At 29.7% G+C, this 144,179-nt stretch overlaps 12 protein-coding genes, 2 long non-coding RNA genes and 2 other non-coding genes across 18 annotated transcripts; 8 read left to right on the top strand and 8 right to left on the bottom strand.

Annotated features, from left to right (window-relative positions):
• Positions 1 to 1,648: 1,648 nt before the first annotated feature.
• LOC107261708 lies at positions 1,649 to 4,453 on the bottom strand. Of its 2 annotated transcripts, XR_007214543.1 has the most exons (6): positions 4,271 to 4,453; positions 3,838 to 3,922; positions 3,455 to 3,715; positions 3,002 to 3,226; positions 2,485 to 2,877; positions 1,649 to 1,805 (listed from the first exon to the last, which is right to left on the bottom strand). It is a non-coding gene; the product is annotated as an uncharacterized LOC107261708 (long non-coding RNA). The 2 variants fall into 2 exon arrangements; XR_007214542.1 differs by lacking the exon at positions 3,838 to 3,922.
• Positions 4,454 to 15,849: 11,396 nt separating this feature from the next.
• On the top strand, positions 15,850 to 30,114 carry LOC8286407 (LEAF RUST 10 DISEASE-RESISTANCE LOCUS RECEPTOR-LIKE PROTEIN KINASE-like 2.1). The gene is made up of 3 exons (XM_048379800.1): positions 15,850 to 17,121; positions 25,264 to 25,299; positions 28,726 to 30,114. Exons 1-3 carry the CDS (start codon positions 16,329 to 16,331, stop codon positions 29,853 to 29,855), a joined length of 1,959 nt encoding a protein of 652 aa, XP_048235757.1. The 5' UTR covers positions 15,850 to 16,328; the 3' UTR covers positions 29,856 to 30,114.
• On the top strand, positions 24,219 to 24,326 carry LOC112535699. Its single transcript, XR_003079779.1, has one exon. It is a non-coding gene; the product is annotated as a small nucleolar RNA R71 (small nucleolar RNA).
• A 9,132-nt stretch (positions 30,115 to 39,246) lies between the features above and the next one.
• Positions 39,247 to 51,409, top strand: LOC8286410 (LEAF RUST 10 DISEASE-RESISTANCE LOCUS RECEPTOR-LIKE PROTEIN KINASE-like 1.2). Of its 2 annotated transcripts, XM_025158379.2 has the most exons (5): positions 39,247 to 40,014; positions 43,035 to 43,658; positions 49,649 to 49,684; positions 49,835 to 50,095; positions 50,188 to 51,409. In XM_025158379.2, the coding sequence occupies exons 1-5, from the start codon at positions 39,258 to 39,260 to the stop codon at positions 51,117 to 51,119; spliced, it is 2,610 nt and encodes an 869-aa protein (XP_025014147.2). In that variant the 5' UTR covers positions 39,247 to 39,257; the 3' UTR covers positions 51,120 to 51,409. The 2 variants fall into 2 exon arrangements, with proteins under 2 accessions (XP_025014147.2, XP_048231620.1); XM_048375663.1 differs by lacking the exon at positions 43,035 to 43,658.
• On the bottom strand, positions 51,351 to 52,444 carry LOC125370410. The gene is made up of 3 exons (XR_007216334.1): positions 52,295 to 52,444; positions 51,735 to 51,788; positions 51,351 to 51,489 (listed from the first exon to the last, which is right to left on the bottom strand). It is a non-coding gene; the product is annotated as an uncharacterized LOC125370410 (long non-coding RNA).
• Positions 52,445 to 53,910: 1,466 nt separating this feature from the next.
• LOC8286412 (protein SAR DEFICIENT 1) lies at positions 53,911 to 57,826 on the bottom strand. Its single transcript, XM_025158389.2, has 7 exons — positions 57,664 to 57,826; positions 57,329 to 57,404; positions 56,433 to 56,988; positions 55,082 to 55,242; positions 54,783 to 54,974; positions 54,604 to 54,700; positions 53,911 to 54,481 (listed from the first exon to the last, which is right to left on the bottom strand). Exons 1-7 carry the CDS (start codon positions 57,807 to 57,809, stop codon positions 54,243 to 54,245), a joined length of 1,467 nt encoding a protein of 488 aa, XP_025014157.2. The 5' UTR covers positions 57,810 to 57,826; the 3' UTR covers positions 53,911 to 54,242.
• An 8,398-nt stretch (positions 57,827 to 66,224) lies between these two features.
• LOC8286413 (glycosyltransferase BC10) lies at positions 66,225 to 71,583 on the bottom strand. Its single transcript, XM_048378310.1, has 2 exons — positions 70,239 to 71,583; positions 66,225 to 66,877 (listed from the first exon to the last, which is right to left on the bottom strand). Exons 1-2 carry the CDS (start codon positions 70,809 to 70,811, stop codon positions 66,239 to 66,241), a joined length of 1,212 nt encoding a protein of 403 aa, XP_048234267.1. The 5' UTR covers positions 70,812 to 71,583; the 3' UTR covers positions 66,225 to 66,238.
• A 1,124-nt stretch (positions 71,584 to 72,707) lies between these two features.
• Positions 72,708 to 79,020, bottom strand: LOC8286415 (glycosyltransferase BC10). The gene is made up of 3 exons (XM_002524863.3): positions 78,915 to 79,020; positions 73,746 to 75,414; positions 72,708 to 73,425 (listed from the first exon to the last, which is right to left on the bottom strand). The coding sequence occupies exons 2-3, from the start codon at positions 74,292 to 74,294 to the stop codon at positions 72,757 to 72,759; spliced, it is 1,218 nt and encodes a 405-aa protein (XP_002524909.2). The 5' UTR covers positions 74,295 to 75,414; positions 78,915 to 79,020; the 3' UTR covers positions 72,708 to 72,756.
• Positions 75,823 to 79,388, bottom strand: LOC8286416 (AP-3 complex subunit delta). The gene has a single exon (XM_048376687.1). The coding sequence runs from the start codon at positions 79,071 to 79,073 to the stop codon at positions 76,179 to 76,181; it is 2,895 nt and encodes a 964-aa protein (XP_048232644.1). The 5' UTR covers positions 79,074 to 79,388; the 3' UTR covers positions 75,823 to 76,178.
• Positions 79,389 to 88,918: 9,530 nt separating this feature from the next.
• On the top strand, positions 88,919 to 93,976 carry LOC8258972 (protein ABCI7, chloroplastic). Its single transcript, XM_002534741.4, has 4 exons — positions 88,919 to 89,056; positions 90,926 to 91,997; positions 92,674 to 92,933; positions 93,388 to 93,976. Exons 2-4 carry the CDS (start codon positions 91,122 to 91,124, stop codon positions 93,704 to 93,706), a joined length of 1,455 nt encoding a protein of 484 aa, XP_002534787.1. The 5' UTR covers positions 88,919 to 89,056; positions 90,926 to 91,121; the 3' UTR covers positions 93,707 to 93,976.
• A 343-nt stretch (positions 93,977 to 94,319) lies between these two features.
• Positions 94,320 to 94,448, top strand: LOC112537112. Its single transcript, XR_003081026.1, has one exon. It is a non-coding gene; the product is annotated as a U6atac minor spliceosomal RNA (small nuclear RNA).
• Positions 94,449 to 105,603: 11,155 nt separating this feature from the next.
• LOC8277661 (zinc finger protein BRUTUS) lies at positions 105,604 to 115,571 on the top strand. Its single transcript, XM_002533651.4, has 14 exons — positions 105,604 to 106,156; positions 107,498 to 107,707; positions 108,800 to 108,994; positions 109,087 to 109,445; positions 109,941 to 110,169; positions 110,482 to 110,650; positions 110,754 to 111,986; positions 112,107 to 112,278; positions 112,499 to 112,720; positions 112,800 to 112,937; positions 113,886 to 114,120; positions 114,238 to 114,297; positions 115,003 to 115,074; positions 115,203 to 115,571. The coding sequence occupies exons 1-14, from the start codon at positions 105,839 to 105,841 to the stop codon at positions 115,344 to 115,346; spliced, it is 3,756 nt and encodes a 1,251-aa protein (XP_002533697.1). The 5' UTR covers positions 105,604 to 105,838; the 3' UTR covers positions 115,347 to 115,571.
• A 1,154-nt stretch (positions 115,572 to 116,725) lies between these two features.
• Positions 116,726 to 118,482, top strand: LOC8277660. Its single transcript, XM_002533652.4, has 3 exons — positions 116,726 to 117,736; positions 118,102 to 118,179; positions 118,337 to 118,482. Exons 1-2 carry the CDS (start codon positions 117,170 to 117,172, stop codon positions 118,174 to 118,176), a joined length of 642 nt encoding a protein of 213 aa, XP_002533698.1. The 5' UTR covers positions 116,726 to 117,169; the 3' UTR covers positions 118,177 to 118,179; positions 118,337 to 118,482.
• A 4,036-nt stretch (positions 118,483 to 122,518) lies between these two features.
• On the bottom strand, positions 122,519 to 124,233 carry LOC8277655. The gene has a single exon (XM_002533653.4). It carries the CDS (start codon positions 123,381 to 123,383, stop codon positions 122,616 to 122,618), a length of 768 nt encoding a protein of 255 aa, XP_002533699.2. The 5' UTR covers positions 123,384 to 124,233; the 3' UTR covers positions 122,519 to 122,615.
• Positions 124,234 to 129,139: 4,906 nt separating this feature from the next.
• On the bottom strand, positions 129,140 to 136,566 carry LOC8277656 (AMSH-like ubiquitin thioesterase 1). The gene is made up of 14 exons (XM_015728069.3): positions 136,247 to 136,566; positions 134,432 to 134,496; positions 134,196 to 134,271; positions 133,909 to 134,094; positions 133,640 to 133,734; positions 132,728 to 132,833; positions 132,607 to 132,653; positions 131,967 to 132,363; positions 131,514 to 131,603; positions 131,370 to 131,432; positions 131,204 to 131,278; positions 130,141 to 130,203; positions 129,649 to 129,701; positions 129,140 to 129,569 (listed from the first exon to the last, which is right to left on the bottom strand). Exons 1-14 carry the CDS (start codon positions 136,364 to 136,366, stop codon positions 129,395 to 129,397), a joined length of 1,611 nt encoding a protein of 536 aa, XP_015583555.1. The 5' UTR covers positions 136,367 to 136,566; the 3' UTR covers positions 129,140 to 129,394.
• A 273-nt stretch (positions 136,567 to 136,839) lies between these two features.
• On the top strand, positions 136,840 to 140,849 carry LOC125369750. The gene is made up of 2 exons (XM_048372710.1): positions 136,840 to 136,903; positions 140,062 to 140,849. Exons 1-2 carry the CDS (start codon positions 136,840 to 136,842, stop codon positions 140,847 to 140,849), a joined length of 852 nt encoding a protein of 283 aa, XP_048228667.1.
• Positions 140,850 to 144,179: the final 3,330 nt, after the last annotated feature.

Below are 144,179 nucleotides of genomic sequence, written 5' to 3'. Positions count from 1 at the left end.
GACTCTTTTCCTTTTGTAACGTATCTGGGTTGATGATGAAGAGTCATCTCAAAAAAATCTAGAAGTTAGAGAACGAGTTTTTAGTTTAGAAAAGAAATTAAAATACATCCATTATTTTGTTTGACTCTCTCAGAGATTAAAAGAAATAGGTGTTGGTCCTTGGTTTATTTTCAGTTTTCTCTTGGTTTTTATGGAATGGCCGGTTGACACGCTTATCGATCAACTATATTTCTTAAAGTGTTTTCTCTAGGTTTCTCCATAACCTTCCTCTAAGCAAAATCAACCTAAAAAATGCAAGAACTACTAGAAAATTATTTGTTGGTTTTATCAAGATGGAGACTATTACACCTTCAAGTTCATTGTTAACATGAAGGTTAGGTCTTATTTAATCTTGATCAACAAAGACCTACTCGGTTTTGGAATGACAGGAAGAAGCTCTTAATTTGATTGGATTCATTTCTAATATGAAAAGGCTTCCAGAACTCTGCTTTCTTTAGCGAAAAATAGGCATATGAACAAAGTCATCATCATCGCTCTCCTATTTGTACTGACATTTCGGGTGGCGACTCCAATTTTTTCTATGTTTACATGATCATTGTATTCTAGGTCTCTAGACCGAACGACTCTTTTTAAAATTGGCCTAGTATGAAGAACAGTTTCTCCACACAGTGAGGAGGTTGCAAATCACTCGCGGCCGGGGTCAAGATTAATCATCGTGTGAGTTTGAAATAAAGTAATCATTAATTAATTCAATTAGTAGGAGTAGGAATATATATTTTCTGATAGGATTGTAGGATTGAATTTTTAGATTAAGATTAGAAAATGTATTAAAGTAGTTAATTAGATGAATTACCAATTAATACTGGGTATTTTTTAGTTAGTTCAAAAATTTCCCAGCCCCTTCGCCATATAGTAGGAATGTGTAAGTGCAATAGTTTTTTAGACTTGGGCCCCAAGTGATTTTAAACCATGTCACTTTATTGAGAAATTGCTCTTCATACTAGGCTCGTTTCAAAATGAATCGTTCGCTCTAGGGAACCTAGAAAACCACAATGATTATGTTATCATCGAAAAAATGGAGTCGCCACTCAAAAATATCGACACAAATAAGAGAGTAAGTATACACAGCTTTATATCCCTTGCAAAGAGCCTAATATTCCCCTCTTCAATATCACATAAAAGGTTTTAGGAGGCATCCCTATCTGCCTAAGCTCACATTGATTCCACTAAAGTAAACGAATCTTTTTCTAGCTTAATCAAATTATATTAACCTAGTCAATTCTACTTATTTTAAAGCATGAATATTTTTTTTTTCTAATTTACTATGTGATGTGAGCAAATAATCCTAACCCAATTGGTATCCCCAACTAACCCTATAAGTTGCACTCAAAACTTTTACATGCAAGGTGACCAAATTAGAGTATAATTTTATTACCTAAATATAGATGCTGAATTCATTCTTAGCATGTTAAAATGAACATATGAGGCGCACGAAGCTTACATTGGTAAGCTTCATTCATCTTATGTTAGGCATGTGGGTGATCACTCATAAATTCTAAGTTGATTATAATCCCTTATAGACATGTGTGGTGAAAACCTAAAAACAATAAAATAAAATATACATAGAAGGGGGGGGAGAGGAGAAAAATAAATCCCGAAAGGGATTAAAGAGATCGGGACGATTAAGGGAAATTAATTACAACCATGGCTTAAAAGCCTCAACAAAATCAAATAAAAAATTAACTAAACTAGTCCTAAAAATCCAAAGAAGTTCGCTTAGTATCTCTAAACCGGATAAGTAGAATCTGTCGTTATGAAAAAATTTAAGTTAGTAAAGGACATTAACAAATAAAAATGCAAATAAACAAATAAATTATAAAATAAAAGAAATAAAAAGTGAATTAAGAACAAGTATAAAAATAATATTAAAACTACTAGAAAAGAGATAACAAAAAATAAACTTGAATTTGGACTATAGCACAATCAGTAATAAATTAATAAACTATTAAATTTAATACTTCCACTTACAAAAGAAGCTAAACCAACAAGATAAAGTGTTATACTATATTACAATATCACAAATATATTGTAATGAAAATTTTAATTATTTTCAATTAAAATCCATTTATTTTCTTTAATAAATTTTATTAGGTTCTAATGGGACTCTTAATTACTACGCATATAAATGCAGACAGTTAAAGGACTTGAGATAAGAAATAAAAGTATTACAAGTATTTAATAACTCAGTTTTAATTGCAGAGTCACACTCGTAGAAATTTATGAAGTTTACTAACATTGTTTTCTTGGCAGGAAAGGAGAAAAGGAAAACATCAACTAAAATATTAAGATTGCCATATCGAGACCTCTTCCTTCTTGCGCATTGGTCACACAATAATTTGAGCAAAAGTAAAGATTTAAACAAATGATGCACAGAGAGAAAACCTCCAAAATTCATTTATGTGTACAGAAATAGGAAATACTTACAAATAAAAAATGCAATTGTCACAAATGTAGAAGGTTTGAAATTGGGTTCCACTCCAAAATCCAGGGTCTGTTATCTGTTGATAGTGCAAAATTTAGCTCAAATGGAATTCTCGCAGAATCCTACAAGCTTTGCCTCTAAACGTGAAGTCAACCTCTTTGCGAGAAACTCTCTTTCACGTCTCATTGCTCGAGTTAGTTTAAGCAAGACATAAAAGAGAATTAGTTTAAGCATTCAATGGATATTAACAGCTGCAATCAATGTGTCAGTCCGTGTAAGTTCGTGGGCTAAAAACCGTGACGATAAAAATTGTAAGCTCATCTCCAACATGGGGAGCAGGGCTTGAATTGCCAATTTCTGCCAAATGCCGCTTCATTTGCTTCGAGCTCAATGACCTATAGAGATGACAGATGAAGAATACGAAAATGAATTTCCTGATACTAAGTTACTACATAAATTCAAATGAGAATAACAGGCCAATATAGTCGTAGAGAACCAAATGAACTGCAAATACTATACCTGGCAAACAAGTAGCTGCTTTTGGTATTGCAGTTTGGCAACAGGTTCCTTCAATTCTGTCACATAAGCTCTTATGCTTCTCACAGTCTCCTCTGCTGCATTCTAAACCATCTTCTGCATTTTCTTCATATTAACTGAAATAGAATGACGATAGCCTGGAGTTCCTTCCTTTGCTGAAACATCTCCACATATTGTAGAAGTATGTGACCGCTTCTTTTCGCAACACTGCAAGGAAAAAGAAGTTCAGTATGTAGTCAATAGGAATCGGACAAGTACTTATTGAACTTGATTAGATGGCTCTGACAGTAGCACTTAGGTGTTATCTTAGAATCCATTACAACATGCAAGTATCGATATGACGAAGGATATATTCTACATGTAAAAGTTGGAGACAAAAGCAAGATATGATATAAAACTTGACAATCAAAAAGTATGCTAATATTCAAGTCTGACCTGAGCTTTCTTATCACAGTTCTCAGAGTTATCAAACTAAGATTGATATGATCGCCTTCTTTGAGCCTCGCCCCATCTGCATGTGTCTGTGAAGCTCTTTCACTTCCAGCAAGGTCTACAAAATTCTGAAAATCATGGGTGATTTCAGAAAGGCCAACGCAAAGATACAGTTCTTCACTAGTCACACATACTTATAAGATGCCTCAAATGCTGATCATTGGTTGTTGTTTCTTCTACCAACTTCTCGACCACAGCACCTTTCTGCATATGAGAACCACAAAATATAGTCAAGAGAACACCTATTAGAAAATCTACTCTTTCAGAAAAAATGAAAGAAAGAAATGCGTATGCCTCTAGGTCATCTAAAAGCTTGAGATTTCGACCTGATTATGAGTTCAGCAGGTCCCTGACATTTTCATTATAAATCTCTAATAAAAAATTCTTAATCGTAAAGTCTCTCTGTGGGATCTGCACCCAGGCCAGTACTCAAATATCGGTTAACGAAGTTACAAAAGGAAACTAAAAAATCAAGTGATTTTACATTTTCCACCAATAAAAAGCCTCCTTTGTTTTCTAATTATCATAATAATTTACAATTTTGATAAGCAGTAGCAATAGATCCAGATTAAGCAATCAATACACTCGTCTCAAATAAAGAAATTAATTCAATCGCAAGAAAATCTAAGAAGAAAAAGAAAGAATCGTATCCAATTTACATAAAGGAAAAGATCATGAAACACAGCGTTTCCTTAATTTGTAACTATTTTAAGCTTCGATCTTAAGGAAATAAATTCAACAAATAAAAACAATGCTCACGGAATTCTCAAGATAAGAACAATGCAGATCTGTGCGCAGCAAGCTTTTCAAACAGAATCAGAGACAGAGAAAGAGAGGAGTTATTGAGAGAGAGAAAGAGGGAGTAGCGTTTGGAGAGAGAATTGAGGAGGAAGAAGAAGAGATTTGTTTGTTTTTCTATGAAGAAAAATGGACAACTCGTGTTGTGACCCAATATATATACCATTTGAATTTGTGAGCCCCAACGGCTAGTTTCTTTTCTTTTTTTTTCTAATTTTAATTACTTTTATTAGTAATTGTCAACCTTTTGAAAATTCGGATTTTTGTTGTGTTAGGTTAATTAATTTATGTTCAGAAATTTTACGTCTTTTTTTTTTTTTTGCAACCTAATTCAATAGTCTTTTTTTTTTAACCCAATAAGATTAAGAGCGACCATAGATATTTCATCTATTTAAAAATATTTAAATTCAAATTCTATTAAAAATATATATATCTAAATCTGTTCTAAATTTATTTAAAAAATTATTTTTGATATTTAAATTTGTCGAAATTCGAATAACTACAAATATACTATCTAAACTCCTTAAAAACTCATTTAATATATATAGCTATAAAATAAATTCTTAAATATTTAAATAGATATCGGATATCCTACCCGTTAAATATCTATTTATATAAATGTTAAAAAAATTAAATAGATACTCGTTTACAATAATTAAATTCTAAAATATATTAATAAAAGTACAAAATTATACATAATTTTGAACAAAACTTTATAATTTTATTTGTACTTATTTTATTTCATACATGATATATATGTATATCATTTAACTGAGTATCAGATACCGAATTCGAATACTATATACCTGTATCTGTTTTAATAATCGTGTTCGGAGCAAGCATTTGAGCGTTCATATTCAAACCGACACGTATAAATTACTCGAACGTGTTACATAACAGTCCAATTGAGTCAGATACTTAAAACTATCAGTCCAACTGCGATTTTCTAAATAAATTTTAAAACTTAACACTGTTTAAAAAATTGTATTATCTTATCCATAGATAAGCTAACGAGTTTCATCATTTATTTATTGAAACTTAGATTGTATTGTTTTTGCAATTACCTTTACAATGTATTGAAAAGAAAATATATGATAGCAATTGTTACATATAATAGTTGGCATGTAATCCATTTAAGTTTTTACATCAAAAACAAAATGAAAGAATTAGTTGCATATACTAATTTCAGCAAGGTATTAAGTTCAAGTTCTTTTTTCTTTGTTTGTAATTCAAAATAACTTCTTAGCATTATAATATAATCATATTTTCTAAGATTTGGTAAAATAATTTCTCTTATATTTTTAGAATACATTTTTTACTAATTAATACAATTGCATTGCTCAATTTTGTTAATTTTATATTAATTATTAATAATAACATTCTTCTATCAAAAGAATATCTAAATATTAATGCATTTATATATAAATATGAGTTAATTACTATTATCTTACTAAAATCTAGACAATTTACAAGTTCAATTTTTCTTTTTAAGAAGTAAACTAATGCCTCCATAATATTTGCTCTCCTTAATTATTAACTCTTTTTTGTCATTTTTTTCTTATCAGTCAAAGAGCTTAATTTGGTCCTTATACTTATTATAAGTTTAAATTCAGTTATTATCAAGTATTAAACTTTTCTAAAATAATTAATATTTATAAATTTTTCTAATTTCCTTGAATTCTTTTATAGAAAAAAATCATAAATAGATCTTTTTTTATTTATTGATCTGATAAAGAAATCATACGTAGCTCATTCAATTATTTATTACTTTTTGGTAATTAATACAAATAATGAAAATAATATATACAACTAAATTCAAAGTTAAATTAATATACATAATGCAAATAATTTATGCATCCAAATTAATGAATTTGATATCAAATTAATTTTCTCAACATATCCTAGGGGATACATCAAACTGAATTTTAATTACCAATTTTGATGACTAAAAAGATAAGATGTTTGTGGTAATGGTAGTAAGTACTGGAATTAGTTGTGTATGAAAATAATAAAAATAAACTGAGGTTTTTAACTATTTAAGATAAAAGATAACAAAATAAAAAACTAATTCTTCACATTAAAACTAAAGGAAAAATGTATACTTTTGGCCCTAATGTTTAATGCGATAGCGGATTAGCCCTTACACTATTTTTAAACGTAAATAAACTCTTAAATTATCAAAAACTTGTAATTTAAGTTCTTCGTCGTAATAAAATAATTATCACTATTACTTAAAGCTGATGTGGCTAATAGTGAGTCTATTAAATTAACAAAATAATTTTCTCCATTAATTCTCCTTTTCCCCGTTCTTCTTCTTTTCTCTTTACTTGTCTCATTTAAATCTAAAAAGAATAGATCTCATAAATAAAATTGCTTGTATTATTTGATATACAATTTGTAATTTTGCTATATTTTTATATGGAACGAGTCCCAGAAGCATGTATTTACTTCGTCAAATTAGTGTAGTTCTATTCAGATTGCAACAATTTATTATTATGGTGAATAAGGATATTATCTATCGATTTCAACTAATCATACAGTTTCTAAGTGTTCAAAAAATGAATCTTGTTTTAAGGCCTCCTTACCGAATGACAAGTATAACTTATTTGGCCATTATATTTTTCTTTTTCCAGTCAAAGGAAAGGTTATTTATACTAGAAAAAATTGCAGCCAAATGCAATGCACACACAACACACACATATATATACATGATATTTTATTCCTGAAAGTCGTTCTTTACAAAGATTATGTTTGACTTATATATAAAGAATTGCAAATCCAAGTTCAGAAAATAAGAATATTGAATATGAGTACTAGTCCTATTACATAAATGGCCTTAAACTAATTTATATCAGATACATAGGTGATCAACTGTTCTCATTAGTTAGATTAGTATTTCATGGGGCTCTCTATTGAGATCAATGAATATGAATAGCCTTAAACTAAGTTTCTTTGTTAGATCGACAATGGTGGTGGTAAGTGGTAGTGGTAACAATGGCCGGTGATGGTGGAGGTCCGATAAGGCTAGAAAAAGTAATTGTATTTTTTTAATTTCTTTTAACAAAAAATTATTTTTTTACTATTTAATGTATTATGCATATTATTTTTATTTTATCTTGGCCAAATGCTTATTTATACCTTGAACTTTGGTTATTTAATCAGTTAAAAATACTATAACTTTCAATTTAAGCTAATGGAGACTCGAACTTGCTCTTTTTGTGATATTTTAACACTTTTTGACATGTATTTTCATTCAATACATCCACGTGTATTGCATAAAAGGCATTTAAATATTACCAAAATAAAGTTCATGTATAGATTTGGTTAAATTGAAAGTTAAAAGTGTTTAGATATTACAAAAAAAAGAGTAAAATGTATGTGTATGTTAGATTAAATCGAAAGTTAAAGTGTTAAATTGACTAATCGATACAAGTTCAGAGACGTAAATATCTTTTTATAGCTATTTTATGATAATCACTAATGATATTCCTATTCATGTTACGATTACCTAGACTGAGTTATTGGAGCAAGCTGATTAGCAGTACCCCAAACATATAGGGTGTAATGCAGTGGATACTCATGTAGTTTTTAAGGCCATTAAAATTATATAATATCATCAAGAAGTATATTCAAAACTCTACTTATTTTTTAGCATTAAATACTCTTTATGTTATTATCACCATTAAAGATTGATTATTATTAGATTCTTTTGTTTAGATGCATAGAAAACTATTTTTTTCTCTAATTTAGACTAGTTCTTTTTATCTGTAGGAGTTATTTTTCGTACTTTTGCTGCTCTTCTATGGCTTTTTTTAATTGTTTTAACAAAAAAAAAATAATGGTTATAACAATTAGGAGAAAGTATAAATACATACTTTGTGATTTGACACACTTTCATTTATAGGCATATAGTATTTTTTTTTAAAGAAGATATGTGACAGCTTGGTCTAGAGAAGAGATCCGATGAAGGCGAAAGTGAATGCCAGGGCAAGGATAGAATACTTGGACAAGGAGCAACTTATGGCAGGCTTCTGGGATATCAATACTCTAAGGTACGGGGTACATGAATGAATCGGATTGCACATCGAAACGGGACAGAGAATGGTTAATAACATATATATAAAGAGTTGGAACTAATCACATGAGGCACCTTTTGGTTGTTTGGCTGTAGGGTTATAGGAACCCCAAAGGTTTAACCTACTTGATTCGGAGAAATTTCAGGATGGGTGACCTCCTCTAGGATCTCGAATCTGCCAAAGCGACAAAACTGTGAGGCCAGTGGGGGCCAAGCGGACAATATCTCATGTGATCTAGTTCTGGATCGTTATAAATGGTATGGGAGTTGGACCCCTCTAGTAGATGTGTGGTTCGAGGATGAACCATGAGGAAACTGGTGGGCATGTGACAGTATGGCCTAGAAAAACGATTCAATAAGGGCAGAAATTCTGGCAGGCTTCTCGAATGGCAGCACTCTAAGGTACGGAGGCAAAAATGACTTACATCATTTAAAAGCTGATGTGATTATATGGCAGTAGTTAAAATTAATTTACTCTTATTACATCAATCTCTTAAATAACGTTAATCATCAAGATATCATGTAGTTTGTGTTGTTAATAAATAGAGGCAAAAATGATTTATGTCGTTTAAAAAGCTAACATGATTACATGGTAGTGATTAAACTATTTTACTCTTATTAAGTCAATTTTTTAAATGACGTTGGTAATCTAGAATAAGTGCAATAGATGAGAGAGGAGTGGAAGAGAAGAAATAGAAAAAATGATAACGGTAATGTACAACTTGACTGACATAAGCTTAAAATTCATTAATGAGTTGATATGTCCAGTTGAATGAGTTGGAATTAATTTTTCATTTAAAAAGCTTAGATGTTGTACCGTCAACCTTCCATTTATCAGTCTTAATAGAGTTGAATGGCAATGATACTACAATTAAAGTCCAAGAGGTTTAGTGATACAAATTAACATTTAGAAACTCTAATAATACTATCCCTAAAATTGAAGGACTATCTGTGCAATTTACCCCTTCTTTTATTAGTTAATTGTTGAAATTACATGTAAATAACATATATTTCTCTATAATGGTAAAAACACTAGCCATGTGCATATTTTACTTTTTGCTATTTTAACAAAAAAAAAAAACTAATCCTAATAAAATACTAGAACCAAAATACCAAAAAAAATTAGCACTAAACTATATCGAATATAAAGTATTTTATTAACGCAAAAGTTTATATGATTAATTAGATATTGTTAAAAAAGATGGGAAAAAGAAAAATAATTAGCACAAGATTAAGATTCTATATGGCAGGTCTTTTTCACTAAACTCCGAGAGTATGAAATACATTTACTCTCTCTCTCTCTCGTCTCTCTTTTCTGTGTGGAGCGCATATTTATTATTTGTCTTTTAGGTTCTTTTTTAAAGAGTGTCTTTCTAGTTCCTTTTCCCTGTTTAGAATTGTAGTTTTGAAGTTTTTGGGTGGGTGGATGTGATGCAATTATTCAGAGAATGAAGAATCTTTAGTGCTCAGAAAAGACCCTTCAACCTTCTAATTTGCAGATGTTTCACTCGGAGAAGACTCTTCATCATCACAGTTGTCAGAGTTATCAAACTAAGATTGATATGATCGCCTTCTCTAAGCCTCGCCCCATCTGCATGTGTCTGTGAAGCTCTTTCACTTCTAGCAAGGTCTACAAAATTCTAAAAATCATGGGTGATTTCAGAAAGGCCAACGCAAAGATACAGTTCTTCACTAGTCACACATACTTATAAGATGCCTCAAATGCTGATCATTGGTTGTTGTTTCTTCTACCAACTTCTCGACCACAACACCTTTCTGCATATGAGAACCACAAAATATAGTCAAAAGAACACCTATTAGAAAATATACTCTTTCAGAAAAAGAAAAAAAAAAGAAGAAATGCGTATGCCTCTAGGTCATCTAAAAGCTTGAGATTTTGACCTGATTCTGAGTTCAGTAGGTCCCTGATATTTTCATTATAAATCTCGAATAAAAAATTCTTAATCGTAAAGTCTCTCTGTGGGGTCTGCACCCAGGCCAGTACTCAAAGATCGATTAATGAAGTTACAAAAAGAAACTACAAAATCAAGTGATTTTGCATTTTTCACCAAGAAAAAGCCTCCTTTGTTGTCTAATTATCATAATAATTTACAATTTTGATAAGCAGTAGCAACAGATCCAGATTAAACAATCGATACACTCGTCTCAAATAAAGAAATTGATAGGTGTCGAATCCAACAAAAATAAACTCCTACTCTTCAAATAAAAACAACTTGTAAATAGTGACAAGTAGGGTCAAATCTACAGAGATTGGCAAGATTTATTTCTTTAACAAAATTCAAATAAAATTAGGGGAGGTTTTAAATTTGGAATCAAAACAAATTAAATTAAAAATCAATTAGAAGCAATAATAAAATTTGAGAAGATAAATCGATATGAGAAAACTCCAACCTAAGGTATAATCTCAGTTTTAACTCATTGAATTGATCATTGATGCAAATATAATTTCCAAATCCATTAATAAATTGGTTATAGTTGTTGAAAAGCTCTAACAACCTAATTTCTCCTTAATTTTTCGTTAATCAATGGAAGCCATTTGATTAATTCTCTTATTGAATAAACAACCCTAGAAAAGCTTCCAAGATTTAATTTACCAATAGCAATGCAATTTAAAGAAACCTAATAGTAGCCAACAAATACATAAGATGAATTCATTTAGACTAGATCATGTATTCACATAACATGGGTATGTTATTCTACCACTAATCATTAAAATAATTAAACAATTACAGATTTAATATTCTAATTTGGCATAGACTATCTTGATAATTGAGTAATAGGCATTTTTACACAATCAACAAAAATAGAATTCCTAATAGACATAGAAGATACATGAATATTAATAGGTTTGAGAAAATAATGAAGAACAATTAAATCTCACAATCCATATGAATTCAAACCTTAATTAACCTTGAGTTAGAAAGAAAAGAGTTCAGCCACACATAATTGTTGTAGAGAAAATAAAGTAAAGAGGGAAAACAATGGATGATAGGAAGAAAACTGGTTTGCAGCCCCATTTTCTCCAAAACCTAAAAGAAACTCCCCTTGTCTCTTTTCATCTTTTTCTTTTTATAGGAAAACTTGGTCCCTAAGAATTCCTAAAATAACCTTAAGTTGTGAGGGGTTTTTAGTAAATAAATATTCCTAAAAATAAATTAAAAAGTCACATGGAAAATAGTATCACTTTAAGCTTTTTTTCACAAATTTGGATTTCTGGAATATGCCGTGGGCACGCTCTAACTGAAGTGATCTTCTGCCATCTTTTTTCTATTTTATCCAAAATTCTGTAAAGCATCAATCTCTATTGAAACTCATCAAATATCATCCTTTCAGCTTCATGTTGCATCAAAGCGTTCCATCTAACATGAAAATTAATAATCACATTTAAAATCCATAATTAAGCATAAATACTTCAATAATATCCAAGAAAATATGATAATTAGTATGCATAAAATGTACACTATCGGAAATTAATTCAATCGCAAGAAAATCTAAGTAGAAAAAGAAAGAAAATAACATCTAATATAACAAAACAACACCAAAAGTTTCTAAAGGAAAAGAAAAAGGAAAGTTAATGATAGAGAGACAAATCATTTGGTAAGTAAAACCTGCCATTTCTAAAATAACCGTATCCAATTTACATAAAGGAAAAGATCATGAAACACAGTGTTTCCTTAATTTGTAACTATTTTAAGCTTTAATCTTAAGGAAATAATTTTAACAAATAAAAACAATACTCACGGAATTCTCAAGATAAGAACAATGCAGATATGTGGCAGCAAGCTTTTCAAACAGAATCAGAGACAGAGAGAGAGGAGTTATTGAGAGAGAGAGAAAGAGGGAGGAGCGTTTGGAGAGAGAATTGAGGAGGAAGAAGAAGAGATTTGTTTGTGTTCCTATGAAGAAAAATGGACAACTTGTGTTGTGACCCAATATATATACCATTTGAATTTGTGAGCCCTAACGGCTAATTTTTTCTTCTTCTTCTTTTTGTAATTTTAATTACTTTTGATAGCAATTGGCATATTCTTCTAATGCGGTTGCTTGCGTTTAATCACCGATGGCCAGTGGAGTGAGTCTTTTGTCAAAGTTTTGAAAATGCAGATTTTTGTTCTGTTAGGTTAATTAATTTCTGTTCAGAAATTTTGCACATATGCCTGTACAACGTTTCTTTTTTCTTTTTTCTTTGCAAGCTAATTCAATAGTCTTTTTTTTAACCCAACAAGATTAAGAGCGACCACAGATATTTCATTTATTTAAAAAAATTTAAATCTAAATTCGATTAAAAATATATATATCTAAATCTGTTCTAAATTCATTTAAAAAATTATTTTTGATATTTAGATTTATCTAAATTCGAATAAAAATACCTACATATATACTATATGGACTCCTTAAAAACTCGTTTAATATATATATCTATAAAATAAATTTTTAGATATTTAAATAGATATCGGATATTATACCCGTTATATATCTGTTTACATAAATATTCAAAAAATTAAATAGGTACTCATTTACAATAATTAGATTCTAAGATATATTAATAAAAAGTATAAAATTATATGTAATTTTGAACAAACATTTATAATTTTATTTATAATTATTTTATTTCATACACGATATATATGTATATAATTTAACCGAGTATTAGATACCGAATTCGAATACTATATACCTGTATCTGTTTTAATAATCGTGTTCAAAACAGGTATTTGAGCGTTCATATTCAAACTGACACGTATATTGTAATTTATTCTCAAATCCATCACACTTCATTTATAATTACTCGAACATGTTACATAAGAATCCAATCGAGTCAGATACCTAGAAATATCAGTCCAAATGTGATTTCTAAATAAATTTTAAAATTTAACACTGTTTAAGAAATTGTATTATCTTATCAATAGATAAACTAACGAGTTTCATCATTTATTTATTGAAACTTAGATTTTTATTGTTTTTGCAATTACCTTTACAATGCATTGAAAAGAAAATATATGATAGCAATTGTTACATGTAATAGTGGGCATGTAATTCCATTTAAGTTTTTACATCAAAAAACAAAATGAAAGAATTAGTTGCATATACTAATTTCAGCAAGGTCTTAAATTCAAGGTCTTAAGTTCAAATTCTTTTTTCTTTGTTGGTAATTCAAAATAACTTCTTAGCATTATAATATAATCATATTTTCTAAAACTTGGTAAAATAATTTACATTATCCTTAATACCCTAGTTTCTCTTATATTTTTAAAATATATATTTTACTAATTAATACAATTTCATTGCTCAATTTTGTTAATTTTATATTAATTATTAATCACAACATTCTTCTATCAAAAAAAATATCTAAATATTAATACATTTATATATAAATATGAGTTAATTACTATTATCTTACTAAAATCTGGACAAATTTACAATTCCAATTTTTCTTTTTAAGAAGTAAAATAATGCCTCCATAATATTTGCTCTCCTTAATTATTAACTCTTTTTGTCATTTTTTTCTTATCAGTCAAAGAGCTTAATTTGGTCCTTATATTTATTATAAGTTTAATTTAATATAATAGCAAGTTAAATTCAGTCCTTAAACTTATTATCAAGTATTAATTTTTTTAGAATAATTAATATTTTTAAAATTTTCTAATTTCCTTGAATTCTTTTATAGAAAAAAATCATAGATAGTTCTTTTTTTATTTATTGATTTGTTAGAAAAATCATAGGTAGCTCATTCAATTATTTATTACTTCTTAGTAATTAATACACATAATGAAAGTTAATATATACAACTAAATTCAAAGATAAAAATTAATTCAAAGTTATATTAATATACATAATGCAAATAATTTATGCATCCAAATTAATGAATTTGATATCAAATTAATTTTCTCAACATATTCTAGGGGATACATCAAACTGAATTTCAATTACCAATTTTGGTGACTAAAAAAATAAGATATTTGTGATAATGGTAGTAAGTGTTAAAATTAGTTGTGTATGAAAATAATAGAAATAAACTGAGGTTTCCAACTATTTAAGATAAAAGATAACAAAAAAAAAAAAACTAATTCTTCACATTAAAACTAAAGGAAAAAGGTATACTTTTGGCCCTAATGTTTAATGTGATAGCGGATTAGCCCTTAAACTATTTTTAAACATAAATAAACTCTTAAATTATCAAAAACCTGCAATTTAAGCTCTTCGTAGTAATAAAATAATTATCATCGTTACTTAAAGCTGATGCGGTTAATAGTGGGTCTATTAAATTAATAAAATAATTATCACCATTAATTCTCATTTTCCCTGCTCTTTTTCTTTTTTCTTTCCTTGTCCCATTTAAATATAAGAAGAATAAATCTCATAAATAAAATTGCTTGTACTATTTGATATACAATTTGTAAGTTTGTTACATTTTTTATATGGAACGAGTCCCAAAAGCATGTGTTTACTTCGTCAAATTAGTGTAGTTCTATTCAGATTACAACAATTTATTATTATGGTGAATAAGGATATTATCTATCGATTCCAACTAGTCATACAATTTCTAAGTGTTAAAAAGTTGAATCTTGTTTTAAAACCTCCTTACTGAATGACAAGTATAACTTAGTTGGCCACTATATTTTTCTTTTTCCAGTCAAAGGAAAGGTTATTTATACTAGAAAAAGTCGCAACCAAATGCAATGCATATATATATATATATATATATATATATATATATATATAAATATGTGTGTATGCGCGCATTGCATTCGGATATATATATATATATAATATTTAATTCCTGAAAGTAGTTCTTTACAAAGATTATGTTTGACTTGTATATAAAAGAGAGGTTTAGAGAAATCAAAATCTTGATTTTTCTGTGGTGGAAAAGAGAAGCAGGGAAGGAATGACCACCTCTCCAAAAGCAATTGTACTTCTTTATACATTAATGCTAAGAGAGCTTGTAATAAATGGTTATAAAGGGTCACATATGATACAAAACAATAAAGAAATATTCTTGTTTTACTTTGTGTTTCATCGTTTAAATTCAATCTAGTAGGTTTGGAAGGATGAGCTCTTGATAATCTTTTTATTGCAATTTAGTTAATTAATAATGTTTAACATTTTGTAGGCTTCAGGTATCTCTTTTGCCAATTGGGATCTCTCAGTTTCTGTAATGAAACCATCTTCTATTCTTTCTTTACGGATCATCCTCCTCCTCTCCATATCATTTTCACCAACATATGTTTATAGTGTTGATGACTATGAACCGTATTCCAACTGCGCTCTTTTTAGCTGCGGAAACATGTCAAGTATTAGCTACTCTTTCTGGGGAAATCGCCAACCTGACTATTGCGGTTTGCCAGGCTTCAGGATTGATTGCGAAGAAGGAATTTCTATATTAGATATCATGTCGTTTGGGAAGGCTACTCGGACCATATTAGCTGCTGTTTTCGTTGTTTGATACGCTAGGAGCAATTAGGAATTGACGAATGGTAAGTTGCATAATTCTTTCCTTCTTTGTCGTTTGGGTTTGGGGTTCTCAGTAGCTTCAAATGGTCAACCTTTTTTTTTCTCTTTTTTTTTTTCCTTTTGGAACGTAATGAAAAATGAGAATTTGGGCATATGGGATTTTACGTTTAGCGCCCGCCATTATAATTTTCTATATACTCAAAAGTCTTGGTCAATTGTTATCTCAAGGATAATATTAGCAAAGCACACCCACCTCTCTTTGTCAGGAACAAATAATAATAGTCACATTATTTATATTATTATATTATGAATCACCACTAGAGCAGGCAGCCCCTCAATCTCTTTCATTTCTTCCAAAAAAGAAAATTAATAGTTTAAGGTACAAAGACATAACAATATTTATCTCCGATCAAACTTATTTCTCTCACCAATTCTTCTTTTCTTCTTGTAAGGAAAAGAAATAAAGAAATGATAGTCCATTTCTTCCTGCCATCCCATGTACACTCCATCATCATCATCACCCTCTTCTTTCTCTTAGTATTCGTTTCAATTTCTTATTGTGAAGATGATGAGAATTATACAGATTGCAGAAAACCCTTTAGTTGTGGAAACTTAACAGATCTTTACTACCCTTTTTGGAGCGATGAACGTTCTCGAGTCTGTGGTTATGAAGGGTTCAAACTGGAGTGCGAAGAAGGTCAGTTACCTAACATAACTATAAGGGGTGAAGAATTTCGTGTAATCTCTGTAAATCATAACCAAAGCACGATGGCAATAGCTCGAGCGGATTACTGGGCTAATGCTTGCACCCAGAATTTCGCCGACATAATCCTGAATGAGACACTCTTCAATTACACCCAACACATTCAAAACTTAAGTTTATATTACAATTGCGAAATCGAGACTCTCAGCAAGATACCACCAGAAAAAAGATTGCCATGCTCTTCTGCAAATGGTGAATCACTAAATGCGTTCTACGCAACCGATGAGCTTCTGGAAGAGTGGGGACTACTAAACAGATATGAGTGTCTGAATACAGTAAAGATTCCTGTTCCAGTGGATACTCTTGGAGAAATTTGGAGAGGAGTGGATGCTTTGGAGAGAGTTTTGAGACAAGGGTTCAATGTGTCGTACAGGATTCAGCAAGAATGTGTTCCATGCGTTGCTAGTGGTGGGATATGTGGCACCAATACAACTACCTTCAATTTCACTTGCCTTTGTCGTGACCAGCCCCATGATTCTTGGTGTTCAGGTCATCATGGTACGAATAAATATCCCTTTTTCTCCACCCATTTAAGCTTACATATATTTCTTCTTCTTTCCTACTGATTTTATAGAGCAAAGCATTTTCAGGTCACACAACATAACTTATGAATGAAAATAGGATATTGCTTTTGATTTTTTTTTTTTTCTTAATGTGAAGAGCTAAGCAGCCTAATTACATAATACAAAATCTGGGGAGAGCAGCCCCCAACATATCCTGCTCCATAATCTTTTGATTTGATTATAGGGTAGCAGTCTCTTCTTTCTTCAGCTTTCTTCATGAATTATACTTTATTCTCTCTCAATTTTGACCCGGGAAAAAGGAAAGATCTTTAGCGTTAGATATAGCAGTAAGGACACTTTGCCAGTTGTTGAGATAACTCTCAGTTTATTAATTGCCGCAGTCAGTAGAGTTGAATCTTTTTATTAATTTAGTACATATATTATAAGCTTATTACAGATATCTAGATCAAGATGTAGACTAGTCATCCAAATACAATCAAAAAAATAGCTAACAATGTCTCAAAATTCCTGATAAATCTTGAGTGTCTTTCTTTTGCTTGTTTTCCACACGCTTACTCTTCAAGTTTGAACCTGTCAACGGCTTTTTTTCATCAGAGAAAGATGTTGGAATTTGCCTGCCAGCCTTAATGCTTTCAAAGAAGTCTTACCTTCTTTCCTACTCTAGGGCCTTGGGTCAATGCTTTTCTACTTAGGGCCAGGCTTGGCCTCGCAGCATTAAGACCCAAACTATCATAGTCTTAGAAATTGCCATCTGCTGGCACATGCAGGATATAGCCCATTCCCACTCTGCTTCACTTTAATAAATATTTGTCCTTTCATATATTTATGATTTCAATTATTTTAAAAAATTAATGTATTTGACATTTTTAAACAAAAATAGTTTTAAAATTCTCTTAATCAAGTGGGAAATATCTTTCTTATAAAGTATTTTCAAGAAATGGTTATTTTTAACAAAAGAAATGGAACCCAAATGTTAGTATCAACATACATTAGGTTTATTATTAAGTAACTGTAAAGTTTAGATATAAAAAGTAGAGCCATATAATATATTTATAAATATTTATAAATATTCAAAAATAATGAAATATGTAATGAAACAATGTTTAAAATTTCAATTTTTTACTCTGAAAATGATTTTCATATAATCTTTCTTTTAAAGAAAGTTCGGACTAACTCTACTTCATTATTTTTATCCATAATATAATTTTATTTATTTAATTTTTTCTTTTTCTTTATATCATTTACATAAGAGATGTCATTTTTAATCTAAATATCATTGATTTAATTTAGATAATTTTTTTCTGGAGATGTGTCATTTTCTGCATTACATACGAAAGGGCATATATACCGGTAAATTAATTAAAAAAACACGGTGTATATTATTATCCAAGGATTATAAAAATGGCAAAAGAAGAGTTCTCTTTCTTTTCATGCTTTCGGTTCAACAAATCAAAGTCCTCCACTAGCTGTAACTGGACCCTTTCAAAATCTCCTAGTCTAACTCTTTAATCCCCAAAAATGGCCATTACCTAAATCTGCCCTTTCTTCCTAATCTATCACATATAACAACACCGGGCATAATGGTCTATTGCTAGAGGAAATATTAGGTCACCGTGATGTCAATATTGCTTATAGTATAGTAATTCTATAATAATTATTATGATATTTCTCATATGTTAGGTTATTACATCAATTTCTTTTCTATTCTTAAACTTGCAAAACTTGGAGGTTCACTAGGAAACCTTCACCTAAACAATTGGTTTTTTCTCTTTTTGCCACATTGTGACTCTTCAAAACTTTCCATACCTGCCTCGTGGAACTTGGGTTGCCACCGTCCAGTCTAGAACTCTTAATATATTTTACTTTTCCAATATTTTATTAGTATTTAAATGTTATTTATCATAAAGACTAATTATCAATATAAAATAATAAAAGCAAATCTAAATACTCTAAATTAGTATTTTTAGAAAAATAATATTCATAAAGTAAAGTAACCAAATAATAAATAAATATGCAATGCAAATGAAAATGTTTATAATTTAAAATTATATATTAAAGACAATATTTAGTCTAGCATTTTACTTTAAGCCTAGATCTAATAAATGAGACGATGATTTATCTTTTTTTTTTATTCACTTAAACTAATGATGTAACTAAAATTTCTTATACCTACATAGATTGAAGCAAAGTTGGTGTCTCTATTACATTCAACCTAAATATGTTCATAATAATTACTATTGTTAAATTAATATGATGGTTAACTAACAATAATAACTAAAACTAATAAGGATATAAAGGTAAAGAATCAATTATTAAATAAATATATAATAAGATTCATGCAAAAGTAAAAAGGATAAACTAAACACTTATGAAAACTAGCCAAACATATTTAACCCAATGATCATAGTATTAAATAGAAGGACATACAACAATAAAGTAAAAGCTCTCTCTATATACATAAAACAATGATCATATTCTTCTTTTCCACTTATTAAAATACTCCTTAAATCTTAAAAAGAATAATGAAAACTAAACTAAAGTGTTTATGGAAGAACTATAGAAAAAATAATAGTGGAAAAATATAGAGAGCATATAGGAGAGAGCTCTCATCCTCCTCTTTTAGAACTAGGTTTGTAGAGATATATATAGAGAAAAATCCTCCTCTAAGTAAATCTCCCTAGAGATAAGTATACCAATATAAGTATATCTGATAGATAAGAATATATGTATCCTTATCTCCACCAAAAACTATCTCATAAATAACTCTTAATATAAATCATAATAATTAGACAAAATGACTAAAATGTCCCTTGGGCCTTGTAATTTTTGGCCAGGCCTTGCAAATAGCAATCTATGCGTCTTAATCTTGGGTTTTAACACGAATATATTAAATTAAGCTTTTTTTTTAGTATTTAGCTCCATATTTTTCTCTTTTAGCTAATATTACCTGAAAATAGACAATTAAACTTAAGTGAAGTAAAACATACATATTTTCACCATATTATATATAAAAATCATATTGTTAAAGCTCTAAAATACCATAAATATCTATATATAATTTGGACTTGTCAAATACCCCCACACTTAAACCTTTACTTATCCTCAAGTAAATAGCAACTGAGAATTAACTTTTGCAAAAATCATGAAGAATATTCATAGTCAGCTTCAAGATTTTATTCAAAAGAATCTCACTAATGCAAATATCATATCAAACCAAGAATACTTGAATCATAATAATTTTCTTTAATAATATAAATTCAATCATTGTTAATCAAAAGACTCAAGCATCCAATCCCTCACACTGGTATCACAACAAATAGTCTAACTGATCTTTAAAGGATACAACTATAATGCATAATCTAAATTATCATAATCCTATTCAAAAAGGCAAGAAATTCATTCATAACAAAATATCAATAGACATTTATACATTTTTATATATCACTAGCTTTTAAAGCTCTTATACTTTTCTTTACATCCATTGGATTTTGATTTTTGATACTTGGGGTATTTGTTTCTTTCTTGAGATGTTATGTCTTTTTATGCAAATACAAACATGGATGATGAATGCACCTGGTTACTCAACAAACCATACATCAAGATGCTTTGCATACTTATAATCTCAATTATCTTTTTACGCGAAAATCGACATTGATCATGAAGATCCTCGTTACTAAGCAACTAAAATTAGCGGAATAGAATTATTAAACTTAGAGCTTTAAACTTGCCCATATCATATCTCACAAACTTAGACAAGCTAATTTAGTAACAAGAAAATTATAATCTAAATCATACACTCCTAATTATACCCAACTCACATTTGTCAAACTATTCATCATGTCCATATGCAAAGAATAGATACTTGATTATTAAGTGCAAATAACTCATGAGTTCATATTTATATATGTTAAATACTAACTCAAAAATTCAAGAATCTTAACATAATAGCATTCTTTCATCGACTCTTATATAGAATAATAAAAAAAAAGCTGAATATAAAAATTTAAAATTTTACAAAGATTCATCAAAGTTGCTAATTCTTATGGCATGACATATAAAGTTTAATTGAAGAAATATTCTATTTCTCTTCTCCACACTTAAATTTGATATTGTCCTCAATATCATTACATATATAAAAACAAAAATCAAGAAGAGAGGAAAAAGATAGAACATTCCCATAGAGCTTTGCAATGCATAGTAAGTCATGAACTTGAATTCTAATCTCCATAACCCAAATCTTTTATTTTTCAAATTAAAATATTTAATTTGAAGTCAAAATTGGCCAAGTGGTGGAGTCGCACCTTCCACATCTTGCAGCTCCTTCGTGAGCTCGTGGCGTGCTTGTTGGTACTGCTGCGCACCTTGCAGCCTCGTATGCGCCTTGCGGGTTGCTTCCGCTGCGTGTGATCTGCGACTTGCGGCTGGCGTCGATGTTCTTTCGGTGGTCATGTATGTCCTCCTCGCTGCAGCATCTGCGCCTCATGTTGCTTGCGTCGAGTGGCTCGCGCCTCCCGGCTACTCCATGACCTCGCGGTTATGCTATATATTCGTGCTGCCACGACTGCCTTACTCGCTTGGAGCCGCACGGTGTGCTGCTGCTGCTTGCTCCTGCGGGCCTATTCGATATTTTGCTGCCGCAATGTGGCTCGCTCCAATTTTTCTTACTTGTAATTAACTTTTATATGCTCCAGGAGCAAATAATTAATGAAACATAAATTTGAATGAAAATTAAAAAATTTGAATACTTAAATAACTAAAATTGACAATTTAAATTAAGAATTAGAGTTTTTAATGATTTAAATAAATTAAAAATTAAAAAAAATATTAAGACTAAAAATAACTAATATTAACTAAACAACACTTGACTAATTCCTAATCCTATAAGAAATTTAGACATGCCTAAACTCTAAAAACTCCCAATTAATATTTCTTAATAATGATTATTCAATATATTAAACAAACAATATTCATATAATAACATAAGCTTAATTAAACATGAAAGCATGTTATTAAAAATAAATTGACATATTACACATGGAGAAATATTGTTTTTTGGAAATCAAAGAAGGTAGGAATGCTTATTTTTTCCTTCATAGGACTACAAAGTAAATATAAAATACTAAAATTTTAAAAAATAAAAAATAAAAAATAAAAAAACTTAAATGCATAAAAATAAAAATACAATTCCTAAGTTTATTGTCTATATCTAGACATTTCTGATTAAGCTCATGGTAGGCGTTCATCCATGCACTCCACCTCTTGGTCATAAGCCATTCCTTTCAAGTATGGCGTCATACTTTTAATGCGAACATCTAAAGTGTTACGAAAGCTCTTGTTAATTAAGAATGGAATATCATCATATAATTGCTCATAAATAAGAGAATCTAAATAATTATATGACCACTTATCAATAGTAAATTTAGAAGATAAAATTAGAGAATCAAACATTTTAAATTCCACAATTTCTCTTAAAATTGTTATGGTAAGTTTTCCATTATGCACATAATCACAGTTCTAGTAGTTGCCATGAAAGGTATACCAAGGAGTATAGTTTGTTATTTATCTCTTGTTGGTATGTTTCCCATGTCAAGCACTACAAAATCAACAAGAATTATTAATTTGCCTACTTGTAGTAGCAAGTCTTCCGTTATACCTCTATGATATTTTATTGATTTATCTGCAAGTTGTAGAGATATAATGGTAGGCTTCAACTCTCCCAAGCCAAGTTGTTCATACATCGAATAAGGCATCAAGTTTATGCTTGCTCCCAAATCTAATATGGTTTTTGTAACCTTTTTGTCACCTATTGTAATATCAATGGTGAAGCTATCAGGATCTTTCATCTTAAGGGATGTTGAGCATTACACTTGCTACTTATACTTTTTCATTGTTCGCATATCGCCTTTTGTTGGTATTCAACTCTTTAAAGAACTTTGCATAAGTTGGCTTATTCCTAATAACATCCAACAAAGATAAATTAGTATTGAATTTAGAGAGTATCTCAATATTTTTAATTTTTTTATCCTTTTTGCTCTCTTTGAATTGGTTTAGAAAAGGAATAGGTGGTCTATAAGGCTGAGCTGTCTTATAGAATTTAGGTCTAAAAAATACTTCATTTTCTTTCTTCTCAAGCCTAAGATTAGGCTCTAATTTTTTTTCCTTTTGCATGCTCTCCTTATTGATTTCTACTAATCCATCATTTTTAGGTGTACCTGCATAAGAAGAAGAAATAATTTCAGTTTCCATATCATTTTTATTATCAACATCACCTTTTCTAATAGTAATAGAATTGGTTTGTTCATGTTAACTTGATAGTTTCTCTTTCTTGAGCTTTTGAACAACTTCAACAATTTGTCTCATTTGAGCTTCTAAACGTTTTATTGAAGACTCAATAAAATCTGTCTTTTTCTTATTTCTCTCCATCCTATCATGAGAAGCCATTATAAATGATTGAAGTGTTTCTTCCAAACTTGGCTTTCTTTGCTCATTAGATTGAAAAGTTTATTTTTGATCTTGAAAGAAAGGATTAGAGTTACTTTGGAATTGAGAATATTGGTCTTAGTAATGAAATTAATTTGAATTTCTCAATAATTGTGATGGATTTTGATCATTGTATCTTCAAGAAAAATTTGGATGGTTTCTCCAACTTGAGTTATATATGTTGGAATAAGGGTCATTCATAGGATGCATGGGTTGGTAAGAATCCATCAAATTTACTTGGTCATACATATTTCCTCTATAATTATCAAAAAATGAACAAACATTAGCACCATGACCATAAATACCACATACCTCATTGTTTGGTGAGTTTTTTATTGAAGCAAGCATCTTAACTTGCTTAGTCAATTCAACTAATTGCATAGTCATCTCACTACAAGCTACTACTTTATTTACTCCTACTTATTTTGTCCTCACACTCTTTTATTGAGAATTGGCTCCTAATATCTCAAAAATATCATAAACCTCATCAGTTATCCTTTCTAATATAGCACACCCAGCTACATTATCAACCATACATTGATATTGTTGTGTCAAGTCATCATAAAATAATTGGTTGGTTATTGGAAATGGATATCCATGGAGTGGACATTGCAATAAAAGTAATTTGAAGCGATTCCATGTTTCATGAAAAGTTTTAGTATCCTTTTGATAAAAATTAGAAATTTCAGCTCTTAATTCTTTACTCTTTTGATGTGAGTAAAACCTACTCATAAAAGTTTGATAAACTTCATCTCAAGTTCTCGAATAATTAGGAGGCAAGGTCATTAACCAAGTCTTTGCTGTATCTTTCAATAAATAAGGGAAACACCTCATTCTTAATTGATCCTCATTAAGTTCAGATAATGGAAAAGTATGAGCTATAGCATAAAACTCTCTAATGAATGCTAAACCATCCTAACGAGGCATAATATAAAAATGAATGTTCTTAAGCTCATAATTCCTAAAGTCAATACATGCCATAAAAATTATTTCTGATAAGAACTGGGATGATGTCTAGTATTAGATAGGCTCGTTTTCAGCAGACTGGAAGTTGCTTTCTGTTCTCTTCACTTGACATCTTCAAAGGATAGAGCTCGTCACTTTCAAGTAGTTAATTGCACAAACGAAAATTTCCAAACTGAAGCTATCAGGAAAACTTCATTCCAATTGAATGGTTATAAATTTGCCACATTCAAGCATTTCTGTTTTCATTTAGGAGATTGTTATTGCTCTTTTCTTGTTGTATTTAATAATGTTGTCTGGTTTTACTATGACTCTTCAATATTTACAAAGGTTGAAATTGCTAGTTTATGCCAGAATTTTCTTCTTTCCCTCGTAAATAAATAGAAATGCTAATTCCTATTTCCCTTAGCACTAATGTATCAATCAAGAACTTTTGAGGAATATACACCACAATTTATATAATTTAACAACAATCTTCCTGTTTTGAATCTTGCAATTATTTGCCGGTAATCTTCTTGGATTCTATTAGTTATAATGTATTATCCGCACAAGGCAGCTAAATGACTCAATCAAGATGTAGTTGTTCTGCAATATTTCCTATTCATTTTCATGAATGTTCTAATTCTAACACTTGAATACTGCATTTTTCTTTCTTTTTTTTTGTCTGTTGCAGATGATGATCCAAATTTAAAAATGAAAGTTGGTATTGGTAAGATCCTTCGCCCGATCTATTAACACAAGAGATGTTGTGATTTTTCTTGACGCTTTAGTATTCTAGGGTTAAATTAAAAGTTAAACTGATAAGAATAAATAATTTGATATTAAATTAATAATTTATAATCTAAAATTATTAAATTTCTATATTAGTGAATTTAAAAATAAGCTGTTAACTTTTAGAATATTTAAAAGGGCCAAAAAAATATACAACTCTATATCAAAAGACTAGAGAAATTTTTACTCAAGTTTTGATGTATACATCGCAACTAATAGGAGAATGATACATATGTATTGATTAGTTTACATTTTGATATTAAATGATTGACACATACTTCATCATTTAAAACAAATAAATATATGTCAATCATCTATTAGTTTAGTGTATAGATGATGATATACACCAAACTTAGGAAAAAAATTTTAAAAATCAAACTATAAAAATAACTCTTATATAATTTTACTGTATATCTTCACCTATACACCAAGCCAATACATAATTGATACATATTTATTAGTTTAAGAGATTTTTATCTAGATTTTGTGTATATACTACAACTAATAAGAGAGTAACACATAAATATGTGTATTTTATATTAGTATTAAATGATTAATACATTTTTTATCATCTAAAACTAATAAATATATTTAAGAGCAGATAGATGAGATTGTAAGGAGTCTCTTCTAACCTAACTAAGGTCTCGGTTTCTTCTAGTCTAGCTAAAGTCTCGAGTTCAGACTGTGGATATATAATTTAAATATATTTGTTCCGTGGATGTTGGGTATTTAATGTATTTGAGATTAAACCATCTTTTTTTAAAGACAATTCCACGTAAAATAATATTACTTCAACAACAATTCATTCTATAGATACATCACAACACCTTACCCTTTCCTTGCTTTCTTCTATTAAAGAAATATAGATACATCAAATGGTTTTGTTAGTATTCTACCTCATATCCTAACTCGTGATAATTATTCCAAATTGGCTATCAAGATGTGATCTTACTTGCAAGCCTTTGATCTTTGGAATCATGTAGAGCCACAAAGAAATCCACCTTCTTTGGTAAATAATGATATTTTGGCTCAAGTGAAATATTTCAATAAAGAGAAGGGAAAGAAGTTTAGAGGCAAAACTTGTATTCACTTAGCAGTATGAGATTCTATATTTGATTAAATATATGCTTTAACATACCAAAGGAATCTAGAAATACCTGAAGGAATGGTATCAAGGCAATGATAAGACAAGAAAGATGCAGAAACTTAACCTACGAAGGAAGTTCAAAATGGAGAGAGAATGATGGAGATTGAGAATGTTAAAGAGTTCATTAACAGATTGAGGGCGATTGCCAACAAGATTAGGTTGTTAGGTGAGAAGATGCTAGCAGCAAAGAGTGGTTGAAAAGATCCTTGTTGGCTTGCCTAAAAGATTTGAATAAAAAAATTCTCTTTATTAGAGAACTCAAGAGATCATAGAAATATAGTTCTTTCTAAGTTGATGAATTGCCTTTGAGGCATTAGAGCAAAGGCTGGCTTATAGATGCAAAGGCAATTAATTCAAAGGAGCTTTCTTTGTAAAATAAAAGGAAGCTATAAAGTCAAATACAAACCTAAACAATGATAATGGTGGTGGTAAGCAGAGGCAGCAAGGAAATAGTAGCAAAGTAGGAAAGGAAGTTTCCTCTGTATTCTCACTGCAATAAAACAACCCATAAACAAACGAATTGTTGGTACAAATCAAATGCATAATGCAAGACATGCAATCAAAAAGGGCACATTACAAAAGTCTATAAGGACAAACATAATCAAGACCAACAAGCTCAAGTTGCAAATGTTTAGAATGCTCAGGAAGAAGTCTTTTTGTAGCTTTAAGTATTGTAGATTGGGTAGCAACAAGCTTTGGCTTATTGATTGTGACCACAAGACTACATATTCAAGCTTATTCGGCAGCTTGGAAAAACCTACATGACATTGTCAAATTTAGGAATAGAAATGGTGAAAGAATCTTGGCTCAAGACAAAGGTGTTATTTCCATTCAAGCACCAATAGGTATTAAATTAACTTTTGAAGTTCTTTATGTACCTGAGATTTGATTAGAATACTTTCAGTGTAGGATAGTTACTTTGAGAAGAATAATTCATTAATTTTCAGGGATAAACTATAATAATTCATTAGTTTCAAGAATAAAAATCACTATCTTTGATTCTTGTGTAGTTAAGATAGTTTCTATCATGATGAAGCACAAGAGATATCCATTAGATTAAAAGTAATCTAATTCTAAAATGCTAGCTTTTTCATCAAGTGTTAATGATTCTATCTTGTGACATAAGAGATTGGAACATTTTAACTAGGAATAAGGTTCAATTTAGCCTAAGAATTTCACAGTCAAATTTAATTTGGTCTTTTTTTTCTTTTACTAATTTAACCATTAAACTTCTCAAATAATTTCTATTTAGCCCTTTTCGAGCAAGCCAGTTGAACGTACTATAATAAAAGCGTGAAAGGAGGGCCAATTGAGTCTGATTCCAAATTTCAATGGTCAAAGTAAACTCGAGTGACAAGTTAATGAGTCAAATTAATCTTTATTCTTTTGTAATTTAAACATTAAAAATAAATATATTTTTTTCTAAATTATTATAAGTCCATTAAAACATCAAAGCCAATCCATCAATGCCATTAGTACCATTCCATTACTACTACCAATACTTTTTAAATAAAAAATTAACAGCATTACCACTAGCATATGAAAGCATAGATGAGATTTTACAATCCAACACCAGCATTGTCACATTTTTATCGGCCTCCGCAGTACTTTCACCAACTAATTTAAAAAATCTAAAATATATAAGAAGTTAATAATTAAATCAATTAAAATTTAATTATTCTTTAAAGGGTCAAATTGAGCAACATAAAAAATTGAGTGGCCAAATTAAGCCAACATTAAAGGATGAGTGGTCAAATTGGAATCATAGCATATGCAGCTCACTTTCTAAAAGAAGAGCTATATTAAACTTATTTAAATAGTTTAAGAGTTAAACTGGCCATAAAAGTAAAAGAAAAGGCCCAATTGAACTGACTGCAAATTTCAAAATATATATGCTAGTTTTGTTATTGAAATCAAGTTAAGCTTTCCAGCCATATTCTTGTCCATCCATTTGCTTTTTCAACTCAAAACTAACAAATATCTCAATCTCGCACTATAATGACACGTTTTCTCTTCCATCTTTTTCACTTTTTTTCCTTGGCTAGCAATTATAATTTGAAAATAACTTGGAGAGATTAGAGCCTTCTCTTAAACCTGTACAATGTCATTCTTAATATGCATCATTTTGTTTCTTCTCTTAAACTTGTATAAACAATGTTATTCTTATTAATTATACATCATTTTCTTTTCTTTTTTCTTTCCCTTTCTTTACCATAGGTATAGTTCCCGTTTCAGTTGTGGTTCTATTAGTGATCATTTTCTGTTTGTGCTTGAGAAGAGACTGTTGGAAGAATCAAACAAAAGAATCAGAAAGTATCGAGGCATTTCTCAAGAACCATGGACCTATGGCACTGAAAAGATACAGATATACAGAAGTCAAGAAAATGACACAGTCCTTTAAAGATAAACTAGGCCAAGGAGGTTATGGAGGTGTATTCAAGGGGAAGCTACCTGATGGCCATGATGTGGCAGTAAAGGTCTTGAAGGAATCAAATAGTAATGGAGAAGAATTTGTCAATGAGGTAGCAAGCATTAGTAGAACTTCTCATGTCAACATCGTTACTCTTTTAGGATTCTGCTATGAGGGCTCGAAACGTGCTTTGATATATGAGTTCATGTCTAATGGGTCTCTTGAGAAGTATATATATAAAGAAAAGTATTTAAGAGCTAATCGTGAATTGGAATGGAAAACACTATATGAAATTGCAATTGGCATTGCTCAGGGATTGGAATACTTGCATCGAGGTTGTAATACAAGGATACTACATTTCGACATAAAACCCCACAACATTCTCCTTGATCAAGAATTTTGTCCTAAAATTTCTGATTTTGGGCTCGCAAAAATATGCCATGGAAGAGAAAGTATCATATCAATGGTGGGTGCAAGAGGGACAGTTGGATATATTGCACCAGAAGTATTTTGCAGAGAATTTGGTGGAGTATCTTATAAATCTGATGTTTATAGCTACGGAATGTTGGTGCTAGGAATGGCTGGAGCAAGAAACAACATTTGCGTGGAAGTTGATAGCACTAGCGAGATATATTTTCCAGATTGGATATACAAGCGTTTAGAAATAGATGAAGAACTTGGACTTTGTGGGATTGACAATGAAGAAGAGAACCAAATAGCAAGAAAACTGATTTTAGTGAGCTTGTGGTGCATACAAACAAATCCCAAAAATCGGCCGCCAATGGATAGAGTTGTAAAAATGTTGCAAGGAAGTGTTGCATCCTTGTCAATCCCACCAAGACCAAGTTGGCATTCCCCATCAAGATCCCCTCCAGAACTGGTGGCAGATTCTTCAACTACAATTGAATTCAATAATGTGGTTCTCACAAGTAATTAAATGTGTTGTTCTCCCTTAACATGAAGCAGGTTACCCATAATACCTTGTAAACTACCACATTTGAGATTTTGTTGCTTTCTCAGGGTTTGGATATGGATAATGGTTGCACCCTCTGTTGATGTTCTATTGTAGAATTTATGCCCATTTTTTAGGGATTGGATTCTCAAAAACAAATTAAGTTGTTTGTATTTAGATGTGAAGTTGTAAATATTATCAACTAAAATAGACAATATAATTTAATGAATATTTTTATAATTAATTAAACTCTTAATAATTGAAAGTGCCATTAAAAATGAAAATATAGTAACTCAACGTTAGAAAAAAAAGTACGAAGTTTCTCAAAAAAGAGTATAGGGGCTTAATGTTTTCTATATTTGGTTGAAATGTATAAAATTTATAGAATTTATTTATAAATTTAAAGTTTATGTGTTGTGTGAAAATTTTTTATAACTAAATTAAAAATTCTAACTAAATAGATAGAATTTCTAAATGAATTCAACATTAGTAAGTCAATATATTTTATAATACCAAAATATCTATTTTACTTTTTCTTTCATGTCTTTCTTTCAAATGAATTAAATTTTTTATATAAATTTTAACCAAAAATAGCATTACACTCAATTTTTTTACCAAAAACAAAAATGCAGGAATTCATTGTCAACAAAATCCAAAGTGCAGGGACTTATATATGCATTTTGAACTTCCTTGATCATGTGTTGGTAGTGCCTCTTACTGGTCATTAAATTTTTTTTATTCTTTCTCTTTTTTTTTTTTCCAAAATAAAGACATTACTAGTTTGATACACAGAGTATATCATATCAATGTTGGGTGCTAGAGGAACTGCCGGATATACTGCACTTGAAGCATTTTGAATAACTTTGAGAGGATCTCTCACAAGTTTGATATTATAGCTTTGGGAGTTAGAAATAGTTGAAGAGAGTAGGAACTTTTGGGTCACAAATTTATGATATGAATGACATATTGTATGCATATAATATTTTTTTATTCATGATAGGTTTAATGGACGGGGTAAAGTAAGAATTTGAATTCATAACCCTAACTTTAGTCAAACGTACTTGCTATTTAAACTAGACTTCAAATGTTTTCATATAACATATAAAAAAGTCTTGAACTTGAAAATGAAGTCAGGCTTTTCTTAAGAGGCTATTTTGAGCCTTAAAACTGCTTAGCATCGGTGATAGTAAACTTAGATCCCTATGTACTTTCATCTTGGGGGCTAAGGATTTTAGCAAGTGAGCTAGGGTGAACTTAGATCCCCATGTAACTTTCAACTTATGGAGCTAAAAATTTTATATCGTAATAAACCCTAACTATTTTATCATAATCACCAAGAATATTTCTAATCGTGTTTCGATTACCTGGGCCGAGTTTTTAGAGTGGACTAATTACAAGTACACCAAATATATAAGCTGCAATTCATGTCTTGAACAATTATAAGTATGGCCTATTTAGATACTAATGTGATTTTAAGACCATTAAGCTTATTCAAAACTCTACTTCTTATTAACGTTAAATAATTTCCTCCATGTTATTTTCGTTATGAAAGATTGATTAAGAGAGACTCTCTTGTCTAGATTGCGAAAGACAACCATTTTTTCTCTTTAATTTGGACTTTTTTTTTTGTAAGAGTATTTCATACTCTTTATGTGACTAATTTTAGAATTGATTAATATACATACTGTAATGAATAAGAGAATGATCTATATATATGATTTGTTAATATATAATTTATATTAATATATAAATATATATCAATCATTTATCAATTTTTTTACTTTTAACAATAAATAGAAATAGCGGTAATCACAACAAGTAGAAAAGTTTGGGAGAGTTATCTTCTTTCTTTCCTTCTCTAAATTAATTATCTTTTCCTTCTTTGAAACTTTTGTCACCACTTCCGCCACTATTAATGTCTCCCATTATCACTACGTCGAAATCTTCATAACTACCTCTCCTGGACCTCCCTCTCCCAACATCCAAAGAGCTTATGAAAATTACAAACTATTAAAAATCACATCACCATTACTTTGAAAAGTGTACAAATTGTGTTTATAGTTTTATTGATCAGTGATGAATTTTTATAATAAAAATTCTGAGATTTATAGTATGAGATTAATCTGTTATATACATGACTAAGTTTGTAACGGTCTTCAAGCTACTTAATGACCTCCTATAATCTATGTCAACGTTAACTTCTGAATTTGAAAGGGTTGAAGTGACCTTTCTTCTTTAGGGAAGAAAGGTTGCTCATTTTTTTTTTGTAGGCCTATAATGACATGTCTGTACAGCTGAAGGCTATTGTCCTTTGGTCCCTAAATCCCTTTATACTTTGGTCTCTGATTTCTGATCGGGTAAATCTTCATTCTTTTGTTATTCAACAAAAAGAAACTCCAAAATTCAAAATTCTTTTATTTGTGGCCAAACTCAAAATTACCAATTCTCAGGGGATTAACATATTTGATTTCTGATGAAGTGGTCTTGATTAAATGAACTAGGCACCTTAATTGATCAATTGCATGCCACCTTCTCTGGTTTTAACATTTTCAAATGATCTTTTTATATGGCAAAGTCAGCAAATAATGAACGACTCCAAGATTGGTTGGATGAGGCTCCCTACGAAGTCCAGACAGCAGTTCTTAGAGATTTAGTGCCTAGTCAGTTTTCAATTTTTCTATGATTTTACTTCTGCTATTCTATTCTTTTCTGCCCAAGAAAAAAATAATAATTCAAGGGTCAATTTGACATTTTAATTTAATTTAATGGAAACTCTAATAGAAAAGTAGTTAGCGTAATATAGTAAAATAAAAAAGGGCATTAATATATTTTTAAAAGGGGATCAGTACGTCTAGTCTCAATAGATAAAATAGTATGTATTATGCAATCGTTTTATTTTCTATTAGCTATAGTTTTAACTTTAATATGTATAGGACTATGAATTTTTTATAAAGAAATAGCAATTTATTATATTTACATAATAATATAAATCACTAATTTTTCATTTATTTTGGTTATAAGATTTTAATTTATTTTATTTTAATATGTTAATTTCAATATCTTAGTTACTTTGCCAACAAGGAATTGATATGTCACGTTTCTCTTATTTAATTTTTTTTTTTTTATCTATTTTTATAATATGTCAATTTTTTATTTACAAATATTACTAAATTAAAAATAATTAAAGTAAAATGATTGAAATAGAACATATTAAAATTTTATTATCAAACTGAAATTAAATGCAAAATTCAATGATCATTTATATTATTCTCCCATAGAATTAAAACAGATTTCCTCTTCGCTTTAATTAGGGGTGAAAATGAGATGAACCTGTCTGAATACGTCATTATTCAAGCTCGGCTTGATGAAATCATATTAATTATTGAGATCGCTTCGAGTTCGAGATATTTTGAATAAGCTTGAACGAGTTAAAAATGAATCGAACCCGAATCAAGTTTGAACCGTTAGGAATATAAATATTTTTTTAAAATTTTGCTTTTCTTTTATTATATAAATGAAAATTATAAAATAAAACAATATTTATTAATAATGAAACTAATAGAAAAAATCACAAAAATAATAAACTCAATGTGATGAAAAAGACCATTTAAAAAACTAGATCAGAATATTTTGCCTCACCGAACATAAAATAAAAAAATTAATTTGTAAGAGAAAATGATTGCATGTCATCTATTCTTTTCAAGATTTTTATAGTTAAGTATAATATCTCTATCTTAATTTGTAACATATCTTTTTAGCTTTATCTTTATTATTATATAATTAGAATTAATTTTTAAAAATATCTAAATATATCCTATTTTATAATTGTAAGTAATTTCTATTATTTATAATGAGCCTAAAAGCTCATATGAACATACCCAACCGAGTTTTTATTTTCTGAAGTTTGATCGGATCGAATTCTTAATGAGTTTAAAATAAGATCAAGCTCATATTATTATACTTTTTGAACAAGCTTAAACGAGTTATGATACGTGTCATGAGCACCAAGATTAAATTACTGATCTCACCAAAATTATAGTAGAGGCAAGTCCAAATCGAACCTTAAAGACTGATTCTTTACTAATATTATTAGAGTAATTGTAGTTTGAAAGTTACAATAAAAAGGGGTTTTGTTGAATATGATTGAAAAGTAAATTGAAATAAGAACTAAAAATAAAATAATTAACAACTTCAATCCAAGGGAAATTGATTCGATTGATTTTCCACATTGATTATTGACACCTAGAATTTCTATTCCATTATTAACTACTTAATAAATATTAATCTTCATTACACAAGTTAATTCAAACCCAGCATCCAAATTAACCCTTATTCCGAATTTACTTGGTATTAAGCAATTCTCATATAATTAGGAATAGCATTAAATTCTAGGAGATGGCTAAACCGATTAATAACCTATCAAGCGACGATTAATTAAGTTGATCCTAGTTTTCTTTAGATTAGTATATAATCTAATTGCTTCTAAGTTAAAGCTCACAACAATTACGAATTATGATTTTAACAAAGCATTAAATCATTATAGATATCTAACTAATTGGCCACTTTATTATATATCTAAGTAATTATAAATAATTATAACAAAGAAGTAAAAGATAATTAAAATAATAATAGAGTTTAGATTAAGAATCGTGTCTCACAATGATCAAATCAATACAAAGATGTTTCTTTAAATTAAAATAAAGAAATTAGTCACACACAGTGACTAGAAAATAACCAAAAGATGAAAAAAAATGAAAAGAAAATATTTTAGCTATTGTCCTAAATGTAAAAGATGATGTCAAAAATATCAAATCCTAACTTATAATGATATATTTATAGGACAACAGAAGAAAAACCTAAAAAATAACTCATTAATATGTCTCTTTCCGTTATTTATTTTACGGGCTATTTTAGAACCAAATAGAAATCTAATTTGGGGTTTTTTTTTGTCAAAGTTGTGGCTAGTAAGGAATATTTCATTTTAAGCTTTTGAATCACCTTATTTGGACTTCTGTAGCTTTAGATAAGGCCCAAACACTCATACTGACTCAAATAGAAACAGACTGCACAACATCTGACTTCGACCTAAGTTCTTGTATCCTTAGCAACTTGATATGGAGTTAAGTCTTTTATAAGAATTATAACTTTGAAAGTCTTCTACAAAGTTGATGAAGACTACTTTTTAATTATGGACCTTTAAGATGTCGAAACGCCTCATCAAATTTAATGCGATCATATCTGCATAATGCTAAAATTCATTATTTTCTTCTAATTAAGCACAAACTCCTTTATATCATTCCTACATACATATAACAACCTAATAAGCTCTTTTAAACTTAAAATCAATAACAAAAGCTAATATATAAAGAGAATAAATATATTGACTATTATATTCTTATCAAGTTTTAAAACAAGCCGACTCTGAATTAAGCTTGAACCGATTATTTTACACCCTTAGCTTTAATGGCAATTGATAATACTTTTTTAAAAGAGTAGAGATGTTGTGTTCAAGTTATTTTTGTAATATTAGATAAGCTATCATCTTTATATTGAGTATAACTCAGTACGAATGTCAGTTTTCACAATCTTAATCGAAAACTAAATCTAATAAACACCAAAACCTATATATATATATATATATATATGGTGATTTCTTTAGTTACTTTGTTTTAATAAAGTAATTTTATTTTATTTTAAACATTATAGATCTATAGTTATATTAGATTTTGCAATTGAACTTTATAAGTAATGGTGATTGGCAACCTGTTGAATCTTTCTGCAATTTTATTTTTACTAAACTATTTATGAAAAATGAATAATATTATGATAATATAATTACTTTTGTAAAATTTAATACTTTATGAAAAATGATAAATTTATAAAAAAAACACTAAATCTTTTCATAATCGCAAAACATATTACTAAATTATGAAAAATGACATATTTCTTCAAAAATTATAATAATTTTTCATAACTACTACTTGCAAAAAAATGAAAGATAGTACGAAAATATGATTACTTTTGAGAAATCTAATGATTGAGAAAATTGGCAAATTTACTAAAAATACTAAATCTTTTCGTAATCGTGAAATTTATTGCTAAATTATAAAAAATATAATTTTCTTTATTTTTTTATAAATTGTAATAATTTTTTGTAAATCGTATTGTGACAGTCTGGCTTGGAGAAGCAGTCCGACCAGGGTGGGAAGTGGACGCGGGGCAAAAATAGGATGCCTAGACAATGAGCGGCTTCTGGCAGGCTTCTAGGATGGCAGTACTCTAAGGTACGGGGATACATGAATGAATCGAATTGCACATCGAAATAGGATAGAAAATGGTTAATAACATATATGTAAAGAGTTATAACTAATCACATAAGGCACATTTTAGTTATTTAGTTATGGAGTTGTAGGAACTCTAAAGTTAAACGTGCTTGGTTTAGAGAAATTCCAGGATGGGGGACCTCCTAGGAAGTTCTCGAACCCGCCAAAGAGACAAAACTGTGAGGCCAGTGGGAGCCAAAGCGGAAAATATCTCATATGAGATCTGGTTCCCGGTCATTATAAATAGTATCAGAGCATGACCCGTCTAGTAGATGTGTGATTTGAGGATGAACCAGGCCGAAGCTAGTGGGCATGTGACAGCCTGGCCTGGAGAAGCGGTCCGATGAGGACGGAAAGTAGAAGTCGGGATAAAAATAGGATGCATGGATAAGGAGCGGCTTCTAGCATCCTTCTAGGATGGCAGCACTCTAAGGTACAGGGGTACATGAATGAATCGAATTGCATATTAAAACGGGGTAGGAAATGGTTGATAACATATATATAAAGAGTTGGAACTAATCACATGAGGTGTCTTTTGGTTGTTGTTTTGTTGTGGAGTTGTAGGAACTCTAAAGTTGAACGTGCGTGGTTCAAAAAAATTTCAGAATGGGAGATCTCTTGGGAAGTTCTCGAACCCGTCAAATGGACAAAACCGTGAGGCTAGTAGGGACCAAAACGGTCAATATCTTATGTGATCCGGTTCCCAGTTATTACACGTACTACTTGAGAAAAATGAATGATATTATGAAAATATAATTATTTTTGTAAAATTTAATAATTTATGAAAATATTGCCAAATTTATGAGAAATATTAAATTTTTTCATAATTGTGAAATTTATTGTTAAATTACAAAAATAACAATCTTCTTCATATTCTTTTACAAATTATAATAATTTTTTTTAAGTTTTACTACTTGCAAAAAAATAAATAATATTACGAAAATATTATTATTTTTAAAAATTTAATAATTTATAAATTTATGAAAAATACTTTATAATCGCAAAATTTTTTACTAAATTACAAAAAATGACAATCATTTTCATATTTTTTGTAAATTATAATAATTTTTCATAAACTTTAAGGTGTATAAATTCTTAAAATTATCTTATGTTACTTTAGCAAATTTCATTGTAATTGATAATCTGTAGATGATTAAAATTAATTTTTTTAATTATATAAAATCAATTACTTGGTAGAATTCTATTGATTGTTTAAAATAAAATATGATTACTTTATTTAAAATAAAATCACCCTAAATTTCCGTATATAATTTATACACATGATATACTGTTATTTTTATAATTTATCTTTTTATACAATAAAGATCAAACAACCCTAAGATTAAGAAGGTCTGTGTACGCCCAACAACCCAAGTAATTTGACCTTCAATAAAATCAGATATGGTCTAATATTGACTTTGTCTCCGTATTTTTTTTTTATTATATTAAAACTCCTTTCAGTTTTAATAAAACTAACTACTATCTCCTTCTGTATTAGTCTAAGAACTAAACTGACAATTTAATATTATAAATTAATTCTTAAACTTATTATCAAGTATCAAATTCGTCTAAAATTAATTTTATTATCAAATTAAAATAAAATTTTATTTTTAGCACAAATTAGCTTTAGTATCTAATTAAAATAATAAATTTAATTTTTTTTACTTGTTTATATTTTTTATTCTTCAAAAATATTTTAAACATATTATAAGTATTTATTTTTTTATAATATTAAATTACTATATAGTTTAGTTTTGAATTTTAAATAAAATAAATAATTTAAAATTATTATTTTTATTAGACACTAAAATTAAAATTTATGAAAAATAAAAAATTTACTTATATTAATATCATTTGAATAGTTAATAAAAAGTTTTATTTTTAACCTACAAGAGTATCATGATCTTTTCATTGGTAGTGAATTTGTCAACTTAATATCAGAATTATTTCACTAGATCATTATATAACTGTCAATTTATTTTTTACATCTTATATAGTTTAACTATAGTATATAATAAAAATAATAATAGAATAATATTATTTAACTAGAAATAGTTATTTTATATTAATAACTAAAATTAAATTATATAGTAATTTAATAATATTATTATAAATATAAATAGTTTTAAAATACTAAAACTTGCTTGTATTAAATTGTATTAGAAAATAAGAGCAAGAAGAAGAGTATTAAATTTATTGTTTTAGTTATACACTAAAACTATTTTATACTAAAAAAAAAATTATTCTAATTTGACATAAAATTAATTCTGTACAAATTTAATACTTAAATATAAATTTATGAATCAAATTATAATATTTAATTACCATTTTAGTTTTTCAACTAATGAAAAAAAATAACAGTTAATTTATTAAAACTGAAAGGAATTTTAATATAATATAAAAATATAAAGACGGACTTATATATTAGATTAAATCATAAAAAATAAATAATATTTAACCTATAAAATATAGAAAGTCAAAACCTTCCCTTTGTCATAGAGAGAAAACAATGAGCGACGATATCATGGGTTATAGTACTTGGATAGTAATATTTAAATAAAGTTGTACCTAAGCCATGCAACTTGAACTTAGTTATTCAGAAGAATACTGTCTTAATGGAGTGATACATTGAACCTAACAGTTACCCATTTGCATTATAATAACAAAAGCGTGTGCCTTCCACGTTCCTTTTGTATTTTCTTTTCTTGTGGTCTTTACATACCTTAAAGCTATGGGACTAGTCTTGGTGGCAACATGATTCATCCTTGGTTTTGAAGCATCCCAAATTTTTCTAACATATTTTATATTTGACATAATTTGTTAGCTAGAATACAAATTGGACAGTGTATGTAACTTTTTTATATTTATCAGAGCGTTATGAATTATATAATAAAGATAGTTTTCCTTCTAAAATAAATAATATAATAAAGACCTATTAATATCATTTTATATTTTTTGTTCTAATTTTTATATATGAAGGAGACTAATGTAACTTCGTATAACTCAACCTCTTATAAAAGACACACACATTGTATCATTTTTAATTCAAAAACACATAACCACCATGTCAAAACCTCTCCACTATACTACTTCCTTTGCTCTCCTGTTCTCCTTTTTCTTCATAAACTCCTATGGCGATGAATCTATTCCACCCTCCACCGTATGCCCTATGCACGATTGCGGAAATGGTGTTACAATAAAATACCCTTTCTGGTATAAAAATAACTCTACCCCAGATCAATATTGTGGCTATCCAAAACTTGGCTTGTCCTGCTCTAATGATGACGAGCCTGTGCTTGGTTTGCCAAATGATAGTTACTATGTCAAAAACATAAACTACACAGATTCTACAATCACTCTGGTAGACATTGATGTCGTAGGACAAACATGTCCTAGGGCACGTCACAATCTTACATTAGATAACCTACCACTGAATTACACAGATCTAAACCTAAACCTTAGCTTTTATTTCAATTGTACTTCCAACCCATCTTCTTCTAACACTTCTTTGTTTGGTATTGAGTGCTTGGGAGTCGGTACAACGCAATCCTATGTTGTTATGACAGAGGATGATGAGGTTGATTGGATTGGGAAGTGCATGGATCATGTGGTGGCCACAGTAATGAGAACAGAGATTACTGGGATTAATTTGATTACTGGGTTTGGTGCTGCCATGAATCAGGGGTTTGTGCTTGATTGGCGGACGGTCAAGGAGTGCGGTGCTTGTGAGGTTTCTGGTGGGTTCTGCGGGTACAATGAAATTGATGAGCAGTTTCTGTGTTTTTGCCAGGATGGTAGTGCGCATGAAAACCAGTGTAAAGGTATGTTCATTTTTCTACACCTATTATTTTCTTTCAATGTGATACTATGTTTATTGACAGGGAGATTTCTTTTTTAATCGGTTGCTTTTGTTATTTTTCACTTTACTGTGTAGTAAAATATTATTATTTATGCATGTAAATTTGGATGAAGATGGTTTTTCACTATATCCATGGGGTATTTATTAATATTTTCCTCCAAAATGATTTTTTTAATATAATTTCTTAATATGAAAATTAGGAGGAAGAAATAATAGGGTCTTTAGACCAAAAGTATCTTGGTTTGTCTTTTATTGTTTACTTATTTTTTGTATAAATAATTTGTATCGAGTATAAGTATATTTTTCATATATAAATCAAATAGCAAAATATAAAATATTTATATGTATGTTTTCTTTTTATATAAAATACTCATACATATGTGTTATTTTCTTATTTTTTTGTAGTGTATATATATTTAGTATTGGTAAAAAATTCATTAATTTTTTTATATATTTGAATGAGTTTATTGTACTATTACAAATCATAGATTCATCTTTCCCTTAATCCTGTGCAAAATAGATTTGTATATCATTTCATGTGAACATATAATAGATATGATTATTTATAGTTGGTAACTAGTCCTGATATTGGCTTGAATACATGTCCAGGCGGTTCAAGTTCGTCCGAAACTTTTTAAGTTTGTCTGTATTTTTTATTTTAAGCTCATCCACCTAAATGTGTAAAAATTTAATTATCTTTTGGACGGATATGAAAATGTAAATTCTTTCAAACTACTTGATAAATGTAGTGCAATTCAAAAATTATAAAATAAAATATTTTAAATTCTTTATTGATGGGTTAGGTCCATACAGCCGGACCGAACTTTAAATCCGATCAAACCCGATATGAATATGGCCCAACCTGAAATTCGAATAGGTATTTTTTTTTTTTTTTGTTGAGAAAAGAGGTATATTCGTAACATGTAAAATTTTATGAGAAAACAAAAGACAATAGAAATTTCTTTGTAATAATTGATTGATATTTTATTAGACTTTATATAGCAGGCCTATAATTATAAAGGCTGCACTTAATTGGTTTAAGTATATGCACGGTGCAATGCAATCCTTGTTTTTAGGGTAGCCCATGGATTAATTTTATGCATGGACCAATAAATCATGGTGCAATCCAATCCTTTTGCTTTTGAAGTCATAGTTGCTCGAGTAAAGTTAGGTCCATTGTTTTTAATTTTTCTTGTTAGCCACTTTGTTGGTTTTTTTTTTAAGCAGAAAAAAAACAATACCAAAATAATCCATAAATACTATGAATTAATTTCGAATATGATATTGAGAAAGTGTTTGACTCAGAGATTTGATGCAGCTAAGAGTTATTTATCACTGAATAACTATATTAAAGCATTTGGTAAAAATTTAAAAAACAGCAGCTGATAGTTGATTTAGTCTTAATCGGTTACTAAATGTATCACTTTATAATTTTTTCTTATCAGCTAATAGCTAATTTGATTTTTATTTATTTAGATACTGTTATTCTTATTAAACTTTATTAACAATAATTTACTTTAAATTGATCTCATATAATAAAATTTTTATATTTTAAAATAAATAATTATTATTTTGAAATTATTTTTAATAGTTAAATAATTAGAATATTTAAAATTAAAAAATTTTATTACTAGAATTTAAATTTAAATTTCTATTTTTAAAATAATTTTTATAAATATTTTTAATAGTAAATACAATTGAGCTAAAAAAAATTAACTATAAATTTTTTAATTATTATAATTTATTTTTATTAATTAGTATCATTAAATATAATATAATATAATATAATATAATATAATATATTTAATAATAAATTATATTTTTAATTATCATTTAACATACTAACAGCAATCGTTAAGAAAATTTTACCAAACAGTTTACTTTATCGTACCATAAGCTATTAGCTATCGACCACCGATTACCACGACCGTTGATCACTAAACCAAACATGTCTTAAAAATTTATCTCTTGATCTAATTGCTCCTTATTCTTTGACTTAGTAGGCAATCATATATAGTTATTTTTATTAAGGGTAGCTAATTGTAATAAATAATTCGATTAAAATAAATATTATATTTAATAAATTATATTATTTTATATTAATAAAAAATTAATTTTGTTTCTACTTGATAGTTTTTCATTGATGAGCTATAAATGAAACCTAATATCAAGATAAAGAATATATATATATTATATGTTTGAATAGCTATTTTGTTACCTCTACGGAGGTAACGTCTTATATCAAAAGGTCCGTACAAGCAAAAACCTAAGCTGATTTAATTTAAAGACCATTAGCCATTTCACAGTTGGAACTTTTTCTTAATTTCTTCATCCATCCCATCTCCGATGAAAATAAAATACATAATTTTAGGGATAAGTTAAGTTTAATAATATTTGACATTATATTAGTATTTTTTTATTTAATATGTCAAGGAACATATATCTATCATGAATAAAATCATATAAAAGAAAAAGAAAAAACAAGTTGTAGTGCTAAGAAATTATTCTAATAGTAAATGACACAAGATATATATACGATTATAAGGAAAAAGAATCACACACGCAAACCATATATAAAAAGTCTTCAAGTCAAAAATTTCAGTTTTGTCCAAACACTTGAGTACATTATTCTATACTGACAGCTTCGTTCTATCTCCATCACTGAGCTGAGCTTTGAACTCATCTAGCGACTATTCTACTCTTTACATTTTGAAATTCTGATTTAGTTAATTATATATGATCTTTTGTAGTCTTCAAGTATCTCTTTTGCCAATTGGGATCTCTCAGTTTCTGTAATGAAACCATCTTCTATTCTTTCTTTACGAATCATCCTCCTCTCCATATCATTTTCACCAACATATGTTTATAGTGTTGATGACTATGAACCGTATTCCAACTGCACTCCTTTTAGCTGCGGAAACATGTCAAGTATTAGCTACCCTTTCTGGGGAAATGGCCAACCTGACTATTGCGGTTTGCCAGGCTTCAGGATTGATTGCGAAGAAGGAATTTCGATATTAGATATCATGTCCTTGAAGTATCATGTTATTGATATTGATCCCGAGAGTCAAATCCTGAGGATTGCAAGAGCTGATCTATTGGATAAAATCTGCCCTGTTCAATACCTCAATACCGACTTGAATATTACTCTCTTCAATTATACTTCAAATGATGAAAATGGCACCTTGTTATACAATTGCGACCTGTCAGAATCTCAGCTTCCTAATGAATTTGTTTGCCCCATAAACGACATCCCTCGGGAGGCCTACTTGACGTCACCCTCAATTTTCAAACGTGATTTTGCATCGGGTTGCAACATTAGTATTTTGGTTCCTGTCCTGGGGAGAGCTGTTATGAGGCTTTTACGAGCTGAGTTAACTGTTCTCCAAGTTCTGAATGAAGGTTTCGAGATTAGGTGGCTTGCAGATCAAATAAAATGTAGGGAGTGTTTAAGATCAAGCGGAAGATGTGGGTATAACATGACTACTAATCAATTTAGTTGTTTCTGCCCTGACCAAGCTTATGCTGGGACATGCCCTGGTCCCCTGCCTCCGACTAGTCAGTTGGATCCCGTAGAGATGCCTCACGGTGAAACTATTTCTGCAGGTACGTGTGCATATATCTTTTGAATCTAGCTATCAATTGGGTTCCTTAAAATTTAATTACAGGATTTGATATTTAGTTTAGATGAACCAGCATCTGGAACCTGTATTATTCCTTCTAAGGATAGATGGAACCTCTCTAGATGGTAGACATCATAGTCAATCAGAACACACATTGAAGAATTAGACCTAGCTAGGTTTATGGTAAAAACATCAGAACAGTTATTTATTTAAGTTCATAATATCAATACAATTCCATGGCTAGATAGACATCACATCACGGGCTTCATATGGAGTTGAAGCCTGAGCTAAGACATACGCGCAATTACGAGTACTTTGGTTGAAGAAATTGGTAACGTTTTGAAGCATATATATGGTCTATCTGATCCAAAGAGAACAAACTCCTTACCTTAGAACAAGTCCTAGTCGTGTGGCTAATGTGAAATTGTACCATTCAAAAAGTAGAAGATGAGGGAAGGCTACTCGGACCATATTAGCTGCTGTTTTCGTTGTTTGATACGCTAGGAGCAATTAGGAATTGACGAATGGTAAGTTGCATAATTCTTTCCTTCTTTGTCGTTTGGGTTTGGGGTTCTCAGTAGCTTCAAATGGTCAACCTTTTTCTTTTTCTTTTTTTTTTTCCTTTTGGAACGTAATGAAAAATGAGAATTTGGGCATATGGGATTTTACGTTTAGCGCCCGCCATTATAATTTTCTATATACTCAAAAGTCTTGGTCAATTGTTATCTCAAGGATAATATTAGCAAAGCACACCCACCTCTCTTTGTCAGGAACAAATAATAATAGTCACATTATTTATATTATTATATTATGAATCACCACTAGAGCAGGCAGCCCCTCAATCTCTTTCATTTCTTCCAAAAAAGAAAATTAATAGTTTAAGGTACAAAGACATAACAATATTTATCTCCGATCAAACTTATTTCTCTCACCAATTCTTCTTTTCTTCTTGTAAGGAAAAGAAATAAAGAAATGATAGTCCATTTCTTCCTGCCATCCCATGTACACTCCATCATCATCATCACCCTCTTCTTTCTCTTAGTATTCGTTTCAATTTCTTATTGTGAAGATGATGAGAATTATACAGATTGCAGAAAACCCTTTAGTTGTGGAAACTTAACAGATCTTTACTACCCTTTTTGGAGCGATGAACGTTCTCGAGTCTGTGGTTATGAAGGGTTCAAACTGGAGTGCGAAGAAGGTCAGTTACCTAACATAACTATAAGGGGTGAAGAATTTCGTGTAATCTCTGTAAATCATAACCAAAGCACGATGGCAATAGCTCGAGCGGATTACTGGGCTAATGCTTGCACCCAGAATTTCGCCGACATAATCCTGAATGAGACACTCTTCAATTACACCCAACACATTCAAAACTTAAGTTTATATTACAATTGCGAAATCGAGACTCTCAGCAAGATACCACCAGAAAAAAGATTGCCATGCTCTTCTGCAAATGGTGAATCACTAAATGCGTTCTACGCAACCGATGAGCTTCTGGAAGAGTGGGGACTACTAAACAGATATGAGTGTCTGAATACAGTAAAGATTCCTGTTCCAGTGGATACTCTTGGAGAAATTTGGAGAGGAGTGGATGCTTTGGAGAGAGTTTTGAGACAAGGGTTCAATGTGTCGTACAGGATTCAGCAAGAATGTGTTCCATGCGTTGCTAGTGGTGGGATATGTGGCACCAATACAACTACCTTCAATTTCACTTGCCTTTGTCGTGACCAGCCCCATGATTCTTGGTGTTCAGGTCATCATGGTACGAATAAATATCCCTTTTTCTCCACCCATTTAAGCTTACATATATTTCTTCTTCTTTCCTACTGATTTTACAGAGCAAAGCATTTTCAGGTCACACAACATAACTTATGAATGAAAATAGGATATTGCTTTCAAGTGAAAACCATATCAAAAATCCGAATTCGTTTTCTTTTGAATTTTTTTTCTTAAAGTGAAGAGCTAAGCAGCCTAATTACATAACACAAAATCTGGGGACAGCAGCCCCCAACATATCCTGCTCCATAATCTTTTGATTTGATTATAGGGTAGCAGTCTCTTCTTTCTTCAGCTTTCTTCATGAATTGTACTTTATTCTTTCTCAATTTTGACCCGAGAAAAAGGAAAGATCTTTAGCGTTAGATATAGCAGTAAGGACACTTTGCCAGTTGTTGAGATAACTCTCAGTTTATTAATTGCCGCAGTCAGTAGAGTTGAATCTTTTTATTAATTTAGTACATATATTATAAGCTTATTACAGATATCTAGATCAAGATGTAGACTAGTCATCCAAATACAATCAAAAAAATAGCTAACAATGTCTCAAAATTCCTGATAAATCTTGAGTGTCTTTCTTTTGCTTGTTTTCCACACGCTTACTCTTCAAGTTTGAACCTGTCAACGGCTTTTTTTCATCAGAGAAAGATGTTGGAATTTGCCTGCCAGCCTTAATGCTTTCAAAGAAGTCTTACCTTCTTTCCTACTCTAGGGCCTTGGGTCAATGCTTTTCTACTTAGGGCCAGGCTTGGCCTCGCAGCATTAAGACCCAAACTATCATAGTCTTAGAAATTGCCATCTGCTGGCACATGCAGGATATAGCCCATTCCCACTCTGCCTCACTTTAATAAATATTTGTCTTTTTATATATTTATGATTTCAATTATTTTAAAAAATTAATGTTTTTGACATTTTTAAACAAAAATAGTTTTAAAATTCTCTTAATCAAGTGGGAAATATCTTTCTTATAAAATATTTTCAAGAAATGGTTATTTTTAACAAAAGAAATGGAACCCAAATGTTAGTATCAACATACATTAAGTTTATTATTAACTAACTGTAAAGTTTAGATATAACAAGTAGAGCCATATAATAATATTTATAAATATTTATAGATATTCAAAAATAATGAAATATGTAATGAACCAATGTTTAAAATTTCAATTTTTTACTCTGAAAATGATTTTCATAGAATACTTCATTATTTTTATCCATAATATAATTTTATTTATTTATTTAGTTTTTTTTTTTGATATAATTCACATTTTTAGTCTAAATATCATTGATTTAATTTAGATAATCCTCTTTTGGAGATGTGTCATTTTCTGCATTACATACGAAAGGGCATATGTACCGGTAAATTAATTAAAAAAAACACGGTGTATACTATTATCCAATGATTATAAAAATGGCAAAAGAAGAGTTTCTCTTTCTTTTCATACTTTCGGTTCAACAAATCAAAGTCCTCCGCCCTCAAAAAGTCCTCCACTAGCTGTAACTGGACTCTTTCAAAATCTTCCTAGTCTAACTCTTAATATCCCCAAAATGCCATTACCTAATCTGCCCTTTCTTCCTAATCTATCACATATACAAACAAGGGCATAATGGTCTATCTCCATTTCTTTTGTTTCTTACATGCTGCCTATTGCTAGAGGGAATATTAGGTCACCGTGATGTCAATATTGCTTATAGTATAGTAATTCTATAATAATTATTATGATATTTCTCATATGTTAGGTTATTACATCAATTTCTTTTTTATTCTTAAACTTGCAAAACTTGGAGGTTCACCAGGAAACCTTGACCCAAACAATTGTTTTTTTTTTTTTTTTTGTGCCACATTCTGACTCTTCAAAACTTTCCATACCTTCCTCGTGGAACTTGGGTAGCCACCGTCCAGTCTAGAACTCTTAATATATTTTACTTTTCCAATATTCTATTAGTATGTGAATGTTATTTATTTGATATCTTCTTTGAATGGATGAAAATGAAATCTGGGCACAAATTGTTTATATCTTATTTGCTATATAGCAATGGAGATTCTAATTCAATTTATGTGAATTTTATTGATTAGGGTTCAAATTGTAAAAGCTTAGTAGATATGAAATTAAAACAATTCAGAAAAAATGAGTTCTTAATAAAGATTTGATATGTTAGTGTTGGAGAAGAGGAGAGTCATAATTAGCAAAATCTAAGGCTGTACATAAAAGTCTAAATGGTCCAGCCAGCAGTCCCCACATATAGACATGCTTGAAATCAAGCATATGCTGCTAAAATCCTGAGGTTGTTGAGCACATCAACTTTGCTTGTGCTTCAACCAATATATTTTGTCTTCTTTTGTCCTCCTTGTCATATTTATATCATAAATTAAAAAATTAAAAGAAAAAGAAAAAACAGAGAGACATACAAGTAGTCAAATTTCCTGCCCCTTAAAACCAAAGTATTACCAACTCCATAGAATTTTCCTCCAAATGCTTCTCTGTATTTTCTCTGCTTTTCACTTTTCCTCTTCTTTCTTCCACTCCAAATGGATCTCAGAATCTTCTTCACATCCCAAAATGCTCCCATTCAACTCACTGTTGCGTTCTTATTCTTTGCCACTTTAGCCTGCCACTGTTTATCACTAGATCAAAAGTTCCAGGCTTGTGCACCAACAACCTGTGGCAAAGGACCTAACATAAGCTACCCTTTTCGCTTATCTGACGCTCAAGAATCCTTCTGTGGCTACCCGAATTTTGGTATCACTTGTAATGATGATGACTACCCACTTCTCAGAATCTCCTCTGATGATTATATCATTAAAGATATCTTTTATGCTAATCAGTCTGTCTTGGTGGCTACTGCGTCTGCCTTTGATGAGGAGGATACATGTCCGACTCCTTTGCATAATGTGACCCTTGATCGAACTCCTTTCAATATTAGCCCTGGCTATATTGATCTTTCCTTCTTTTACAATTGTACTTCAAAGCCTACAGAGTACCCTTCTTATCCAATTAGTTGTGCTCCTACCAACGATTCTCTTGTTTCTTTTGCTGGGTTTCACATTGGATTATTAGAGTACTGGGTCAACCATTCTTTGGAGTCTTGTCACTACATAGTTAATGCTCCTTTGCACATCAATGGCTATGGTGCCTTTGATGATAACGTTTTGACGACGAATTATACTGAATTTTTGAAGATGGGGTTTGTCTTGAATTGGACTGAACATAATTGCAGCACTTGTGAGGGGAGTGGTGGTCGCTGTGGATTCGAGAATAATGAATTTGTTTGTTTTTGCTCCGATAAGCCTCACCTCCATTCCTGTGACGATGGTAACTCTTCATGCAATTCAACTTTTGCATTAAGTTATAACATTCTTGATTGGTTTCAGATTAGCCATTTCTGATTTGCTTAGGTTAAGTCTTGGGATTTTTCTCATATTTTCTTTGGCTATTAAATTTGAACAGTGCATGATTTTTCATGTCAAATATTATGGAGCATGTGGTCAGGAAATGATTCTACATTGATGGTCAACCATCATTAGTCAAGTCAATACATGCCATAAAAATTATTTCTGATAAGAACTGGGATGATGTCTAGTATTAGATAGGCTCGTTTTCAGCAGACTGGAAGTAGCTTTCTGTTCTCTTCACTTGACATCTTCAAAGGATAGAGCTCGTCACTTTCAAGTAGTTAATTGCACAAACGAAAATTTCCAAACTGAAGCTATCAGGAAAACTTCATTCCAATTGAATGGTTATAAATTTGCCACATTCAAGCATTTCTGTTTTCATTTAGGAGATTGTTATTGCTCTTTTCTTGTTGTATTTAATAATGTTGTCTGGTTTTATTATGACACTTCAATATTTACAGTGCTGAAATTGCTAGTTTATGCCGTAAATTTTCTTCTTTCCTGCTGTAAATAAATAGAAATGCTAATTCCTATTTCCCCTTAGCACTAATGTATCAATCAAGAACTTTTGAGGAATATACACCACAATTTATATAATTTAACAGCGCAATCTTCCTGTTTGAATCTTGCAATTATTTGCCAGTAATCTTCTTGGATTCTATTAGTTATAATGTATTATCCGCACAAGGCAGCTAAATGACTCAATCAAGATGTAGTTGTTCTGCAATATTTCCTATTCATTTTCATGAATGTTCTAATTCTAACACCTGAATACTGCATTTTTTTTTTTTTGTCTGTTGCAGATGATGATCCAAATATAAAAATGAAAGTTGGTATTGGTAAGATCCTTCGCCCGATCTATTGTCTTCCTTCTCATGTGCCTTTATGCAGCTTCTCACTTGAGACGATGCTAAACAACATAAATTTTCTTCTGCACCAAAATTTCAGCATCATTAAGAATGCTTATCATCCCTATCTTCTTCTCTCAGGTATTGGGGCTTCTGTTGGAAGTGTAATCATAATGTGCATAATCTTCTTCTTCTACCTGCGCCGCAAGAAAAACCCTTATGTTCCATCTTCCTATATCTCCCAAAGCACCACATCAGACTTCTCTTCAAGATCAGATATTGAAAGGGGAGGTACCCATTTCGGAATCCATCTCTTCACCTATGCAGAACTTGAACAGGCGACTAACAATTTTGATTCTGCTAAAGAACTTGGAGAAGGAGGTTTTGGCACTGTATACTATGGTAAGAACACACAGTGTTTATACGTATAAATGTCTTGATCCATTTTTAATTGTTTGAACAACAATTCATTTAAAAGTTTTCGTATAACTTAGGCAAACTCCGAGATGGGCGAACTGTTGCAGTCAAGCGTTTGTATGAGAACAATTTCAAGAGAGTTGAGCAGTTCATGAATGAAGTTGACATCCTAACTCGCCTGCGTCATCAAAATCTTGTCTCACTATATGGGTGCACTTCTCGCCATAGCCGCGAGCTCCTACTAGTATACGAGTACATTTCCAATGGTACAGTAGCTGATCATCTTCACGGAGAAAAAGCGAAGCCTGGTGCACTTCCATGGCCTATTCGAATGAAAATTGCTGCAGAGACTGCCAATGCATTAACGTATCTACATGCTTCAGATATCATCCACCGCGATGTGAAAACCAACAACATTCTCCTCGACAGCAATTTTTGTGTTAAGGTTGCAGATTTTGGATTGTCTCGCCTCTTCCCGTTACATGTTACCCATGTCTCGACTGCTCCGCAAGGTACTCCTGGTTATGTCGATCCAGAGTATCACGAATGCTATCAGCTGACAGATAAGAGTGACGTCTATAGCTTTGGTGTGGTCTTAATTGAGCTTATATCCTCAATGCCTGCTGTTGATATCACCAGGCATAGACATGAGATTAACTTGTCTAACATGGCAATCAACAAGATTCAAAGCGGGGCATTGCACGAACTTGTAGACCGCAATCTTGGGTATGAATCAGACTATGCTGTAAGAAAGATGATAAATGCAGTAGCGGAGTTGGCATTTCAGTGTCTGCAGAGTGCAAAAGAGTTAAGACCATCAATGGGAGAAGTATTGGAGGCTTTAAAGGAGATACAAACTAAAGATTACACTTTACAGAAGGCAGAAGAGGAGATGGATGGTAGATCCGATGGTGTTGGATTGTTAAAGAGCGATCCTGTTCCACCTTCTCCAGATACAGTCATGATCAAATGGATTAGCACTTCTACAACACCTAATACCAGTGGTTAAATTTCAGTAAATACTACCAAATATGGGCAACTATGAACTATGTCAGTATCTTTTTAAATAGACGCGAGTAGTTTTGGTTGGAATGTACATATGCGACTTAAGAAATTGTTCCAAGGGTGTTACAGGGCTGGTGTGTCATTAATTTTTTAATTGATTTTTGTCTATTTACTAATTATTAGTTAGTTTAAATAAAAGATTGTTTTATAGACCATAGTAATGATTGTACCTCAGCAATATGTTCTGTAAGAATGTATCATTTTACTTGAATTGTAGTGCAGCTTTACTGACCATTCCAATTCCACTTTCTTTTGTTCTTGAGTTGCTGCTACTAAATTCTGTAATTGTAGCAGTGACAAGCTACAACCTAATTCTGCAATTTGTAGCAATACCAGCTTCTTATATTGTGCTACAGAATGGTTTCTAATGTAATTATTAAATAGCATAATTTCATAACTAAAAAGAAGAATAAAAATTAGGATTTATGTAATTGCACATATCGAAACACTGAAAGAACATACAGTGATAAGTGGGCGGAACTAGAAATTAACATATGGACGGGAAAAAATGATGATGAAAATAAAATTAACATATGCAACCATATAAATATTGTAATACCTTAGTATTTAAAGAGAAACTGGTCTTCCTGTAACTGGTGCTGCCAATTCAGGACTGGAATCAAAAGAGAAACTATATTAAAATGAGAAGTTCTACTAATTCTAGCAACCTCATTGATAAATTCTTCTCCTCTCCCTTGTAAATTTGTCAATGAGGATCTTCACCCCTACAGAACGACCATATTCTAGAAGCCTCCCTTTGTACACACTGCCATAACCCCTCCTTGGCCTAATTTATTCTTGAATTACTCTGTCGTTTTCTTTATATATGAATAGCTATATTTTTTCAGAGCAATTGATCGTTTAATGACCGCCTCAATATCCTGATAACTCTTTGATCTCACTTTCCAGAAGGGGATTACAATTTAGTTTGATGCTGTCATTCTTCTCATGCTCCAGAAAGAGAAAAGAAAACAAGGATAGAAGAAAGTAATGTACCAGCCAATGCAAAGCCAATTATGATATCTATACCATGAAAGGCAGAAAACAGTAATGTTTCAGGAAAAGTTGTATTGCAGTTCAATAATTCTGCAAACTAGAATTGTGGGAATAGCAGCTTACCTTTTAACATCTGGTTTCTGAATCGCAAAAGTAATTTCATCTGCATAGTAGATGTAAACACCTGTAGCTGCAGCTTGCGTATTGTCACACAGAAAGTTATACCTTTGAATAGCATCAAGCACAGGACATCCATACATTAATGTAAGATTGCTAAATGTCTAACTGCCCCTTGGGACTAAGAATCTACAGAAGCTAAATATATAAATGGCCCTTACTTTCTTGTGCTTTTAAGAATTGAGCTCCGGAATTTAACTGTAATTTAATTGAAAGTTCCAACTATACGGGTTGTTATTTTTTACATGCTTTTCAATTGACATATAAAACACGTATTTAATATCCGTTAATAAATAAATAAAAACAGAGTTAAGAGACTCAAATAAATCAAAATAAAAGGGAGCAATTGCAAAAACAATACAAGTTTAGGAAGCTATACTGTATATCTAGCCATCTACAAAACTATACTTTGCCAAAACATGTGCATGTGGTGCACAATTTGAGTATCTAAAAGCATGAACAAGAAAAAACACACTTGAAATCTGCCTGCACCTCTTAGATCTAAGATCCTGGAAGAGAACACCCATATATGTGAATTATAAGGACAAGTTGATAACACTAGTTCCGCATATTTTTTTAATATTATGTTTAAGTTTAAAATAATATTTTTTAAAAGTTGTGTTTATTGTATGAGAATAAGTTAAACTCATATCTAATGTTTTAAATCTTCTATTTATAAATTATTCATATAAGAATTGCTCATTATTGATGAGAGATAATAATTATAGAAAAAGAAATCATAAATCACTCACTGCACTCTAAAAAAACAATTGATTTTCATTTTATTTGCGAATTAAAAATATAAATTCTTTAGTTAATGTAATTATATTTAACAATAATATTCTTAAAAATATCCTTATTAAATTTTTTTATAAAAGCTACAATTTTAAAATATATATAAAATATAAAATTAATAATATTTATATTCATCAATGAAAAGTATTTTTATTAATTATTTATTAAACTAATAATTATTATATTTATTTTAAAAAATTATTGATAGAGTATCTCAATAGTAGTTTAGTAAAATATGCAGAGAGATAATAATAGTTAATAAAAGATCGATAAATTGCTAATAACACTTACTGTGTTTTCAGTTAAAAAGTTTAAAAAATGTATGAAAAAAGTATTAAAAAAATTCATAAATGCCCTAAAATTAACTGTATAAATTTTTTTGTTTAAAATATTATTTTTCTAACTTGTTTGTTATATTTTTTAGTTGTTTTTTGGTTGTTTTGTACAAAAACAACTAAAGAAAAATATTTAAGAAATAACAAAATCTTAATTTTGAAAAAAATTAAAAAAAAAATTAACACGTAAAAATGAAAAGAATAAAAATTACCATTAAATTTGTTTAAAAATAAAGAAAAACATAGGTATTTTTGTTATTTTTCCCAAAAGAAAAAGGTTGATTGAGAACTAGTTCTAACTGGATTTGGGCAATGCTTGGACCAGAAGAAGAAGATGCTCTTCTATATTTATATCTTTACTTCTTCTTTTTTATAAGCTAAATGAAAAAATTAATTAAAGCATGTAAGAGAAGAGAAGGGTAAACATTTTGATAAGAGAAAAGAAAAACTTTATTAAATCATTAATCAACAGGTTTTGATAGAGAGGAGGATTAAAAAACCAACGGGTTAAAAGACTTGTCGTAGTAGGCTAAAACCCCATAATCCAGTGTAAAACTACACCACTTATGCCAACCTGTTGATGCAAAAGCCCCCTACATTTATATGATGTACTAATAGCTAAACTCTTATAAAGCAAATGGTGGCTCTTCACCATGCCATTGCCAAAACATTTCAATATGCCAACATCCAAATTAAGAAGCTATAGCCCTCTTGTTTTCTATTTACATCAAGTTCAGTTGATTCTAATCTACCATCAATTATCTTCAATTGATGTAAGACCTCGGAGTCAATTCACTACTGTTCGATGATGACTCGGAGATACTGTAGCGGCGGATGCCAGGACTAACCGATGGAGCATGCTGCCAATTGATGTATCCCATATGTGCATTTGTAGCGTTTGTTTGATCCTCAAAATATCTTTCAGTTGTATACTCAATTTGGTGATATGATTTCACCATTGCTTGATAATGGTGATTAGGGTACTGATCCACTAGCTGCTCACCTATTAATTTTTCAAGCAATTACAATTTCATTGATTAGTATATTGTTAGTACAAGAAATTAAGTTTTCATATGATACCCATACGTAATTAATTAGTTGTTAAAAAAAGAATCAATCAAGTACCTTGTGTGAGCAAAGAAATCTCATTTGGGACTCCGACAACCACTTCTAAGGAGCTCCAATTCGCATAAGCTTGTCTCACCAAATTCTCAATGTATCCCTGAACCAAAATGCAAAACTTACATCAGTAAGTGGAACTCAAAAATGAGAAATTTGTGATTGTAATTAAGATTCACACGTACCCTAATGCTTGGAAGATCTCTAGTAGAATATGTTTGCCCATTTATAGTAGCACTAAGAACTTGACATATAGGGTTTAAGGTGACAGTGCAACTCTGTCCTCGAAAAATATAATGTTTGTTCCCCATCTCGCATGTTCTTGCGTGCTTCATTGTTACCTCCCACATTTTCTCGGACATTCCATTGTCTAAAATCTGTCATAGGAAAAAGTCAAAATTAGACTGAATTATAATAGAAAGTAAGTTTTAAAATTCAAGATTGATATCTCTCTAATTTAAAGAAGAATTTGCATGCTGTATACCTTCCTAAGCTTTGGTGGGTCGACAATGGACAATTTCAAGAAGTCTTGGACAGTGTGAATGTTAGCAGCAGATAGTTTTCTGTGGAAAGCTCCATCTTTTCCAATCTTCTCAAGACGCCATACTTCATCTTTTAACATTGGGGGGTAATGCTTCTTGTACACTGCATTTAAGGAAAATACATTCATTAATTCCTACCACATAGTGGATTTGGAGACTACTATTATGCCGTAAATTAAGTTGACATTTGACTACAGTGGCCGATAAAGAATCCTCAAACTTGATCAGGACGAAATCATGATGGTGCTATACATGTATTTGTGGCTTTTTCATAGAGAAAGACCAATTGCAATCTCAGTGGTCCAGTAGGACACCTATGCTTGTTTTTGAAACCTACCAGAATATAATGTAAAGGTTGCAATTGCATCCTTTAGCTTTTTGTTGACTGATATTCTGGCATTATTTGCTTCAAAAAAAGAAGAAAGAAAAGATGAAAAGGATGTATGCTATAGCTATTTGATTGATGTATTCTAGTGGATGGTATAATTATTGCATTGAAATGCAATCCCTTTTAGGGAAAAAAAGAAGAAGAGGATGATCCATGCAAAAGTTTTTAAAATAGTACCTTATTAACCATAAAAATACTAAATTCACTTGCACAATTTTTTATTAATTAAGAAGGCATAAACAATCAAACATGAAGATGAGATGCGAGTATATCAATTCAATTGAAATCTTTTATCCCTAAATTATAAGTTCGTTTAGTTCTTCTCACTACTAGGGTTTGACTCCTTAATTATTAATTAGATTATCCATTTTATTTAATCCATCCATGATTAGGAGAGAAAAGATCAATGATATTAATTTATAGTTAGTAATGTACTTCAAGTAGACAAAAAGTACAAGTATTAAAGGAGCAAATTGATTATATAATAATATCAACTACAACTGAATCTTTGTCCAGATTCAAGTACCAAAATATATATATGTTGATGGTTATTGAATTGATAACCTATTGTCTACCATGATCTCATAAAGTCTATTGTATCCGAGAAAAGAAATTATACTTTTTTATAGGAAGACATCTCTAAAATGATAAGAATATATGTCATAATTTATTATTTATCAAAAAAATTATTTATTTTAAATGTATGTCTTTATTTATAAATCAACACACATATTTATTAATTTTAAATATCAAAATATATAACTATTGTTCATTGGGATGTATATAGCTAGTATATGTTCGTTGGATTGTATACTAGCTAAAAATTACCCAAAAGAAAACCATGGGAATCATCTTAAGGTTGGGTGTTGTTAGAGAAGTAAATTAATTAGGTAGAAGAAACTTACATTCGCCTCGGTGATCCTTGACGACAAAAGCATCGGTCACTGCTTCACGAATCCGAACACCTTGAGAGCTACCAAGAACAACTCTTGCACCAAGCCTGAACTTCCTGCTTCTCACCCAGCTCGAATTATCAGTAAACTCGATCTCTCCAATTGGTGCAATTCCCTCTCTTAAGGTGACAGTCAAGAAATCTCCTGCGAGTAAAGGCCTCTTGCCAGTTCTTTCCTTCAGGATACTGCTGTCAAATTCTTCACTAGTCCAACTGTTCCGACCGTCTGAAGGGAAATCTCCGTCAAGAACTACGACTTCTACTTTGAAGGGATGAGAGAGAGATGTCGGAATCATCACACCGTCGATTGCGTCTACTAGCTGGATTTGAAGGGTGTTGGTATCAAGATCGACGATTTTGCTTCCTGTAAATATTGGAAGCGAAAGTTTTTTCTTGAAGACCAGTTGGTAGCTTGATGGCGATGGCTCAGGTGCTTTGATTCGCAACGAAGGAGAGCGAGTGACCGTGCGTGTACACCGTCTTAGACTATTCTCCAATTCTTCATTCACCTGTATAAATACATATATATAAAACAAAAATCTTATGATTAGGATCAACTTGGTTCTTTTTCTTTATTGTTAATTATATATGTTTCTTGTATTAGGGTTTATGTAATTAATATTAGTAACTAACTAATCTAAAATGAAAATGAGATTACACCCATTAAAGCAAATAGACAAAATTGAATTTGATAATTTTCTCAATTACAAGAGTGAAGTAAACATGAATAGAAATATGTAAAGAAAAATATATATGTATATAAAGTGGTATTTTATGTGGTTTTTTCCACAAATAGAATAAGTAACAGATTTTCATAAATTTATGCAGGAAAATTAGAGGTTAACTTACCACTCTCCTAAGCATTGGCTCTAAGGCCTTGCAGAAGTTCTGTAAGGAATTCACCATAACAGCTTCACCAATCACTCTGTCAAGAAACAAATTGCATCTTGTCATGAGACTTTTTTTAAATTAAGAAAAAAAGAATAAGTTAAAATAAAATCTAAAGCAAGAAAGAAAGAATAACTTTGCACTTGCACAGTAGTATGAAAGGAGAAATTCAAGAGAAGAACAGAAGATTTGGACAGAAAACCAGACAGAAACTCCAAGAATGATTCAAAGAAGATATGAAAAGAAGAAAGATATTAAAACTAGAAGAAGTCAAGAAAGAAACAGAAGGCACATACGAAGCAAAAGAAGGTCTAGTTCTAGCTCGTTTTTCATTTGGCTGATCTGGGTCTGAGCCTGATTCATCAAAATTTCGTTTTGCTGCCATGTCTTGTAAAAAAATAAAAAATAGCAAAAGATCGAGAGAGATGATGGGTAGTTGCATTTAGGGTTAACGATAAGCTTTATGTATATAAAGAGTATAAAGTTTGGCAAATAGTTACTAAAATATTAATAAAAAAGAAGGTTCTTGGAATGATAGTGGAAATAGCGTAGCAAGTGAAGAACGTAGTGACCTAGGCCTGCATGATGTAACGACTTTGACGTCAACTCACCCTTACAGGTCTACTCTATCTATCTTCTCCACCTCTTGATCTTCCTTACCTGGTGATCATATTATCTTGATCTGTGAAATAAACGGCCATGATCAACCTATTATTATTAGATTTGGTCCACAAAATCATGATCATCTACACATATTCATAATATTCGATAGATTGGAATTGTTGTTGGCTTGAGAAAATATTCATATCCTTGCTATGCTTCCAAGAAACAGGATCCATGCACCCTAGAAGGTACGTCTGTAGGTCCCAACCTCAATTGCGGTTCTCTGTAACCTATGTCTTGTGTGTTTGTTTGACGAGAAAAATATATGGGAATAGATATTGGTTGGGATGTTCTCATATGTTATTGTCTTAATCTTGGAAAAGGATAAAATATAAATATAAGTTTTGGCTTTTTTAAGAAAAAGAAAATTAAGTATTATACAATTTTCTTTTAATTTTATTTAGTGACTTTGAGAATATTTCTTAACTTGTAAAAAATTAATTGAAATGCAATTAATTGTATCTCATCATACTAAATGAGAGTATAAATCTGGAGTAATTACTATTCGCCCTATGTACTTTTCTATATTATATTAGTTATTCTTAACGTTTAGAAAATATATTTTTTTGATATTTTTCATCTATAATTTTATACTAAAAATTCATTCCATCAAAAAAATTTATTTAACAATCGTTAACTAGATTTGGTTTTATACTATTTGTCTTTTAATTTTTAGTGTAATATATAAATTACCTTTTATAATTTATTTATTACATTAAAATTCTCTTATTTAATTTTTATACAAAAGTTAATTTTGGTGTTTGTACAAAAATAATTAACTAATGGTTGATATAAATAAATTCTAGTAAAATTTAAATATCTTAAAAGTACTTATATTAATCAAAATATTAAAAATTCATACAATTTAACTTTAAATTGTTAAAATAAAATAGATATTGTAATTATTATTAATTTTGTTACAGTAAAATTATAACTTTGATAAAAAATTTGAGGATTAAATTATATTTTTTATCAATTTAGTTTCTTAATTACATTAACTTTCAAAATGTAATAAAATTCTAGTACAATAAATAAAATTTAAGGGACAATTTGTATATTACACAAAAATTCAGGAGGCAAAGAATATAAAACCAAACCTAATTAACTATTTCTGATGAAAATTTTGACAAAATGGATTTTTAGTATAAAATTAAAAAAAAAAGATGAAAATATATATTTCTTAAATATTATGAGGTAACTAGTATAATATGAAAAAATACATGAGGCAAATAATAATTATTTCTTTAAATTTTTGTTAATATAAAAAATGGTGAAAAGAAAAATTTAAATTCAAGTCCTCTAAGTTAAAAATGAGAATAGAAGCTACATTACTTCAGAATGGCTGAATTCTTTTATATTATACGTGTGTGTGTATATATATATATATACTTTTTGATTATTCAATTTGAATTTAAATCATTGCTTTAATGACTTTGTTTCATGTCATGGCAGCCTTATGTTCATTGCACTTTCACGAATTGTTAATTAATATCAGATTCAATGGCAGCATTAAAGCAATGAAGGAGTTGTCGAGGATGTTGGAATAGCAGTTAAGAAGTAATCCACATATTTTCAGTTGATGTTTTTGTTAAAATCAACTCTAAATAACTTCTTTTTCTCTTCTAATAAACCCAAAAAGTATATAAAAGGAAATTGCAATAAATTTGGTTCCGCAGTTAGGAAGAAATCTTTAAGCTCTTACTACATAGATTCTCATTACACTAACAACCATGAAATTATATACAAAATAATCGCCAAATGCATATATATATATTATATATATATCTCAAATTGTATTTATTAATTAATTAATTTTAAATTTTTATTTAATTTAAGAAATACTAAATTTTACTTTTCTTAATATCTAAATATTTTTAACTTTTAAATTGTTTTATATATCTAAATTTTATTAAAAAATTATTAAAATATCACAGAAAAAATAAATTCATATGCAAATTAATTTTATATAAAATATTAAAAAATTAAATTAACTGAATAGCCAAAATTCATAATTATAAATATGTATTTACATAAAATCAATTGTTAAATATTAATTTATTATCTGCTTAACTATTAATTAGCAGTAGAATCCCACATATTAAATAGAGAGAGAGAAAAAAGAATATGTTTAAATATAATAATGAATACCATTAAAATGTGTCCCTATTGGCGGCCCAATTGCAAAAGAGAAAAAAAAAAAAAAAAAAAACAGAGGTGTACTACTTCCCATTACTGCTGTTAGATTGTTCAAAACGCCAATCTCCTGGAAAATCATAGAAATGACTTCACCTGGAACTGGGATTGGGAATATGAACGAAGAATCCTCCTGCCAGTCTGGAAGTTTGGTGGCACTTTCGCAATGACATGCGGATCTACAGATCGCAGCTGAAAGGCAACTGCCCACCTTTTCTCTGCACTTTCTATCCTGTGAAACTTCTCTTCTTCTTTTTAAATTTCTGAACAGATAAATATTCTTAAATATTTAGTAGTTATTTTATACGCCTGACTCATTAACTGATACTTCTCCTGCTCGTCTTTTGACAACGAATTTTGATAATCTATGTTTTGAAAATGAAGCTTGAAAAATGGGTACACTGAAGCTCGGCTGACATAATAATAGAACAACTCGAATTCAGCAGCTGAAAGGAACCAAAGAGAAAGTATGATTGAACCTAGAGGAAATTGATTTTATTTCTTTTAAATGGAATTCATATGAGTTCAAATATGGAGCGTAGAAATAAAGTATAAGTAGATAGTCTTTTTAATTTTTATATATTTTGCCATTTAAAAAGAATATTATGTCTGCTTTTATTTCAGCGGCATACGTTTACTAAATGATTTTTTAAGTAATCCTTTTCCCATCATTGCTTTGCTTTTCCTGTCATTGTCGTTCTGCGGATGTCTCCTTTTGTCATATGTATTTGCCACATATGGCTTTATTTTAAATAAATCTTGTTATTATTATCTCTTTCTTAAATAAATAATTTCAGGTTTGTGTGGGTGTTTTCCATTTTTTTAATAAATGATTAATTAAATGGCACAATCAGTTTGAGTGTTTTATACTCAAAAATTTAGTATTTAATAATATTTTTTAATTATTTAATATTAATAAAATGTAATATTTATTTATTTTTAATTTTTAAAATTTAAAAGCTAGTAACGAAAGATCACCATCCATCTACCAGGATGCTCTGCACATAGGTGGAGTCCAACAAAAGGTAATAAAATATTCTCAGTTTCTCTGAAAAGGAAAATCAATTAAACCAGGAAAGTCTTTAAGATTTTAATGGGAATTGAACTTTTACGAAATGATCGACTTACGAGCATATAAGACACTATTTAGGTTTTATTTATTTATTTTCTCATTTTATGTTTAGGTATTTAAACAAAAATAAATAATTAATATTAAAAATAAATTTTTATCGAATTAATAAATAATTAATATATATTTATTAATTTAAAATAATTAAATATGTAATAATCAACGAATTTAAAATATAAAAATTTTATTTATTACATAGTATTTTTTATATTTTTAGATAGAGTAAATAAGAATTAATTAAAGAAATGTTAGACCTGAAATTCTTTTTTATTTACCCTGTGCATAAAATGGGCCAGTTCAATCCAGTACAGGCCCAAACTGAACGACTCTGGATTAAGCCCAATTAGCACACTTAGGAAATTATAGGACTTTTTACACAAATAACTAAAAAACTAAGTCACCTAATTTTTATACTCTCAACTTCAAAATATAATAAAATTACGTTAAAACCAAACCTTTCTTTTACTTTTATACGTTAAAGTTAGTCAATTCAAATGGCATCCTCTTCTTCTAAAATAGCCAATTCAGACGGGCATCCTCTTCTTCCAAAATAATCAATTCAAACTCACTTAAAATTAGAATTTACTATTAGATTATTAGATTTTTTAATTTTTCTTATTAGAATTATTTTTTCTAACATTGTTTTAGTTTCTTAATTTATATTATATTAATATAAAAATAGTATATACATTATCTAGAGTCCATTTATATAAAAAAATTATAACCATAATTAAAAATTTATAGTATTTTAACTTATAACAAATTATAACTATATACTATAATTTTATAATATTTTATATTATATAGTTATAATGGAAATATATAAAACTTAATAAACTCTATAATAACTGACTATATAGAATATAGAGTTATATATAAGATAGAAGGGTTATTATAAATTGTTAATATATAGTTAGTTATTTATATAATTTAAAATTAAAAGATTTATGTAATATTTTATATGATATAATCATAATTATATAATATTTTATACAATATAAATTTATGTAATATAATTATAATTATTTAATATTTTATACAATAGAAATTTATGTAATATAATTATAATTATATAATCTTTTATACATATAGATTTGTATTATATAATTATAATTATATAGTATCTATATGTATATCATAAGTATTCATTTTTAAAATTTAGTAAATTTATACTTATATTTTGTATATTTGATTTATCTCTTATAAAATTTTTGTATATTGACTATTACATGAATTAAGTATAAAAAAAGAATACATTAATTATATATTAGATAAAAAAATTATTTTCTACAAGAACATAAAGTTATTTTCAAAGTATACAGTAAACAGTATATATTAAGTATATAACACGATTATTTCAGGTATATAATTCTCTGATGCTTGCTAAATTTTTTCTGTTCAAGTTTTAAATAATCTTTTATATTATATATATATATATATATATATGAATATAATATCTATTTTTTCACTACAATGAATATTGGAAAGAAAATATGAGGTATGTAAGTTCTGATATAACATGTATTCTTACACTGAAAAATAACAACTTCTCAAATCTCACTATTAATAGTACATAGTATACTATGAGTATATAATTTGCATCAAATTTATTTTGAGTATACAAAGAGTATTATTAAAGTATATTATAAGTATATAAAGAGTATCATCGTAGTATATTATGAGCATATTCAACTTATATTTAAATATGTTTATATTTAAGAATTCTTTTGATGACAAGAAGACTGAGCAGTAAAGTTTCTAAACCTATATAAATCATTCATAACAAATTCAAACAAATAAAATCTACAACTTAAAATATTACTAAGAAAAAATGATACCTACTTAACTTAAAATTCTTAAAAATGACTTCATTATATGATTTTTTAAGGTTTTAAATGTTGTAAAAAATAAACATTAGATTTCAAAACTCAGATTTACAGAAAATTAAAAAATTATATCTATTTTGTAAAAAAAATTAGGAAATAATATATATATATAGGTATATTATAAGTATATATTTTTAATTTAGTAATATTATATGTGTTTTACATATATCTTATAAAAATTTTGTGTATGAACTATTATATGAATATAAGTATATAAAAGGAATATATCAATTATATATTATATAGAAAAAAATTATTTGTTTAAAGAATATATAAATATAAATAATTCTTAATTTACACAGTAGATAGTATATAAATTATATAACGAATCTATTTTAGATATATGATACTCTAATTTTTATCGAATTTTCTCTGTTTAGATTTTAAAATTATCTTTTATGTTCTTTTATATATCGATAAGGAAACAATACCTATAATTATCCTTCTTCAATGGACATTGGAAAGAAAATATAAGATATGTAAATTTTTGATGTAATGAGCATTCTCATATCAAAGAATAGCAACTTCCAAACTTCATAGAGATAATGTCAAATCAAATCAAAATTATAATAGAGCAACCAAGAATGGAGATTCAATATCAAGTTTATCTTATGTACAAATGATATCATTGAAATATATTACAAGTATATTCAACTTAAATTCAAATCGACTTATAAACTTAATATTATATAATATATATCGATTATATCATGAGTATATAATGAATATCTACTATCATTTTTTAATTCATTGAAATCTAAATATTTGTTACACAAATACTATAGATTCTAATAAATAATTTTAATCACTCGTAATAATTATAAACTAATTATAAAAACTATTTAGTTACACAAGTTTAAATTAACGAAACCAAGTTATGCAATTGAATATAAAAACTATTGCTATTAAATGTCATTTGGGTCAAAGTTTACGTATCTCATATTTTCTTTTTAATATCTGTTGAGGTGAAGAAAAAAATATAATATTATAATATAATATAAAAGTGATTTTAAAATTTGAATGGAGATCAAACAAAGAGAATCATAATACCACATACTGAAATAACTATAAAATATAAAATATACTAACAATTTTTAAAGCATACAATAAAAAGTATATAACGAGTTTATTTTGGGTGTATGATACTCTGATTCTCATTGAGTTTTCTAAGTTCAGAATTTTTAAATATCTTTTGATATATTTATATGGACAAGATATCTATTATTTTTCAACATGATAAATACAATAATAAAAATCGAGTTAAAATCGTTCACAACAAATTCAGATAAATAAAGTTTACAACTTAAATATATCTAAGAGAAATGATACCTATTTAATATTAAAGTCAACATTCATATTAGTAAACTTATTAATATTACTATAAAAACTACTTGTTCATTATGTGGAATATATCACCAAAAAAACCATATGATAATTACATCAAGTTTCGTCTCTAAATCTTCTTTGGCATATCCACCTCCTTAAGCCTACCACTCACTTAGTATAAAAGTCTTCATCTTTCTTGGATTTTGAATAAGAAAACAACGTGATTACAAGCCTCTTCTGGTAATAATAAATAAAACTCATGTTATTTTTCAAATAATATACACATTATGAAAGAAATTTGATTTCAAAGAAAAAAGAGAACTTATATCAAAATACTCAATTGACCAAATAATTTTAACTATAAATATTTAATTACTATATATATAATTCCTTTTTTAAAAGAATAATAGAGTTACAATTTTTTTATTTAACACATAAACAGTTAATTTCAATAAGGTCTTTCTCCAATATAGTTACCAAAAGGATCATAATTGTAAGTCATGAAAACTCCCAAATCATAAGAGTAAGTCATTCTAGCACACCAAATTCTTCTTTTTTTCTCCAAACAATTTGAGTATAATGTCCACATTCTTGATGTCCATAGGAAGAATTAGATCAATAATTGTACCATTTATATTCCGGGACCCATACGGTGACAACCTGAGCCGGTGTTTGCTCAGTGCCACTCCCTCCATAAAATATTCTTAGCGTAAGGTCCAAAAAACAAAGCAAGAAAAGATAAAGGTAAAAATAAAAACTACAAGACTAGAAAAGCATAAAAAAGAGAAAAGCTATTAGCAAAAATATAAAATTCAAATTACGCTACATAAAAGTAAAACAAATGAAAATAAACGGACGCCATGTAATTTTCTCTAAATTATAACATATATTCCGATTCATATAGTTGGGTGATCCAATATAAGTATAGACATGTGTCATACGCAAAAATATAGTGTAACCCGAGATCTACAATATAACAATTGGCACACTTACATGTAGAGTTTTTCTTATTTATTAAATGTTATACTAAAAGTACAATTCAATAATCTTATTGGAGTTGACAACAAGATTATTGGTTCCATTCTCATAATAGAAATGGAATAGAAAATGTTTAAATTTAGTATTATTTAATTTTCTAGCCATTTCAAAATTGGACAAAGACATAGACAAAGAAAACTGAATTTAACAATGGATGATTTCCGACACTAAAATTTGGAATGATGTCAAAGCAACTAGTAGCATAATTGTGTTTTTCAATTATGGAGATAAGTAATTAGATGACATCATGTACTCTTCCTTATGATTGTGGAACATTTCCAGAGTGAAAAATGTCTATCCAACAGTTGTGCAACTTCTCAACTTCCATTTTTGTATTATAAAATAAAATTGCAAGATCATCACATAATATCTCACTAAAAAATTTATTAAGAAAATTAATATATTGAGCGAGTCAAAGAAAAAAAAATTATAAGAATTTTATAAAGTATGAATCCTTTTAAATGTAATTACAAGGAAACGAGCAATTACCATGTAACTTGCATTTTTTTTATAGAAAAGAATCAAACAAATATTTTTAAAAGGAGAATGGGTGACACCTTTTCATGTACCCAAAAATTTATTAACAAATTGATTTATTGTTCACCAAAAAGAATACCAAACGAAAAAGGAAATGAACTAAAATTGCATAATCTTAGGAGAAAATCTCAACAATCTATCCAAAGCGTTAGGCATGAATTTTCTTGCAAACAAGAAGCAAATATGACTTGTCTTCCCATTGTAAGTACATACAAATCCTTTCCTTAGCCTCTCCAAGAATTCTTCAGTGACACTCAGTCTTCCAAACTTATTAGGATGGGGCCCACCCTTCGACCAGTCAACCCATGTCAAAGTCCTATTTGTATTCCTTTTCCAAAATTTGATATTAATAAGTGTTGGCAAATAATGTTCGTCGCTGTAACATGAACCTTTGCATAATTTTCGAAATGTCGAAAAATATTTCCTATCGGATACTACCTCGATTGCGAGACTGCGATCCATCTCAAACCACTGAGAGCCTTTTCGCCATTGACTGAGTCGAACCGTAGGTCTCATTCTAGGATTGTATCGGCCACGGCCAACTGAAGTCGATAAGTCGTAAACTTCTACATAAGATTTTTTTGAACCCATTAAGTAATGGTAAATTGTAGAGAGGTTGAATAGGGGAATGCAAGACTCCGAAAGGAGAACAAAACGTTGGTTAGAGAAATCCAACAAAGCATTCGCTAATAGGCGTCGCTCAGCTTCAACCATTGTAAACATTCCCCATTGCACCTCCTGCATAGTAGTAAATTAAAAGTTGTTATTATATGATAATTATCTGTTAATTCTCACAGGTCTCACTCAATTTGTTAGTCCAATCTTAGTAAAAGTAACAATTTGTTAGTCCAATCTTAGTAAAAGTAACCCATTAAGCCATATTAAGCGATTAAAAAAAACACATTTTTTAATAATTATTTATTGATAAATTGTATGTTAATTTAGTGAAGAATTATAGCTTAATATTATTTTACTTTTTCTAAAGTTAAATCTATTTTGTTTATTAATAATAATATACCTTTTATAAAGTTAAGAAGTATCCATTCCATTGCTAAAAAAAATGAACATGTTTCTTGTCTTCAATATATTAACAACAACATTTATGCTTTTAATTTGTTGCGAAATCTTAAATTCTAGCCTTAGGGTCAACAAGTTTCCACTAATAAATATTGTATTCCATTATGAAGAAACTCACCTCTAGTAGCGAATTTTTTTTCATCATAATAAATAAACTTTAGTGACAAAGTTAATCTTGCCACTGAAGATCGTTATTTTAGCATATTCTAAGTTTTTCAGTAATATCTTTGAATATCGTTTTCATAGGTGAAACAATGAAAAGGATTTCCCTATAAAGCCCTTTTTATTGCAATAGTTGATATTTTTCAAGCATTAGAGAAAGCACGAAGAAAGAAATGTGAAAAAGACAGAGAATTGAAGTGCAAGGAGGGGATATTGGAGAAAACGAATTTTCTTTTTGTAAATTTTGTAAAGGAAGGAATGGGGAAATGAGTAAATAGAATCTTTTCCTTTTTAGTTGGAAAGAAGTAGAATCCACGTGATGCAAGAACGTAACAACAATTCTTTCTTTTCTTTTTTTGAAAAAAAAAAAAATGCTACCCAATATATAAAACAAACTCCAATTACTGTAACAATCATGATTTATCTATATTCTTTTTGGTATGATTATATTTTTTTCCTTATGTTATGAAAGTCATAGAAAGGTGTTTACCTAAGGATTTTCTTTTTCCTCAAGATCATAATGAACTTTTTTGCTTCATTTTACTTATAATGAGGAAAATAGATCTTTCTAAAATAATTGTTTCATGTTTATAAGAAACCCAGTGTTTGTCAAATTCAAATTAGGTTTTTGTTGTAATGCATATCAAACAAATCAAAAGTGCAGATTCACCCATTAGGAGAAAAAAAAAGAAAAAAAAAAAACAGATACAATTGGGTATGGTTAAGGCCAAACACAAAATTGTTAAGACCAAGATTTAATATTATTAATTTAGCACCTAAAGTTTTGAAATGTTATGTTTGTATTTTACAATTTTAATATGTTATTTCTTTTTATATATTGTCAATTTTTTTAAACTAAAAATAGTTCATTAAGCAAAATAAATAATATTTTTAATTATTAAAAGAAGTCTTGAAACTACTTTGAATTCTTTTACTTAACTTATTGTACACTAAAAATTAAAAAAAAAAATATTTTTAGATAAAAAACCTAGTACATTTATAATCGTTGAAATAAATGTAAATATATCAAACAAATACTTAAATTCTTTTTTTATTAAATTAAATAAAAGATAATATGTGAATATTCTTCTTCTAGTAAATTATATAAAAGATGATATAAAGTATTTTATTCAAAAAAAATTCATGACTTAAAAAGCAAGCATGTAGTCTTTTTTTTAATTAGTTTAAAAATAATAATACATTACTGTATCATAAAAAATAATAACAAACCAAAAATTAAAAAATATATATATATATTTTAAAAACTTTAAGTACTGTAGTGGTAATATGGAATAATTGGCCTGAACATTATCTTGAGTGGCCTTAACGACACCCGGTTCATTTGGACAGGCTTTCCATCCAATTTTATACATGCTATTACCAATAAAAAATAATTATAATAGTATGCATACATGTATAGCGGCAGACTGAAAAATGAATCAATTTTGGAAGGAGTGCCCACTTGAACAGTGCCACGTGTCACACAATACTACATTTTCGTGTTACAAAATAAATTTGACTGCAAATTAATACTTTATTACACTTCGACCAAAAGGAAAAATCAAAACTTTATACCCCTGCAGTCTTCACATGATAAAATATATTTCACTATTATATTAAATGTATATTACAATAGTTCTTTATTTTTATTCAAATAATTTTTATTAATAGTCGGATTATGATAATTATTATCTAATATTCAAAGAACTACGATTTTAAGTAATTTTAAATTTTTAAAATCGATATGCTGAAATTCTATTTTTTTTTATTTTTTTTTTAAAAAAAAAAAACAGAAAGATTTAGGACTCCAATTTCTACAACTAAGCGTCCATTTAAAAGGTATTATCTGTCAAGAGGATTGAATCATATAACACTAAAAATGTATATAGATTCAAACAATTAACTTTGAGTTGTTGAGATTTCTTTATTTTATTTTATTTTGTAATATCTTTGTTTCCGATACTTATTATATATAAGTGCTGTAATCAAGTAAATGTTTCCTTGTGTAGAAGTGACACTTATGTTTATGTTAATACTTAACTTATATGAATTCTTCTTTTAATTGTGAATCTATGTTTGGAAAATTCTCCTATGTTTGTACAATTAGAGAGTTTATATTTTAGTAAAGTATATAGTTAGATTTTAAACAATGATAATATGTTTGTATGATTGAGTATTTATTTACCTTATAGAACAAATAGCCTAGTTAATTGAAATAGGAAAAATTCTTGATTTTTTACAGAACCAATAAATAATTGACATATAATATATTTATTAATTTTAAACGATTAAATATGAATTAGTCATTCAATATTGGAGCATATCTGTCGGTCTTTTATTCATTATAATATATATATACATATGATGTCTACTGTCTCTTTGTGGTCAAGCCAATTCTGTTGCATAGACAGTTCTCATATTACCTTTTTTTCTTTCTATATACACAATTACATACACATATAAATTATATAAAACATGCTTCTTGAATTAAAATAGAAAGAAATTTTTAAGTTTTCTATTACAGGGTTAATTTATTACTACGCTGCAAATCTATAGATAATCAAGTGTATATCTAATAATTATGCGTGAATCTTACATTTCATTCTCTCTCAAATAAAGTAATAAATAAAATATATAGTGTTTGTAACAGTTGGGTTGCCAAATAGCAAAGAGCAGCTTTAGTTGTGTTTTCTGTGCCCTATTTCCAACCAGAAGTAAATGATTTTTGAATAGAATGAATTTGAACAGACATAACAAACTATGGCTGTTTAGTTCCTATTTATGCAAATAATTTTAACAGTACTAAAGTAATGGAAAATAGCATAAATACTAAAGAGAATATAAAAGGAAAGAAGCTGACCTTGCTTGGGATCATTCTGCCATGGAATACAGAATTTGGAGACGGCAACGAACCATTGAAAGATGGATTACAATGGACATATATTGAATAAAAGCCTTCATGACCCTTAAAGAACAATTCCCACAAAGGAGCAAAAGGCAGAGGGCCTCTTGTCAAGAACAAGAATGCAATCTTTGGAACACGTTTGAATGGAAATTCAAGAACACGAGGGGCCATTGATGCTCTCCATAAGAGCTCCTCATCTTCCATATCATGAGAAACATTAGGCGGTGTCAGGAACCCTTTTAGACCGATTCGAGCTTTCGGAGTTGTTTCATCATTGGAAGTGGAAGGTAGTGAAAGAGGAGAAGGAGAGATGAGAGAAAATGAGGAGTTGGATAGAGAGCTTTGGTTGAGTTGAAAGTTGACGAAGGAAATGTCTTTGAGATAGAAACTGAGAGTTAAAACAAAGGCTATGCCACACCCGAAGAGGAAGAAATAGAAGATGAAGTTATGGCAGTGAATTATTTGGCCATTGATGAGCTTGATAGAAGCCTTTGATTGTGAGCGTAGTTGGTGATCCATGCTCTTCATGGTTACAGATCAGGGGGAAGACAGAGAGTATGTGGGAAGAAAGGCTGTTCTTTCTTTCTTTCTTTTCTTTTTCTTTTTCTTTTTTCTTGTTTTTTTTCTGTCTTTTGGAATGAAGTAACGTTTGTTTTGATGGGCTTTTTTGATGGAGTAATTGGTTTGAAGTTGTGGTTTGGTTTTAATGGCTGTGGTTTATGGAGAGTGAGAAAGAAAGAAAGAAATTTGGGGTTGCCTTCTCAAGAGGTTTTTTCCATATACCAAATCTAAGCACTCCATTTTATGAGACTAGAGGATCCGCCCGAATTCAGACGTTCATCTATTCTTTATATTTTGACATGGTTTACTTATATAAATGGAAAGAAAAGAAAACAAAAAGGGAAGAAATCTCCTGCTACTCACTGAGTCTTTAGACTCTCCCTACACTTTCATCATTAGTTTAATTTAAATCAACTTTTTTGGAAGTTATTCCTGATATATATAAAGATAATTACAAATTTCTCTGAGGTTAATTCTATTTCACACTTGTATTCCTCTCTCTTTTCCTTTTTATCTTTTTCCTCCATTTTATATCTTGTTGATAATCAGAAAATTGTTTTTTTTTATGGGTGTTTCGTTAATTTATTTAGTTAAATTATTGATAATTATAGACTAATCTTCATTAAAAATGAGAAGTCAGGAATTAGTTTTACTTTATGAAATAAATTATTTGGAATTCAAGTGATGTGTATGATTATAATTATTTTTTTCGATTGTTTTTTAGTTTTTCTTTGGTTATTTTTTGGATTTTTTATCAAAAAAATATATAAAAAAAAAACAATACTATATCTAAACAAATTAAATTAAAAAAACCATATTTTTGATATTTTCATACAGTAAAAATGAAAAAAAATTACACCATATCTTTGATAAGAAATAAGAAAACATGGATATTTTATTATTTTTCCTTTCACATACCTAGCATACTGATATCAGTTTTATAAGATGAATAAATGTCTATTTAAAATTGTTATTGAGTATTATAAAAATTTATTTTTTATTTTTTATTTTATTAATTTTAAAATATTTTACAAATAAACCTGTTTCAAAAATAAACCTTTTTTTTCATGAACAATTTTCAAAACCCAAAACAAATTTTTAAAAATGTTTGCAATTCCAACCACCACCTAATCTGGCAATTTCCAGAAGTAGATGGAATAGAAAAAGGAAAATTGTGTATTTGTGCATGCTTATCTGATGCTCCTTTTTGTAAGATTATTTGCAAAGGTTCCCTACGGTTTGGAGTTCTTTTTTTAAACTACTAATCTAAACCTGTCCATGCTCTTTATGTTTTGGTCGAACATGGTCTTCATCGAACTTGTCAATTGTTAAATTTCTTTGCATCCAAATTTAATGATTTTGACCGGTTTAATAGTGGATTTCAGAATTCGAATCTCCCCAAGTTTAAAAAGTTAATACGACAATTTTGCATACTCTATGACAATATTTAATTTTCAGCATGTACATAGAGCAAACTATTTTGATAAATTGGAAAGCGATTCTTAATTGTTAGCTAGTAATGCTATACGACCCACCATTATTTATTCTAACTCTTGCTCATCTAATATTTTATATAATTATTTTACTAAATTGTTATTTATGTTGAGAGATAGTTTAATAAATATATTATATTGTCACATTAGATGAGTAAGAATAAAGACAAATAATGGTGGAATATTTAATATATTTTTTTATTTCATTTAACTCTATAGATTAAGTGGTTTCAAAAAAGAATTCAAGTTGTAGATTACAATATATACTTTTGACTTTATACTTCACAAAATCATGATAGTTTTGCCTATCGAGAAATTATAACTTTGAAGTTTTTTTTAAGAAAAGATTTTGAAATGAATTGTGCAAAAATAAAAGTAGCCAAGAATAGCAAAAAGAGATACCAAAATCTACATGTACATTACATTTTCAGAGAAGAACTTAAAGGGTTTGAAAAGTAAAGCAACTCCGGTGCAATATGCAACAAGGGTTGCAAAGTATTTGGCAAAAACTTCCTAGCAAAAAGAAAACAAATTGAGCTAGCAATGCCATTGTAACTACAATTATGACCAAACCTAATTTGATCCAAAAACTCAACAGAAACATCTTGCTTCACAAATTTTCCAGGATGCGGACCGCTCTTTGACCAATCAACCCAAGTAATCCCCCTGTTCGCATTCTCTTCAGGACAAATCACATTAACAAGTGTAGGAATATAGTGTTCATCCATGTAACATGGAGGGCTACAATGCTCACTAAAAATAGGGTAATATTTGGTGTCTGATACAATTTTGATAGCAAGCTTGCGATTAACCTCAAACCATTGTGACCCTTTACGCCAATCGGATATGTTGATTGTAGGTGACATTTTGGGATTGTATCGGCCTCGGCCTATCTTCCTTGGATCGTCAAATGAATCTATAAAACTTTGGTTGGTATTTAGTAGGTAGTTGTAGATTGTTGTGAAGTTGAATAAAGGAATGCAGCTCTCCGAAAGCAATACAAATCTCTCATTAGAGAAGTCGAGTAGAGCATTGGCTAATAGTCGCCTCTCTGCGTCAATCATTGATGGTTTTCCCCATTCCACAGGCTGTATTTAATAAGGAAGAAAGCAGCAAGTTAATTGCTTGTTGAATTCAATTTTTAGCCAAGGGCTCTTATGTGTTTAATGCTTGAGAAAGTTTGCTTTTGGCTCAAAGATGGTAATAAAATTGTTCCATAAAACTGTAAGATTAGGAGTTTGAAAAAAAATCCAAGCGTCTTCAACCGAAAAAAAAAATAATGTATATACATAATTGAATTAGTTTGTTTGAAGAAGAAGAAGGCATGGGAGTTTTTCCCAAAGATTAATATCCCATTTTAGATCTACTGAGATCATCTAAATTGAGAAAAAAAAAAAAAAAAACTGACCTTGCTTGGCACTCTTCTACCATGGAAAACAGAATCCTGAGGCACTGTATCATTGAACGAAGGATGAGAATGTACATATATAGTATAAAGCCCTTCATGTCCTTTGAAGAACTTCTCCCATAAAGCAGCCAAAGGCAATGGTCCCTTCGTCAAGAACATGAAAGCTACTTTAGGTACATGATCATGTGGAACCATGGCTGCTCGGTGTAACAGCTCAACATCATCCTCCATGTTGTGCGCAAGAGGTGGTGTGAAGCTACTAGCATCAGGTAAAGTGGGAGGTGGCGGGGGTTGTGGTGGTGGTGATGGTTTTAGTAGTAATGGCGGGGGTATTTGTTGTATCAAAATTGGTGGTGATGGTGGTGGTGGTGGAGGAGGAGAGAATATGGTAATAGGTAAATAGAACGAGTTGCTTTTGGAATACAGGGTAAGGGTGACACCAAAAGAGAAACCAATAACAAAGAAGAGAAAATTAAGGATATAGCTTAATTTGAAAAGGGAAGTTATATGCTTGGCAGAGGATGGCGAAAGCTGTTTCTCATTCCCCATTTCTTTCTGCTCACACAGAGAGGGAGAGAGCTGTGCACAGAAATGGAGAGGGCTATAGAGAGGCTGCTGCTGGGGCACAAACCCTTGAAACGAAAGTTAAGAAAGGATGCATGTGTTTTCTGAAAGTTACACCCAAAGAAATTTCAATGAACTTTAGACAATTACAAGTTGTATACTCAAGGGATACCCCCTAAAGTCAAACTTCCAGAAAATAAGAGGGAAGCCAAACTAGGGCTAAGGGTCAGTCAGGAGACTTGGGGATACAGGTATTGACCCTTGGAACTCACTTCTCCACTCATTCCTTTATGATCATAACAGATTATTAATTTAATCTGATTGGGAGAGTTCATACTAACTGTTCTGTTTACCATGTTATTGGGGCCTGAATAAGTCCTTCATTCTTGAGAAGGAAAGTGCCCCTCCCTTTCTTGTTTTATGTCAAATTTAAAGACTTGAACCCTAAAACACGGTTAGGTTTCTTTTACTTGACCACTAAAACAGGACTAATTGTATTTTTTCATTTTTTTTTTCGTTTGGGTGTCTCTTTTGACCTTTATTATAAAATCCACCCTATCTCGAGGAATAAGAACTAAAAATTAGAAAAGGCAGACATGAATTTCGGAGACTTCTTTAAAATGAACTAAAAAGTATAGAATGTAAAATAGTCATTAATCTAAACAAAGATTTAAAGAACAGTTAAAATCCAACATTTATAGAAGAGTTTCATTTTGACCTGCACAAAACCACTACCAATTTGAAAACACCTTTTTTTTTTTTTTTCTGAAAATCCATCTATCCAGTTACTGCTGACCAATATTGATTTTGTAATGTGACCCATTGAAAGCTTCAAGCACCTTATTTAAGATTGAGAGGAAAATAAGTAAAATGTATGATGGGATATACACTAACAAAAGTAATACAATTATTGTGCTTGGTAACCATAAGGGTTAGCATTAGAATGAGTCAATGATTTAAGCTCCACAATCCAAATTTATGACCGAATAAAAGAAATCGATTCCAAGATGCCTTTTCAGAATGTTGAGGAAGGAGCAAGATCCTATCAACTATCAAGACTCAAGAGATGTAATTATCAGAGAATACCACTTTTCGAGAATTAAACCTGAAAAATATTGGAAATGAAAAGAAGGCATCAACCTACAAAATTGAATAAAGAAAGTTGTACGAAATTACCTCATTTCAGTAGAAACTGATGAAATTCTCATTTAAAAATGAAAAAAGAAAGTCCTACTTCATAAAGATACTCTCCTCCTTTTTTCTTCAATAGATAGGAATGTACAAGATACATTACATCACATTAATTACTAGACATTACCAAATATATACAAGCAAACCAAGTAAACTTACAATTAAAGAATACCCAACTCTTTAACATATGAGTGAGATTTGAACCATGACATATAGGGTCAGGTCATGAAACCTCAACCTTAACCACTAGGGTAAAGGCCTCATTAGCTCGTAAAGATACTCAAATGACATGAGTCCTAACTTTATCATATCATTCAGCAAGTATCACAGCAGACCCACACTCGTAAATCTCATTCATTTCAAAACTCAAAATAGTGCGAGAGTTCAGAGCGCTACAGGGACTATACATCGTTATTATTCTCGTCATACTTTTGAATTTTCTTTCCTTTCTTCCATTTGGCAATAACAACTTCTTTCAAAAAACTATTTCACAATGTGTAACAGCATAAATAAATCCCAGAGTAAAAAAGTTATGACAAGGAAGCAAAAATATACCCAAAATGCTGATGCACCCAAAAAAAGCTAACCTTAGCAGTCAAGCGGTAGAATACAGGGGATGAAATCAATCAAAATCTTGGCAGCAGCCACAAACAGAAGCATTATTCCACAATTTCAATGCTATAAAAGGAAATCAGGAATAACTGGTGTTTGTGCAACCAAATTTAGGCGTGTCTCAGCTCTTTGTCGAGTTTTATGCCTACCATGGCGATGTTTACTCTTTTGCTTTCCCTTCTCCTCATGGTCTTCCCTTTCATCAGTATTGTTCTTTTCTGTACTTTTTTTGCTTCTCTCTTTACCCTGGCTCCTGTGTTTGCTTTTTCTTGAACTTGAATTTCCAAGGTCAGGCTTCTCTCCACCTAAATTTTCTCTCGATTCAGGAAGATCAACATTCTGTTTCTCTTTCCCTTTTCTCTTACTTGATAACTTATCAGATGAATTGCCTTGCGATAAAGCAGGTATCGTTGTATTACCCAAAAGTACCTCTCGAACAGCATCAGAAAGCAAATCATCCTTTATTTCTGGTTTCTTGGCATTAATTGGTGCAACATCTCCTTCATCTAACTTTACCACCACAGGCCTAGGCTTTGCATAGTTTGGTTTTCGCTTTGAGATCAGTGATTGGTCAGCAAGCTTAACTAGATCTTGAGCATCATCATTGGTGCTAATGCCAGATTTAGGGTCATTGGCAGGTGGATAATCATTTGTTGTGATTTCATTCTTCTCTGAAGGAAGGTAATACAACCCATGCCGCTTACGGTGTTCTGCAAGCAAAGAAGAGGACTCACTTGATGGTTCTAACTCTTCTTTGCTTGGAGGGATAGACTCAGAAGCACCGATACTCTCTCCATAAGGACTACCCAGGGAAAATGAATTTGATAATGGTAATTGTACATTACCACAAATTTCTTCCAAGTCAGCAAGATTCTCCTTAAGCACTAAACCGTCTGGTATAGGAACCCTCTCTTGAGCATTTACTGAGACTGGACCAAGGTCCTCAGAGAACGCATCATGCACCAAGTCAACAACTTTGGATGCTTTCATATCTCCTTTAAAACCTATGTCTTTGGAAGAGAAACAATCACATATTTCTTGCTTTATCAACTCAAGAAATCCAAGTACATTCCTTGCTAGCTCCTGTACTTCAACATCACAGCTTCCTGATAGTGGACCAAAGGCCAATTCAATTAAGTTTAACAGCTTAATAATAGATTCATGCGTAAAACCTTTCTCCAAAAGATTAGATGTTCGATCATCCCCAGTATCCATGATAGAAAGATCTTCATATGATTTATTTGAGTCCCTTGGATTGAATCCTTCATCCTGCTCATAATAAGCAGGTGGTTTGTTTGCAGCTAAATCAGAACTTCCTGGGGATTCTCTATGGGATGTGAAATCTCTGACTTCCGATATCATATCAGCAGTATTGTTTTCCTTGTATAAGAAATATGAGTGTAGACAAAATACTAAAATTTTGAAAGCAGACTGCATGTAAACAGTTCTGATTGATGGAGGCAAGAGACTTGTACGAGGCTGCAGCAGTGCCTCCATGAGTTCAATAGGATTCCTCGAAAATTCCACATACTCCCCACAGACCCAAGCAGCAGCAGATAATATCCTGTGCAAGAAAGAATTCCCAAGTAATGCAGGATCAATCAGCAGATCACGACCGATCCGAACAAGCTCCAGTCTAACATCCCTGACCCTCATACCTATATCAATAAGCTGATTCTCAATTTCTTCTGATTTTTGGCAGTGTGGAATCCTTGACATTTCCCCAAGAAGTGACGCATACCAATCAAAGTCAACTATAACCTCGTATACATTCTGGGAACACTTTGATAAAATTGAAGCAAGAATCTCATTGCAGAACTCAGGATCAGATTTGAGTGCATAATTGATCAAAACCCTGCATATTTCCACCACATTACTCTCAGAGACCATTGCCATAACTAGACGCAAAGACTCGCCTTTTACATTAGGATCAGCATCACTGAGAGACTCTATCACAACCTCCTTATTCTCTAACACAGCCCATAGATGCTTAGGTGCTATAATTGCCAATGCATGCAATCCAAGGTACTTAAGATTCTGATCATCATCCACCAAAAACTCGCGAATTCTGCTTACCGCAAGCTTTACTGCAGATTCATAGCCAGTAAAACTAGTCACCACAGTCCTAATAGACTCAAATATCAATGATTTAGCCTCCGTTCTTCTCATATGATCACAAATTGGTTCAACAACCCTTTTAGCTAACCTAGGCTCTAAAGGAGCCAACTTTGCAAAAATCTTTAACACTTTAATCAACACCCAATTGTTCCTTGAATCAATCAAAATCTTATAAAACTCAGGTGCTAAAGGAAGATAAGATTTAGGATCCTTTAAAGCAAGCTCACAAAACACCCCAATAACAGCAGACATAATCTGTGGATCAGTACCATCTAAACATTCAACAAGCCTCTTAAAACAAACCCTGACCGCATCTGGATATTTGTCAAAAACCCTCAAAACAACACCAATAGCTTTCTTTCTAACAAAAAGCTTAGAACTTGACATCAAAATGAAAACTTCATTAGTAAGATCTCTACATAAATCGACAGTACCAATAGTAGATAAACATTCAAGAGCTAAACTAACCTCAAACTCATTACTACTCTTGAGATCTTTTCTTAATTGATTAGTAATCAACAACATAACAGGAGTTGATTCATGAAAAGACTGTGAAATTGCAAGATAACCCAATTTCTTGTGAGAGAAATTAGGTGAAGAAATGCACTCAACAGCATGAAAAGCAGCCCATGACATGTCAATAAAATGAAGTGAATTAAGATATGTGAGTTTCTGTAAGGCTACCGATTTAGTATGCAAGTCTGTTGATTTGATCTCCCTGCGAATTTCTTCAACAATTTTTGAAATGAAAGCGGACTCTCCTGTTTGTTGATGGCGAAGACCCTTTATTATATCATCTAATGTGCGTTGAAAAAGAGTGTCAATTAGTGAAGTGGATGCCATTTCAAGAAATGGGTATTTCAAGAAACAGAAAAAGATTTGAGAGAGAGAGAAGGGAAAAGTTTGGGTTCTTTTATGAGTTGAGCCGAAGCATGACTGAGAGAAGAATCTGTAGATTGTAAAGGAACGAATTGGGTATAATTGATGATCAGAGGATTTTTGGATGTATTGATGATTGTTTATAATTGTAATTGTTGAAGAAGAATAATGTTTTCTAATGGGAAGTGTTCTTGTTTTGTGGGCAGAACTTGAAAGCTTTAATTTGGGTTAAGCTTTCACTCCTCAAACTTGGTTTGGTCCGTTCCTGTTTATAGATTTTCCTCAAACTTCTTAATTCTTTACAGTTAAGTACTTATGAACCATTAAATTTAATCCTTTCAGTTTGAACAGTTATCCCTTTTACTTTAATTTGCAAATAGATCTGGTAATCAATTAAAATCTTAGAACGGACCATAATTAGAAATATCTTCAATGGGCCTAAAAGATTATTAAGCAATTATTATTTAATCGTGGATTTATAAAACCATTATCATTATTTTAATTATAAATTATAATTAATAAATAAAATTTTAAAATTTTATTAATATAATAATATAAAAAATATTTATTAATTAATATTAATATTATATAAATTAATGTATCTATATAACCGATATTAATATTTTTCAAGATAAGAATTTATTATATAATCAAAATTAATTTATTAGAATTATTTAAGATGTTATTTTTTAAAATATAATACTGAAAAATATTTTTTAAAATATTATTAGAATTAGAATTATTATCTAATTATAAAATTATAATTAATGTATTATTTTTTATAATATTATTAATATTATTATCCGATTAAAAAATTATTTATTAGATAATATAATATTAAAATATAATTTATATGTTAATTATTAGGAGCAGAGTAATATTTAATTAGAAATATAATTTATAAATTAATAAATTAATAAAAAATTATAAAATCACACGTAAACTTTGAATTCTATATATTAAAAGCGAAGTCACTGTATCAAAATAAAAAATTTATATATAAAAAATAAAATATATATATAAAAAAATTAGATTTTAATATTATATTATATTATATATTGAAAACCTGCAACTACTTGCTTGAAAAATGAATTAAGATTATACTATAAAAGTTTAAAAAATTTTATCATGTAAAAAATAAATGATAATTAACAATGCACTTTGAGAAATTATTTTTAGGACTTAACTATATAAAAAACAATAATTTTGGTTAAATTGTAAATTATATAAGAAAAGTCATAGAAATATTTAAAATCCAGTTAAACCAATAATTGCAAGCTCTGAAGAATGATTAATGATTTAGGGAAGAACTTAACCACAATATTTGGTTAACGAATGTATCAGCTTTTTTTTTTTTTGTTATATATATATATTAGTGACTTAATCTATTATTAAGAATATTTAAATAAAAAATATTTTTTTATTAATTATTATTTAATAATTTATTATTTTAATAATCTATTTTAATTTATTTTATTATTAAATATTTTAAAAATAATAAAATATATTTATATTATTGATTATACAACTCTTCATTTGGAATATTTTTTCTTATAAAATGAATAATATTTTTATAAATATTTTTGTTAATGTTTGTGAAAATCTCATTTTTTTCTTCTTATTATGTTTTTAACTTAAATTTTTTATGATATTGACTATAAGTATTTAAATAAATTAATTAAATAATTTTTTATTATTTATCAATAAATAATTATCAATTTTTATCTATTTATATTTATTTTATTACTAAATACACTGATAATAATAATAAACATACTTACATTGTTAATTATATATAACATTTTATTTTAAATTTTTTTTTCTATAAAATAAATTAACTTTTCTTTATATTCTTTTCAATGCTTATAAAAAGTTTATGTATACATAACACATTCATTCTAGACTTTTACTTCTATTCAAATCAAAATGATATATTTATTATATTTTTTTATCAAGTCCAATCAAATAGTGTAATTATTATTATTATTAAATTATTTTACATATGAATATTTAAACTAATACTTACTATATAAATTTTAAACTACACATCATTTGAATTATTCAAATAATATTAACTAACTAAAATTATTTTAGTTAATATATTTATTAATTATATTTAAATTAATAATTAGCAAAAATAATAGAATTTAAATCTCCCTATAGTAATATACTATTTTCACCAAATGTCTTAAAATTTTACTATATATTTTATCTTTGAACATGAGAAACTATTTTATATTATATAAAATATTTCATATATAAATATATGCTTTATATATATATATTGTTATTTTAAAATATAAAACTTAATTGCAAAGTTATTTTGAAAAATATATTCTTAGTATTTATTAAGTCTTTATGATCTAAAGCCATTTAGTTTAAATTTTATAACTTTTATAAAATGACCCGATTAAAGAACATGCATTTATTTAATTTTTAACTAATATTTTTATTTAATTTATTTAATTATAATTTAATTATTAATTAGTCGTCTACCCGTGCATTGTATGACTATTATTATTATTTTGATTATAAAATAAATTCATAAATATTTTAATTAAATTTTTAATATTTAATGTTAACTTATAATATCTTAAAAAATAATATCAAACTAACTACATTTAAATGTCTTTTTAATTTTTTTAATTTTAAAATTTTATTAGTGTAATAATATAAAAATTATTTATTTATTAATTAATTTTAATATTTTATAAATTAATATTATTAATATAACTGATATTACTAATTTTTAGTATTAAAAATAATTAAAAATAATTTATTATTTAATATAATATTACAAATATGATTTAAGATTTTATTTTTCAGAATTAGAATTATAATCTAATTAGAAAGCTGATTTATTAGTTAATATAGTATTAAAATATAATCAATATGCTACTTTTTAGAATAAAATTAGTATTATTATCTTATTAGGAAACTATATATTAATTATATAATATTAAAATATAATTAATAAGTTATTTTTAAAACAAAAATTAGTGTGTAATTAAGAATATAATTTATTAATTAATAAATTAATAAAAAATTATAATATTAAATATATATGCTACATGTTCAAAACAAAACTTGTTATAGATATAAACTTAACCGGTTTTTTTATTGTAAAAGATTATAAAACTAATAATTTGATGATTAATTAACTTCTATTTATTACTCAACCGTAAATCTTGTGAGAATTTTGAAGAAAAATAATTAAAAAAAAAAAAAAAAGTAAAAATTGAAACTGAAATTTGGAAGGTGCGCAAGGTGGTCCTGCTTGGCGAACACGTAGCTGAACATAGGGTCCAATAGAAAGTTCCCATTTGAATTCAATTTCCAGTCTCCTTGCAGAAAAGAAACAGAACAGAGTATTACTCACACTGGTTGTTTTCTTTTTCTTCTACGTACTTCCATATATTAATTCTGTATATCTCAGACGAAAAGAGTTTCAGCTAATAATCCTGAGTAAAACTTTAAAATCTTCAGCTTTGATGAATTCCTTTCTTTATTTTTTTTTTCTTTCATTGATTTAAATTCTTCTATTCTTCTTAACTCGTGATTATGTACTCAATGTTTTGTTTCTTGATCATATTTTATAAATTTCTTGGGTCTGATTCTGTATAGTAAAAAAATTCAGTAAACTAGTGATACTTTTAGATCTTTAAAATGTTTTACTTGTTTGTTGCAGACTCTATCAAACAAGAAAGACATTTTCGCTGACAATAAAAACAGAAGAAATTCTGATGTCGTCTGGTTTTGATGATCTGTTGACTAGAGCTCCAAGAAAAGCTCTGGTTATCCCTTTGCTCTCTGTCTACCTCTGGTCGCTGCTTCTTCTTTTTCACTTTTTGCAAGCATTCTTTGTCCCCTAAATAAGACCAAGAACCAGAATTTTTTGGTCATTGCTATACGGTTAAGATCAAACAGGTATGTGGCTTACTCCAAGTGCATGTCGCCATCCGGATAAATGGGGAAGCATGAGTTACTGATAAGTTAAGAGTTGCATGTGAATAATATAACTCCTGTTGTAGTATAAATACCTGGAGTTGGCAAGTTTTACTTTTTATTTTCTTTGTTTTCCAGTCTTAATTTTATCTATTTGCTGCTTTATGTTTATGTGCAGGAATTTTCTCTAACAGAACAATTATTGTTTCCAATATTGGGATTTCCTTGATTTCCAAGTTTGTCAAAGATTTTCTTTCCTTTTCCTGTTCGAATTTCTTGTTTTCCTGTTCTGCTAGTTAATTTTCTGCTTGCGACAGGGATTTGACTTCATAAATTCTATTTCATTATAGTAATGCCTGCCCTTATAAAACCTCAAATTATTAGTATTGACAAAGAGAAGACCAAGAAAGCAGACACTAAAAACAATGCTAATAAGTGTGTCAGGAAATTAAGTGGAATTCCCTTTTACAAGCTTTGGCTAGTCTTCTGAAGCAAGCACTAATTTTGTTATTCAGAATCTGAACATTCTTAGATAGAAAAACCTTTGAAGCCGAAGGTTGTTAATTTGTGCCATCTTTTTTATCATTGTGATTCTCTAGATACAACTTGGGAATGGCATCTTTTTCCTGTTTTGTCTTCTTCTTTCTTTTCATTTTTCCTCTTCTAACGAATTATTTTGATCACTAGTTTCCTTGTTGTCCTTGTACTTGTAGATGGATGATTCAGTATTTTAAAGTATCTTTTATTTTACATCATTGCCAAGTGAAAAGTTTTATAATGGTTTATAATCAAACTCTTTTTTTTTTTTATACTTATAAAGAATCGGTGGAATATTGGACTTATACGCATGACCTCACATCTGTTATTTTTGCTTCTTCTTCTCAAAAGCTTTTGACCTGCGAGTGCACCTTATAAAAATAAAAGTAACAAAAGAAAACTATTATTCCTTTATTTTTATATGAGGTGAAATCACTTTTAAATTTTTTAAACTTTTCTTTCATTTATAGCTAATTAAGAAATAAATTGTATAAATGAGTATTTAATATTTTAATATATAATAATTGGCACATTTAATTATTTAAAATTAATAAATATAAATTCTTGATAAATTCTTGGGTGTCTTTATTAGAGTGCTTTTTTTTAATGCCTTGGTTTATTACCCAATAGAATCTGAACACTTAAAATTTTATTTTGAATTTTATTTAAATTTAAGATGGTGGTGACTTGCTAATATAAGTCACATTGTAAGAAAAATATTTTTAGATTATTATTGTATATTTTATGTAATTATTACCATTTCAATGTCAATATTTTCAAAATACTAACAACTAAATGAAATAAGTTACATAATAGAAAAAAAAAAGGTACATAAGTTAGTAAAAAAATTATAAAAAGATAATATTATGTAAATATAATGCTATTTATATTATTTTTCATTTATTATATAATTTAATCATATAGTGTATAAAATTACTAATTTTATATAATTAAGAAAATAAGTTATATAGTTTGATTAAAAATTTATTAAATCAGTTACATTTTACATAAGAAAATATTTTTATGTAATATTTTTACTAATTATATATTTTTTTATTATATAAAGCAATTAATTTTATATATTGTATAAATAGAATTTTTTGACAAGTTAATTAAAAATATTACTTAATTTGATGAAAAATTACACAAGTTAGTAAAATTTATAAAAAGATATCATTATGTAAATGTATTCTATTTATGCTATTTTCCCATTTATTATATAATTTATATCATATGGTGTACAAGATTACTAATTTTATGAAGTTAAGAAAATAAGTTACATAGTTTGGTTAAAATTTTATTAAACCAGTTGCATTTTATATAAAAAATATTATTATATAATATTTATGCTCATTATAAATTTTTTATCATTTAAAGTAATTTATTTTATATACCATGCAAATAGATTTTTTGACAAATTAAGTGAAAAAAATTATTTAATTTGATAAAAAGTTACAAAAGTTAGTAAAAAAAGATATTATTATATAAATATAATGCTATTTGTATTATTTTTTATTTATTATATAATTTATACCATATATGGTGCAATTTTATAAAATTAATAGTTTGATTAAGACTTTATTAAATTAGTTGTATTTATATTAAAAAAATTTATGCAATATTTTAACTAATTATATAATTTTTATTATATAAAGTAATTTATTCTATATATTATACAAATAGAAATTTTAGATAAATTAATTGAAAAATCACTTAATTTAAAAAAATACACAAACTAATAAAAATCTACAAAAAGACATTATTATGTAAATATAATGGTATTTATGCTATTTTTTATTATATAATTTACACCATATGGTGTATAAATTACTAAATTAAGAAAATAAGTTACATAATTTAGTTAAAAATTTATTAAACCAGTTGTATTTTATATAAAAGAATATTCTTAGGTAATATTTATACTGATTATATAATTTTTTATAATATAAAGTAATTTAATCCATATCCTGTGCAAATAGAAATTCTTGACAAGTTAATTGAAAAAATTACTTAATTTAATGAAAATTTATATTGAATTAGTAAAATTTTATAAAAAAAATATTATTATGTAATTATATATTATTTATATTTATTCTATAATTTATATCATATGATGTACAAAATTATTAATTTTATGAAGTTAAGAAAATGAATTATATAGTTTGGTTAAGAATTTATTAAATTAATTACATTTTACATAAAAATATTTTCTATAATATTTATATTGGTTATATAATTCTTTATTATATAAAGTAATTTATTCTATATATTGTGTAAATAGAAATTTTTAATAAATTAATTGAAAAAATTACTTAACTTGATAAAAATTTATACTAAATTAGTAAAAATTTATAAAATTATATTTTTATAAAAATCTATTTATATATTTTATTTATTATATAATTTATACCATGCATTATACAAAATTTTTAATTTTATGAAGTTAAGAAAATGAATAATTTAGTTAAAAATTTATCAAATTAGTTATATTTTACATAAAAAAATAATAGGTTATGTGAAATAAACAACTATTGTTCATAATAGAACCAATAAAAAGAGAACAAACAAAAAGTTGGCTATAAATTCAACCAATAGTATAGGAAGTATAATAATAAGTCATGTCTAATAACTAACTATTCACAATAACAATAAATACTTCAACAAATTTCAGCTATATTTCAAACGCATCAATTAACTTTGCCGCTAAACAAAAAATTGATCGACTGAATTACGATTTTAACTAAGTTAAAACTTAAATATTTCTAATTCACACAATATTTACATTACAACAAATCATATTTATCTTAAAAAAATTATTAACCTAATAGAAAGGGTAAAAAAATTATAAATTTAGAAAATATATAACAAAATATAATAACCTAAAAACTATAAAATTATAAAATACATAATATATATTAAACTTTTTAAGTCAATCTATATATTATGTAAATAGAAATTTTTGATAAATTAATTGAAAAATCACTTAATTTAATAAAAATCTACACAAATCAGTAAAAATTTACAAAAAAAATATTATTATGTACATATAATGCTATTTATATTATTTTTTATTTTTTATATAATTTATACTATATGATGTATAAAATTACTAATTTTATCAAGTTAAGAAAATGAGTTACATAGTTTGATTAAAAGTTTATTAAATCAAATTGTATTTTATATAAAAAATTTATGTAATATTTATGCCCATTATATAATTTTTTTATTATATAAAACAATTTATATATATATATATAATGTATAAATAGAAATTTTTGAAAAATTATTTAATTTAATGAAATTTTATCCAAATTAGTAAAAGTTTAAGAAAAGATATTATAATGTAAATATAACTATTTATGTTATTTTTTCATTTATTATATAATTTATACCATATACGGTATTATATAAAATACTAATTTTATGAAGCTAAGAAAATGAGTTACATAATTTGATTAAAAATTTATTAAATTATTTTGTATTTTACATAATTCTTTTAATGTAATACTTATGTTGATTATATAATTTTTTACTATATAAAGTAATTAATTCTATATATTGTATAAATAAAATTTTTTTGATAAGTTAATTGAAAAAATTACATAATTTGATGAAAAGTTACACAAATTAGTAAAAATTTATAAAAAGATATTATTATATAAATATAATTCTATTTATGTTATTTTTTATTTTTTATATAATTTATACCATATAGTGTATAAAATTACTAATTTTATAAAGTTAAGGAAATGAGTTACATAGTTTGGTTAAAAGTTTATTAAATCGGTTGCATTTTATATGAAAAATATTTTTATGTAATATTTATGGTAATTATATATTTTTATTATATAAAATAATTTATTTTATATATTGTGTAAAATTATTTATTTATTTTATATAGAAATTTTTGACAAGTTAATTAAGAAATTACTTAATTTAATGAAAAGTCATATAAATTAGTAAAAAATTATAAGAAGATTTTATTATGTAAATATAATATTATTTACGTTATTTTTTATTTATTTTATAATTTATATTATATGGTGCAATTTTTAAGAAAATTAGTTACATAATTTGATTAAAAATTTATTAAATAAGTTATATTTTACATACAAAATATTTTTATGTAATATTTATACTAATTATATAAATTTATAATAAATAAAGTAATTTATTTATATATTATACAAATAGAAATTTTAGAAAAATTTAATTAAAAAATCACTTAATTTGATAAAAACCTACACAAATTAGTAAAATTTATAAAAATATATTATTATGTTAATATAATTGCATTTATGTTATTTTTCTATTTAGTGTATAATTCATACTATATGATGTACAAAATTACTAATTTCATAAAATTAAAAAATGAATTACATAGTTTATTAAAAGTTTATTAAATCAGTTTTATTTTACATATTTTTTTTCAATATTTATGCTAATTCTGTAATTTTTATTATATAAAATAATTATTCTATATATTGTGTAAATAAAAATTTGTAAACTAATTGAAAAGATTATTTAATTCGATAAGAATTACACAAATTTGTAAAAATTCATAAAAAAAACATTATTATGTAAATATAATATTATTTTTTATTTATTATATAATATATACCATTATATTATACAAGACAATTTTATGAAGATAGCTTAGTTAAATATTTATTAAATTAGTAATATTTTATATAAAATATAATTAGTTGTGTGAAATAAACAATTATTGTTTATAATATATATCAAATAATTTTAATTATTATATTTATTAATAAATATTTTTAATTATATGATAATTTTTATTTTAAAAATTAATAATATTAATAATATTAAAAGTATTAATTTATATAAATTAAAATTAATAAATAAATATTTTAAAAATAATTTTTATATTATCATACTAATAAAATCTAAAAAATTAAATATTTAAAAATAATTAATCTATTATTTTTAAGATATTATAAATTAAGATTAAAATATTATAAAATATATTAAATTATATTTTATTAATTTAATTTTATAACTAAAATAATAATAATAATCGCAGAACCACTCCTAATTATATATATAATTATAAATAAAACCACTTACTAAAAAGACAAAATATATCGCAAAAGAAACCTAATTCTATTCTCGTCTGATCTCCAACTCACGTCAATCCTCTCAAAGTCCATCACGCTCACAAACCCTCATCTCATCGCCAACCTTGCTGCCGTTCCCATCGCTGTTGCTGCCGTTCCCGTCGCTATTGCTGCCATTTCCGTCGCTGTTGCTGCCGTATCCGTCGTTGCTCTTGGCGTTCCCGTCGCTGCTACTGCCGTTCCCATCGTTGCTGCTGCTGTTCCCGTTGCTGCCACTGCCGTCGCCCTAGCTGCAGTCGCCCTAGCTGCCGTCGCCTCCACCCTTGCTGCCATCGTTGTCAGCCGCTGCTCCAGTCTTCTCAGCCGTTGCTTCCGTCTTCTCAGGTATTGTTGTTGTTTTAATACAGTTTTATGGTGTTTTAGCAGAATAGCAGACCTTGGCTTCTATGGTGTTCTGTGGTAATTTTTACTTGATTGAGGTCTTGGCAATATGTTCATTTGATGATAATTAACCCTGTCGTTTAGAATCTATTGGTTTGCATGATTACCATTTATTAATGAGATTGCAGGACTTTGAAAATGCAAATTTTTCCAGCATATTTTGAACTAATGGGCCTTTGAAGGCTCTTGTGATTTTATTATTATGAATTTTTTTGTTCTACTGAGATTGAGTTACTGAGAAAGAAATGAATATGAATGTTAAGAAAATACATAAAGGTTGGCTAAATGCATAAGAGTTTCTCTGTAAATACCATTAATTCATACTGTTATGTTCCACCTTTACTTTTTTATCTTGTTCTTGAGGTGGTTATTAGGTTCTGTCTTTCTTGATAATGCTTTTGGAGTTGTAGAAATAGGGTAGTCTCATTATTTTGGTTGATAAAAAGGAATGAGCTTATCATGGTCTGAGTGGAGATGGAATTTGTATAATTATTAAATGCACTAGGAAAATATAATGTCTTCGTTCCCTAGATTGAGGCAAACTTTGTTCACAACAAAAATCATTGCCTTCTGTGTTTGGGTGGAGGAAGTCTGATTGTATTTGTATTGTAATGTTATTTAGTGATTATAGAGGTGATTGGGATGAGTTTTCGTTTTGGATAGTAGCCTATTGGCTTTTTTCTTTTTTCTTTTTTACAAAATGAAAGCCTATTTGAGCATGGTTGATATGTATATATATATATATTATCTTTCTTTAAATTAAATTTTGCAACATATTTTATATACTCAACTTAATTCTTTTTTATTTTTAGGATATTGTTCAACTGCAAAAGCAAGTTGTTTATGTCTATTTGAAGAAGATGTTGAATTATGATGTGTATTTCTATGAATTTGTTACTGTGTAAGTGTTATTTAAATATTTCTTATAATAATAGTTATAAACAGATCTATTTTTCTTGTATTTAATTTGCTAATTGTTTTTTTCTTCAAAGTGGTAGATAAACACTCTTAAATATGGAGTTTTGGAAGATGTACAAGTTGTAATAGATATTGCATCTTGTTTTTTTTTTATTATTCAGAACATTATTTTAAATTTTATGCTTGGTTGTATTAATATATTGAATATACATGTCAGATAGCTGTTCAATTGGAAATGTGAGTTTAAGTGAGTAGTAGCAAAATCAAAAAATTGAAGTATGAAAGGTAGAAGGAGAAAGAAGAACAAAGAACCAGAGGTTTACCAATTTAATAAAAGATGTCAAAGACTACGCCTTGTTTAGGACCATATTATATGTATTATGGAGCTTAAAACCTGAAGTGTAATAGTGGCAGTTCCAGTTTTGATTTTATCTGTAGGTAATATATATATATATATGCACACATTTTAAACTCAGATTTCCCCTTCTGTTTTCAATTTTAACTTGCTTATGCATTTGACTTGTTAATCTACAAGTCTTTGGTATTATCTTTATCTCGTTGCTCTGGAAAAAGGTTTTTGTTTTTGCATTAAATTAAAATAATGGACTATGAAAAAGTAATTAGGCATTTTATAATGGGAATTAAGAATTAAATTTTTGTTTAAGGTTATGATGTTTCGCCTTCTTGGATATGGGTTCAGTATAGAGTTGATACTATGGCTTTTAAATCTGTATTCTGTATGATTCAGGTGTCTCTAATTTTATTCTTATCTTTTAATTTATAGTGTATTAGTTAGCGATTGAGTTGTGATTAGTAAGGTCTTAATTTTGCCTTCACAAACATTTGTACTTTTAACTCTTTGATAAAGCTGCAGGTGTTCTTTTATTGTTTCAGGAACTTTCTTCCTGGATTGGGAAGCAGCATTGCTGAAAAAAAGTTAGCTTGATCATTTTGTTGTACATTTGCATGTGCTGATCACTCGTGAAATAAAGGAAGAATCGAGTAAACCCAACTCAAAAGAGAGGATTTTATATTACAACTTAATAATCGACTTCAGTTCTCTGTATTGCAACAGGTTTCCATAACATCCATGTCTGCCTTAGTATTTGTACCCCCAGTTTACACATTCACTAGAATAACAACCAGACTCAAACCCAAACCAAAGCACAAAGTCAAAACTAGTCTTTCACTCACCACAACCCCAGTAATTCAAGCTGGCTTCTCTGACCCCTTTGTTCTCCAACTTGCAGAGACCCTTGAAGATTCCCTCTCTCCCTCTCCCTCTCTCCAAAAACTCAGGGATTCCTGCTCTGAATCTCTTCTTTCCACCCCTTGGCCCTCACGTAGAGATGAGCCCTTTCGGTTCACTGACACTTCACTTATCAAGCAATCTCAAATACATCCGATCTCCAAGCCACCACCAATTGATCACCTAACGGACATTTCCAAAGATGCCCAATTGCCCAATATTGTTATTGTCGATGGGTTTATTTTGAATTCTATGTCGAATTCATTAAATTTTCCTGATGGAGTTTTTGTAGGTAGCATGTTAAATGACCCTGAAGATAAAATTGCCAAATTGGTGTCCAAATACTTTGATGATTTCCAGTGGGGCGATTTATTTTGGTCTATTAATGGATTAGGGGCACCAGATGTTGCTGTGATTTATGTTCCTGCAGGAGTTAGAGTAGAGAACCCAATTCATTTGAGGTATGTTTCAGTTGAGGGAGGAGAGGAGGGATCTAACAAACTTCCAGTGTCAAATCCAAGGGTGCTAGTGGTGGTGGAGGAGGGAGGAGAAGTAGGGATAATCGAGGAGTTTGTTAGCATAGGGAGTGGTGATAAATGTTATTGGGCAAATTCAGTTTTAGAAGTGATGATTGAAGAAGGGGCAAAAGTTAAGCATTCTTATATACAGAGTCAATCCTTAAATTCTGCCCATATCAAGTGGACGGCAGTTCAACAGGTAAGTTCTGTTTTGTGTTCTTTGCTTATCTTGCTAAATTTATTTTGCAAAGGAGGAGATTATAGACTTGACTTTAATGCCTGTGTGGGCTTTGGCTGCGATATAAATTGCTTGTATCTTAGTGCACTCTAATGCTTGTATATGCTGTCATGTAATGTGAAAAAAGATTCACATTGAATACCAATATGATGATTATGACACTCAGTGCATAACTGTGGTATATTGTTGGCTGTTTGAACTATTTGTCGAAGGATGTGAAATCCTGTGTTGGTGCATGGTGTAAACACTTAAGTTGTCCAGCTTTTTTGTCAATTTGGCTTAGTAGAATACAAAATAAAGTTGACTGATGGTGTTATTAAGCGTTAAACAGACCTTATGAATGCTTTCCTTGGTAGTACAAATACTAACACCATCTGATTGTCACTGGATTCTAGAATATGCAGACAACACATAGATGAATCAAAATATGACTTGGTTATGTAAATGTTGTTTTCCTTTTGTTTCAGAGAAAGAATATTAATCATTCTTTTATTTCTTCTTTGGCTAATGTTCTAGCGTAGTTTCAGAAGGATGAATTTCTGAATATAAAATTTTCCGATGCTTTGATGGTGTGGAAATTGAAGTGCGGTAAAAAGGAAGTATGATAAACATCTGACTTTAAGTGGATTATTTGCAGAAATCATCTAGCACCTATGAGCTTGTTGAGGTAAGCACTGGTGGAAAATTGAGCAGGCACAATCTCCATGTTCAACAGCTAGGCCCAGATACAAGTACAGAGTTATCAACATTTCATTTATGCGTCAGCAGTCAAACACAAGATCTACATAGTAGGCTTGTCTTAGATCATCCAAGGGCTTATTCTCGACAACTTCACAAATGCATTGTTGCTCATTCACTAGGACAAGCTGTCTTTGATGGGAATGTAAAGGTCAACAGGTAGTGTTGCGTCCAATTATTTATGGCTTTTGATTTTTGTTAATGTTGTGTTGTTTCATTTGTGTGCTGAATATAAGATACCTGAATATATGTAATAGTAAGTTTGCATCATAGATGCATGTGATCTGTTACCATTTCTATCATTTCAAACTTCTTGTTTAGTGGTGGCATTTCTTTATCTGAAGCTAACACTGATAGCTCCTTAAGATCCTAATATATGAAATATAAGTAAACATAGTCTTGGTATTTAGACAACTATTTACATACAGATGTGAGAGAGGGAAAGGGCAGAAACTTGCATATAATACATCCTTCATTGACAAGGAATAAGACTAGGGACAATCACTCGAGCTAACAGGGTTCTATCATTTAATGCATTTTGTTGTTTGATAGTTAGAGCACATTTCAAAAGATGTTTAGAGTCTGTCTCAGAATCTATCCTTCCATTCTGCAGATATGCGCAACAGACTGATGCTGGACAATTAACGAGGAGCCTCCTTCTGGAACCTCGTGCAACCGTAAATGTCAAACCCAATTTGCAAATTATAGCTGATGATGTCAAGTGCTCCCATGGAGCTGCAATAAGTGATCTTGAAGAAAGTCAGCTCTTCTACTTTCAGGCGCGTGGTATTGATTTAGAGACGGCTAGAAAGGCTCTTGTATTTTCCTTTGGAGCTGAAGTAATTGATCGATGTCCTTTCTCATTTATAAGAAAGCAAGTAGAGAGACAAGTCAAAGAATTGCTGAGTTCAGCCAGTCAAGAATCCTCATAGCGGGTGGCAACAGATGATCTGGAGTTTTCATACAAAGATTTGCATCATTTAACAAAAAGAAACCAGAATTTGTTATCCTTCGTTGATTTGAAGTAAATTATATCTGCATTGAGCTTCTCAACTTTCCAGTTGTTTTTCATGCATGCCAGGTAGAAAGTGTCCCATGACTTGTATGAACAATGATTTCTCTTCAAAATTTTGGGTCAACAGAAACACCCGTAATGTAAATTTATGAACAGAACAGAGGAATAAAATCAAGAAATTTCAATCTGTTCCCTCTATTTCTTTTCACTAGTTTTATAGTACGAGGAACCAAAGCTTCCATACCATTAACAAGTCACAGATTCCTTTACTGTGTTTGATGTCATTGATGATAGGGCATCTTATCAGACCCTGGCTCTGGCAATTCCTGCAGCTTCTTGTGCTATAATTGACAAGACATGCAGTACCTGTTCTAGTTTTGTTCCCCTTGGAAAAATAAATCATAAAAATATTCGATTGTTTGCTAACGGCCCCCCTAGGAGTTAAAAGTTTTCCGTTCCTCCTCCAAACCACATCGAAAAATAGTATATATCTCATAGGCTTTATAAGTTTCTGTCCAAGGGCTTAGGCTGTGTTCGTAGAAAGGAGAGATGGTTGGCATCTCCCCTGACAGGGACGGGAACAGCCTTCGGGCTTACCTGTTACCAACACATCCGGTTAAGGCTACCCACTTCTGGTGGATCTATAACCCAATTTTTTTCTTTTTCATGTTCCAAATAAAATCCCATGCAATTGGAAAAAGATAAAGAAGATATTTTTCTTTAAAAAAAAGAAACTAGCATGTGTTAAGCACATCATACTATTATGTAATGAATTTTTGTTATTAGCGATGGGACAAAAAGAAAAGAAAAAAAGAAAAATCTGCCTTTAATTTTTGCATATATCTTTGTTGTGGTGTTGCTAATTTTGTACAAATTTCGAGTCAAGATTGGTCTTCTATCCCCCAAAGAATCTAAATTCCTTTATTTGGTTTTGGATTTCATGTTTGGAGTATTGTAAATTATTGCTCTTTCGGTCTCATCACAAAGTAAGTTTTGTGGATAAGAAATTAAAAAAAGAAAAAAGAAAAAAGAAAGCTTGTAAAGTTACCTTATCTGAAAAGGCAAGAGAGCCTACCCTTTGTGCACAAAAACCACTTGCGACCCATCACAAAAGCCAAACCAAAGTTGGTGAAGGACATGCACAGTATTCACCTGGATTATGCCTCGTTTATCACTCATGTTTGAAAGAAAAAAATAATAATAACTTAATTTAATTTTTTTAATTTTGAAAATTACTTTTAAAACAATACGTAAAATTTGATATTTTTTTTCAAAAATAGATTAAAAAACAGTTTATAAAAAATCATTATATTAAATCAAAAAAATTTAAATTAATTTTTTCAACGATCATGCAGCAAACAGCTTTCGCACTTGTTTCACATCAGCCACATATGCCCATATTATAAAGAGGCAAAACATAGAATTTTGGGACAAAAAAGGATCAACCGAGTAGGAGTTGCATTGTCCTTTAATTGGTTGTATATGTCTATGCATCTTCTGGAATATCAATAGCAACTATCCAGACAGCCATTGCAGGTTGAATGCTTAGTCACAAGCATTCAAATTCCCTTTCAAACACTCATTTTCATACATCAATTTTTCTTTAAAGTGGAGGAGATTTCCAACACTTGCTTTTTCTTTTTCTTTTTTCTCTCTATTTAAGGTCTATTTGGTTCAGCTCATCATCGCAGCTGATAACAGAGAGATAATAATTAATTCATATCAGTGTTTAATAAATATTTTTGAATTATAGTTGTTGGTATATTAATTAACCAATATTGATATAATTCATATTTAAACTATACTTTAAATTATATTATACAAAAAAAATATAAAAAATAATTAAAACAATAACGATGATAGTAATAAAATATTTATGAAAAAATAACTAATTGTTACAAAAAATGTATCAAGCTATTAATTATAATTTATATTTGATATATAAAGATTATACTACTGCGAACGATTTTAATTCATGAGAAAAATCATTAACACTGGCACATATAAATAATATACTAATATTTGTTGATAATTCTTAATTCGTGAAGAAAAATTAATTATTATTTTGTCAATCATAATAGCAAGAAACAAGAATTAAACACATGATGTCTAAATTATATAAGTATATACTATAGATAAAAGGATCAATCAATGAGAGGGTTGAGACTATACGTATTTTTAGAATATTATTATAGTGTTACACTAATGAAATTTTAAAATTTTAAGAAGATTAAAAAAGATATTTAAAAATAGTTAGTTTGCTATTATTTTAAAAATATTATTAATTAATATAGATATTAAATTTTTTATTAAATTTTATCTATCAACTTGATTTTATAATCAAAATAATAATAAAGGTCGTGCAATACACGGGTAAATGACTAGTATATATTAATTTTGAGGCTTAAATTTTTTTTGATATGCATATTTAATTTTTGATACATAAGATTTTTATTTTTATATGTATATTTGCTTTTGACACATGAATTCAAGCTTACATGAAATCTTATAATTTTTTATTAATTTATTAATTTATAAATTACATTCTTAATTAAACATCGACTCTAATTCTAACAATATAGTATATTAATTATATTAAAATTATATTAACTAATAGATAGTTTCCTAATCGGATAATGACGCTAATTCTATTCTAAAAAATAACATATTAATTATATTTTAATATTATATTAACTAATAAATTAATTTTAAAATTAGACAATAATTTTAATTTTAGAAAATAATATTTTTAATATTATATTTAATAATAAATTATTCTCTAATTATATAATAAATTTTTAATCTTAGAAATTAGTAATATCAATCATATTAATTTATACATTGTATTTAAAAATAATTAATTTACTATTATTTCTTAAAATTTTATAAATTAATATTATATTAAATTTTTATTAAATTATATTTATTAATTTATTTTTATAATTAAAATAATAATAACGGTAGTGCAACACATGTGTAAGTAACTAGTGTAAAGTAATTTTTATTTGATCTTATTACCCTTAGCACTGTTTCTATACAATTGTAATTTACTTGTTTAACAAACATACTTGATAATTGTTACAAATATCTTTTTACACGTATTTTTTATATTTGATGTTTATTTTTTATTTTTTGCATCAAAGTAAATATACTTATTAATTATTATTAATGGATTATATATATTTCTTCTTATAAAAGGATTGAAAGTAAAAGAAAAAAGTTATATTTTTAATTTTATTATAAGAAATTAACTTAAACAATCTTATTTCATTAATTAATAATTCTTATCTTTTAAAACATTTATATTAATTTAATTTAATCACTAGTACATTAACTATTGTATATCATTTTGTGAATATTATCAAAGAAATCTCATAAACTAATTATTATGCTAGTAATTATCATATTACTAGTCGTTTATCTATGCATTACATGACCGTTATTATTATTTCGATTATAAAATTAAATTTATAGATACAACTTATATATCTTTTGATATTTAATATTAATTTAAAATATTTTAAAATATAACAAGAAACTAACTATTTTTGAATGTCTTTAATTTTTTTAAAAATCTTAAAATTTTATTAATGCAATAATATAAAAATTATTTTAAAAATATTTATTAATTTAATTCTAATATTATATAAAGTATACTATCAATATAATTGGTATTACTATTTTTTAAAATTAGAAATTATTATATAATTAAAAATACTAATTTATTAGTGAATATAATATTTAAAGATATTATTTTTTATAATTAGAATCATTATCTAATTAAAAAATTAATTTATTAGTTTATATATTATTAAAATGTAATTAATATGTTCTTAGAATAATCATTATTTAATTAGGAATCTAATTAATTATTAATATGTTATTTCTTAGGATTAGAATTAGTATTTAATTAGAAATGTAACTTATTAATCAATAAATTAATAGAAAAAAATCACAAAATTACGTATAAGCTTAAATCCCATGTGTCAAAATAAATACACATGTCAAAATAAATTTTTTATGTATCAACGAGATTTTAAATTTTAGAAATTAATATATACATAAATTCTTGTAATTCTTAGCTCTACTTTTTCAACCAGATTTATATACACCTTAAATGCAAGAAAAAGAATATCATAGATTCCCTTTTCTTTATCGAATTTGTAATTTTTTATTCTTTCTTTCTTAATGTGTTAAAATATGAAAACACAGTTTAGAAATTTTTTTTCTAAAACTTACGGTTTGGATTCTTTTCAGTAAAATAACTAAAATAAAACTAAAAAAAGCCAAAAATAATCACACCTTAAACTTAAAAAAAAAAAAAAAAAAATCATAGTTAGAAAAAATAATTATTGCTTTTATCTTAGTATTTTTTGGTTTGAAAAAAGTAGTATATCTTTTAAAAGTTGCCTAAATATTTTACGTTTTGGTTGATCTTCTGCTCTTGTAGCAGCTCTAATTCCATTAATGTAAGGGCAAGTTTGAATTTGTTGTTTAACTTAAAAAAAAGAATAGAAAAGTAGAGTTAAAATTTAATTAATTTAATAGATCAATTTCTTTGAATTTTTTTTTATAAATTCTTTTAAAGAAATATTAAATAATTTATTTCACTTCAAAAGCATATTTTGTTTCATTAAATGCCAAACAGGGTTGTAAAATATGTGGACCAAACTTTCTGATTATTTACATGAAATAATTAGATGAGTATTGTAAGTTTTTAATTGGGAAAAATGGAAGGTCATATCATGTGATTTAATGCAAGCATCTTTCAAAAACCTAACCCAACTTAACTGAGGTTACAATAATTTAGCAAAAATATTTATGTCAGACATAACAGGAGAGAAGGAAAGCTAAATAGACATTTCATTTTCATATATTGACTAAAATCTTTAATATTTTCTACAATTTCGTCCAATCTTTCAGTTTGTGAATTTGACTAATTAGCTTGCCCTTTTTTATGCTTTATAGTTTTATTTAACACTTTAATAAATAAAAGAAAATGATCGTAAAAATGAAAAGTTGTAATTAAGGTTGAAATATTTGTTTTATTTTAATAATCAGCCAAATGTAAATTATATATATATATATATATATATATATATATATATTTTCTAATGTTATGTACACATGGCTGATCCATCAAATCCTACTCACAAAACCAGAAGGCCATGTAATATTGTCCAAAAATTGTAACTCCATGCACCATAATAATCCCTCAAAGTGCAGCCAGCATATATGAAAAATTCCCATAATGGGAATGAAGACCTACTCACACATCATAATCATGTCTTCTTGTTTAATAGGCATAAGGTTTAGATAGGCCACTGAATTTTGCGGGTAGAGCCAAATAGGTCCTTTTGATCTTTAATGGTCATTTAAGTCTAAGGCTTTCCAATAACAATTCAGTTTAGTTATTTTTTATAGTTCAGGGAGTACATCACTTGCACATTTAAACTAAGGATTGTGAGTTAATTAAAAGTTATTATAAAATCAGATATTTGTAATAATATTACATAAATTTATTATGCTTATTTTACTAAGAAAATGGGCGGGTATTTAAGGCATGTGTCAGCTGATAGATGACTTATGAAAATAGTGGATAGAGTTGTTCGATCGTTGTAGAATTGGAGAAATTAGAAAAAAAGGTTAGGGATTTCGTAACAAGAAAAAAAAACCTCAAATGCTTACAATGACGTGAAGTCTTAGATGCTCGAGCATAACAAGAAGCTAATCTTCCATTCAACGAAGCTGTAAGGTATACTAACCTCAAGTTTGATTTTTTAACTTTCATTTTCAATTTTTTATTAGTTAAAGAATGTTGAAATGAAAATTATATTTATCTTGGCATGTGGGTTTAGGTTTTTTTATTAGAAGATACAATAGGAATGAGAAAGGATTTTGATTTTAATCCTTTTTTATTTGATGATGTTTAAAATCTTTATGTATGTAGATAGAGATAGGTATATTGTTTGTTGCAGATAGAGATAGGGTACATAATGTTAGGTTAGAAAAATATGTGAATAGTTTGGGTTATACTTAAATGCCAGTTATATATTAGTTAGCACCCAAAAACAATGTCTTTAATGGTTTAAGGTTATTGAAAGATGATTATAGTATTTATGAAATATTTAGTTATTTATTTGGATAGTATAGATGAGATTGAGTGCTATTGCATACACAATGGGTATATGAGTCTGACATTATTTTAGATGTTCCACTATTGGAGTGTATTGTGATTAACAATAATGAAGCATAATTGGGTAATGATGTGATAAAGGCGAATCGGGTGTTCATGCACTAGTAGATGGAAATGGAGAAAACTATGAGAATTTTTAAAAAATAGAAGCACCAACAGATATTCATATAGATGATGGTATTGTTTCAGATGGGTATGATGATGATTTGGAGGCTAGACCAAAAATGAGAAATCATTATCAGAGTACAGAGCATGTGTTGTCACAAGATGAAGAGCATCTAGAAAATACAAATGGAGATGATGATTCATTAGCTTAACTTGTAAAAGATAAAGGGATTAGGCATTTGAAAGGGGCTAAGGCACTCAAAGCTAAATGAGTTGCTACTAGGACTGTGAAAGAAATACCAACAAAAGCACCAAAGCAACGTACTCAAAAAAAGCACAGAGGAGCTAGTAGCAAACAAACTTGATACGGACTGTTGATTGATGAAGTTATAGGAAAAGCTACTTTTAATGTAAGTTGTCTTATTATTAGATGTAGTTAAGATGTATTATACTACTTATAATTTTAATTTATTATGTAGCCTAGATTAATGAGTGAAAGAGTAATATTTACTAGGACTATAGTTTCTGTACAAAATCAGTAGATCTTTTGGCATTATACAGTACCTGACAGAGTTAAAGGCAACTCATTTTAGGGACGATTTCAAGCACCGGGCCTAAAATAGAAAGGCTCACTTTTAGTTACTACCAGTCATTTAGAGACATAAAGACATAGTTATATATGAAACTTAAAGAGAAAGAATATGAATGTAGAGGAAGGGATCAACTTTAATGGTGCTCCACCAGTTGCAAACACACAGGAATCATCAACAACAGTTGGTCTACCAATATCCACAGTGACAAACACATAATGAACACATATGACACAAAATTACGAGAAGCCAACTTTTAAGAGAAGGCATCCTTGAAGAAACTAATATTTGACAGCTTTTTTGTTTATAAAGTTACTTGAACTTCTTTTTACATTGCAAGTGGCATAATTGTATAGCTTTTTGGGTTTTCGATTTTGAATGTAAATGGTATACAAGGTTTAAATTGTCAATAGGACCTTTTTATATTTTTAGAAAATTGTAAATGCCATAGGAAAAACTATATATACATTACATAGAAAGTGCAGATAAAAGAAGGTTTAGGTAACTTTTGGATTTACAACTTTTTGAATATGCCATTTTCTATTAGTTGATGTAAACATTGCATCTATTAGTATATCAAACCACTTATTTCATTGTCTGTTTTGTAATACTCTTTAATTTATATTTATATTACTATTTTATTCTTTGAACAGGTAATATATATGTTATTTTAGATGCATAATGCCTTTTCAACAAGAAGGACCTAGTTCTGCAATTTCTATAGTTTACACTATATTCTGCAAAATTTATGCATTTTCTGCATATTTTACAATATTGTTGCAATTGAATATTAACATAATATGCACATAAATCACATAACAAGATCATTTGATTAGGTTCAAATACAAAACACCACAAAATGCGAATAGGCAGTTTAGCTGATTACTATAAGACAATATTACTTAAACTAGCTAATTGCTTTAAAACTTGCAAGCTACCACAATCACAAACATAATGCTAACAAATCCAAGTATAGTCTTCAACCATCTATTCTTCCTCTTTAGATTCCCAACTTCAAACTCAAATTCAATTAGCTTATTCTGAGTTTATTCATTTCATACTCCACCTCATTCATATCCATACATTCATGTCCATTCATATCTGCATTATAGAATTAATTATTTAAATAATAAGTAATTTATTTTTAATTAATGATATAACATCATTTAAAAATAATTATTTAAATTCTCTTTATAAACTTTTTCTCTTTATATATATATATATGTGTGTTATAAAATCAATTATTTTATATAATGTAAACAGAATATATTTAAAAATTTATAATGAAGTAAAGTAGATAAATAGAGAATAAGAGACACGGCAGGTTCAGTTACGGGCATATATAAGAATGAAGACCATTCTTATTTATGAGAGAAAATAACATGTGCTAAACTTGGTCATCAATGGGACTTAGCATCTTGTCTTTTACAGGTGGGAATGGGTTTCCATCAAATTATACTGTTAGCTTTTTTTGGTTAAGAAAAAAAAAAAAAAAGGAGTGGCTATGAGCAATATCTATTCTTACCACACTTTTCTCTATTACATAATATTTGTAGAGTGATAATTAATTTAGATTATATCCAAAACCATCACTGCAACACCGAACTCAAAACTACACAATAAAACTTAATTAAAATGAGATTTTAAATACTTTTAAAAAATTATTTTCAAAAATATTCTTTTTTTTTTAAATTTAAACTCAAAACCACAAATGGCTTGATAAAAGCCATTTTTGCCGAGCTACCACTTGTAAAATGTAATCTCATTAATAATTGACTCGTACTCTTTTGTACAATAAATAATTACACACCTAATTAAATTAAATTATTTAATAAGTGGTGTAGTTCTTTTAAAAGATTCTACGAGAAGGAAAAAATTATTAAGGTTCGTATTCTTTTACATAATTTTATTTTATGCATTTAATTTTACAGCATATTATTAACAAAACTAAACCTTTATACTGTAATGGGGGATAATTATTAGTAAATAATAAATTAATTTCTCTTGTGTTTTGTATTTATAATTTTAAATTTTTTATTTGATATTTTAATTCGATAGTAAAAGTGAGATTAAATTTAAAAATATACATCAAAATTTAAATATTGTTAAAATAAACAATAGAGAAAGAATTCTGACTGTAATTATATTCATTAATATTGACCGATAAGCGGTGAGTTAAAAATTATAATTACATTAATGCATTGGTAAAGTAATTTAGCAAAAACTGAAGTTATTTATACATAATTCAAAGAGGTTTTTATAATATAAATTAATATATTTTAAATTTAGCATTATCTTAGTAAATTTAAGAAGTAAATAAAAATAAATTTTATTTGTCTAAGCTTTAAGCTTTCTTATTATTAGGGAAGAAGATGCATTTTAACGTTGAAGGCGTTGCTTGTGAGAGCGTGAGTTAGTCAGGTGGCAGCCAATTTGTGGCACGTTCTACAAACATGTGTTGTGTGCCCCTATAAAATATAAATAATTGCCTTTCTTTTCCAATTTCGTCGGTCTTCAATTTAATAAAATAATAATAATAATAATAACTCTTATAAAAAAAGTAATATTAAATCGTGTATTTGTCGAAAGTAAATAATTAATGTTAGAAATTAAGAAACTCACATACTATCTCTTTTCTGACTACGAGCTTTTTATATTTAATATTTAATAATTTAGTAATTTTTTTAAAATTTATTTTTTAAAATAATAAATAATTCTACTATTTAATATTTAAAATTTTTTAATTAATAAAAATAATAAAAATATTATTTATATATTATTTTTATTATAATATATTCAATTAAAATTTGTAATTCTATAAATTTTATTTTTAAATTTTAAATTTATATATTTAATTGAAATAAAAACTTATTTAAAATTCTACATATTAGATTCATAAAATCTATTATAACTAAATTATTTTAGTAACATATCTAGAATTTCAAAATAAATCATTTTTGATATATAATATATTTTATGAGATTTATTTTATTTTATTTTTATATATTTCTTTTATCACTATACTACTTTTATTATAAACTACATAAAACACAATATTAATTTTATTTGGAGTAATCTAATTATTGCTTAACATACAAATATATAAATTTATTTACAAATTAAATAAATTTTCTGAAAACTTTTAACTAGAAATAGTATTCATGGATTTTTTTTTATATGTATTATTGATAATAAATTTTATATTTCTAAAAATTTACTGAATATAAAAAATATAAAAATTGCTAAATACAGACAGACTTTTATACATATATCACTAAGAATAAATAAAATAAAATTATATTTTCTATTAAGAATACAAATATTATGACATTGTTTGAAAGATGATTATTCTATGTCAATCAATTATTGAATTTAAAATTATTATTTAACTTGTACTTTTATAAAGAAAATGCTTTTACATAATAATTATTAATTTAAATTTTTATAATTTATTCTAATATATTAATTCTAAAATCTTATAATCTTATTATTCATGATCATAGTAAATTAAAATTTCTAATATTAAAAATTTATTATAAAAATAAACTGTAGATTAATATTAGCCCATCAATATTGGTAAGAGGAGAAAAGGTTTGTCACTGCAGATACAAATTGAAATGATATTCACGTGAAATTTAAGAGAAGGAAAAAGCACAATAGTTGCTTCAAAACAAAAATAAAAAAAAGTAAGCACATAGTATTAATATATAATATCCATTTATTTTGTCGCTTTTAGTATATGGGCCCCGGTGATACCATCAATAATAATTTCATGTTCTGCAAAAGACACACAACATTTTATTTATTTATTTATCATTTTTTCTCTCTGGAAGGGTTAAAGATTTTCTGGCTCATAATTGCATTCCAATCTTTTCCACGAACAGAAGAGTGGCTTGCAAAATTCCAAGTCCAGTTTTCTTTTCTTTCAAATAAAAGTGGATTATTAATGAATATGATACAGTTTATAAAAATTAAACAAACTATATTTAAAAAATATATATTATTAATTTTATTATATAAAAATAAATTACCTTTTTAAATTTTATTGATCATGTTAATAGAATAATATATATAGCATTTTCGCTGTTGAGATATTTCATACCGTGATTTTATTAAATTATCGTTTGATAAGCTTTTAAATGAGTTTAATATTTTTAGTATGCTATCAAATTTTTTATAACTCTAATGATAAAAGATAAATAAAATTTTCATAAAAAAGACAAGTAAATTTTTATAAAATAAAACTCTTATAAAGAAAGACAAATTAAAAGACTCGTATATTATATTTGATTAAAATCTATAAAAAAAATTATTTCATTTGAAAAAAATTTATGAGAAAGAAAATAAATAAAAAAGTAATTATTAAAATAATTTTTCTAATATTATAAAATATATTAACTTACTAATGTAAAATTATTTAAAATTTTTATATATTTTATTAAAATTTAATTTAGCTAAAACTGACTCCATATAAATTTAATTACGTAGAACTTTCACTTAACTCTAAATTTATAAATAAATTTCATAAATTTTATAAATTTTATAAATTTCTACTAAACACAATAATAATATTTCATCAATAAAATTAGATAAAAAATAAAAAAAATAATTCTAACATAAAATCTTAAGTGATGATATATAGTGTTGAATATTTTATAAATAAGAACATAATTATTTATAAGATTTATAATTAAAAAATAAATAATTTAAACCAAAAAGTGAAAAACAAAATTATTATTTTTGGATCAGGAAGCAGTATTTTATAACTTGAAGATGTACACTAATTAAAACCCCCAAAAAAGAAATACAATAAAGTTTTCTCCATCCTCTAGTCAATTGTCACTTGTCCACACCACCTCCTTGCTTACATCACTAATGTTTCCTAATCAGCATACCACGTGGCACCTATCCAACTATATAAATCTATCATTCCTAATCAGATCCCCCACTTCACAATCAGACAAACGAACAAACAAAGCAGCCTCTCTATCCTTCTTCAACCTTTCCATTCATTAAAAATACGATTAAACTGAACTTCTTAAGGTATACAAATTACACAAATTATATTTTCAGAGAAAACAAGAAAGAAAGAAAGAGACGAAGTTTGACCGTACGAACAGAAAGTCGTCGCGGATAAGTTTGTTGTAGATAGAGAGAAATGGCGACGCCGTTACCGGAATTGCAAAGAGGAGAAGGGATGATGTTATCGAAAGTGGAGCCTAATAATAATAATAATACAAGTAAAGGAGGTCGTCGTCGTCGTTGTTGTTGTGCAGAGAGCAAAAACGACGACCAAATAAAATCTCCAATCTTAATTTTTCTTTACTTCCATAAAGCCATTTGTAATGAGCTTGATTCGCTTCATCAATTAGCTTTGGCTTTTGCTACTGGACACCCTGTCGATCTCGGTTCTCTCTTCGAACGCTACCATTTTATTCGAATGATTTATAATCACCATTCCAATGCCGAGGATGAGGTACCCAATTTATTATTATTATTATTTTTAATGCTTTGGAGTGCCTCGTTTACTGATTGTTACTCTGTATTTGTAGCAATTGCTGTGTCAGGGTTTGTTTTTGCGTTCAAGTTGGGCAAATTTTTTTCAAAATTTTCTTTTACCATTTTATGCTTCATGGTTAATAATGTCTAGGAACTTTTTCCAGTTCAATTTAATCAAAATTCTTTGGAAACTATAATTTCAACTTTGGCGTTATTTCATTTCTCTTAAAATGTCCTTGGTTACAAAATCTCTTGTTTTTCTTATTAATTTGAAATGTGAAAAGTTTTTACCAACTATGAACTCGCAAAATATGAGAACTGAATTAATAGCATTTAATTTGAGTTGAATTTTTGCATTTTTAGACTTTCCAAACATTGGGTGGGGGGTTGGGGAGAGTATTTCAGTATACTTACGGCTCGATTTGCCTGTGCTCATGGTTGAAGTTTTAAATAAATATATCCCCATGCTATTAGGTATTTTGTTTAAAGTATTTTTCTTTCTAAGTGGTCGAATAGAATATTGGTAGTTTTCCCTCTAAAAGAAGTGTGCTTGTTGCATTTTCATACATACATCTTACTGTATTTTCTAGATGTTTAAATGTTGTCTTGGGGGTGAAGAATTTTGGATACTTCTTCTTTGTTAGGACCAAGACTTGTAGGGAAAATTCCACTAAATTTAACAACTCAGAGATGTTCAAATGACATGATATGTGATAGCTCTAGTAATAGTTTGTGAAGCTAGGGCAATCATCTTGTGGGTCTGATTTTGTTGCAGCCTAAGTGGATATTCACTTTTCGAAGTATGCGGCACAAGTTTTTTTTCTTAGCAGATAATGCTGTTAGGGTAGACAAAATCTTAGTAGTTAAGATGTTGCCCTTCTGACTATGTTGTGTCCTGTGTCTGACTGATTATTAGAAAATGTGAATATATCAAATTTGATTACAGTAAAAAAGACGGCCACACAAATCATGATTATGTTACATATTTGCATCCTGAGCATTCATGCATCAAGAGCAGAAAAATTATTAATATGATTTCTACAAAACACAAAATGTGAAATTTTGCATGCTTACAAAAATTTACTCATTGCATTAGAACTTAACTTTGACTGATCCATGAAAGGGAACCCTTTTACAACTGTCAACTGCTTGCTACTTTTGAAAAGACTGATCTGGAGAGGCTCTTTTGAACTCTTAGATGCAATCAGTATGAACCAATTGACTGCAACCTGTGAATTGATGTCATTTCTTTTTTGAATCCCTGAAGCAGTTGATACAAGATAGTAGTAATGCCAGCCTGATATTTTGGAAAATGCAGGTTATTTTTCCAGCTCTTGACATACGTGTCAAGAATGTGGCACAAGCGTACTCACTTGAACACAAGGGTGAAAGCAGTCTTTTTGCTCAATTATTTGAGCTGCTCAATAGTTATAAGCAAAATGATGAAAGCTTCCCAAAGGAATTAGCATCTTGCACAGGAGCCCTGCAGACATCACTTATTCAGCACTTGGCAAAGGAAGAGGAACAGGTGATGCTTTATTTTGCAATTCTATTATCTAATCCTGACGTAATATGTGTCTCTCATCTAAGTAAAAGCATGTACTCTATGAAATAATTTGTTCTGCACAGCAAGTAATAGCATGTATTTTCGCAGTTACATAAAAGGATAAAAGAAGGATTCAAATAGAATAGGAATGTATTTATGGTCGAAAAGTGTTTACTACTAATCTGATCTATCTGGATAGTAGCAGCAAGCATGGTCATCATTTCTGTTGGGTGTTTGGTTTATCAACTAAATTTAAGAAAATAAGTAAATTTAAAAAAATCTGACCATATAAATATATATTGAATTACTCATCATTTTATTCTTTTTTCTGTTTCAAAATAATTTGCTAAAGTTTGTGTAGGATGATATATAAACAGCAGCTCTGAAACACATTGCATATTTTTGTTTGTCCATTCAAGTTCACAAACATTATAACTTATAAATATCAAGAAGATTTTTGGTGTAACTGCAGAAATGTCATTTATGGATGAATGATTAAATGGTGAAATTTCTGGCTATTACTTTGTTAGAGGTTGTTACACAATGCCCCTCTCCGAATTACAACCTTAACAGCCATTAAAACCATTAACGACTTTCATCACATTATGGCCGTTGCACTTAGATTTTATTTTAGAGCTTTTGCCCCTTGCTCTATGGTTTGCCATATATTTAACGTTCTCAGTTACCACTCTTGTGCTATAGCATTATATCCAACTATTTCTTATTGCATCTGCTTTCGGTTTACCAGGAACAACATTTTATTGACCCTCTACTTGGGAAAATTTTGACCCATTCCTTGACTGTTTAAAATTTATATAATTTATACATTTCTTGTTTTGAACTCTGATTATCAATGTGGAAGTTTACATTTATTTTATGGTATACCAGCACTAAACTGGCATCAGGGGTTCTGCTTATAGATTTTGGCCAAAATTATTCATGGTCTCACAATATTATTGACTCCAAAATCTCTATTTAGGCTACTGATTCTGGTGCTGATAAAACAGAAACCTTTTAACTGCTTCTTGATTTAACCTTTTAATTGCTTTTTGGTTTTCTCCTTAATCATGTCAGGTCTTTCCCTTGCTTGTTGAGAAGTTCTCTCTTGAAGAGCAGGCATCTCTAATGTGGCAGTTTGTATGCAGCATTCCTGTGAACATGATGGCAGAGTTTCTGCCATGGTTATCATCTTCTCTTTCACCTATCGAACGCCAAGACATGTGCAACTGTTTAAGCAAGATAATTCCAGAAGAGAAGCTTCTTCAGCAGGTAAATATTCACTTTTCATGTAGCAATTTATCATTATTTGTTTGGATGTATTTCTCTAAAAAACGGATGACTAATTAAAAGTGTTGTTGAAGATTATTTTCACCTGGATGGAAGGGGGGAATCACGAGAAGACAGCTCTTGATAATCCTCAGGATGAATGCTGTGCAAATTCTGCTGCTAGCACAATAACTCATGAATTGGATCATATGACCTGTGCATGTGAGCAATACAAGATTGGGAAAAGGAAATATTTGGAATCAAGTGATGATGCTTCAGATCCTGTGAGAACACATCCAATAAATGAAATATTGCTTTGGCATAATGCTATTAAAAGAGAGTTAAATAAGTTAGCTGAGGAAGCTAGAAAGATACAATCTTCTGGGGATTTTACAAATCTATCGACCTTTGATGATCGGTTGCAATTCATTGCTGAAGTTTGCATCTTCCATAGGTACTTCCTTTCTGAGGTTTAATGTGGCAGATAATGAGATATCTTGTTTTTTCAGTTTCATCATTACAACATAATCTAGCTGTCCTCTTTTCATACTTTAGAGATAGTACATAGTTGAATGTACAGAAAAGAAAGGACTTTGTTCTCAAATTCATTGCGAGTGCTTTCGACGATGTTGTAGTGGCAAAGAGGTGTTGTTGCATGATGACGACACTATACCTGTACCCCCCAAATTTTTCCACCTTTATTTATGTATTTCTCATTTTATGTTTACTCCAGAGGCATTCTTGAATAATCTGGACAAGGAACACAAATTTTGGGCTACACAATAGCTAATTTGAGCAAAGCTGCTAGGAAATAATTAGGCTGCTTTCTTTGTGGATTTTTTTTGGACACAAGGCTGTATTTCTAAGCATCCGAGATTACTGAATTTTTAATGTATGAATTGTCCAGTAAACTGTCTAATTTGAAGCATTTATCCTTCTCTATTTACAGCATTGCTGAGGACAAGGTCATATTTCCTGCAGTAGATGGAGAGTTCTCTTTCTTCCAAGAGCATGCTGAAGAAGAAAGTCAATTTAATGCATTTAGAAGCTTGATTGAAGGTATCCAAAGATCAGGTGCAAATTCTAATTCAGCTGCTGAGTTTTATGCAAAGTTGTGCTCACATGCTGATCAGATAATAGAGACTATAGAAAAGCACTTCTACAATGAGGAAGTTCAGGTGAGGTTTCCTTGTTGATGTTATAGTTTCTTTGGGGATGTTTGGTAGTCTGTGAATAGTGAACTTTAGGTTCTTTTAGTATTGAAGTATGACCAAGTTAGAATGAGCTGTTTGTGGGAGTTGGTATGTGATAATTTATGGAGGTGCTCTAATTAGAAACTACTGTGTTTATCTGCTTTTTCTTCAAATGTTAAGCTTAAAATACTATTTTCTCAATGGACTTTTAGTAAATGACCTTGATTAAAAAACTGCAGCACCAAACATCTCCTTTAATTCTTGAAGACCATCTGCTAAGTCTTTTTGCATGTCTAGGTTCTTCCACTTGCCCGAAAGCACTTTAGCTTCAAAAGGCAACAGGATCTTTTATACCAAAGCTTGTGTGTGATGCCACTGAAATTGATTGAACGTGTTTTGCCATGGTTGGTGGGGACTCTAACTGAAGTTGAGGCCAAGAATTTTCTGAAGAACATGCAGTCAGCAGGTTCTGTATCCATGTCCTTCATAGTTCTAATGAGATGTATTCTATTTGATGAAGTCACACAATTACATAAATTTTCTCAGGATTTGTGGTTATTTTGATTCAGCTCCATCGACAGATGCTGCATTGGTGACACTTTTCACTGGCTGGGCTTGCAAGGGACGTAGCCAGGGCGCATGCTTGTCAAGTGCAATAGGCTGTTGTCCAGCTAAAAATTTCTCTGATATTGAAGAAGATGTTGCATCATGCTATGCATGTGCTTCTGTATTTTGTTCTAGTAATAACTGTGTATCAGTTCATGAAGACAACATCAAAAGGGCAGTCAAAAGAAACATTTCAGTGTCATGCAAAAATAGCGATGCCCCCAACTCCTCAGACACTCCAAGTTCCAATAAACCATCTTGCACTAATCGGGTTTGTTGTGTCCCAGGTTTAGGAGTTAATAGCAATAATCTAGGTTTTAGTTCTCTTTCTTCTGCCAAGTCTTTGCGGTCCTTGTCTTTCAGCTCCTCTGTTCCAGCCCTTAATTCCAGTCTTTTTGTCTGGGAAACAGATAATAGTTCCTCTGACATTGACTATGTAGAACGACCAATTGATACGATATTTAAATTTCATAAAGCTATACGCAAAGACTTGGAGTATCTGGATATTGAATCTGGGAAGCTTGGGGATTGTGATGAGGCACTTCTTCAGCAGTTTATCGGAAGATTCCGTTTGCTATGGGGATTATACCGAGCTCATAGTAATGCTGAGGATGATATTGTTTTCCCAGCGTTAGAATCCAAAGAGGCACTTCATAATGTGAGTCATTCATACATGCTGGACCATAAGCAAGAGGAAAAATTATTTGAAGATATTTCATGTATTCTATCTGAGCTTTCAGGACTTCATGAAAACTTGCATAGGGCCCACTTAATGGAGGCTTCAGCTGGAAGCAATATGGAGATTTCTGTTGCACATGATGATGATTGTATGGTAAAGTATGCTGAGCTAGCTACTAAGCTGCAAGGAATGTGCAAATCAATAAGGGTTACTCTTGATCACCATATTTTCAGAGAAGAACTTGAATTATGGCCATTGTTTGGGAAGCATATTTCTGTTCAAGAGCAAGATAAAATAGTTGGCCGCATAATTGGTACTACTGGTGCTGAAGTGCTGCAATCTATGTTACCTTGGGTAACTTCTGCTCTTACTCAGGATGAGCAGAACAAAATGATGGACACATGGAAACAGGCTGCAAAAAACACAATGTTCAATGACTGGCTAAATGAATTCTGGAAGGGACCTACAGAGTCATCTTTGCAGACTGAACCGTCAGAATCTAGCATTTTTGAAGAAGGTTTGTTCAGTGCTTCTAACTGGTGTTAACCTGCAGTTTCATGCTGCTTTGAATAGTTTTACCAATCAAAAGTTATGTTCAATGCCAGTTTTCTACTCATTTCTGTTTTATTTATTGCAGCCAAAGAGTTCAAAGATAGCTTGGACCCGACTGATCAGATGTTTAAGCCTGGGTGGAAGAATATCTTCCGTATGAATGAAAATGAGCTCGAGTCTGAGATTAGAAAGGTTTACAGGGACTCAACTCTTGATCCAAGGAGAAAAGCATATCTTGTTCAAAATCTTCTGACTAGGTCAGTTTGGCTAATTAACTTGCTTTATTTATTATATTATCTTAAAGTTAGCAAATGCATGGGTATTAGTTGCCATTGACGTTAATTTACATATTACAGTTCATTTGTGAGGACTCACCTTCCCAGATTATTTTAGCTCATTAAGGGTGACATATGTATAGGATATTATTTATAATTATACTGTATCCTGAATTAATTTAGAAGTACATGTATGTTTTAGTCGCTGGATAGCTGCTCAGCAGAAGTTGCCTCAAACAACATCAGATGAAACTTCTAATGATGATGATGTTATGGAATGCTCACCATCATATCGAGATCATGAAAATCAAGTATTTGGGTGTGAGCACTACAAGCGAAACTGTAAACTTCGTGCCGCTTGCTGTGGCAAGTTGTTTACTTGTAGATTTTGCCATGACAAAGCGAGCGATCACTCAATGGATAGGTGAATTTTGCAATAATTAATTAACTTCATATTTAAACTGAAGCTTCCAAATGCATGATGTTCTTCTAATTTACTGCAGAAAAGCGACATCAGAAATGATGTGCATGCGCTGTCTGAAGATTCAGGCGGTTGGGCCATTCTGCACTACACCTGCATGCGATGGACTTTCCATGGCAAAGTACTATTGCAATATATGCAAGTTTTTTGACGATGAAAGGTATCCAGGTTCTGAAACTTTTGTAGTTAAAAGCATTATCAAACTCGGTGCCTTCAATCGACAAATGCTATAATGAAATTAATTATATTATTCTAGGATAGTACTTGAAATTTTCAGGGAGAGTATCCTTATGTTTGATTTCTTTGTTCTTTTTTGTGGACTAGAACCCATTTTGAACTTGAGTTTGGCTTTGGATTTACATGTTTAGAACTTTTGTTGTATGTTAATTGAAATCTGTTATAGCATTATATGCATATCTTTAAAGATTTCTAAATCCTTCAGACCTGTTTTCTAACATGAGATGGTTGATGGGAACATGCCCTTAACTGTTATAAAGTTTTCAATCATCACATGCTCTCCCCGGGTGTTTGATGACTGATGTTTGCATACTTAGTATCCTGGTGAGCTTGACATGCTAAAAAGTTCTACTTCTTATCAATGGCCAAATTGATTGAAAAATGGGAATCAGAGATGTTTTCTTCCACTTTGATTAGCAGCAAATTAAAGTCAATTTTCAACAATAAGATTGTCAAAGTACTAGAAACCTAGAATCTTTACAAGTTGAGGAAACATCAAACACGACATCGATACTGCATCAACCAGTTATATATATGGAACAAACATGTATACGTTGTGCTATGAAGCTTATACTCTGCATGGCTTGTTTATAGAAGCTTTAAGAATTACCTGGTTGTGCAACTTCATAACATTATTGCATGATGCAAAAAGGTAATTTTATCATCTTGTCTTTCGTTCCTTGGAAATTTGAATCTTCATTTGTGGTTGACATTGATCCTAGCAAATTGGCTTGCTCTTTGGCATTATAAAAGTTCCAAACTGAGCTGGTGTTTGGTTTTGAAAAACGACCAGTTTTACATCCAGTGTAGCTTGCTGAACGTGTCCTTGTCTTACGAATGCTTGTTATAATTTTGCTTTGTGTCATTTCAGGACTATATATCATTGCCCTTTTTGCAACTTATGCCGTGTTGGGAAGGGTCTTGGCATTGATTACTTTCATTGCATGACATGCAACTGTTGCTTGGGGATTAAGGCAGTGAATCACAAGTGCTTGGAGAAAGGTTTGGAGACAAACTGTCCCATCTGCTGCGATTTTTTATTCACCTCGAGTGAAACTGTCAGAGCTTTGCCTTGTGGCCATTACATGCATTCAGCTTGCTTTCAGGTTTCCGTTTCTCTAACACTCTTGCTGTTGTTCCATATGTCATTTACTTTCTTTTATTATCTTCCCTTAGATGTATTAGACAGGTCGAAATCTCTTTACACTCGTTCTCTTATATAGGCGTACACTTGCAGTCACTACACCTGCCCAATTTGCAGCAAATCCTTAGGAGATATGGCGGTAAGAAACTTCTCTTGTCATTGTTGTTTGGTGGGCATTTCAGATGTATTTTATTTGCTGAAAAGTTGAATGCCTGTCATATTGATGAATCAGATTAAAAGAGAGAAATATTGATCTAAGTGCTAAAACCTAGAAATTGGTTTGCCTCTGCTTTTAACTTGTATATGATTGTCATTTAGCAGAATTTCCACGATGTCAGTTTCAGTATTGATCAAACTCTTTAGCATACTTGCTAGTGGTACTTGTAATTTACTTGAAAGGCCATGACTTTCAGTTTTTCAGATTGACTTAGAAAGTGGGTCAGTGGTAAAACTTACATACGTAAACCTTCATATGCTTTTGTTGGCAAAAGAAAAGGAATTACAGTACTTTTTTGGTACAATAATGAAAGACCAAATTAGGGCAGTTGAACGGCTGTGTAATTTGCTGGCCAATACTCACAAACCGGCTCAAATCATTATAAATATATTCATTGATTCATAATTACATGAATGGCATAAAAAAAGAACTATAAAGTGGATAATTTCTTTCTTAGGAATTAAGTTGGTACTGTTTAATAAATCTAAGAGTAGGTTGATATTGGTACTAATGGCCTTCGGCAATTAGCTAGTTTCTTCTTACTGTAGTTCTTGGTGGTCTTTATTGCTTTGCTGCATAATACATGAAGTCTGAATGATTATTCCCTTGTTATTGTAAACCATGCAGGTTTACTTTGGCATGCTTGACGCATTGTTGGCTGCTGAGGAGCTTCCAGAAGAATACAGGGAATGTTTTCAAGTAAGTTTGCCTCTTATGTATGTTTTCTTTAGTACTCAGCACTCAATATTACTGAAAGGTCATCCTACACTGGAATTTCAATCCTGATTATATTCATAATGGTGTCTGATATTCATCTAACAATGCAGGATATACTGTGCAATGACTGCGATCGAAAGGGAACCGCACGCTTCCACTGGTTATATCACAAATGCGGATCTTGTGGATCTTACAACACCCGAGTGATCAAGAGTGGGATGGCGAAACCCAACTCCTCTGCTTCACATCAGTGATAATTTTTTCTTGTGGGTAGATGAAGAGGTATAGGCATTAGTTTGTATATAACTGTTGATTCGACCAATTTATTTTTACCTGTCGCCAAGTTTTATGTATGCTCAGATGTGTCATCTTGTAAAAATTCTTCGAATGATTGAATTTTTCTTGTTTGAGTTCCACGGATAGCATACAGATGGCGAGAGCACTTGATAGAAAAGATAAAAGTTCTTCGAAACATTGAATTTTTCTTGTTCTGAGTTCCAATCTTTTTTTACATCAAATAGGATCGGCAGTACATTTGAGAGTTGCATGTATAGAATTTGTCTGTTCCTAGATGCAGCCAACCCTACCTCTCCCTCATTCGAGGAGGTGGGATCGACCATTGATTACAATCAATCATTAAAAAATTAAGAATTACAGGTGAGCATCAATAAGATTCATTTCTGCCAAGGGGAAAAGAAAGAGCACCAAATTGCATTCCTGCTTGGCTCAAGTATGTTAAATCTCACTATTGGTGCATATTCCATCTTTTTTTTTTTTTTTTTTTATTTTAAATTCCTGTTTCTTGTGGCTTGTCAAATAAAAATAAAATTCTGCTCTCTATTTTCTTCTACTACATATGATGATATGTCATTCCATTTTCTTTTTCCGAAATCATGTTTTATTTAAAAAATACTATAAATACAAGGTACATTAATAATTAGGAGTGATTATGGTTTTCTAATTGAACCGTTGAGTTAAAATTAACAGCTTATAACGGTTAATAGTTTATAATTGGTATCTTTTTAATTCATAATAATAATAATAATAATAATAATATTTTAGAAACTAATAATTTTGAATTATTGATTTATTCTTCATTATTGCATATGTCATGAAAAGATTTTAATAAATTTATATGATGAATAAGTCACATGAAAAAAATGTGCATAGAAAATATTAACTATATATTATATCCATTTAATCTAAGTTGGACTTGAGAAACCACGCAAGTTTTATTAATCGAGTTTGTACCTGGATTTATAATAATAATTTAAACTATGCCCATATGTTGTAATTTCCTTGTGAATGCTCTAGTTCTTTCATATGAGCAAATAATAATAATAACTGAAAAAAAAAAAAAAAAGAGATCCTAACTTAGAAAAAGCACTACTATAATGAAGTGAAGTGTCATAAATTAAGAATAAAATATTTTATAAATAAATTATTAATTGAAAATATATTTAGGTGAAAAAAATAGTGAAGTGTCATTTCAATTAAGAATTAAAATGTTAAGGACTAATTTGTTATATAAAATAAAAAGTCAAATCAAATGAAAAAGTAAATATGGATTTTTCTATATTAGAAAAGGTTAAAAATTAAAGTCGTTATATGAAATGAAAATTATATTAAAAATTAAAAAATATATATGCATTTTCTTTTTATCATTTTGAACGAGTAAGGAAAGCGTTATTTCTGAAAATGCAAAAAGGAAAACGTATAATAATATAGCAATTTTCGTGGGTATTTATATCATACCTCCAAAGTCTACACCAACGTTAAATCCGCTTCTCTCTCTCTCTCACAGTTTACATATAAATATATTTCCCGGCGATTATCGAACTACACCCATAAGCCCCTCCAAAAAGAAAAGAGAAAATCATTTTGTCTCTGTTTCATTCTTTTGAGAAGGATTTCCACAAATTCCTCAAAATTTATGCTTTCAGAACAAATCGAAAGAAACAGAACCATCAGAAAGCAATAAAAAGCTTTAACACAGCTTCTTCTTCTTCTTCTTCTTCTTCACATGGTTAATTAACATATATGACACAGACTCTCTAAACAGAGAAACAAGAGGCAAATGACAACGCCCCAAGATCGACCGAAGCCGCCACTACACAACTTCTCATTACCTTATTTGAAATGGGGAAACCAAAGACTCCTTAGATGTGTCAAACTCACTGATAATGGTCAATCCCTTGATACCCCCAAGATCACTAATCATGTCCCCATTCAAGATAATCAAAATCCCACTTCTCCTTCTATTCTTGGATTCAATAATAATGCAAGTGCTGTTGTTGGTGCTGCAAAGGTCTCTCCTTTTCTTGATGATAATAATAGAGGTGCCACTACTGGCAATGGCAATGACGATTCTTCTAGGCCTTGGAATTTGAGGACAAGAAGGGCAGCCTGTAAAGCTCCACTGAGGATAATTGAAGAGAAGAGAAATAATTTTGATTCTTTACGGAGGAATTTGGAGATTGATTCTCCTAAGAGAAACGATAATACAACTAGTATGGTTAAGAAAGTCAAGTTTTCTGTTCCTTTGTTAAAAGAGGAAATTGAACAGGATTTCTTTCAGATTGCTAGGATTAGGCCACCCAGAAGGCCTAAGAAGAGGCCTCGAATTTTGCAGAAGTATTTGGATGTGAGCATTTCTGGGTTTTTTTTTTAATTCCTGTTTTGGGTTTCTTTTTGCTGGGGAAAATGTGGCAAAAGTCGACGTCTTTTCCATTTTGCTTATTTAAAGTTCTGATCTTTGAGGACTGCTTAGTTTAGTTCACTTTCTTTCTAGAGCTGTAGATATAGAATCAGAATTTGTTCTTAATATTTTGGCTGTAAACATTTCTTTAAATCCTTTCCGTTATCTTGGTATGTTACTAAATAAGAGATGTGGATTCAATTGTATTCTTTTATTTCCATTTTCTTTCCTAGCTTTTATTTATTTATTTATATATATATTATGATTTTTTAGTGGCTTAATTAATTTGTAATTTGTTTTTGGTCATGCAGTCAATTTTCCCAGGATTGTGGTTATCAGAAGTTACACCAGATTCATACAAGGTTCCTGATGTACCTGAGTCATGAGAGGTGATGATTACTATTCTCGTTTTACAATTCGTTGATATTCTTTTTTCGTGGCGGTTTCCAATTCATTGTACTCTTTCATTGCTTTTCCTTGCCTCCTGTTCTTGGTAATGTGGATTGTTTGGATTAATAGATATGGCATTGCAATTTGGTTTTGCAGGGACAGAAATAAAAGTGTAGCTGTTCTCTAAGGAATTTCATATATTCTACTAACAAAGGTGCATTTGACCCCCAATTATAGTAATAATGTACCATCCTTGTAAATTGCAAAGTTAATGAAATAAAGTTTGAAATCCTTGTTGCTTTTGCTAATCTTTTTCTTTGAGATTCTAACTCCCATTATTTTGTTCTGTGAGGTATTATGATTTCCACATTGACGCAAAAACACCAATATTTTTTATTTATTTTTTTGTTCACGCAGTTAACTGAACTACATCTTGTCTAAAGTGGCAATTTCTGGTTCTTACAAAAGTATTATGCCTTCTATGCTAAGCCCTTGCTGGAAAAGAACACAAATTATGTCAATTATGACGAGACCTCATAAACCTCTTAATTACTTTAGCATTGGTTGAGGAATAGACTTTTTATTTGAGATGACTGCTCCTTCCTGTCTTTGAGTTGGCCGAGTTTATCTACTTAGTTGATTATCTGCAATTAATAATAGTTGTGTGCTTCATATATCAGCTGGTCTATAATATCCTGGAAGTGTTCCATTTCTTGACATCATTTTTCATTTGAATTGCACTGAAAAATCTCTTTTATGGTCTTTAAGTCTTTCTACCTTAAAATTTGAGTTGAGCTATAAAATTACTGCTTATATATGTCAACAAGGCGTTGCAGCAGTTGCTTGCTTCAATAGGGATACATCAAAATCTGTTTAAGCAATTCCTGTATGGATCTACTGTCACTTGTAGAATGTTATAGTAACTGAGTTAAAAGATTATCTTTCATTTAAATCTTTTATGCTCATTGTCAAGTAAAAAAAGGAAAATTGGTTTTGCCACCTTTGTGATGACTTTAGGTTAACTATTCCAGGCCTTTGTGATGACTTTCTCTGCTTTTATGTTGTGTTGCTGGCTTAGAGTGAGCAAAACCTGATGCAGATGATCATTAGCTAACTGACCATAGGAAATATGGTCATCGGTGGAAGAGGTTTGTTGGGAAACATGTGGCTATTGAATTTGTGCATAACTTTAACATTACTGTTGTAGGCATGTGGCATATCATGAGGCTTTAGCATTCAGCTTACTCAGTACCGTATTTAGTTGCCTCTTGTAGATTGAACAGCATTTCTAAACCTTGCTCTTTTGTATCTGGAATATTTCTCTTCCCATTGCTGGCTGGATATCCCATTTGAAATCTCTGCTCTTATTATGCAGGCTGATGCATATTGCTCGTCACCATTAACTGTTATATGCATATTGCTCGTCACCATTAACTGTTATAATCGCTGTGAACGCAAAACCCCATTTGAACCTTTGAAAACTCAACATTAACCGAATAAAGTGATATGTATAAACATATTTCGGTTATTTAGTTTTTCAGTTTAGTCTGATATGAACTAAAGAGCTCAAAGAGTACTATAGATCCCTATTTGCAAAGGAGGCAACTGAGGAATAATGCTATCCTCTTGCCAAGTTCTTGGATTTATTGATCTGCGGATGTTAAACTATGATTGAGAGTTAAGATGCTGATGTTTTAAGATTTCAAGTTTAAGGATTTTGGTCTATCCGCAAAAGAAGTTGAAACAGATTTTAGTATCAAGTCACCATTGAAAGTGGCCTCCAGTCAACACTGTATGCAGAGATGGGTAGGCAATGTCACTATTCTTTAATTGATTCTTTTTATTTCAGAAATGCTTCTTCGTTAAATAGTTGCAACTCTGATGCTATTGATCTTGATTCTTTTCCAATCTTGCAGCTGGATTGATGTTGTCATCATTCCATGAATGCTTTTTCTTTTTATCTTCATTTGTCATGATTGTCCTTGGGTCCATGGTGCTGTTAATCACACCATGCATCCCTGCCATTGATTAATTCCACAATTCAGAGTCTTTTTATGCTGAGTTGAGCCTCTTTGTTAAAGTTATCTGCTGTTACTATAATATCTAGTTATTATATCTACTTTTTAAATTGTCATGTAACAATAAATTTTAGTTAAGTTCAATATTTCTTCATATTTACATGCAACCTTTTTTAATTTTTCCATTTAGTCTCATTGCATATCACCACTTCAGCGTGTAAAACCTGACTTCTTTTGAACAAGGGTATCGCTCTATGTCTCTGTTCAGGTAGATTACTACTTACCGTATGGTACCTGCTGCTATTATGGTTACAGCTCTTTCTGCCTCTCACCTGCAGATGGAAATTTAGCATTTTTGTTCTTAGAGTTTTGATAAATCGTAATTATGATTCAGGTTCGAATGTGGCAAGTGCTTATGCTAACTCTTTGTTTGTTGTTTTTTCTTTTTTATGGCAGCTTATTCTGATTTGTTTGTTGTTTTTTCTTCTTTATTTATGTTTTAAACCTCTACTTGTCTGTCGTTAAGAATAAGTTGAAGAACCTGAAAGCTATTCCTGTTTATGGACTCTAGTAGCTAAATTCAGACAGGCACATAGAACGAAAATTTTGTCAAAAAACAGATTGTGCCAAGTCTTGTCACATAGCAGATGGACTATTTAAGGTTCCTGGACTTTTGGCAGCATCAGGATTTCTAATCTGCAATATCACTTCTTGATATTATTTAGTTTTGGAGCCTTCCAAATTTGATGTCGGTTAAGTTTGAGACACTGATGCAATGCTGATGTATCTTTAGATGGGCATGGCCGCCTTCAGCCAGGGTCTGTCAGTTTATTTTGTACTGCTCTATCTATTTACAATCCAGTTGGAGATTAGCATGAAGGTCTTAATAATCTGAATTATGAATATAGAGGCTTAAAGGAATGCCGCTGCTTAATTATAGACCTTGTTGCCCTCTGCTACTCTTTCTATCTATTTAAATTTATAGCCGATGAGCCCAATTCAGGAAATTGCAATTGATCTTTTCTCATTATTATTATTATTACTTTCTTGCCTGTTTTTGGTTGAAGAGAGGGAAAAGAGGAGGAGGGCCTGCTTTGAATTCTAAACCATCCACATGCAATTTATTTTTTCTATCAAATTAGTTTTTCTTTTGTACTGAATATATGGAAACGACTATCTTTCTTTCTATGGATGAAAAAAGAACTGAAATAAAGCAAATTCTTCTTCGATCTGGGAAAACTTCGCCTAAAATAAAAACAGTTAGGATAATAGTGATAGCATAACCCTTTAATTTTCTAAAATAGGAATGATTAGATAATAGTGATTTCAAATGGTCAAGACTTAAGTGTCTGAATATACATTTGGCCTTTTGTTTTCTTTTTTAATGTGAAATAGACAGTCCATAAGCAAACTAAACAACTCATTTCAATGGATCATGAACAGGTAATGGGAAATAATTGGAACGAAAAGAAATGTGGTCTTTCTTATCCTCATAACTTGTTGATTCCAAGCAGCCTTTAAGGAAAATGAAGCAGCCTCCCTACTATTATTGACAGTCCCCACTTTCACTGTACAATCGCCATCCATGTTTCTATCGTGCTACGACCATGTCTGACTAAGATTTTAGGCTCGTATGAACCTTTGCTGGTCACAACTCTGCAATTCCTGGCTATTTCTTATTCATGGTGTTCCAATTTGCCATTTCAATGTCTATATCTTTCTCAATTATCTATCAGAAACAGTTTTGGTATAGATGTCGTGCATAAGGTCAAATATGGTAAGAAAACTAGCTCATGATATTATCTGTTAATAATAATAATAATAATAATAATAATAAAAGAAAATTTTGTTATAATTGCATAATGATTTTTGGGGTGAATAAAAACAAAAACAGCAAGAGACATCTCTCTCTTTATAATGAACATTAATAAAAAGAACCAAAAGAAAAGGGACCTTTCCTTTCCATCTATTAAATAGAAATTGAAAAGATATATAGAATGTGACAAGCCATGAAAGAAGGATACCTGTTGTTATGTCTCCTATGTTTGTGACATTTTCATATTCCATCACCCTTAATTCCAAGAACCTATTTAGCTTCAATCTCTTCTTCACATCATCATCATAATCATAAGCTTCTCTATACAAATTACATTATTTAACCTTTTTAATTCTGATGATATAATTGGTAATCATAGTATTATCTTGATTAGTATTTTCGTTTATGAGATTGAGGAGCTCATATTTAAATTCTCTCATGATAATTAATAATGATAGATAAACGAAATGAAATAAAATAAAATAAATATTATCCAATCCATTCTTCCTCATCTAACATCATATGTAGAATTAAGCTAATAATAAGAACTCACATCATCTGTCATATAAAATAATCACTAAATTTCGTCAAGAAAGAACAATCATTTTTTGCTCTCTTCTTTTCCATTGCGAAAAAAAGATCCCAAACCAAAAAGATTTGCAGCTCCTTTAGCAATGTAAGGAGGTGGCACGTTTAGCACAGGACTAAACTTGAGACCATTATTCTTGCCATGAGATCCACCGTAATGTTTCTTCAATGGAGGCTTATGTGGCAAAGCATACACATAAGTACTGGCAGAAGAAGCAGGTGGCGATGCCGATGACTTCCTTGATAGTTGCTTCTGTGAATTGTTCTTGCTTAAATCCTTACATGATGTTGGTTTGTGCTTAGGATTTGGCACTGATCCAGTTGAATTACTTCGCGAAAGAAGTGGCAATGAGCATAAACTTTTCTTGATATCACAATTAAGACTGCTGCTTCTCTTGAATCCCCAGAATGACTTGCTGGATTGAGTCTTTTCTTCCAGTTCTGAATTCAGAACCATAATTTCTTTCTTTGAGTTACCCCCATTAATAGAAGAACAAGGAAGAGGAGGAAGTGATGAAACTCTCGGTGAAACTTCATCATATCTGTGCACTCGATTATTGGGAGGAGAAAAACCTGTTTCAGGAACTCGGACAGGAAGGATCATACCATCTGCAAAAAGCTCATCTGCTAAGGAAGAATATTGGTCTATACTGCTGCAAATGCTGAATTCGAAGTCACAACTCGATTCCAGGAGGGTTGTGTCCCTTCGATCGATTGGTATATCATCGTCTTGGCTAAGATCATTGGAGAATGATATTCGAGGGCTTGTTTGTGAGCACATATTTTGGTGCCTATAGTTCTTCAGGTTACTGTCAGAAAGAAAGAAGGAAGCAATAAAGAAACTTGCATGAAAACAGGAGGTTATCAGGACTAAGAGAGATCTCAAAAGACTTAAAATAGTTCAAGAAAGAGTGGATATTGAAAAAGAGAATAGCTAAAAGAATTCAAAGACGACGGGCTAAGAAGAATATTGATAAAGTTCTGTTAGACTTGTAAGTCAAAGAAGAGAAGCAGAAAATTCTTGAAATTCAAAGGATAGGCAGGACCACCAAAAAAAAGATAAAGAAACTACAGATTTTCCGCAGGAGTGAGTGGATCCAAGAAATTTCAAGAATCAAAGCAGAAGAATGTTGCAGAATGCAGAGGGGAAGTTGTCTGCCACAGGAAAAGAAATAGTAGAGATGTGAATTAAGAAACAAGAAAGAGGACAAGAAATAAATAAGAAAAAAGAAAGAAAAACTTTATGGGCTAAGAGATGTCTACATGACAGAAAAAAGTGCTGAAGAGTTTTGCAATAACTTTGGTGAGATCATGAAGAAAGATAGAGAGGGAAAGAGAGAGAGAGAACTTGTTTCCTTCTATTAAGGGCAAAGAAAAACTACACTCAAGAATCATAAAGAAATCTTAAAGAAAATAAAGAAAAGTTCTTCAAGAGTTTTCTTGAAAAGGACTTTTAGAAATTGAAGTCTCAAGCCTAAAGAATCATTTAAAGAATCTAAACAAATGAGTGCTGATGGTTGATGTTATTGTTTTTCTTTTGTAAAAATAAATTTATCAGGACTATTCAGAGTAAACTCTTTAGCTTGGACAAGATATGTCCCTATTCTTGGTGCTAGAAAAACATAGGTTTTTCATGGAATAATTTCTTGAATATATGAAGCACATCCCCAAGGATTAGGCCTGTAAAAAATAAATAATGAATAGTAGTAACATAGTATTGTAAAAAGAAATTTGGAAAGTTCAAAGAAAAAGGAGAAGAAGTGATTACCCTCTCACCACATAATTGACTTTTTGGCTGCCATAGCAGCAACCACTGAAAGCTTCCTTTGTTCTTATTCAAGATTTCTTTTCTCCTCTTAATTACCCTTTTCTTAATTTTCAATTTGTTTTATTTTTTTTTATTGTGTTGTTAAGGTGAAAGAACATTTCCTTTGTCTTTTTTGGACCAATTCATTTGGATTGTTCATTCAAATAATTCAAATTCTCTTTTCAACCAATCTATTTGGCTAATAATTTAAATTGTCTGGTAGCTGATCAATTTATTTTATTTATTTTTGTCTTTTATAATTGGGCCTCCTTCCTTTTTGCATAAGAAAACATGTTTTGGTTTGTAAAGAACCCTTTGATATGTCAACTGCTAATACAAAATGTTCAAAATTCAAAATTAACACGTAACTAGTGGTTTTTTTAATTATTATTATTATTATTATTACTATAATTTAAAGATAATAATGATTTAAAATATTTTGATATTTTTAATAAAATTTTTAATATTTTAAAATATTTTAATGCGATAAATGTAAAGAATATTATAAACTGTTTAATAATTAAAATAACAATTACATAAAATTATCACTACAAATATAATTAATATACTATTTTTTATTATTAAAAAGTGTTTTTAATTAAAAAATTAGCTCATAGTTAATATGCTAATAAAAGTCTAATTATAACATTTTCTTTTAGAATTAGAATCATTTTTAACTAGGAAAATAATTTATTAATTAAAATATTAATTATACATATTTGTAAATATAATATTTTTGTGCTAAAAATAAGTATCTATATTAAAAAAGAATTTTAATATGTATTAAAAATAAATATATAGATAAAGAATTTTATGCATTGATTTATTAATTATATTTAATTAATATTAAGAATACAATTAATGTACTATTTTTGCAAAAAGAGAATTAATTTATTATTTAATAATATAATTAAATATACTATTTTCTAAAATTAAAATTATTATTTGATCGAAAAATAACTTGTTAATAATTAACTATATAATAAATATAAACTCTTCACATCAATATAATATTTATATACAAATTATTCATATCTCAAAATTTATATACAGAGAGATTGGAGTAGACACCATCCAAGGATGTGGTGAGACCATTCTAATCTTTATAAATAAAAATAACAATTTAACCTAAAAGGAAAAGTGAATAAAACCATATATCTTTTTGGAATAGTAAAATATTTAATTTGCATGGTTCTATTCTGGAATTTACATCTTTAGGGCACAAAACATCAATTGTAAAAGAACTGATCCTTTAGCTACTTCACAAGACTAATTATCAATAAGCTCTTTTGGTGGCCTATTGGCATCATTTGGATGCATTCATCTTAGTCACTTTTAATTTGTTTAACTTAACACCATTTCTAAACTTTTCTTGAAGTTTCTCTTGTGTCTAGACAGCCTTAGTTTCTTAATTGCTAGCCTAATCTGTGTATTAAGCATAAGTCAAGAGTTTAAGATCAATAAGTCACTCCATGGGTTTTGCTAAAATATTATTATGTTGATATGTAATTATAAATCTATTTTTTCAATTATAGATAATCAATCAGTATTATATTAAATAAATTAATTTTTTAATATATTTTTTATTATTTTAAATTATCGATATATTTATATATAATTTTTAATTATTTATATAAATTAGAATTGTATAGAGAAATCTTATATATATATAAATTTGATAAGACAAATGGTACTGCTCTTTCATAATCTAATAATCTGCCAATACTTTTACTGCATGCTTTTCATAGATCTTGAAATTCTTCCATGAGTAGATCTTTGAACTTGTCCTTGATCCTTCATCATTTCTTCTACTATTAGCCACTTGTAATTTTATGCATATTAAAAACGATATGCTTACGTGTGAACTAAAACCAGAGATGCATAATGAGATTAAATCAATGCCGATTCGAACCAAATGCAATTAAATTGCATAATTTAATTTCAGAAATGGACCCTTTGCTTTGTTTTCTTTCTTCAGGAACATGCACTTTTTAATTTGAATGACTATGTAAGCATTAATTAATTAATTAAGAATAGAAAATACTTGAATTAGTTGAAAAACACTTTTGACTTTGCACTCTGCCTTATAAACATGGCATCCATCTTCTTCTTCCACAACATTGCTGACACAAATATCGAAGGAGATACTTTGAAGGTTTCCCTGTCTAATGTAAATTTCTCATTGACAATGTGCCATGTTATTGTCATATGAAAAAGGAAAAAAGAAAAAAAGATTAATGACGTCGAAATGTCAATGGCTTAGAATTAATGTAGGATATTCTCTCCAAAAAGATGTTCTCTACCCATTAATTGACCGTTAAAATCAATCCGAATAAAAAGATCTAACGTATTTTCATTATTAACTTTGATTTGGCAAATGATAAAAGCTAGTGAAGTTTCATCCTTCAAATTATCTTAAAAGTATATAACATTATTAAACGACTTAAAATTTTAGAAACAAGTACAAACAAGTATTTCGGGGTTTCGTCATTTGACAATTTAGAATATTTTTATAATTTTTTTCTGATAAAAAAAATATGTAGTTACAAATCGTAATAAAAAAATAATATTTCACCGATAAAAAGTCTTAATTTTATAAATATTTAGCCATCTTTACTTTTATATAGTCATACAAAATTACAATTCCAATTTAGACAATTTGTAGATAAAAATAAACTCTATATTATAATAAATTATAAATATTTAAATCTCATTTTAAAAGAATATTTCTAAATATATATATGATATGTTATGTTTTTTCTTACTATATTATTATTTTGTCTTATAAATTTTATTTGAATAATATGACAATATATCAAAAAAAATTTATTTCCTGTTGCTGGCATTTTGCCTAACAAAATTAAGTATTAAGTCGAGAGACAAATTTTAATACTCAAATCTCCATTAAGTTATAACATTCTCATAATCATTAATTTTATTCGATTCCAAATGTATCACTATAAAGAATTTTACTTTATTAATTTTTAAAATTCTTAATTTTATATTTTTAGTTTTCAAATTTTTATTTTATTCTATTGAATATTTGAATTTTTTAACTTTTTCTTAGGTTAAGAATTTTTCATACATATTTCATAAGATTTTTATTTATTCTATTGAGAATTTATAATTTTATTTTTATTTACATCAAGAATTAATCAATGAAATAAAATTAATATTAAAAAACTCAATAAAATAAAATTAAAATATTGAAAGACTTAAAATTCATTTTTCCGCAATATAATATAGCTCTATTATACCATGAAGACAAGATCGATCATTCACTTCTAACCCTCTAAATTTCAAGATTTAAAAGAAACACGGTTCCACTTATGTCTACAAGGAAAATCAAACAGGTGATAGGGAACAATACGGCATGGGAGGTGGGGGTCACATTTATGAGGAAGAAGCTACCTAACAGCCATTCCTACTTATCTTTGATTTGTTCCTGATCCTGATATCAGAGTAATTAACATGCATGTAAATCCGTTTTTGTCAGATATGTGCACGTGGACAAAGAAAATAAAGAGTCCCCTCCCTCAGAATTCTAACAAAAATGTCCTTCATACCTTCTTCCCCACCAATGCCCCCATTCTTGTTCCATACCTCACTCTCTTACCTCTTTACGAGCCCCCACTTTGGCGTTTCCTCGTAAGCAGTGGCAGGATAAGTGTTTATATATATATATATTCTTTTAGGCTAGGTTAAGCGTTCATTCAAGAATAAGCACAGGCTGTTTCCATGCGTGATCAATGGCAAATTTTTGGGTGGTTGTCTTAGTAAACCTCCAATGAGGTCAAAATACCATCAATTTCATCTTGTGTGATAAATAATCTTTAGGGCACTCATATGGACTTCACAACCCGACTGCAAAAGTTTGAACTCCTTAATTTAAGGTTTTTTGAGAGAAGATCTTAGGTTTTAGTTTTCTATGTAGGAGGCCAAATGCTTGTGCAAGAACATGGGGCACAATGGAGAGTAACCATCTCCAACGAGGTTTTCTGGGGCGATAGACCGAAAGACTCGAATTAAAGACCTCCCTTGCTCTTTGCATCTATTGTATATCTCACATAAGCATCCTATGTAGCCAAAAATTAGTGAAAATGATGACCATCCATGTGGTGGGCTGAGTGTCGAGTGGTGCAAGTATTGCACACTTCAAGATGCTTTTCCCGACAGTTGAAGCATGAAGAGAATTGCAAATTGCAATAAGCTGAAAAGGAGATGGGAGACAAATAGGATGCTTGTTGGGCGTGAAAAGGTTGTTTACCTTACAAAGCTTTGCCAATTGCAAGGGGGTTGAAGTATTTTCTAAGTCTTATTTGGAAAATAGAGAAGGGACCATTTTCAATGGCACTAGACTAGTAATCCCAAAAGATGCATGTCGGATGAGAAAAAGATATACCCATTCCTAAAGCGTCCAACCAACCCACCAAAAGTTGTTACTCCCCATAAACTCATGCTTTGTGGAGATTGTTAACCTATTTGCTTTTGCTCTTTGGAACGTGAGATTGCTTTGACATCACTCAAAATTATTTTTCATGATTTATCCACGTTTGTTTACTGCTTTCCTTCTCCAATAATGTACTGATTCCATATCCCTGACGAGTGCACCTATGTGTATGCCTGCATATGCACATGCTGAGATTAGTACTATACCCGAGTCTGCGTTTGCACCGAGTGCATTTCTTGCATTGGGTCGCAGGAAATGATGCGTTCGAAATACTAGGTGGTTGGTTACAAGATCTCGAGTTGAGAGAATTTGCTTGTCAGAAAACTCAAATGTATGATTTTCAGTTCCCAGTGATGGACTGATTTGTACTAGTATACAGGCACTTGTAATGTACTAATATCCTCTTCTTTGCAAAAGGCAAGAATTTTTACAATTTAAGGACCAATGGTAAAGCCACTCGCCATAAATGAATTGTATGATGACTATGAACAATTGCATTACCAAAACATCAGCCATTAAAATGGCACATATAAGATCACCGAAGGTCAATGACATCAAACTTTAGGTTGGGATTCATATAGACATCTGTACAGGTCTTGTAGATGGGCCCACCATCTGGAGGTTGATCATGCGGATGAAATCCACGTTGCTGGCAGTTTCTTATAACTGACATGCCACCAGGGGTTGTCAACCGAAAAATGCCATGGGTTCTGCTAACATGGAAAGATTGAGAATGGTCAGGTTGGAAATATATGGCAAAAAAGTCTTTTATATGACAATAATGGTCACCTTGAAGTATCTCTTGGCGCCATGACAATGGCAACGGATTCTGGCAACATAATCTGAAGAAAGAACAAGCATGCATGTGAACAATAAAGAAAACGAGAGCATAGAAATGTCTTAGCTTTTGTAGTGCAAGTCATTACTATAAGATCATATACCAATACCCAATTCAAACACAATGGAAGAGCTCATCTGGCAAATGAAGGACCAGAAACAGGGTGGAGAAAATGTTTTTAGAATAGTCCTTTGCAAGAAGGAAATATGCGACAAGAAAAAAGAACGGACACAGATTTCATGCTGCAATTTTTGACATACAATTAAGCAGAAGACTGATGGGAAGATACTAACAATAGATTAAAATATGCCCGATTCGAATACATTAGGGAATTTCTAGCTCCAACTAATTTAGCCAAAATCAACCACTTCAGATGAATAATCAACAAGGACATGAGGCAATAGGACTTCCTCTGCTACGAGCATAAGTTTTACAGGGATTACCTGATACGAATAATGGGTGTGAACATCAATTGAAGACATGAAACAAGACTGTGTAGGATGCGTCTGTAATTTGCAACATGAAGAAACCAATGAGTAAGAAGAAAAACAAAGTGTAATAGAAAAATATAACATAAAAAATTAATGGAAAGTACAAAAAACTACCTTGTGGTTACACACTTTTTCATTTAAGGATCTGTGATTTTTTCTTGTCATCTTCGGGTATGTGGTTTCATTTTCTTTTCACTTTAATACCCTCTCGACTAATATCGTTAAAATTCTATGATCTTATTTAATTTAAAATTTTAATAATAAATTTATTTATCAAGTAATTTATCATACAACTAACTGTAACGAACTCAAAATTAATAATATTAATATGTATTTAATTTTGTAAGGAATAAGATGAAATAATTTTAAAATAAATTTATAATATGTTTAAGAGTATCTCCTTAGTTATTGTGATAGTAAAACTTAAGAAATGACTCTACTATTGGAAATCAATGTTTATTAATATCATAATATAATATAAATAACAGTAAAAGTTTTCTGGAGTGAAAAAAAAAATGAAACAACAAATCCTAAAATGACAAGAGAAAAATCACATACCTTTAAATGAAAAAACAAATAACCACACGATAATTTTTTGTATTTTCCCCTAAAAATTATCTGCTGATGCTAGCAGATTAGACTCACAACACAAAGCCATTAGACACAAATTATCAATTACATGAAAAGAAAACCTAGGGACATATCCTGGTCGTGGTGCATGAAGATGGGAGGCTACACGTGTTCAATAGATTAAACAAAAACTATCAAACATCAGTGGTTATGTGTAAGATACATTAATTACAGTGGCCTTTGGGCTTTGGCCCTATGACGAGTATAGATATATGCTAGAGAAGATCTCAAACCAAAAGCTAGTGATCATTGATTGAAGAACACTTCCATTGTTATACGAAGCGAACAGCTAAATAGAAATTTGTTTGATAAACCACAAAACTTCGAGCATACCAGAAATGACAAACCAGAAAACAGTTATTTTCATTATAGATGAGGTACTCACATGTATCCACCCAAGGGGGAATAAAGATCGCTTATCCTGCACTTCAAATATTTCCTCTTCATTTGTGGTCTGACACTGATCAGAAAGTACACATTTAGATAAAAATTACAGAATTGATGACAGGAAAAGATGAAATAACAATTGCTGAGTTGTGAAACTGCCATACTGAATCTGATGTGGACTCCTGCTTTGGGATGATAAGAGCTGTAACATAGAACTTTCTGTTTTTCTACAAAAGGTGATAAATGATTAAACCATCAATATTGTACATTGTGAAGATTAAGAAACATAATTTTAGATTAGAACTTACCAGTGAACCAGCTAGGACACCACAAGTTTCTAAATTCCTATCAGTATTGGCCTTTGCCAGCTTCATGAAATTCTCCATCATTGTGGTCGACTGCAAAGAGAAACTATTGTCAGCATTTGCCACAAGCAATAAATTCTTCGTCACACTCCAGAATTCCAAGTTCATATTACAACAACAATGCGTCCATAGCCTTGGAATATTTACAAGCTTACATAACCTTCCCAAACACGCTTATTTTCTTTCACATTATTCTGGGATTGATTTGTAGGTCACAAATGGTTAGGTTCAAAAACCAAACTGGCAAAATAGAGATGAAATGAAATAAAAGGACAAAAGACAAAGGGATCGATTGACCCTAATAACATGCATTATTAGAAAGATTCTTACTAAAGAATACTCGAAAGAGATATTAAAGCTGAGTAAAAAAATTTAAAAAAAAAAAATTGAGCTTACAATGTGCAGTTGCAGGGGAGATTCAGAACGGACAATATCATCAGGTGAAGAAATGTCCATTTTATTTTCTGCTTCAGTAGCTTGGGGAGACATTGCAGGTATTAAGTCTTGTACTTCTGCAAGCACAGCTGGAGGAGAAGGCTGTCTAATCAGATCTGTCTGAACAGGGGTTTCTGTTGTTTCAAAAGAAATCATCGGACTCAGTTCTTCAACACGGCTCGTCTGACTATTATCATTCACAGTGAGAACTGATTGTGAACTTAATGTTTCGAGTTCTGAGCTGCTACTATCTAATTTTAGTGCGAGTCCATTTTCTTCGAACTGCTGCAAGTTATGTGGTTGTGAATTGCTGGAGTCCTTTTTCACTGCAAATCCATTTTCTGTAGGTTGCTGCAGGCTGTTTTCACATGCAGAGCCACCAAATAAAATGAATCTAATAGCGCAGGATTTTCATCAGGAAAAAAAAAAAAAGGCAAAGTAAAAGACTAAACTTTAAAAAAGATCAAGCATCTCGCAAATCGCATAATGCCTTCATAAAACATTTTTTTAACAAATTTCCTTCTGATTCAGTTGAATATGTGTTGAAATTCAAAATTGTTGTAAAAAAAAAGTGCTTCTGAAACCTAGAGAAGAGTCGAACCTAGGGATTTCAACCGGACTGAGGTCTATGTTGCTAGGATACCAGACCTGAATGTAAGTGAAATAAGTCAAAACAAGTTTTTGCACAAAGAACCATATGAAAAAGATGCATAACACCATACTCCTTTATCACTCTTAGGTGGTTGCCATTGCCCCTGAAGCCCATTTGGACCCAGTATAGAATGTCTGGACAGAGTCTCCTCCTTTGGTTGTGGAAAGTTTAAAGACCTGCAAGAAGCAACAAACTTTGTGAAGAAAGTATAGGAAACTGAAGAATACCATAAATGATTCAAGATAAACTCAATATTATCATAGTTATAAGTAACATTAGGGAATTCCACTCAGAAAAGAGAAGAAATAAAATAGATCTCTCTTGGAATTATATGCTCATTTCATGCCCTTCTTTCAAACCAGATTGTCTATCATCAAATATAACCCTTCCGTTAAGAAAAACACTTAAATTCTGCCTGCCTAAAAAGCTGAGCTTGGACAAGTCAACCAACCAAGCAACCACGCAAACTTTGGCTAGAGTTCTCAAACTAACAGTTGGACTCCTGGTTGATCTTTAATGAATCAAATGTTATAAACTGACTGTCAGCTATAAATCAGAAAGTTATTCACAAGCTCCAGTACAGAGTAAAATGCATCAAAATTTATCATATCACCCAGGATATTTGAAGGTACTTAATAGAATGTCTATAATATCTACAAACAGTCTTGTTCAGACATTTGAAGAAAATATAAGTGAAGGTGGTAGCAGCACACTCCAAGTTAACACGGCATAAATAGTATACAAAGAGCTCCCCGGCTAGTGCAGGGATAGGGAAAGGGTGAGCATATATGTATGTGGCCTTCCCCCTGCATTTTAGCAGAGGCTATTTTCATGCCCTAAAACCATGACCTACAAGTCACAGAAGGAGCAACTTTACCAATTTCTCCAACGCTCAGTCTCAAGTGCATGAAAAGTTGTGAGATGAAAAACCTTCTATTTGAGGGACAATCACATCAAAATATTAAAACAATGAAACACTTACATTTTCCGGAACTGCTCCCCCACTGGCCTAGCATATGATAATTGCTGAGTTCTTGAACCATGATAGACAAATTCTCGTGCAGCTGGTATCACTGCCTGCCAAAGGCAGAATAGTATTAAAAATGATAATTACCTCCATTAATTGCGGAAAAGAAAAGCAGCAGTACAATAAGATAGACTAGTAGAAGAGCTTTTTTCCCCAGCTAAAGAGTTAGCATCAAATTGTTGAATCCAGAAACTAGTAGTGACTACTACAAAGCTATAGATTACCTTTGTTGCACCAGCATCATAACCAGTCAAGGTTTTCTTTTTGACAGGAGGCCACTCTAACGAATCATTTTGATTCACAGAGCCCCACCCATTTACTTGATGTGTATGTTTTCTATTCAATTCATTGATCTTTTGCTGCACTGCTGGCTTCAACTGCTCCAACTCCTTCACAGCATTCAACAATTTCTACAGCAATGAATTGAATCCAAATGGAACCTCAAACCTTGAACTAGAATCAATATGAAAGGGGAAAAAAGAGAAAGAAAAAAAGAAAAAACAAACATTACCTGTTTCAAATATATTTTCTTGCTTTGTTGGGATGTCCTATAGTCTCGATGGCATGGTATCGTTTCTGATACCAAGCTAAAGCAAAAGAAGTAAAGTAATAAAAGTAAAATGTTATCTTTTACATCATTTTTTCTATGGAAGCAAATTGAAACAACTTATCATTTTAGTTGAAAAAGAAAATGAAATCGCCACCCCTCTTCAGGCTTTACACCAAATTCACACCTCTTATTCTCACCTTGAAAACCTCAAAAGCATAATATAAAGGTCTATAATATTTTTCTCTTCTCGAAAGATGTCCGCCTGCAGGGTAAAAGACATACATAACAAATCAATATTGATGGATTTGGAACATAAAAGTGCATTGCAAAGGGGCACATAGTAGCTTTATGGTGCATCGTTATTCATGGCTAACTAAGAAAGAAGAAAAATAAAGAACAAATCGTGCTTGCTATGTGCAATAAGTAATTAAAATGCATTCCCATTTCAAAGGAGATGTTAGATCAGTGCACCGTGATTAAACATGAAAAGCTACTAAGCCAGAAATCACCCAATGCTCTAAGAGAGCATAGGAATGCAATCATGTATAATTGATAATCATATTAGAGGCACTGAAACATAAAATAAGCAAACTGCAACTTTCTTTACATGTCAACAACCAATCACGTCAAACAGATAGAAAACTTAGCTTATGTTCCAACTAGTTATATTTTTTATGTTGTTTTGAGATGAACCCCTTTCTAAGGGATTAAAAGAATTAAGATATTCACCAAACTACCAACATAATATTACATGGAGTAATATGAAAATTTTCAAAAACAATAAACCGAAAAACCCCTTAAGCTGGTAAACAAAAAGAAAAGAGACAGCCTCTGTGAGATCATGTCCAGTTAAAACCTCTTTACTGCAAATCAAGTCATAATCTCCTTAAAGCAAAATGGCTAAACACCAAAAGAGGAACCATCATGGACCATTCCAACTATGTAGAATATTATTCCTAGCAATTAAAACTAACAACTGGTCCTGCCACAATCAGCCATTGAAGCTTTAATACATCAAGCTTCTAAAATGGATACAAAATCATAAGTCAAGGAGACTCGTGTTTTAGTTTAAAGCTTCATGATTATTACAAGAAGTTGAAGCTCATATTTTCAGGTTGTTGTCATTTTCCACCAAACTCATAACTAAATCACCCATTGCAGCCGAGATCATTCCAGGTCCCCATAGGAATGAAGCAAAAGCAAAATCAATTAGCCAAACTGATACAAGAATTTGAAAAAACAACTAATCCACCTTAAGGTTGTATGTATTCCCAGACGAACCTTTTGTCATATCAGAAAATCTACTTAGTAACTTAAAACTAATAGCCTTCTATCGATTATGATACGTTAAGAGACTTCACAGAAGCTTGAAGCCCAGTGGAGCTAAAATATAGCTCTCTTTACTAGCAGTATCAGGATTCAGGAATGTGTTTGTGTAGCACATATTCACATTGCTTTTGTCCATGTGCAGTAACAACATTAAAGGAATGATTTAGTGTTTTTTCATAAAGCAACAACGTCAAGTAGAAAGTTTGCGAGCCTTAGCCTCCTACTATAAATGTTTGCATAAACTCTTCAAATCAGATTAAGTCTTATCTTATCCACTTCACATTCTTGATCCAATATTTTAACAAGTGGCAAAATGCTAATTGGTATTATTGCATTATATAGGACCCATGAGAAATCCATAACTTTGGTCAACACTCAACCGTTAATTTCAGAGCATTGCATACAACTTTTAAGCTGCCTCAGCAAAAAGAGAAAAAGCACAGGTAGATGTAATAAACATATCAATCATCAATTATCATGTATACTTCAGCTACTAAAACCTAAATTATAAATTTTCACAAAGACAATGTAGAAATATAACTATCACTTCACAACTGGTTACACTATAATCAACACCACAATCAAATACCCCTAATAGAAATATACTAAATTAACCTAATATTAAAAATGATTAAAGCAATAGATAAAATAGATAAACAAATAAATAAAAATAGGAGCTGTACCTGCTTTAGAATATTATCAGCGATTCGGTAGTAAAACCGGAGAGAAATCCGATTATCAACATCGATCTTTTGAGCACTGGTAGCGATATTTATTCTACCGGGAGCAGAAGACGACCTCATTTTCCCTTTGTACTTGAAATTTTCCAATTCTATCTTTCAATTTTCCCGTTGACCAAACAGAAACCGGTATTTACAGTTCGGATCGGTGAGTACTGTGCTCGTGACTCCAGTTCAAAGAAAGGTTGTCAATGGCTTGCTAAACGAGCAGAGAGACAGAGCAAGGACACGATAACAACAAGAAAGTCATTTTTTGGTTTGAAAGAAGGGTAAATCTGGAAAGATCAAAATATAAATTTTACATGTTGATTTTCGATTTGTTGTTAGGGAAAAGGTGCATTTTTACCCATAACGTTTATAGCCAGGGCCACATTTGCCTCTAAAGTATTTTTAGATGCAAATAACCCACTGAAAGTTTTAAAATCTGTAATCCAAGCCCTTCAGCGAACAGAAAAACTAAACGGTGTTAGATGTGGAATTCGGTCATTTAACTCATTCCGATTTCAAACGAGTCAACTAAGTATGATCCTCTATCTATGCACGTTAAAGAGGGAAAAAGATCTGAAGGTGGGTTCCATTTCTATAGTCAATGTTTTGCAGGTATGAGTTTTTCTTTTTCTTGCTTGCATTTTTTTAAGCGTTTTATTTTCTAGGCAAGAAAGAAAGTGGGTGGCTTTTTCATTTTCCAGTTCTGGTGCTGGTTTTTTTTGTTTCATGGTTAAGACCATTTCTTTTCCCTTCTTTTTTTTCAAATTAGTCCATATTAATTTGATAAGTTGTTGATAGATGTTTTTATTTTATTCAGCTCTTTGTGTCCTTTTTTTCATTATAGATAATAAGAATAGAAGATGGGGATATTTAATTTTAGGAGAACAAAATGAATTGAAATAGAAGTAGCAGCCCATTTTGGCCATAATGTTAAAACATATTAGAGAATTTATCTATTTTCATTTTTTAGTTTTTAAGAAAAATAAAAGTTTTCATGTAAAATTTATAAAACATGTTTATTGTATAAAAAAAACCATTTATTTTCTATTTAGATAATGTTTTAAGTATAAATTGTAGACTTAAGATTAAGTAAAAAAAAAAATTGTTTTCATTTGAAAACAAGTGACTTCTTACATAAAGAAAAATATAGAAAACATGTTAACTTATTTTTAAAAGTTTTTCAAAGTTTATTTATAATTTCAAAAAAAAATTGTTTTCTATTTTCATTTTTGAAAAACACCACAAATAAACACAAAGTTCTATTTTCTGTTTTCATCTGAAAATCTTTCTAAAATACTGATATAATTTTCTCTAAATAAATAGGCCCATAGCTTTTGGATCGTTATTGCTCTCTTTGCTCTTGATATCCGTATTTTTCTCAAGGTAATTGTGATGATACTCTACGCTTTAATATGAAATCAAAACCAATATATCTTGATGCGATCTTGAATGGTTTTGAGAATTCAAGTTGAATAATTCATATGGTACTCTAGTCGAGTTCAATCCTAAATTAGTAGTCGCTCTACTATCACTAGATCATTCAAGCTTACTAAAAAAGAAAAATAGCAAAAATATCATCAAAGATTGTAGTTGTTATTATAGCTGTATGCGATGGTATATTGGTGTTATCTCTAGTTATTTATTTTTGTGTTTAAACAGAGGAAAGCAAATCATTTTAGTAAAGTTACAGTTAAATCCTTTCAAGACCTAGTACAACAAATACTTCATGAAGACCTTTTGTTGATTCTCCATCTTTGAGAGTGAAGTAGCCACAATCAAATTGGTGAAAAATTTATTATTGGCTTTAGAGATTTGAAAATGTTTACAAAAAATACATTGATAATTGTGTTGCTCTAGTTGCAACCAAGCATTTACCTTCATCATCAAGACAAGGTGCTCCTCAGTTTAGGACTGAGTTGACTCGCCTGAAATCGGAACGAGTTAGAGGACTTGACTCAACATTTAACACCGTTTAGTTTCTCTATTAATTGAAGGGCTTGAATTACAAGTTTTAAAACTTCAGTAACTTACTTGCATCTAAAAATAGTTTAAGGGCAAAAATGCACCTTTTCCCCTGTTGTTAAGATGTGCGCTTTCGTGTCGGGTAGGATTTTCTTTTTTCTAGTACTTTTAACATTTAATTACATTATTTTATAAAGCAATATAGCCAACAAAAACCATTTTCTTTTTTGATAAAAAATTATATTTTGTTATATCTAAAATATTTTTCGTTTCTTTATCATTAATACACAGCCACATGGACATAGGTAGCCCAAAAAGGCACGGCTTAATTTCTGACATGTTAATATTTGATATTTTTTAAAATAATATTTTTAATATGTATATTTATTTTTAATATAATATAAAATTAAAATTGATGTATATTTATAATTTTATATATTAATCTATCTATTAAAAAATATTTTTTATTTAAAGATAACTAATTATACTTCGACACATTATATATTAATGATCGATCTAAATTGTATATATAATATGGTATAAAGATGTGTTTTGCCTCACTTTAGTTTTTCTTGTTTAAATTCAGGAAATAATGTAAAAAAGGAGAATTTGAGTTTAAAACACACTAATGGGCGTTAATTGGACTGCGGCTATTAAAAGCTCGAGAATCAGACACTTGGGCTATTAATAGTTTGGGCCTAGCTTAGAATCAGACATGTGGGCTATTAAAAGTTTGGGCCTAGCTTAATTCACTAAGACCCAAAAAGAAAAGTTTAAATAATTATTATGTAATTAGTAGATAATTATCTTTTGAGTAGTTTAGTTTGTTTAGGACAATAAAGGGATAAACTAAAGGAGTTGTTTGGGGAGGAAAGAACTCTGGAAAAAGGGAATCTCTACAAGGAGTAGAGGTGAATTAGAAGAGGGACTTCTTCAACTACTGAATCTCTGGAAGACAAGGGTTCTATTCTAGGCAGAAAATTCTGGAGTAATTCAATTAATCTTTGACATCTTACTAGCTTGCGTGGATCACTCTTGGAAGAATCAGAGAAGCTTTTCGAAGACGTGGAGAAAGATGATCAATCTTCTTCATTCCTTGAAGAGCCCTTTGAACTTTGAGGGAGTTTTAATTTTCTGTTTTATGAATCTTAAGTCTTTCTATTTAATTACAATGATTGTTGGATTGAGTATGTTAGGCTAAGTCTCATAAATGTTTAGTTTGGTTTGTTACTTATGTTTGAACCTTATATATTTTGAGTTTAATGAATGATTTCTTTTCCTTCATATGTTCATTAGTTTCATCTATTATTATTGATTGACAATCATATCAATTCAATAGTAATATGTGTTATGAAAATCTTTAGGTTAAAAGTATTAGAGACATCATCTTTACTTTAATCTATGTTGGTTAAGAAACCTAAGTTGCATCATTAGCTTAAGTAACTTAGGGAAAAGGCACATCACCATCTCATTTGTTAAATTAGGGCTTAAGGAATTAAGGGGATTACTAAGTAAAAGCTAGACTAAATACTATTTTATCATATAGTTCATATTAATCATCCTAGTTGCATATTTACTTTCTGGTTATTTAATTTCTTTTATTAAACTAAGATCATTCTCAAAACATCGGCTTAGAGTGTTTATATTTACTTTCAGTAATTTGTGTGATAGTTGGTCTTTATGATATATGCTCTACAATTCCTTGTGAGATCGACCTCGTGATGAGCTTACCCGAACTACCATTCGGTTCGTACACTTGCGAGTACTTATTTAGACACATCTAATTGAAAAAGATTCTTCTTACGCAGGTACATCAAAAGAAGGTGGACTAGTTGATGTAGAGATAACTGAAAGAGGTTTACAAAAAGAAGGAAGAATAGAGCCTAATCTTGGGCAGAAAGAGAAAGACAATGAGGCGTTTTCAGGCCCTGAGTTTCATAAGGCAACTGAGCCTTATAAGCCTCATATTCCGTTCCCTAACAGATTGAAAGAAAGCAAACAGGATAAGCAATTTTTTGAAATTTTTGATATACTTTCTAAAGTTAACATTAATTTGCCCTTGTTGGATGTGATCAGGAATATACCAGCTTATGCTAAGTTCTTTAAGGAACTGAATTCCAATAAGAGGAGATATGGAAACAATGAAAAAGTTATGGTGTCTGAAACAGCAAGTGCAATTCTCCAACAACAGTTACCTCCTAAGATGAAAGACTGTGGGAGCTTTACCGTTGATATTACAATGGGGGACAAAAAGGTTGCTAAAGCCATATTGGATTTGGGAGCAAGCATCAATTTGATGCCATATTCAACATATGCACAACTTGGCTTAGGAGAATCGAAGCCAACCACCATGTCTCTACAACTAGTTGATATGTCAATTAAATATCCAAGAGGCATAATGGAGGACTTGCTGATTCAGGTAGGAAAACTGATAATCCCTGTTGACTTTGTGGTTCTAGACATGGAAGGTACATCAGCAAGGGATAAGGAGCAAACAATACTTCTTGGTAGACCTTTCATGGCAACTACCAAGACACTTATTGACGTGCACAATGGGAAGTCGACTATAGCGGTCTTGGGAGGCCTTAGAATTTAAAGTGTTTGATTCTCTAACTATATCTCCTAGTACTTCAATTGATGAATGTTCATATATTGATTGCATGGATTATTTTGTTTATGAAACATATTTACAAGATAAGGATGATAAGTTAGAAGTTGCATTAACATTGGAAAAGCATGAAGAATGTTTAGATGAAGAAGTCTTAGACTTACATGATAAGTTAGATGAACATATTCCAGTGTTACCTGATGAAAACACTATTGAACCTTTAGATTCACCCATTGAAAGCAAATCAGAAATTATTGATGAACCACCTAAGGTTGATCTTAAGGAGTTGCCTAACACACTTAAATATGTCTTCTTAGGAGAAAAGAATACATATCCAGTGATCATAGCCTCTGATCTTTCTCCTTTAGAGGAAGGGGCAACCATTACAGAATTGAAAAGGCTTAAAAAAGCTATTGGGTGGGGAATTTCTGATATTAAGGGGATCAGTCCAACATTGTGTATGCATAAAATTATCTTAGAAGACAATTCTAAAGCGATTAGAGATACACAACGACGACTTAATCCCAATATGAAAGAAGTAGTAAAAAAGGAAGTTCAGAAGTTATTATATGAGGGTATTATATACCCTATAGCTGATAGTAATTGGGTAAGCCCTGTTCATGTAGTGCCTAAAAAGTCAGGCACAACAGTTATTAAAAATGAAAAAGGGGAGTTAGTCCCTACAAGAATGACAACGGGGTGGAGAATGTGTATTGATTATAGAAAGTTAAACGCCGCAACAAAGAAGGATCATTTTCCTCTTCCTTTTATTGATCAAATATTAGACCGTTTAGCAGGACATGAATTTTATTATTTTCTTGATGGACTTTCAGGATATTATCAGGTACCCATTGCACCTGAATATCAAGAAAGGACAACTTTCACATGTCCCTTTGGAACTTTTGCGTTTAGAAGGATGCCTTTTGGTACGTACAGCGCTCCGTGACATCTTAGAAGATGTATGCTTTCTATTTTCGCTGACATGTTAGAAGACTGCATCGAGGTATTTATGGATGATTTCTCAGTTTTTGGTTCATCATTTAATGCATGTCTAGGTAATCTGACTCGTGTACTTGAGAGATGCATTGAATGTAACTTAACATTGAGTTGGAAAAAGAGTCATTTCATGGTTAAACAAGGAATTGTGCTAAGACATGTTGTTTCTAGTAAAGGTATTGAAGTAGACCAAGCAAAAATTGATTTAATTGCCAAATTGCCCCCACCTACTTCAGTAAAGGGCATTAGAAGTTTTCTTGGCCATGCAGGATTTTATAGGCGTTTTATTAAAGACTTTTCTAAAATTACTCGTCCTTTAACTGAATTGCTGGCTAAAGATGTTAACTTTATTTTTAATGATGCATGCTTATCTGCTTTTAACATCTTGAAAGAAAGATTAACTAGTGCACTGGTTATTGTGGCACCTGATTGGTCTCTTCCCTTTGAAATCATATGTGATGCATCTGATTATGCTATAGGAGCGGTCTTGGGCCAAAGAGTTGATAAAGGGTTACATGTAATATATTATGCTAGCAAAACTCTTAATGATGCTCAAGTAAACTATTCGACAACTGAAAAAAAATTTCTAGCTGTTGTATATTCACTAGACAAATTTAGATCTTACTTGGTGGGATCTAAAGTCATTGTTCATTTAGATCATGCAGCTTTGAGATATCTTCTAACTAAGCCTAATGCTAAACCAAGGCTTATTAGGTGGGTGCTCTTATTGCAAGAGTTTGATATAGAGATAAAAGATAAAAAAAAAAAGGAGTGAAAATGTAGTAGCAAATCACCTTTCAAGGTTGATTTCTAATTTTGATAACCTTAGTTCTAAAAAAGTAATTAATGAGATTTTTCCTGATGAACAATTATTTGTAGTAAGTCATGAGCCATGGTATGCTGACATTGTTAACTATTTGGCATGTGGTGTTATGAGAACTGACTTAACTTGGCAGGAAAAGAAGCGATTTCTATTAGGATGTAGGCATTATTATTGGGATGACCTTTATTTGTTTAAACATTGTTCTGATCAAATGATTAGAAGATGTGTTCCTGAAGATGAGCAACAAAGCATTTTGGCCTTCTGCCATAAAATGCATTATGGGGGTCACTTTGGTGGTAAGAAAACAGCTTACAATGTTCTGCAATCAGGTTTCTTCTGGCCTTCTTTATTTAAAGATGCTCATATATTTTGTGCTAAATGTGATAAATGCCAAAGAAGTGAAAGTATAAGCAAACAAACTGAAATGCCTCAGACTTTTAATCTGGTGGTGGAACTATTTGATGTATGGGGTATCGATTTTATAGGGCCATTTCCACCTTCTCATGGTTATGAGTATATACTTGTTGCTGTTGATTATGTGTCTAAATGGGTAGAAGCAATAGCTACACGAACTAATGACGCTAAGATAATATGCAAATTCGTAAAAGATAATATTTTTAGTAGATTTGGAACACCTAGAGCAATCATTAATGACAGGGGAACACATTTTTGCAACAAGGCATTTAGTGTCTTACTAAAGAAATATGGAGTAACCCATAGAGTTGCAACACCTTATCACCCACAAACATCGGGACAAGTGGAAGTGAGCAATAGACAAATTAAGTTAATACTCGAGAAATCAGTGCGCCCATCTAGAAAAGATTGGGCTATGCACTTGAATAATGCCTTGTAGGCATATCAAACGGCTTATAAAACACCGATTGGAATGAGTCCTTATAGATTAGTATACGGCAAAACGTGCCATTTACAAGTCGAATTAGAACATAAAGCATATTGGGCTATTAAGGAGTTTAATATGGACTTAACTAAAGCAGGTGAAGAGCGCTTGTTGCATCTAAATGAGTTAGAAGAAATACATAGTGAGGCATATGAGAATGCCAAGCTATACAAAGAAAGAACTAAGAAGCAACATGATAAGAGTTTACTTCGTAAATCTTTTATCCCTGGAATGAAAGTATTATTATTTAACTCATGCTTTAAACTTTTTCCAGGAAAGCTTAGATCCAGAGGGAATGGACCCTTTGAAGTAATAACGGTTTTCAATCATGGTGCGGTGGAATTACGTAACATTAAGACCCAAGAACAATTCAAAGTTAATGGCCATCGCTTAAAGCCATACTATGAAAGGATGACCTATGGACATGAAGTGGAGTGCATGGAAGCACCTCCAAGTTGAAATAACTTTTGTCAATGTCTAGCTATAGACAATAAATTTAGCACTTGTATATTACATATTTTCTATTTTTACTATTTTAGTTTTCAAATTAAAGTATTTTCTCGCTTTGTTTTTAGGAACCTGCAAGAGATTCAACCGTCCG

This window comes from Ricinus communis, chromosome 1 (assembly GCF_019578655.1).
Source record: "Ricinus communis isolate WT05 ecotype wild-type chromosome 1, ASM1957865v1, whole genome shotgun sequence".
NCBI classification, from domain to species: domain Eukaryota; kingdom Viridiplantae; phylum Streptophyta; class Magnoliopsida; order Malpighiales; family Euphorbiaceae; genus Ricinus; species Ricinus communis.
This window is presented reverse-complemented; position numbering and strand designations above follow the sequence as displayed.

Coding starts and splice junctions, on each gene's coding strand:
- LOC8277655 (XM_002533653.4), bottom strand. CDS start 123,383: ATGTGCTCACAAACAAGCCCTCGAATATCATTCTCCAATGATCTTAGC.
- LOC8286416 (XM_048376687.1), bottom strand. CDS start 79,073: ATGGCATCCACTTCACTAATTGACACTCTTTTTCAACGCACATTAGAT.
- LOC8286412 (XM_025158389.2), bottom strand. CDS start 57,809: ATGCAACTACCCATCATCTCTCTCGATCTTTTGCTATTTTTTATTTTT. Junction 55,243..56,432: donor CAAGGATCACCGAGGCGAAT/GTAAGTTTCTTC, acceptor CCTTAAATGCAG/TGTACAAGAAGCATTACCCC. Junction 54,701..54,782: donor GAGATCTTCCAAGCATTAGG/GTACGTGTGAAT, acceptor ATTTTGGTTCAG/GGATACATTGAGAATTTGGT.
- LOC8286410 (XM_025158379.2), top strand. CDS start 39,258: ATGTCAAAACCTCTCCACTATACTACTTCCTTTGCTCTCCTGTTCTCC. Junction 49,685..49,834: donor AAAAATGAAAGTTGGTATTG/GTAAGATCCTTC, acceptor TTCTTCTCTCAG/GTATTGGGGCTTCTGTTGGA. Junction 50,096..50,187: donor TTTTGGCACTGTATACTATG/GTAAGAACACAC, acceptor CGTATAACTTAG/GCAAACTCCGAGATGGGCGA.
- LOC8258972 (XM_002534741.4), top strand. CDS start 91,122: ATGTCTGCCTTAGTATTTGTACCCCCAGTTTACACATTCACTAGAATA. Junction 91,998..92,673: donor AGTGGACGGCAGTTCAACAG/GTAAGTTCTGTT, acceptor GATTATTTGCAG/AAATCATCTAGCACCTATGA. Junction 92,934..93,387: donor GGGAATGTAAAGGTCAACAG/GTAGTGTTGCGT, acceptor TCCATTCTGCAG/ATATGCGCAACAGACTGATG.
- LOC8286407 (XM_048379800.1), top strand. CDS start 16,329: ATGATAGTCCATTTCTTCCTGCCATCCCATGTACACTCCATCATCATC. Junction 17,122..25,263: donor TTGGTGTTCAGGTCATCATG/GTACGAATAAAT, acceptor TGTCTGTTGCAG/ATGATGATCCAAATTTAAAA. Junction 25,300..28,725: donor AAAAATGAAAGTTGGTATTG/GTAAGATCCTTC, acceptor TCTTTACCATAG/GTATAGTTCCCGTTTCAGTT.
- LOC8286413 (XM_048378310.1), bottom strand. CDS start 70,811: ATGAAGAGCATGGATCACCAACTACGCTCACAATCAAAGGCTTCTATC. Junction 66,878..70,238: donor GCAGAATGATCCCAAGCAAG/GTCAGCTTCTTT, acceptor ACTACTATGCAG/GAGGTGCAATGGGGAATGTT.
- LOC8286415 (XM_002524863.3), bottom strand. CDS start 74,294: ATGGGGAATGAGAAACAGCTTTCGCCATCCTCTGCCAAGCATATAACT. Junction 73,426..73,745: donor GTAGAAGAGTGCCAAGCAAG/GTCAGTTTTTTT, acceptor TATTAAATACAG/CCTGTGGAATGGGGAAAACC.
- LOC8277660 (XM_002533652.4), top strand. CDS start 117,170: ATGACAACGCCCCAAGATCGACCGAAGCCGCCACTACACAACTTCTCA. Junction 117,737..118,101: donor TTTTGCAGAAGTATTTGGAT/GTGAGCATTTCT, acceptor TTGGTCATGCAG/TCAATTTTCCCAGGATTGTG.
- LOC125369750 (XM_048372710.1), top strand. CDS start 136,840: ATGCACGTTAAAGAGGGAAAAAGATCTGAAGGTGGGTTCCATTTCTAT. Junction 136,904..140,061: donor CTATAGTCAATGTTTTGCAG/GTATGAGTTTTT, acceptor CTTCTTACGCAG/GTACATCAAAAGAAGGTGGA.
- LOC8277656 (XM_015728069.3), bottom strand. CDS start 136,366: ATGAGGTCGTCTTCTGCTCCCGGTAGAATAAATATCGCTACCAGTGCT. Junction 133,735..133,908: donor ATGATGCTGGTGCAACAAAG/GTAATCTATAGC, acceptor TGCCTTTGGCAG/GCAGTGATACCAGCTGCACG. Junction 132,364..132,606: donor AGTCCGGTTGAAATCCCTAG/GTTCGACTCTTC, acceptor ATGTGAAAACAG/CCTGCAGCAACCTACAGAAA.
- LOC8277661 (XM_002533651.4), top strand. CDS start 105,839: ATGGCGACGCCGTTACCGGAATTGCAAAGAGGAGAAGGGATGATGTTA. Junction 109,446..109,940: donor GAAGTTTGCATCTTCCATAG/GTACTTCCTTTC, acceptor CTCTATTTACAG/CATTGCTGAGGACAAGGTCA. Junction 114,298..115,002: donor AATCCTTAGGAGATATGGCG/GTAAGAAACTTC, acceptor TAAACCATGCAG/GTTTACTTTGGCATGCTTGA.